The following is a 115,686-nucleotide window of genomic DNA, read 5'->3' on the forward strand; positions in this document are numbered from 1 at the left end:
TGACAGGCGGCTGCCCCTTGGCCACCGCCCCAGCTGCCCCAGCAGGGAAACTGTCTCCCCACTGGGCTCTTTGGGGTCTCATCCCAGGAGAGGGGCCTCTGGGCACATAAGCCCAGAATCTGAGGGGGCCTATGGCTCCCCTTGCCTGGCTGGGTGGTGTGGAGGTCTCTGGGCATAGTGCTGCTTGGCTGAAAGGCAGCTCCTTCTGCCTAGAGCAGCCCAGACTCCTGGATCAGTTCCATGAGCCCCAGCCATTCCTCACCAGAAATGCACATGGGGCTAGGAGATAGGGGGCCCCTTGGGCTGCCTGCAGCATCCCAAAGTGTCCCCATCTTTGAGTAGGGCCAGGATGGAGGTGACACACAACTTCACTGCTCCCAGGCCAACTTTTCTCATGCTTGTTATTTCAGATAGAGCTTCCCCCAGTGCTATAGGACTCTGAGGTGGTGCCAGGGCTCAAACTTGGGCTGTCCCACCTAGTGGACTCTCTCTCTCTCTCTCTCTCTCTAACATATTTTTAAAATTTATTGTTGGATAGAGACAGAGAGAAATTGAGAAGGGAGGGGGAGATAGAGAGGGAGAGAGATCTGCAGACCTGCTTCACCACTCATGCAGCTTTCCTCCTGCAGGTGGGGACCAGGGGCTTGAACATACATCCATGCACACTATAATGTGCACACTTAACCAGGTGCATCACCATATGGCCCCCTGGACTATCTCTCCAGCCTTTCTTTTTTTCTTTAGTAACGAGAGAGGGCCAGAGAACCATCACTCTGGCACATGAGGTGCCCAGGATCAAATTCAGAACGTCATGCTTGAACTCAAAGGCCTTATCCTTGTGTTGCCTCTCAGGCCTCACTAGAGGCTGGGGGGTGGGGGTCTCACACTGGGGGTTTGGGGGGAGGGAAACTGGAGGGGGGAGGGGTTCTGGAACACCAGCCAAAGCAGCTTCCAGGCTGGGTAGAATGGACGCTGGAGCTCCAAACTCCAAGCAAGGAGAAAAGAGTCCTCCCCAGGGCAGAGAGAGACCTCCATGGGTTGGAGCTGTGCAGTTTTCCCATCTCTCTATCTCTCTTTCTCTGTCTCTTGGGGAAAAAAATCAATAAATGGCCAGGGGGTGGTGCAGGGACTACAGTTTTGGACTCATAAGCATGGCATCCTGAGTTGGATTCCCAGTATCACATGTGCAGAGGGCTGCTCTAGCTCTCTTTCTCCCCCCTCATCTATCTCATTAATAAATAAATAAAATATTTTAAAATGATTGCAGAAGAGGGTGGGGGCGACAGTGTAATGGTTATGCAAAGAGATGTTCATGCCTGAGGCTCCAAAGTCCTAAATTTAATCCCCAGCGCCATTATAAACCAGTGCTGAGCAGGGCTCTGGTAAAACAAACAAAAAAAGCAGAAGGGACCCTGGAAATGGCGCAGTGGACAAAGCGTTAGACTCTCAGGCATGAGGTCCTGAGTTTGATCCCAGCATCACATGTGCCAGTGATGCTCTAGTTCTGTCTCTCTGTCTCTCTACTGTTAATGAAAAAATCTAAAAGAAAAAAAAAAAGCAATAAAGAAAAAGAATCCCATTCAGACGTTCTGGGAGTAAAAGGAGTGTGGACACAGGCTGGTCATGGGCAGGAGGCTGTGGGAACCTTGCTGGGCCCCCAGAATCCTGCTGTGACAGTGGCACACATACCCTCAGCTTCTGTAATGACAGCGTCCTTTTCTGTCACCTGGGTCACAGCCTCACAGTTGTCCACTTGGTGACAACAGAGCTTTCAGACCACGGGTGGCAGTTGTTCTTGGTGGAGGTGTTGCTGTCATCCCTGAAGTTGGGGGCTCAGCGCGTCTAGGGAGAAGCTGATGTGTGTGTAGGGGGGGATGACAAGGCCGCAATGCCAGGCCAGGAAGCCGGGTCTTCAGGCTGAAGTCTCCAGGCGCTAGGCAGGCAGGGAAGGGTTAAGCAGGCAGTGGGGGCAGGGGCGGGGGTGGCGGGGAGAGTCGCGATTGGCTCGGGCAGGGGCGGGAGGGAGCTGAAGCAGCGGGGGCGCCCAGACTTCCCGGACTAGCCTGGCGCCTCTGCTTTGCCGCTGGCGGCGGCGGTGGCCTCCGGGGACACAGCCTGCTGCCTAGGGACAGAGCTCCTGCCAGCTGGAGGTGGGGGGCGGGGGAGGATTCTTCCACTGTAGGAAGTTCCTGGAGTGCAATCTGTCAGTCCCGTGTCCAGCTTGGTGGTCCTCAGCCCTCCTATCACTGGCCTCCTCCCAGCTCTCAGGAGTCTCCACACCACAGCAGAAAGGGGGTTGCTCCCTGGGCGCCCCTGCTTCTGAAGTCCCTTCATCGCCCGCTGTGGTCAGGGACCTTGGTGGGGGGTGGGCAGGCCAGCACTTTGCACCCTACCTATCAGCCTCTGGGGCAGAGTCCCCACAGGAGCCCCGGGAGCAACCTGAATAAATGGGAGGGGTGTTAGCTCAGGGAGTGGAGCACAGGCTTACTACAGAGGAGGCTTCCTAGATCCAGACCATGGGGCGGTGCCTCAGTGTTTCTCCTCTCTGTCTTTCACCCTCTATCTGAAAAAAGGGGGAGGGGGGGAGTGACAAGATATCTCACCTGGATAGTGTGCGGCTTTGCTACATGGTGACTCAGGTTCAAAGCCGGTGAGTTCCCTCTCTCTCTCTCTCTCTGCCTCTCTCTGCCTCTCTGCCACTCTGCCATTCTGCCACTCTGCCACTGCCTCTCTCTGCAAAAATCAGCCTGAAGTAGTGAAGACCCAGAGATAACAAAACAAAAAGTGAGGAGGGTTGCAGGTGAAATAGCTCCCTTGGATAGTGCACTGCTTCACCATGTGATTGACCCCGGTTCAATCCCGGCCCCCACAGCATTGGAGGAAGCTTCAATATTGTAATCTCTTTCACTCTCTACCTCTCTGCCTATATCCAGGGGTGGGAAGAAAGGGAGAGAGAGCGAGCACCAGCATGCCTGCCCACTGGGAGGAGTGGAATTGTGCAGGTACTAAGCCCTGGCAGAAATTGTAAAGATAATGATAAGAATTGTGAATGGTGGTCAGATGACATCTCCACTGCCCTGTGGAGAAGCCAGCCTGCACAGTGGGCACTGTTGAAAATAAGGGGGCAGCAGGAAGCATAGTGGTTATGCAACCACTATGCCTGAGCTCCAGAGTCCCAGGTTCAGTCCCTGTAGCAGTACTCTGTTATAAAATAAAAATAAAATAAAATAAAATAAAATGCAGGTTCATGGAGGGTAGATGGCAGTGACAGCTCTCAGCAAAGTCCTTTCTCTGAACACTGGCCCCACCCCTCATGAGAGGAGGGTCTGGTTGAACACCTTGCCTAGGTGAGCACCCCGCTAGGGGCTTTCTGGGTCCCTATCACACTCCTGGCAGAGACCTGAGCACTCAGCCCACTCAGGGAGGGGTGGTAAAAGCCAGGGTGTGGCAGCCAGGTGGGCGGGACCTACCTAGGTGACAGGGCAGGTGGGGGAGCACCCCATCCCCAGAAGAAGCATCTAGGAGTCTGAAGCAGGGTGAACACAAAGTGAAGTGCACCAGGAGGGTGACACTGTGTCTCAGGGGAAGGTGACAGAACTCCCTGGATCTGCAGCCCTCCAGGCCTGGAGGGACCCAAAGGTCCTGGGCTCACAGCACCAGCCCAGGCAGGGAACAGCCTGTGACTGCATCCCCCAGGCCAGTGGAGTCCCTGGTTCTGTCCACTTTCAGCAGGAGGGTCTCAGAGAAGCCTTCAGCTAAGGGATTAATCTATAACCAATGTGGAAGTGACTCACCCAGCAGAACACACATGTCACCATGTTTGAGGATCAGGGTTCAAGCCCTCAGTTGCCACATGACAGTATCTGCTAGAGGGAAGTTTCATGAGCATTGGAGCAGTGCTGGTGTGTGTGTGTGTGTGTGTCCCCTGTCTTTCTCTCTTTCTTTCTGTCTCTCATCCTCTATCTAAAAGGGGAAAAAAGTGGTTGCCAGGGAGCAGTTTGAGTCCTGCAGGAACCAAGCCTGCTGGCAAAATGGTGATGATAGCAATGGAGGTGGTGGTGATGGTGATGGTTTGGGTGGTGGCAGTGGTGATGATGCCGGTAATAATGGTGGTGGTGGTGTTGGTATTGGTTTTGTGTTGATGGTCATGGTGGTGATGACGGTGGTGGTGGCAATGTTGATGATGGTGAGTGCTCAATATCAAATCTTAGTCCAGAGCACTGGGGACTAAGCACAGCACTTCAGAGAACCCAGCCTCCAGCTGGCACCTTGCCAAGGCAGTAGGAGGAGCACCCACTTCATAGAGGTTCCCCAGGTTCCTGAGAGTGCTAGGAAACACACACACCCCCCCAAGAGTCAACATAGGGCCCTACCATAGGGGCTCTGTGCTCAGCGCATCTGGAATCAGAAGGCAGTGCACCCACTACTTCTCTGGGGAAGACTTAGTCTGCTCCTCACAGGGTCCTGGTTTACTGGGGCTCTGGGGTGCAGCCCAGCCCTGAATGAAAGAGACTGAGGTCCTGAACAGAAGAGACTGAGGACATCCTTCCCCACACCCCCCAACCCACCCAGCATCCCATGGCTGCAAGTCCCAGCCCCCTCAGAAGCCACCTCTGCTAGGACCCACACGCCACCAGGACAGGTGAGCCCTGGGGGTACTCCTGGCTCCCCACACATGCCTCACCCCAACCTAGGTTGGGCTCCTCCCCTACCCCCCCCACACACAGAGGACACTGCTGGTAACAGGACAAGCCCAGAACATTTTATTTTATTATTATTTTAATGCAAATAGACTCTCATGTCCGAGGCTCTGAGATCCCAGGTTCAATCCCCTACACCACCATAAGCCAGAGCTGAGATGTGCTCTGGTTAAAAATAAAATGCTCGGGGGTCAGGCAGTAGTGCAGCAGGTTAAGTGCATGTGGCACAAAGCGCAAGGACCAGCTTAAGGATCCTGGTTCGAGCCCCCAGCTCCCCACCGGCAGGGAAGTCGCTTCACAGGCAGTGAAGCAGGTCTGCAGGGGTCTATCTTTCTCTCCCCCTCTTTGTCTTCCCCTCCTCTCTCCATTTCTCTCTGTCCTACCAACAACATCAATAACAATAAAAACAACAAGGGCAACAAAAGGGAAAATAAATATATTTTAAAAATAAAATAAAATGCTCTCATATTCACTAATTTTTTTTTTATTGCCACCAAAATTATTTCTGGTGCTTGGTGTCTGCATGAAGCTACTGCTCCCAGCAGCTATTTTCCCTTTTAATTTCTTCCTTTCTTTCTTTCATTTAATAAGACAGAAATTGAGAGGGGAGAGGGAGATAGAGATAGAAAAAGAAAGAGAGCTACCTAGAGACCTGCTTCACCACTTGTGAAGCATCCCCCCTGCAGGTAAGGAGCAGGGACTTGAGCCTGGGTCCTTATGCCTGGTAATGTGTGTGCTCAACAGGATGAACCACCACACAGCCCCCAAGGCAAGAGCGTCTTGAAGGCCTCCTCCCCTGCCCAGGGAAGACCCTTGGTTGAGAGAGAAATCCCACTCCAGTGATCCAGTGTTTCCCTTCCTGCTCTTGCTGTCCCAGATATGGGATCCATCTTCACAATTACTGCTGTCACCTAGCTTTGCTTTCCCATGTTTCCACAGTCAAGCCACCAGACAGCAGGAGGGACCCAAAACTGGGTGTGGACCAGGCTGGGGGTTCACTGAGCCCTCCCTGGGCTGCCATGGACTTGAGATGGGACAGGGTCTGGGTCACAGCTGTTGGTACAGACCCCAGACTCCGGTCCCCACAGCAGCCCAGATAACACCCTTGGGAGCCCCTCTGGGGCCAGGGGACACGGTGAGTCCCTTCCTGAATGCATGTGGGGCAGAGGTGAGTGCTCCCCACAGTGAGGGGGTGCTCCCTTCCAGGGTCAGAGACCCATTGTAAAGGGGAACAAAATTAACCCCCAAACACTGCCCTGGATCCCCAGTAAAGCTGAAGAAGCAAGACCTGGGTGACAGCTCACCTGGTAGAGCATACAGTTCACCATGAGTAAGGACCCAGGTTCAAACCCGCCACAGCACACAACGTGGGCGCACCTCACAAGGGGGAGGACTCATGAGCAGTGGGGCAGTGCCGTGGTGTCTCAACATCACTCCCTGTCCCTCACCTTTATCTAGAAGAAGAAGAAAAAAAAAAAAAGATAAGTGTCCCCAGGTAGACAATAGGATCATGCAGGCAGAAACCTCCCAAAGGCTGGTGAGAAAAGAAATAAATACCTGAAAGGACCACAAGTGACTCCTTAGAGTCCAGAGCAAAGTACAAGGATTTTCACAAAGGACTGATGAAATAGCTCACCTGGATAGTGCGTTGCTCTGCCATGTGTGTAACCCAGAATCAAGACCAACCCCCACTGCGTTGGAGGAAGCTTCAGTTGTTGCTGCTTTTCAGAGGAAGGTTCTTTTCTTCTCTAGGTTTCTCTCTCTCTCTCTCTCTCTCTGCCTCTATATTTTAAAAGAATGATGTAGGGTGGTCCGGGAGGTGGCACTGTGGCTAAGGCACTAGACTTTCAAGCATGAGGTCCTGAGTTCAATCCTCAGCAGCACATGTACCAGAGTGATGTCTGGCTCTTTCTCATTAATAAATAAATAAAATCTTTTTTTAAAAAAAAAAGAATGGTGGTCCGAGAGGTGGCGCAGTAGATAAAGCATCAGACTCTCAGGCATGAGGTCCTGAGTTCAGTCCCCTGCAGCACATGTACCAGAGTGATGTCTGGTTCTTTCTCTCTCTCTCATCCTATCTTTCTCATAAATAAATAAAAAAATAAACTCTTAAAAAAAATGATGTAGGGGCCACGTGGTGGTACACCCAGCCGAGTGTACACATTACCATATGCAAGGATCTGGTTTCAAGCTCCCAGCCGCCACCTACAAGGGGAAAGCTTCATGAGTGGTAAAGCAGGTCTGCAGGTGTCTCTGACTCCCTCTCTATCTCCCCTTCCCCTCTCAATTTCTATCTCTGTTCAATAAATCATATGAATGACAAACCCAGCAGGAGTCAGCAGGTGTGTGAAGGGAGCAGAAGGAAGGGGCTCAGGCCCAGGACCCTGCACCTGGGTGCTGGCACTTAATAGGTGCTCAGTAAATGACGCTTTTGGCTTATTAGGTTTTCATTCCCATTTTGCAGATGGAGGCTCAAGAGGCTGCTGGAGGAGTGCCATACCCCAAACACCTGGAGCTCCGTATCCTGAGGTACTCAGCTCAGGCCCCTCAGGCCCCCCAAACCCCAGGGAGCATACTGACATGGGTGATCCTTGGAAAGCTGGGGGCCTCTGACATTAATTGTCAGAAGAGGAGACAGGTGTGAGCACCTGAACCCTGATTCCTCCCAGGACCATGGAACCCCACATTCTACTTTGTCAAGCTTGGGGACTCAGCCAGGAGTCATACACTTTGTAAATTCGGCTTTATTATTATTGTTTCTTTTTTTAGCTTTTTAATTAAAAACTTTTTTTTTTTTTGCCTCCAGGGTTATCTCTGGGACTCAGTACCTATGTGCACTATGAATCCACTGCTCCTGAAGGCCATTTTCCCATTTCTGTTGCTCTTGTTATTGTTATTGTTACTGTTGTTGTTGTTGGATAGGATAGAGAGACTCCCCTACAGGTGGAGAGCTGGGACTCAAACCGGGATCCTGCAGGTCCTTGTGCTTCATGCCATGTGCGCTAGTTTTTAATTGCCAACAGGGTTATTGCTGGGGCTCAGTGCTAGCACTATCTCTACCCCCTCAATTTCTCTCTGTACTATCCAATAAAATGGAAAAAAATGGCACAAGGGGCAGCGTAAGGACCCTGGTTCCAGCCCCCAGCTCCCCACCTGCAGGGGAGTCGCTTCACAAGCGGTGAAGCAGGTCTGCAGGTGTCTATCTTTTTCTCCCCCTCTCTGTTCCCCTCCTCTCTCTATTTCTCTCTGTCCTATCCAACAACAATGACATCAGTAACAACAACAATAATAACTACAACAATAAAACAACAAGGGCAACAAAATGGGATAAACATTTTAAATGGAAAAAAATGGCTGCTAGGAGCAGTGGATTTACAGGGCAGGCACCAAACCCCAGTGACAACCCTGGAGGCAGAGAGAAAGAGAGAGAGAGAGAGAAAGTTATAGACACCAGCAGACTTGCTTCACCACTCATGAAGTATCCTCCCTACAGGCAGGGAGAGGGGGGTTCAAATCCACATTTTTGTACATGGTGATATGTGCACTTGAGTGTGCCACTGCCTGGCTCTATTATTATTATTATTTACCAGAGCACTGCTCAGCTCTGGCTATGGTGGTGAGAGGGATTAAACTTGGGACTTTAGAGCCTCAGACATGACAGTCTCTTTACAGAACATTATGCTGCCTCCCCCACCCATAAATGCTACTTTTTAATTATTTATTTATTCATTCATTCACTTTTGTTGCCCTTGTTGTTTTATTGTTGTAGTTATTATTGTTGTCATCGTTGTTGGATAGGACAGAGAGAAATGGAGAGAGGAGGGGAAGACAAAAAGGGGGAGATCCTGGGGTGCTGGGGGCTCTGTTCCTTGCGCTTTGCGCCACCTGCACTTAACCCGCTGCAATACTGCCCAACTCCCAAATGCCACTTTTTAAAAATGACTTATTTAATATTCATGAAAAAGAGAACCAGAGACTCACTCTGGCACATGAAGTGCTGGGGAATGAACTCAAGACCTCAAGCTCTACCAGGAGTCTCACCTGCCCTCCAGTGCCATTTCTGCAATTCCCTTAAGTGCCTTAACCACCTAGTTGAGAGCACCCTGGGGTCCCAGTGCCACCACTCCCCCATTGAGTTGTGGCAAGGCATAGGGGTCTCATGGGCACCAACCCCAGGTCTGGGTTCTCTGCTCAGCACCAGCCACCAGACCAGGATCCCCAGGAGACCCCAGAGACAGAACAGGCTGTGTTGCAAGCTCCACAAGTGCCACCAGGGGGCGCTGTGTCAGTCCTTTCCCACCCTGGCAACTGGCAGGGTACATCCTAGGTGCACCCCCGCCCCTTCTCTGCCTGCCCCAGTGTTTGGGCTTCAGTAATGAGGAGATGCTCTGCACAACAGCTGACACCCCTTCTGGCCTAGGAGGTGGCATGGTGGGTAAGGTGCTGGACTGTCAAGCATGAGCTCCTGAATTCAATCCCCAGTACCACATGTGCCAGAGTGAGGCTCTAGTTCTCTTTCTCATTAATAATACTAAATAGCAGTGAGCAAGGATCCAGGTTCAAGCCCCTGGCCCTACCTGCAGGGGGAAAGTTTCACAAGTGGTGAAGCAGGGGTACAGTTGTCTCTCTGTCTCTCTCCCTCTCTATCTTCCCCTTCCCTCTCAATTTCTCTGTCTCTATCCAATAATAAGTCAATAAATAAAACATTAAAGATACTAGACAAACCACATCAACAAAAGCAAGACCAAAAACCACATGGTCATATCAATAGATGCAGAGAAAGCCTTTGACAAAATACAACATCCCTTTATGATCAAAACACTACAAAAAATGGGAATAGATGGAAAATTCCTGAAGATAGTGGAGTCTATATATAGCAAACCTACAGCCAACATCATACTCAATGGTGAAAAACTGGAAGCATTTCCACTCAGATCAGGTACTAGACAGGGCTGCCCACTATCACCATTACTATTCAACATAGTGTTGGAAGCTCTTGCCATAGCAATCAGGCAGGAGCATAAGGCATACAGATTGGAAGAGAAGAAATCAAACTCTCCCTATTTGCAGATGACATGATAGTATACACAGAAAAACCTAAGGAATCCAGCAAGAAGCTTTTGGAAATCAACAGGCAATACAGTAATGTGTCAGGCTACAAAATTAACATTCAAAAGTCAGTGGCATTCCTCTATGCAAACACTAAGCTAGAAGAAATTGAAATCCAGAAATCAACTCCTTTTAATATAGCAACTAAAACAATAAAATATCTAGGAGTAAACCTAACCAAAGAAGTGAAAGACTTGTATACTGAAGATTATGAGGCACTACTCAAGGAAATTGAAAAAGACACAAAGAAGTGGAAAGATATTCTATGTTCACGGGTTGGAAGAATTAACATCATCAAAATGAATATACTACCCAGAGCCATCTACAAATTTAATGCTATCCCCATCAAGATCCCAAGCACATTTTTTAGGAGAATAGAACAAATGCTACAAATGTTTATCTGGAACCAGAAAAGACCTAGAATTGCCAAAACAATCTTGAGAAGAAAGAACAGAACTGGAGGCATCACACTCCCAGATCTCAAATTGTATTATAGAGCCATTGTCATCAAAACTGCTTGGTACTGGAACATGAATAGACACACTGACCAGTGGAATAGAATTGAGAGCCCAGAAGTAAGCCCCCACACCTATGGACATCTAATCTTTGACAAAGGGGCTCAGATTATTAAATGGGGAAAGCAGAGTCTCTTCAACAAATGGTGTTGGAAACAATGGGTTGAAACATGCAGAAGAATGAAACTGAACCACTGTATTTCACCAAATACAAAAGTAAATTCCAAGTGGATCAAGGACTTGGATGTTAGACCACAAACTATAAGATACTTAGAAGAAAATATTGGCAGAACTCTTTTCTGCATAAATTTCAAAGACATCTTCAATAAACGAATCCAATTACAAAGAAGACCAAGGCAAGTATAAACCTATGGGACTACATCAAATTAAAAAGCTTCTTCACAGCAAAAGAAACCACTACCCAAACCAAGAGACCCCTCACAGAATGGGAGAAGATCTTTACATGCCATACATCAGATAAGAGTTTAATAACCAACATATATAAAGAGCTTGCCAAACTCAACCACAAGAAAACAAATAACCCCATCCAACAATGGGGGGAGGACATGGACAGAATATTCACCACAGAAGAGATCCAAAAGGCTGAGAAATACATAAAAAAAAATGCTCCAAGTCTCTGATTGTCAGAGAAATGCAAATAAAGACAACAACGAGATATCACTTCACTCCTGTGAGAATGTCATACATCAGAAAAGGTAACAGCAGCAAATGCTGGAGTGTGTGTGGGGTCAAAGGAACCCTCCTACACTGCTGGTGGGAATGTCAATTGGTCCAGCCTCTGTGGAGAACAGTCTGGAGAACTCTCAGAAGGCTAGAAATGGACCTACCCTATGATCCTGCAATTCCTTTCCTGGGGATATATCCTAAGGAACCCAACATATCCATCCAAAAAGATATGTGTACACAGATGTTCTTGGCAGCACAATTTGTAATAGCCAAAACCTGGAAGCAACCCAGGTGTTCAACAACAGATGAGTGGCTGAGCAAGTTGTGGTATATATACACAATGGAATACTACTCAGCTGTGAAAAATGGTGACTTCACCGTTTTCAGCCGATCTTGGATGGACCTTGAAAAAATCATGTTGAGTAAAATAAGTCAGAAACAGAAGGATGAATATGGGATGATCTCACTCTCAGGCAGAAGTTGAAAAACAAGATCAGAAAAGAAAACAGAAGTAGAACCTGAAATGAAATTGGCATATCTCACCAGAGTAAAAGACTCTGGGGTGGGTGTGGGTGGGCGGGGAGAATACAGGTCCAGGAAGGATTCAGAGGACCTAGTGGGGGTTGTATTGTTATATGGGAATCTGGGGAATGTTATGCATGTACAAACTATTGTATTTACTGTTGAACGTAAAACATTAATTCCCCAATAAAAAAATAGTACTAAAAAATACTAAACAAGTCATTTTTAAAATTTTATATTCATTTATTTCCCCTTTTGTTGCCCTTGTTTATTTTTATTGTTATTGTAATTATTATTGTTGTTGTTATTGATATCATCGTCATTAGATAGGACAGAGAGAAATGCAGAGGGGAGGGGAAGACAGAGAGGGGAAGAGACAGACACCTGCAGACCTGCTTCACCACCTGTGAAGCGACTCCCCTGCAGGTGGGGAGCCAGGAGTTCAAACCAGGATCCTTACTCTGGTCCTTGTGCTTCATGCTATGTGCGCTTAACCCACTGCACTACCACCCTACTCCCCTAAATAAGTCATTTTTTAAAAGTGGCATTTGCAGGTGGAGGAGACAGCAAAATGGTTCTGCAAAAATTCTCTCTTATTTGAGGCTCTAAAGTCCCAGGTTTAGTTCCCCCACACCACCACAGCCAGAGCTAAGCAGAGTTCTAGTTAATAACAATAATAATAATAATAGAGGGCCAAGTGGTAGGTAGTGCAGTGGGTTAAGCGCACATGGGGCAAAGTACAAGAACCAGCTCAAGGATCCTGGTTCAAGCCCCAGGCTCCCCACCTGCAGGGGGGTCACTTCACAAGTAGTGAAGCAGGTCTGCAGGTGTCCTTCTCTCCCACTCTCTGTCTTCCCCTCCTCTCTCAATTTCTCTCTGTCCTATCCAACAATGACAGCAATAACAACAATAGTAATAACAACAACAATGATAACCCAGGGCAATAGAAGGGAACGGATGGCTTCCAGAAGCAATGGATTAGTGGTGCAGGCACCGAGCCCCAGAAATAACCCTGGAAGCAAATAATAATAATAACAATAATATTATTATTAAAGAGGCACTTACAAAGTGTATGACGGGGGGCAGGCGGTGGCACACCTGGTTAAGCGCACACATCATAGTGCACAAGGACCCAGGTTCAAGCTCCTGGTCCCCACCTGCAGGCGGTGAAGTGGTGAAGCAGGGCTGCAGGTGTCTCTTTGTCTCTCTACCTCTCCTCTCAATTTCTCTGTCTCTATCCAATAATACAAAGTGTATGACAGTATGCTCAGGAAGCCTAGGAGGTGGCACTATGATAGTGTGTGGAACTTTGAGACAAGAGGTCCTGAGTTTGATTCCCAGCATCACGTGCCAGAGTGATGCTCTACTTCTCTCTCTCTCTCTCTTATTAATAAATAAATACATCTTCTGACAAGAAAAAGAGATGAACCCCCCACCCGAGCTCCCCCAGCTCCAAAAACAGGCTCAGCCACAACTTCCAAGCCTGGAAAGGGTTCTGATCCCCCCCCCACACACACACCGAGGCACTGGGGCAGAAGGGCAGGGTGGTGGTGGGGTCCCCAGGGTGCACCACCCAGAGCCTCCCACCAAGTATGAAGCAGGCGGAAGCAGCAGCCCTGGCAGCATGAGTGATGGCGGCCGAGCAATAAGAAACTAATAATTTATGTCTCCGGCTCCGCCACTGGCGCCCAGGGAGGCGGGCCAGGCTGCCCCTCGCTCCTTGGCTGCTGGAATTATTAACGACCAGAGAATGAATGATCTGGCCTGCGGGCACTCCAGGCAGGGCCACCCCAAGCCTGGAAAGCTGTGGGGGGCACCCCACATATAGCCAGGACTGGTGGGGAGGTGATGGAATCCAGAGGGGTCATTCTGAGGGAGGGGGAAGTGAAAGCAAGAGCAGCCTCTGCCAAAACCATCTTTTACCAGCTGCCATGGTGCCGAGTCCCCTTGCCCAGAGAGGGTCTCTCCCCCATCCCGTCACCTCTCCTCAGGGGTGACCAGCCAAGTCATCCCCCCATCCCAGGCTCCCTGGATGCTGGGAGGCCAGTGCTCTGGCTGCTGGGGGGGGCAGCAGAGGGCTCTCACGGGCCCACTTTCAATCTCATTGACCCCTCGTTATCCCACACACATAAATTGTGATTTGGAGCCCCGTCCTCTGCCATAAATCGGGCCCAGACTGGTGATGAGCAAGATAAAGCTGTCTCTGCTCAGGCGATGTTTTATGAGTCTCTCTGGGGCAGCAGCCAGCAACCCTCAGGGGCTAGGTTCCAGGGGCTGGAGGCTAGAGTCCAGTTCAGGAAGGAGCTTGGGTGTCCCCAGCCCCACCCCTTCCTGGACCCTCCAGGGCCAAGTGCACCCTGTCTGCACCCAGGCAGAGGGGCTCGACAGGGTTGGGGACTGCATAGCTGGGGGTGGGGTGGGGGGGGGTCTGTGGCCCAGATACTTGGGCCATCCTGGGCCTGGATGTCTGCCATACCCCCACCCACACACCCTGGGACTGGCGGTGATGCCTGCCAGCCTGAGCTGGAGGTCACGCCTTTCTTCCAAAACTCAGTAAACCATTTCCCTGCCTGCCTCAGCTTTCCCCTTTCCCCTGGCGGGCCTGATGGCACTCAGTGGGGGAACACATGCCGGAGTACAAGGAGGGAAGGCTGGGTTCAATTACTGGCACCTCAAAAATAAAAAGCTTGCTCTCCCTCAACACCACCTCCCTGACATCTGAACCAACCTCTGAGGTGCCTCATGTTTGGTTTATGTGAGGTCTCCAGAGGTTACCCCACTCAGGCCCTCTGTTTCACAAGGACGCCCCTCCCCCCCAGGTAATTCAGGTTAAGGTCTCTGGGCTTCCAACCACCAGCAGGGACCCTACAGGTCCAAGGTATATGCTGGTCCCAGAGAGGAGGGCAATCCTGGGCTGCTTCTTGGAAGGGAGGCTACTGCTGAGAGCCTTGAAGACAAGTAGATGTAACTATGCCAGTGTCACCACCAGATGACACAAGGCACAGCATCCAGGCCTTGGTACTTTTGGGGGATCCCCCCCCCCCAAAATACTGTATTTTTGTCATCACTGAGCTTTGTCACTCTGGGCTAACTTTTTCAGACAGAGAGAGAAGTAAGAAACCACAGCCATGTCCTAAGAGGTGGCACAGTGAGTGGGTAAAGCACTGAACTCTCAAGCATGAGGTCCTACATTTGATTCCCCAGGATCGCTTGTGCCAGCTCTGGTTCTCTTTCTCTCTGTGTTTCTCACAAACAAATAAATAAACCTTAAAAAGGAGGAAGTGGAGGGGGAAGAGAGGAAGAAAAAGAAAGAAAGAAAGAGAGAAAGAAAGAAAAGAGAAACCACAGACTAGGACTAGGCAGTGGCACAGCCAGTAAAGCACACACATTACTATGCTTGAGGACCCAGGTTCAAGCCCCCAGTCCCACCTGCAGAGGGGAAGCTTCACATGCAGTGGAGCAGTGCTGCAGGTGGGTTTGTCTCTTTTCCTCTCCCACTAGTGCTGGGCTCTCAAGCATGAGGTCCTGAATTCAGTCTTTGGCACCACATATACCAGAGTGATACTCTGGGTCTCTCCTCTCTCTCTCTTTCAAACAAACAAATATTTATAAAGAGAGAGAAAGGAAGGAAAGGAGGGAGGGATAAAAGAAGGGTCAACAGGAGCAATGGAGCCAACATGCAGGCACCAAGTGCCTATGATAATGGCAGTTGTAAAAAGAAAGGAAAGTAATGGGAAAAGAACAAGAAAAAAAAAAAAAAAAAAGCCACAGCACTGAAGCTTCCTTCCATGCAATGGGGCCTGGTTCAAGCCTGGGTCACACACATAGCAAAGCAGTGCACTGTCCTCTAAACACCTTCTTTTCCTTTAAAAACATAAGGCAAGAAGATGAAATGATGAGTCAGGTGTGGATGAAATCTGTCTTATTCTAGTGGGGGTTGTATTGTTATATGGGAAACTGGGAAATGTTATGCATGTGCAAACTATTGTATTTACTGTTGAATGTAAAACATTAATTCCCCAATAAAGAAATTTTAAAAAATAAAAAAAAAAGATAAAAAAAGAAAGAAAGAAATCTGTCTTATTACAACCCCATGTAAACCATAATTGGAAGGGGAAAAAAATGAACAGAGGAAGGGCCACCACTGGCAGAGGTGATGTACGTTTCAGCCTGGGGTCATGAGGGTTACACAAACGAGGGTTACACATGAGGGACACTGGGGAAGAGGCTCCCAGCATAGGACCCAGGCAGCCGGTGATAGAGCCTGGGACTGGAGGGGGACAGGGACCGTCCCCAGGGGCTTGGAAGAACCAGGCAGCCATGACCCCTCAGGTACTGGGTGAGGAGGGAGCTCCGCACTGGGTGGGGAAGGAAAGGCTGTGGGTGGCCAGGCTAAAGGGCTGAGTTTGCATGAGGGTCAGGCTCCATGCGACCTTAGAAAACCAAGCCAGGCATGGGGACAGGGTGACAATGAGCGCTCTAGGGACAAGGTGACAATGAGCCCTCTAGGGAACCCTTTGGGTTGTGTGAAGGAGTCGAACCACTGTTACAGTCCTGTGGGGCAAGTGGGTAGGACAACCAAAATAAGTGGCCCCTGCATTCTGCCAGGATGCAGGTCCCAATTAAGAAAGCAAGGGTGTGACCCTGGAGGGGCACAGGAAATAAGGCGTTGGACTCTCAGACATGAGGTCCTAAGTACAGTTTCTGGTCCTAAATTCAGTTGCAGGTGCCAGAATGATAATGCTCTGGTGTCCTCTTTCTCTTTCTCTCTCTTGTTAATAAATAATACTTTTTAAAAGAAAGGGGATGGAGAGATGGCTCACCCAGTAGGGCACACACTTTATCATTCTCGAGGACATGGGTTCAAACACCTGAACACCAAGTGAGAAGCTTCATGGGAAGTGGAACAGTGCTTTGGTGTCTCTCCTCTCTCAGTTTCTTATCCTTTATCCAAAAAAAAAAAAAGTCTGACAGGAGTGTTTAGAGTAGTGCAGGCTTGGAGCCCCAGTGATAACCCTAGTGGCAAAGAGAGAGACAGAGGTGAGGGGAAAAACTGAGAGCCAACAGGGCTTTTGTAAGGCTCCCAGCATCCCTGGCCCCACTCACTGCACTCACTGGCCCCAAGGCACCCTGGAAGGAGCAGGAGCTGCGGCAGATGTGTGCTCTGTGTTGTAACCATGTGCTGGATCTCTTTCTACTGCTTTTGGACAATTTCTTTTTCTTCTCTCTCACTTCCCAGGCCCTCTCTTGCCGCCAGGTAATGGCTAGGGCTCCCTGCCTACATAAGATCATTGTTTCCAGTGGAATCCTGTTCCCCCTCTTATAGAGGGTGAGGGACATAGAGACAAGGAGAGACTCCACCATACTGCCCCACTGCTTGTGAGCCTTCCTGCCCACAGGTGCTCCTGTGTGTTCGCTGGGGATCAAGCCCTGGTTCTCACACATGGTAATGTGTGTTCTCACTGTAGTGGATGGGCCATCTCCCTGCTCTCATTTCTTGTTTTCTTTCTTTCTTTCTTTTTAATTTTTATTTATTCATTTCCTTTTGTTACCATTGTTGTTTTATTGTTGTAGTTATTATTGTTGTTGTTGTATAGGACAGAGAGAAATGGAGAGAGGAGGGGAAGACAGAGATGGAGAGAGATAGACACCTGCAGACCTGCTTCACTGCCTGTGAAGCGACTCCCCTGCAGGTGGGGAGCTGGGGGCTCAAACCAGGATCCTTATACCAGTCCTTGTGCTTTGCACCATGTGGGCTTAACACGCTGCACTACCGCCCAACTCCCTTCTTTCTTTTTTTTAAAAATATTCTCACAGAGGGTGGGGGAGATTGCATAGTGGTTATGCAAACAGACACTCATGCCTGAGGATCCAAGGTCCCAGGTTCAATCCCCTACACCACAGAGGAGGCATCCAGAGCTGAGTAGTGCTCTGGTGAAAAAAAAAAAAAAAAAAAAAAAAGATATTCTCATAGAGATTTGTTTTTCCTTTTAAAAAATATTTCACTTGTTCTAGCCAGTAAGACACTAAGATAGAAGGGGGAGCTAGACAGGAAGAGGGAGAGAGAGAAAAACCTGTAGCACTGCTTCTCTACTTGTGAAAACTCCCCCCTGCAGGTGGGGGCAGGGGACTTGAACCTGGTTCCTTATACATAGTAGCATATGTGCTCTACCAGGAGCACCACTGCCCAGCCTCCCCTATTTTTATATTTTAAGGTAAAAATTTTTAAAGAATTTATTTATTTATTTATTCATGAGAAAAACAGGCAGAGAGAGAAAGAACCAGACATCACTCTGGTACATGTGCTGCCAGAGACTGAACTCAGAACCTCATGGTTGAGAGTCCAGTGCTTTATCCACTGCGCCACCTCCCAGACCACAAGGTAAATTTTTTAAATTACCTTTATTTATTGACTAGACACAGCCAGAACTCAAAGAGGGTGGAGGGAGATAGAAAAGGAGAGACACAAAGACACCTACAGCCCTGCTTCACCATTTGCAAAGCTTTCCCCCCTGCAAGTGGGGGATGGGGGCTTGAACCCAGGTCCTTGTGCATTATTGTAACATGTGCACTTAACCAGGGGCCATACTTAAGGGTCCAAGAATTCATCCACTGTGCCACCTCCTGGGCTGCTTTAAGATTTATTTTAATAGGTGAAAAGGGGGGTTGCTTCACAGGTGGTGAAGCAGGTCTGCGGTGTCTATCGGAACGCTCCCCCTCTGTCTTCCCCTCCTCTCTCCATTTCTCTCTGTCCTATCTAACAACGACAGCATCAGTAACAACAACAATAATAACTATGGCAATAAAAAAAGGCATCAAAAGCAAAAATAAATAAATTTTAAAAATAAAGAAAAAAAAAAAAGAAACCAGAGTAGCACTCAGTTCTGGTTTATGGTGATGCTGGGGATTGAACCTGGTATCTCTAAGGCCCAAGGCATGAAAGTCTACTTCCAGACAGCCTGGACCCTGTGAAAGAGGAGAGTCCACTGTGGCCCCCCACTTCCCCCACCCTTCTCACTCCTCAGTGAGGGACTATGGTGGGTGGCTCTGAATAGGACAGGGGGACATGCAGTGTGGATGGGGCCAGCACCGTTGGGACTACCCACAGGTGTGTCCCCCTGCCAGCACACCTTATTTGGTCCCTACTGGCACAACCTGGCTCATGGAAGCAGGAAGAGGCTTGAAGCCTCAGCTGTGCTGCTCTGCACTGGATACCTCCTGATCTGGCATCTGGAAGGTATGACCGTGGTGGTGACACAGTGACGTGTCCTCACCCATGCTGCCAAGATGAGGCAAGGCAGGACCCCACAAAGAACCCCACAAAGGGTAAGCCCCTTCCCTTCCAGATGGGGAAGCCACTGAATGGGGAAGCAAAAGGCAGGGGTGCCTAGGCCTAGGCCAGTGTACAGCACTTACCATGACCCTAGGGGGGGTTGGAGGGAACAGAAAGCAGACCTCTTCACTGGAGGAAGGACCAGGACTTCCAGTGGGTGCCCTGTGTCCCACTCCTGTGCCCTGTGAAGTGACATGCACAAAGGTCACTGGGAGATACTCAGGCCCCACTTCCCACCAGCCCCATGGAGGTGGCAGACAGCCCCCCTGGGGGGGGGCACTCCCCACCTGGAGCCCACATCTTCCTGGAGGCTCTGACCATACCACCGAGCATGGGGATCCCTGGCAGCACACCTGCACCTGCAGCCTCCAACGGGTTTGGCCCTGGGGTCAGTGTTTGGGATGCGGGTGTCATTGCACCGCTGTGAGGTACAGGTGCAGGCTGTAGGTGCATGTGTGCACAGGTGCACGCAGGGTCCCCACACGCTACACCAGCTGTGCTCACACCTGTGGGGCACTGTGGCCTGGGTGCTGGGGGGCTCCTCTCTGAACCGCCAGTCACCTTGGGTGGGATGGGGGGCGCTACATCCGCTGCTAAAAATATATATAAATTATAAAACCTGCAGGATGGAGTGGGTGAGATAGGGCGCCCCACGGCCGCCACCCCCCCCCATGGGAGTGGGGGTCTGGCATGAGAGCCTCGGTCAGGGCTGGCCGCGCCGTGCTGGGGGCAGCAGGCTGCGCCGGCGGCGCGTCCCGGGGGACGTCTCGGGTCACCGTCTGCACCACCCCGCCGCGCCGCCCGCGGGTTATTTATGACCCCCTCCCCCTCCCTTGGAGGCGGCGGCGGCTCCGGCCTGGGCCCGGCGGCGAGGGCCCTGTGCTGGGGGCACCGCGAGCAGCGACGGCGCCGGCTCCAGGAGGGGCGGGGCCTCGTGGCGGGGGCGGGACTACGACCCCACTAGTCCTGCCAGAGAAGCCAGGAGCCGCAAGACAAGAATGCAGTCCGGGCTCACCCTAGCACCCAAATTCTTTTTTAATTAATTAATTAATTAATTAATTTGATGGAGGCAGAGAGAAATCGAGGGGGGGTGGATTGAGAGGGAGAGAGACAGAGAGAAACCAGAAAAACTGCTTCACTGCTCCAGAAGCTTCATCCTTGCAGGTGGGGAGGGAGGGCTCTAGCCCGGGTAGCCCTACTCCTGCCAACACCCAAATACTGCCCCTCTAGCCTCTGACTCTTGTCTCGATCAGAGAGATTTACCGGCCCTAAGTGCCAAAGTGGAATACACATGGCTAGGCGGGAGAATGGGCGACCGCAGAAAAAGGCTGTGTTGGGATTCGGGTGGTTGGTTCCCATGAGCCAGTGGTGCTGACCTCCTTGGCATAGGAACCATGAGGGGGAGCAGGCACGGTGAGGATGAACGGCTCTGAGGCACTAAAGTTCCCCAACAGCTCCCTTCCTAAGGAGTCTCCTGAGTGTGTGTGGGAGGGCTTCTAGGAGGAGGTACCCCACAGGACCTGGGGGCTCAGTGACAGTCTTCAGAACCAGGTGGAGTCAGATGGTGGCCTGAGGGTTGGGGGGAGCTCAGTCAACTCCTTCCCAACCCCATGCTCCTTAGCCTCTGTGGGTTCAGGCCTAGAAAGAGGGCCCACCCAGCATGGGGAGGGGGGCAGGCCCCACAGCCTCTGAACCCAGGAGGCTGGAGTAGGGACCTCAGGGTGTCTGCTCTGGTGAGGTCACCACAGGCAGCAGCGGCAGGTCTGAGGCAGAATGTGAGCCCTCACTTGGCCATGACATCTGCTAGCAAGATGCCTCCTCCTGTGTCTCTCACACCTGACAACCAGGCTGCAAAGAGTCCAACAGGGCTGGAGGAGGCAGTGACACCTAGGATCAGGCCAACGCAGGCATCAAAGCTGGGAGGGGGTGAGGAAAACGATGTTGAGGGTCACTGGTGTCCCAATTGGCCCCACAAGACAGAAATACAAGGAGGAACCCCAACTTGGGGTGGAAGGGAGATGCAGGTGTGTGCACGGTTTTCCAGGCCCAGCCCATGCTGAGTCCAGACCCTACTCCCCAGGTTGGCCCTGGCTAAGGGTGGCATAGGCATCATGAGATGCAGTGGCTAGCAGTCAGCCATGTGCCCAGGAAATGGTGGTCAGTCTCCTCCATAGCTTTTCCTCCCCTTCTTTTACCACCAGGGTTTTCACTGGGGCTTGGTGCCTGCACAAAGAAATCCACCACTCCAGGTGGCCATTATTTTTCCTTTCCTCTTTTTATTTTTACTTGATAAGACAAAGAGAAACTGAGAGAAGAGAGGAGGTAGAAAGGAACAGAGAACAAGAGAAACCTGCAGACCTGCTTCACTACCTGTGAAGGGTCTCCCCTGCAGCTGGGGAGCAATCTATTTTGCTTTTTTAGAGACATAGTGAAAGTTTCCTTCAGTGAGGCGGGGGCCAGGCTCAAACCTGGGTGGAACACATGGTAAAGCAGCATACTACCCCAGTGAGCTATTTCATCGGCCTCCCTCTCTTTCTCCTAGCCCTTCTTGCAAAGGCACCTGTGACCGAGTATGGCTCCTGCAGGCCTGGTGGGGAGATGCCCACAGCCACACCTCCCAGGGAAGGAGGCTGGGTGCTTGCTTGGGGTCTGCACTAGGAGAAACAAGCCCATGTCACCAGTGGGTCCCAAAGCCAGCAGGTTCCCTCAATGGCCTGAGAAGCATACTCCTGTTCAAGAACTGGGGGCCACCCCCCATTTCAGGTCTGAGCCAAGTCTGCCCTGCTCCCCAGGGCACCGAATAGGTATAGCAGTGGCCAGCAGTGGACTAGAACATGCAACCCAGCTTTCCACTGCATATGCCCCCTCCACACTTCCTCACTCGGCCTAACCCCAGGCCAAGCCCCTCACTGTGGCTCAGTGTCCTAGGGACTCCAAACAGCTGTGTGACTTGGGGAAGGTTATTTGATTTGTCTGTGCTTTGTCACTTATAAGGTGGGGATGGTCAGAAGACCTCACAGTGGGGTGCCCCAGTGACCCACAGCTTGCAAACACTCAGTGAATGCACCCTCAGAGTACAGCCACTTTAGTGCCCGCACCAGGGCCACCCACGCACTACGCCGCCGGCGCTCCACACGGTCACTGCTACCAGAAGCAGGCGGGCCACCCGGGGGTTCCCGACCCCCCAGCTCCCGTAAAGGAGCCCCCACAATGGCGCGGCCCCAGAACTCGGCTAGAGGGCAGGGGTGCGGCCCCTTCCCGCCGCAGTGCGCGCCCTGTCGGCCGTCACGCAGCCCCTGCCGGATCCCGGCCGCCCGCCCGCCGCGCCGGGGCCTTTTAAATGGGCCAAGTTGTGGCGGCGGCGGCAGCGGCGGCGGCGGGAGTCTCCCAAGTCCCCACCGGGCGGGAGGGCGCTTTCCAGAGCAGGCCCGTGCGGGGCGGGGCGGGGCGGGGCGGGGGCAGGGGACCCCTGCGGGCGGGGATTGCAGGCTGCTAGCTCTGAGCTGGGCCGGCCGGCGGAATCGAGCGGGGCGCCCCAGGGGGCGGGCGCAGGTGGTGGGGCGCCCCGTGCACCCCGGGGCCGGGAGCCGCTGGCTGGGCGGGTCGATCGGGATCGATAGCGGCGCCGGCAGCACCATGTCGCGGGCGGCCGAGGCCTTGCCAGCTAGGCGACCCGCGGAGCGCGGAGGGGGGCGCAGAGGCTGGTAGGCGAGCGCACCGCGCCCCCTCCTACCCCAGAGCCCCAACTCCAGCCCGGCTGCCCCAAGCAAGTTGCGCGGGAACGCGGGGACGCCCGCCATGCCCGACGTGAAGAAAGAGCTCCCGGGCCGCGGGGACCTGGCGCTGGCGCTCGCCGCCTTCCGCCCCGCGCTCGCCGCGCTGCCCCTGCCGCCACTGCCCGGGTACCTGGCGCCGCTGCCCGCCGCCGCCGCGCTGCCCCCCGCCGCCGCGCTGCCCGCTGCCGCCGCCGGCTACGAGGCGCTGCTGGCCCCGCGCGCCTTCCCGCCCCCGCACCTGACCCGCGCGCCGCGGGTCCTCGAGCGCCTCTCGGCCGCGGCGCCCCCCGACTTCCAGCCGCTGCTGGACAACGGCGAGCCGTGCATCGAGGTGGAGTGTGGCGCCAACCGCGCGTTGCTCTACGTGCGCAAGCTGTGCCAGGGCAGCAAGGGCCCGTCCATCCGCCACCGCGGCGAGTGGCTCACTCCCAACGAGTTCCAGTTCGTCAGCGGCCGCGAGACGGCCAAGGACTGGAAGCGCAGCATCCGCCACAAAGGTGCGGCGCCCGGGCACTCCGGCCTCTGCGCCGGGCGGCCCGGAGGGGGCGCTGCGACCCCGGGGCTGCCGCAGGCCGCTGTGTCTGCGCCTCGCAAGACCCCCGCTCGGCTCGCGGGGACGGTGCGCCCCCCACCCCTCAGGCTTGCGGCTCCAGGAAGTTTGCAGAACTCCCGGGCCTCCTGGGCCCGGCGGGCACACGTGTGGGGTGCTCGTGTTGGGCGGGGGCGGAGCGGCGTCTTTGGCCGCGGGCCAGAGTCTGTGTTCCCCGGCGGCTAGAGGCCGCGGGCGGGGGCGGTGGAAAGTTGGAGACCCATTGCGGTTCAAGTTGGGGGCTCGCGACTCCGTGGATCCAGCCGCTTATGCTCACCTGCCCTCAGCCTTCCTGCCGCCACGCTGGGTGGAGACAGGGTGCGGAGGCGGGGAGGAGGCCGCCCAAGCGGGAGGGGGGGGGGGCGGCTGTTCTGGACCGAGATCTCTGCCGAGCGGCGGCGACAGCGGGGTGATTGCCAGGCTCCCAAGTGAGACGGAAGGTTCCTCCTCACCGTCCCCCCTCTTCGCAGGGAAAAGTCTGAAGACGCTTATGTCCAAGGGGATTCTGCAGGTGCACCCCCCAATCTGCGACTGCCCGGGCTGTCGGATCTCCTCCCCTGTGGTGAGCTGTGGGGAAGGTGGGGCTCTGTCTCTCCCCAGCTTGTGCAGGCGGCGAAGGACACTGGGCTCTAGGTGGGATATTGGGGTGTCCTGAATCTCCTCTCCTCTAGATACGGAGCCAGGTCCTGGGGTCTCCTCTGGAGCTGCGGGGCTGCCTCTGCCTAAGTCTTGGGGGACACCCCTGGTTCCTCTTGGACCATGCTATCTGGGGACATGGTCATGTCACAACCTGAGGGGTGAGCCTGTTGAGGGGTCCAGCCTGGGAGAGAGCCTGCTCCGGGCTGCACCTGTGCTAGTCAGGGGTAGCCACAGGCTTGGTGTGAGGGTAGTGTCTGTGGGTGCTGGGCCAGACTGGGCGCCTTGGGTGTGTGGAGCCGTGGCTCTGTAGAAAGGACAGGAACGGGAGCTCTGTGCAGCTCTGATATGGGGGTGGAGGTGCAGGGGCCCCAGTCCAGCTGTCTGAGGGTGCCTTCCCTGACCTAGGGGAGCAATCAAGGTCCGGGTGCTGAGGCTGCCCCTATCTCCCCCATCTAGGTCTTCCAATCACACTGGTATAAAGATTGGTCTGGGAAAGAGATGGTCTAAATGGGGGGGGGGGGCCTTGGAGCTTCTGTGGAAGTGCCAAGGAAGCCCCAGGCTCCTCAGTATGCTGGGAACTTCCTAGTACCCAGACTAGGAGAGGCCCCAGGGAATCTAAGTGGAGTGGGAAGGGGCGTCCCTGGCTCCTGAGGACCTAATGAGGTCAGTCCTTTAAGGTGGGTTGGAGGCCAACCAATTTTGTGCAATCTGCCTGCCTCCCCATCATCACACACACATGCCCCTGTGCCTCTCCCAACCCACCCTGTTATGGAAGCCCCCCACAGGACAGGGGAGCAGCAGGCAGCCTATCAGAGCTGGACCCCGGGATGGGTGGACCCCAGCCCAGGGCTGCCCACCTGTCTGCCACTGCAGGGCCCTGGCTGTGCCCCTCCTGAGCTGAGTTCTTCTGGGGCCAGTCACTGCACCCTACCCTTGGCCCCTTGTCTTCTCAGCCCCTCCTTTTTATGCATAGCCCCCCCCATTTCCCATCAGGCACATCAAATGCACCAGGGGCAAATGGGTGTGCCAGGTAGCACAAGGTATGCAGCCCTGCCTAACGCTCCTTAGGACTTTGCTGTGTCTCAGGCATGTGTGTGTGTTTCCCCGTCTAGCCTGGGGGTCTCAGGGCTCCCCTCTTCCTCAGTTGGTATAATTGGTCTATCACTGACCTCTTCCAAGACAAATCTGTTTCATTATCTTCTTTTTCAAATGTGTATTTATTAGCGATGTGTGTGTGTGTGTGTGTGTGTGTGTGTGTGTGTGTGTGTGTATGTGTATGAGAGAGGGGAGATATCATACCAGAGCATATCACTCTGGTACCTGATCCTGGGGCTTGAACTCAGGACCTTGTGCTTGATAGTCCAGTGCTCTAGCTTCTGGGTCTCTCCCGGGATGCTCTCTGTCTCCTTCAGAGCCAGTCCCTGAGAGCAGGAAGGTGGGAGCAGAGGCCCTGTATCAGGTGCTAGGAGCTGCCTACCCAGTATAGAGCTCCAGGTGGCCACTGGACAGCTTCCTGGAGCCCATGGGAGGCAGGAGGCTGAGGACCAGCAGGTGGTCAGGCCACTCTGCCACAGCCTGAACCCTGGTCTGAGAGCTGGGGCTCAGAAGCTCCCTTGCTGGCCCAGTCCTCCTGTGGGTCTCTATCAGGTTCCCCTGCCCTACATCCTGCGCAGCTCACCTCACTGAGTACCATGGAAGGGAAGCAGAGAAAATAGGGTACCCAGACTCTGGCAGGGAACAGCCTAGCCCCCCTCCACCCCTGGGAGGGTCCAACCTGGGGGTCTGACTGTCACAGATGTCAAGCCTTGGGTGGCTACTCCCCCTCATCAGTTCCAGGCAGGGACTCTCATGGGACATTTGACCTTCCAGCCCATGGGTGGGGTGGGAACAGTTGTCTTGGCAACAGAGGAAGAGGCCCTAGGACTGAAAAGGGGAAGAACATCACCCAGTGCTCTGCTCTCAGCAGAGAGAAGCTTCCTCCACTGGTTCCTCTCCTGTGCTCTATGGCCAGCAGGTGCCCCCCACCCCCCAACACTCCAGGTGTTACCTGTGGCCTTAGCACCTGTTCTTGGGCTTGTGGTGCTAGAACCCTGCCAGGGGTTAGGGGCCTAGAGAGCACGTGGTTCAACCACCCTTGCCCTCCTCCCCTGCCTAGAACCGGGGACGGCTGGCAGACAAGAGGACAGTTGCCCTTCCTCCTTCCCGGGCCCTGAAGAAGGAGCTGGCCCCTAATTTCTCCACCAGTGATGGCGACAGTGATGGTGGTGGCCCAGCCTGTGGGCGGTGGCTGGGCCTGAAACAGGAAGACCCTCGAGTCCGGATCATGAAGAGAAGGTACCAGCCCTCTGTGGTTCCATAGTGTAATGGTTAGCACTCTGGACTCTTGAGAAGGAGGGGAGTGGCAGGGCCGCTGGGACTGGGGGTCCAGGCAGTTAAGCAGGTCCAGTTTGACAGGGCTAGCACCAGTTGGGAGGGGCAGAGCTGCATGGGGAAGTGCAACCCCATGTCTAGCATAGATCGGGGCTCCTGGGAGGGCTGCCCTGTGAGCCTGTGCTTTGGGGGCCTGTCCCTCCTCCCCTCCATTTCTCCCTGGCAGAGTCCACACCCACTGGGACGTGAACATCTCCTTCCGAGAGACCTCATGCAGGTATGTCTGTGGTGTATCAGTCTGTCTAGCTTTTCCCAGATCTTGGCAGGTGGTGACCATTCTAACCCAGAGTACAGGTTGTGGTTTCTTACATCCCCCCAGAGCCCTCCAGGGGGTGAGAATGGTGATGTGTGTGTAAGGTCTGGAAGGACACATGGGAGCCCACCAAGGCCAGAGGACGTCTGCAAAGATGTGACAGAAAGGAAGAAAGGAGAGGGTGTGAGAGTGGGAGCCAGCAGGTCAGGGGTGCTACAAGCAAAAGAGGGGTTGGGTGTGTTTGTTTATTTTTGCTACCAGGGTTATCGATGGGCCTTTGTGCCCACACCACAAATTCACTGCTCCTGGTAGCCGTTTTTTCCTCCACTTTCTTTTTTATTACATAGGATAGAAGGAAATTGAGAGAGGGAGGGGGAGGTAAAGTGGGAGAGAAAGACACCTGCAGCCGTGCTTCACCACTCCTGAAGTTTCCCCACTGCAGGTGGGGAGTGGGGGATCAAACCTGGGTCCTTGTGCATGGTAAGGTGTGTGCTCAGTGCCAAGGCCAGCAGCTATCAGGGGTGATTTGGGCTGTGGAAGCTGGGTAGAAGGTGAGGGGGGGCTGCGAACCCCTGACTAAGTGGAGAAAGATGAAGGGCCTGAAGAGGAGTGGGGGTCCCCAGCCTGCCAGCAGAGTCCAGGTTACAGTTTCTGGTGGGTGGGGTTCACTTACAGGGTAGGGGGCACCCCCTACTTGCTGCAGAGGCCTAGGTCAAGGGCCAAGTCACAGTGAAGAACATCCCTAAAGTCATGGCCACTGCGTTTTGAAGTTGCCGGCTCAACTGATCATTTTTATGAGCCATCGTGAACATCGATGACATTTTATGAGCCTTTTACTTGGGAAGCTACAGGATAAATTTGCCAGGCAAGCCCACAAAGAATATCCCCCACCCCCACCACCAGCTGGTCCTCCTTCCTTCTCCTACCCTTTCCCATGGCCCCCTTTCCCCCACCTGGACTGGGGAGGTGGCAGGGGCTCCCAAGGTGCCAAATGCAGGGGCAAGGCCTGAGCATATGTGTGTGTTTATGTGTGGGGGACTTGTTCCATATTGAATAGGCCCTCGAAGGTTCTGGAAAAGGGGAGATTTATGCTGGGGTGGGCACAGCTGGATAAGGTGACTCCCACCTTCTCCCTGTCACCTCCTGGCCAGGGGGCAAGGGTTGCAGGCCATCCATGCCCCACCTGTCACTATCTTCCTTCTTTTGGTCTACTCTACCTGTCCTCCTGTTTCAGCCTTCTTTGTCTACCTGTCTTGTCTACACTTGTCTCTGCCTTTGTCTAGTCCCTCAACCTCTGCCACTTGCTGCTTCTCCCCATGATTCTCATCTGTCCATCTATCTCATTGTCTGTCTGTGTCCCGCTCTTGCCTGACTGCTTAGAGCTGTGTGTCCAGGCAGGGACAAGGATGAGACAGTGCAGGGTGGGGCCTGGGAAGGTGAGATGTGCTGTCCCCTTGGTGCCTGGAGGACCTATCCCTGGAGTCGTGCCCCCCACCACTGCCCCAAGTCCTCCTCTCACTTTCTCACCCAGGCCCTGAAGAGTTTGGAGGGGACAGCACACAGCAGGGTGTTCTCCCACACCCAGAATCTCAGGCTGGGGTCCCTGGGCCTTCAAGGCTATCCTCAGGCCACTGAGCGCCCCAGTTCCCACTAGACAGAGCTTCCTGGGGTATACCCTGCCTTATTGGCTAATGGGTGGGAACTCAGGTGACAAGTTTGGTGTGGGCCTGTCCTCACCTGTTCAGCTGCCAGAAAGCTGGTCCACTTTTGTAGAGCTGGGGGGTACCAGAAGGGGTGCCCCCCTCCCATGCTGAGGACAGCAGTTCTCGCCTCCCTCCCCACCCCCCAGTCAGGAAGGATGATAGAAGGATGAGAGTGTTTGGATTAATCCCATAAAGTACTTACTCCCACCCCACCTGCCCTGCTGTTTGCCTGGGGGCCTGGTTCCCCCCTCCACCTAGGGAGGTTGGTGGGACCCCATCTGGGTCTCCCCTGGAGGCCTCTGGAGCCCCGCAGTCCTGAAACTGATCTGCTTAGAGGCCAGTCAGGATTAGCCTGCTCCAGCCGTCCAGGCGGGGGGGGGGGGGGGGGGGGGGCAAACTAAAACTACTTAATGCGGTTCCGGCTTGGTCCTGGGTCACTTTGCAGGTCCCTTCGTGGCGGCCGGCCTAGAGGCCACTCCACTGCAGGTGGGCAGGGTTGAGTGCCAGGGGTGGTGGAGGTGAGGGACTTACGGGGAGTGGGCACCCCTGCTTCTCTCTCCTGTCCTGACTCCCCAGGGCTCACAGGGTAGGGGTGGGGGGGCCTGTGACAAGGGGATGAGCTGACTGTACAGAGAGAAACAAGAGGGAACCTGGAGTTCAGTGCTAAGGCTGGGTTCTTACGGGGAGCCCTGGTGGGACTGAGTATTGGCAGGGGCCAGTATTGCAGTGTGTGTGTGTGTGTGTGTGTGTGTGTGTGTGTGTGTGTGTGTGTACACGTACCTCCCACTAGTTCTTGAACCTTGATTTCTTTTCTTTTTTTTTAATTTTATCAGAGCCCTGCTCAGCTCTGGCTTACGGTTGTGCTGGGGATTGAACCTGGGACCCTGGAGCCTCACACATGAGAATTTCTTTTTTCTTTTGTTTTTAAAGAATTTTTTAAAAAATACTTATTTATTCCCTTTTGTTGCCCTTGTTTTATTGTTGTAGTTATTGTTGTTGTTATTGATGTCATTTTTGTTGGATAGGACAGAGAGAAATGGAGAGAGGAAGTTCCCAGAGAGGGAGAGAGAAAGACAGACACCTGCAGACCTGCTTCACCACTTGTGAAGCCCCCTGCAGGTGGGGAGGCGGGGGCTCGAACTGGGATCCTTAGGTTGGTCCTTGTGCTTTGCGCCACCTGCGCTTAACCTGCTGCTCAACCTGCTGCTCTGCCACCCAACTCCCAGGCATGAGAATTTCTTTTTTTTTTTCCTTTTTTTTATATTTATTTATTTATTGGATAGAGATAGCCAGAAATTAAGAGGGAAAGGGAGATAGAGAGGGAGAGAGGCAGAGAGACACCTGCAGCACTGCTTTACCACTCGCAAAGCTTTCCCTCTGCAGGTGGGGACTGGGGGTTCGAACCTGGGTCCTTGTACATTGCAACATGTGCGCTCAACCAGGTGCGCCACCACCCGGCCCCGGCATGAGAATTTCTTTGTAGAACCATTATGGTGTCTCCCCAGCCTCTAAGCCTTGGACTCCTTATTTGAAGAACTTGGGGGCTTGTGGGTGGTTGGAAACTCAACTGAAATAGTATATGCTCCTGTCCTGTTATTTTTAAAAATATTTTTAAAAGATTTCCTTACTGATTAATGGGAGAAAAAGTAAGAGAAAACCCAAGTATTACTCTGGCACATGTGATGCTGGACACTGAACTTGGGACCCCGTGCCCAAGAGCCCAGGCACTATCCTCTGCCCCACCTCCTGGATTGTGCCACTGTCCTGAGATGCCGTGGCATGGTTTGGTGCCAGCCAGTGGTTTCTCCTGGCACCTGTTCCTTGCTCTCTGAGGACATCATGTGGGTACAGACCCTGCCTCAGAGCTGGGGTGGGGTCTGAGTCTAAGTCCCCAAGCCTGGCAGACACCTGGCAGGTGCTGGTTGTCGTGGGTGGCTCAGGGCCAGGCCTGCCTCAGGTGGAGTGGTGGGAGCAGCCACATACTGTCCCCAGTGCCCTGTGCCCAGGTCACTAGGGGCTTGCCTTCATGCCTTGTTCCCCACAGCCAGGACAGTGAGCTGCCTACCCTCATATCCAGTGTACACCGAAGTCGCCACCTCGTTATGCCCGAGCATCAGAGCCGCTGTGACTTCCAGAGAGGTGGTGTGGAGATTGGTCTGGGAGCCTCAGGTGAGGGGGGGGCAGGCGGAGGCAGCCCAGCTCCTCAGCCAGTACAGCTCCTCCATTGCCCTTCCCTCCTTCCAACACTGGCGCTCAGCCAGCAAGGCCTTGGAGGTGGGAGGTGGCAAGGCCGGCTGTCCCCCTGGGCTGCATGTGATGGTAATTGTGTTAATCCCAGCCAGCTGAGCAGACAGAAGGCGGAGGCAGTGGCTCCACTGTGGCTGCTGCTGGGCTAGGCCTGAGGGGGGGCCTGGGGCCACCGCTGCCCCCCTTCCTACAGGCCTGGAACTCAGGGGTAAGGGGACACAGAGGGTCAAATGCTCTGCTCTGCTCTTGCCACCTCAGAACTTGGACAGGAGCCTGACCTCCACCAGGTTACTGTGGGAGGACAGCCAGCTTGGGGTCCTTCCCAGACATTCCTGGAAGAGGCCCACAGCTGTGGAGGGCAGGTGTAGAGTGGAAGGTTGGGGGTGGGGGGAGCTCTGTCCTTGGCACCTCTAGTGGGGGTAGGGAGTTGAGCATGGCAGGGCTGCAGCACTCAGGAAGCCAGGCAGGTGGTCTGGTCTTGGGGGTCCCTGACACCCTGCTTAGCAGTGCCCATGCAGGCCTTTGTGGAATGGGGGGCTGTGTCCAGAGTTGTGCTAGAGGCAGCTGAGCAGGCGGCTGATAAAATCTAATTGCCCCATCGATCAGACAGAGCCTCGGAAACAAATGATTGAGAAGGCTGCTAGCCCGCCCTTCAGAATGTGGGCATGAGAGTGGGTGTGCATCCTGTCCTGCCTAGGCTGTGTGGAGGGCCCCAGAGCCACACACACTCCATCTGGGGCATCACAGGACTTTATACAACCAGGCTGTATCGAGGGCTATAGCTTCCCCCCCAGGTCCCCCTTGTCCTGTGGGCCCATGACTGTGGTTACCTCTTGTTTGACCAGGAGCCACATGTCAAGCCTACTGTCTCCAAGATGCCAGTTTTGGTCCCTCCCTGGACTGTGAGAGCTTCAGACTGATGAAAGCAGTGTCTGACTGCATTTGCATGTCCATAAGTGATTAAGCCCCTCATCCACGGCAATCAAATCCCCAGACCCTTTAGCTTTCCACAATCTCAGCTGGGTTTCACCTTAAGATCTCTCCCATCTCCTGTGGCACACTTCCCAGTCAAAAGAGGAGCAGCCCCTCTGCCCCCCAAGAGGACAAGCTCCCCACTGCAAAATGGAAATCACCTCCCCAACCTGAGACAGGAGAGCCCTAGTTTCAACTATTTGGTTCGGGGTGTGTGGGGACCCCCACCGTGTAGCCAGGTCCCCCAGACAGGACCCTTCAGGGCAGGGGCCCTTGGGGTAGGACTAGGGCCTGGGGTGGGCAGAGTGGCTGAATCAATAAGTTATTAGCACCATTCTGTCAACTGTAAAGTGGAGATTGATCGGCTCTCCCGTGCCCCACACTTCCTCCCCTGATAAAAATGACAGATTAAGGGAATAGGTAAAAGGAATTAGGCTCCAGGACTCCCTGGCGCTGGCATGCCCTGTCAGGCCTGGGCACAGAGAAGGTGACTGCCCACCTGCATGGCCTCAAAGGACCTGATGGAGGGGACTCAGCAGGTTTCAGGAAGCCTGGACCCTGGAGGGAGTGGCTTGGGGACAGATGTGGGACCGGAGAGGGGACTTCATGGTAGCACTGCACTGCTAGGCTGTGTGCTCGGGTGCTCACAGTGGTACCCTCTGGAGTGCAGACCCCTGTTGGGCATCAGTGCAAAAGGCAAGGCTGAATGTATCAGGTGTACCTGACTTTGGGGAGGGGGTCCCTTGAAGACCCCAAGTCTCACTTAGGTATTGGGAAGGCCAAAGTCAGCCAGTGGGGTGCTACCTGGTCAGGTGGGGACAGGAGGGTGCATGTGGTGCAGTGGTCCCCTGAATGCCCACACACCTGAGCAGTGCTGTGTGGGGCAGGGACAGTGGCTCACTATGGTGCCCCCCCAGGTGACCTGCTGGGCAAAAGGTTGGGCCGCTCCCCTCTGCGCAGCGACTGTCCTCTGGAGAAGAAGGCACGGAGCGAGTCCCCCCAAGGTGGGAGCCTGAGTCAGAATGGCTGCGCCTGCCTGGGTGGCATCCGGAGCTCCTTCACCATGTCCATCTGTCCCTTCCTAGAATTGCTGCTGCCTGAGTTGGCACCAGACATGGCCCCTGAGGACCATTACCGCAGGCTGGTGTCTGCCCTCAGTGATGCTAGCACCTTCGAGGACCCACAGCGCCTCTACCATCTAGGGCTCCCGACGCACGGTAGGTCCACAGGTACCCAGACAGGAGGGGCCAGGAGGCCCCTGTAAGTAGGTAGGGGGACTTGCCCTCTGTGGGAGTAACAGGAAGTACTCCTCCAGCCACCCTCTTCCCCATGACCCCCTCGCCCGCCCCCAGGCTAGCCTGACACCGGCAGTAACTGCTTCAGCAGTAACGTCAGAAATGCGTAAACTGAGTCTAGGGGAGAACCTCATGTTCCCCCCTCCAGTAGAGTGCCCTCGGACAAGGGGGACCCAATCTGCGAGAAAGGCCTGGAGGGAAAGCCCCATCGGAGGTGCAACCCCCTCCATTCCAGTGGTCCACCCTGCACCCCTAACAGGCTGCAACTCTCAGGGCGGGAGGGGGGGGGCACTCGGCCTTTCTGGCGGTGGGGGACGTGCAAGGAAAGGGGGCCCAGTTTCCTCTCTTCACACGAGGTGCTGTCCCCCAGGGCAGCTCAGGCTCTAAGAGCCTGAATAATTCACCAAATGTTAATAATTTAAAAATCTTCCCTTTTAATTGCTTTCCCTGCCTGCCCGGGGACTGCTCTGCTGTCTGCGCGGGGGAGGGGGCGCCGGCCGCGGGGAGCCGCCTGTCAGTCACGACCCCGCCACCCCCGCGCAGAGCAGACTGTAAATAACCGGCCCGGGGCGCGCGGGGGGCCCGCTGGGAGCGATGCGGGCGGCCGCCGGCGGGGCTCTGCGGGCTGGCAGCCCGCCCGGGGCAGGACCCACCTCCGCTTTTCGGGTAATTAATTTATAAACAGGCGGCGGCGGAGGAGCCAGTGCAAGTAGGGGGTGAGGGTGGGGGACGGGACTCGGAGCCTGGCCCAGGCGGGGTGCAGACAGCGCCGAGAATGTATATGCGTTGAGGATTGAACAGCAGCTCCCTTCCCCACGTTCCGGTTACCAGTAGCCCCTAACCCTTTTATTTATTTTCTTTTTTCATCAGAGCACTGCTCAGCTATGGCTGATGGTGGCTTTGGGTATTGAACCTGAGATTTCAAAGCCTCAGGCAATATAATTGTATAGCCACTACACTATCTTCTTATTCCCCTCCCGCCCCCCCCAGAGCTGTCTGTTCTCTACTAATGGTGGAAGAACTGCTCCCCGGACGCCACCCATCTCTCCACTGGCTAGGCCTGCAAGCGCCCGGCGACCTCTTGTTTGGTGCCCCAGACCAGCGTCCCATGCCCCTGGGGCGGGTGAAGCGCCGGGAAGAGCCTGGTCCCCCGGTCCAGCATTATCTCTCCCCTCCCCCCAGACCTCCTGAGGGTTCGGCAGGAGGTGGCGGCAGCAGCAGCCGTGAGGAGCCCGGGCGGTCTGGAAGCACAGCTGCCCTCGTCCGTGACCCGCCGCAAGCAGGGCCTGGCCCAGCCCCGCGAGAGCTGTGCCCCGGCCTTCGCAGAAAGGTAGGGGAAGTGAATATGCTACAGAGAGGAGCTCTGTGGCATCTCTGGGGTGGAAAGGTGGGTCGGTACGCCTAACAGCCGGCTTCTCCTGATCCTGACCCACCCCACACGCGAGAGGCGCAGCCTATTTTCTCCCTCTAGTCTGGAGACAGTAGGGCGACGGTTCCCGCCCAGAGCAGGTGCCTCTGAGCCAGCTAGTGGAGGGAGGTGGGGAAGCTTAAGGCAGCTTGGGGATCCCGTAAGAACCTGGTGCTGAGGCAGCAGGCGAAAACCAGGTAGCTGGGAACCACTCCACACATACACCCGGACAGCTACAGCCGACTGGTGGAGGCCGGGGCCCCCCAGGAGTGGGCGGGCAGGGCAGCCAGGAGCCGCTGCCCTCGCCGCCCCCTGGGTTGCGGCTAATTATGCCCCGCCCGGCGCCCCGCGGTAATTACCGCCGCCGCCCGCCGGGTCAGAACCTCCGCCAAGATTAATTGGCGCCGCCGGCGGAGGCGGGGCGGGGGCGGCCGGAGCCCGAGTAGCGGCGCATCGACCGCCCGAGGCCGCAATTAGCTGCCGTGGCCGCCACTCACCCCACCCCCGCCGCCCACAGGGAACTGTCGCAGCCGCCTTCTCTGCTGTCGCCCCAGAATGCCCCTCACATCGCCCTGGGCCCTCAGCTCAGGCCCCCCTTCCTGGGGGTGCCGTCGTCCCTGTGTCAGGCTCCAGGTGAGAATTGCTAGGTGGTGTGTGTGGGGGGGGGGGGGGCGGGCAGCTGGTCCGAATCACTCATCCACCGGGCTCCCTGGTCTTCTGTCCCCTCCCCAGGTTATGGCTTTTTGCCTCCAGCCCAGGCGGAGATGCTTGCCCGGCAGCAGGAGCTCCTGCGGAAGCAGAGCTTGGCACGGTAGGTGCAGGGCGGGAGGTCAGGTTGGAGTTCGGGGTGTCTGGTGGGGGCTCACATCTTAGCCCTCCCCCAGACTGGAGATGTCTGCTGAGCTGCTGCGGCAGAAGGAGCTGGAGGGCGCCGCCAGGACCCCCCTGCTGCCAGAAGCCGCCCTGCGACCTCTGGACAGTGCTGAAGAGCTGCAGCAACGCGGGGCAATGCTGGTGCTGAGGCACAGCACAGCCCCACTGCTGGCCCAGCCGCCCCAGGGCGCCCCTGGGCCCCCTACTCCGCCCCGAGAGCCCACCCGCAGGGCCCTGCGGAAGGGTGCCACCAGTCCTGCGTCCACCCGCCCTGTTGAGCACAAGGAAAAACCAGACATCAGGTTTTGGGCACAGGATGGCTCTGAGGACGAGCCCCCCAAAGACTCAGATGGAGAGGACCCTGAGATGGCGGTTGCTGGGGGCCAGGGCCAGACGCCTGGCCAAGCCCCAAGTGAAGGCTGCGAGGGGAAGGGGCTGCTCTCCGGGTCCGTATTGCCCCCACCGCTGCCTCTGGGCTTACCCTATACTGTCAGCCCCTACTTCCACACAGGTTGGAGCCCCACTCAGGTGGGGGAGGCATCTCCACTGGGGTACCCAATGGGGAAGGGGGCCAGTCCTGGTAACACCCCCCCCAACCCCCCCAGGTGCCATGGGGGGCCTTTTCATGGAGAGGGAGGAGGCCTCAGCCCCGGAGGATGTCAGCAAATGGACCGTGGAGGATGTGTGCAGCTTTGTGGGGGGTCTGGCTGGCTGTGGAGAATATGCACCGGTGAGGGGTCCTGTACATTTCTCCCCTCCAATAACGGGGCTCCCCACCTTAGCTCTGGGCTGGAACTCAGAGGGACCCTTTTCTAGGTCTTCAGAGAACAAGGCATTGACGGGGAAGCCCTGCCACTTTTGACAGAGGAGCATCTCCTGACTACCATGGGGCTGAAGCTGGGGCCTGCCCTCAAGATCCGGGCACAGGTGTGCATCAGTGGGGATCCAGAAAGGGGCCCGGGGGCTGTGGGAGCCAGGCAACCCGCATCACCTATGTTTCTGTCCAAGGTGGCCAAGCGCCTGGGCCGCATCTTCTACATGACCAGCCTTCCAGTGGCCCTGCCCCTGCAGCCCCCAGCCCTGCGGGGACCCGATCGGGAACTCACATCAGGCGAGCAGCCTCTATCCCCTGCTCCCTCACCCTTCAGCGGGGGGCACCCATCCACAGGCCGAGCCTCACCCAAGCATGAGAATGGGGCCTTGGCCCTGCTCCCATGCCCTGCGGACCCCTCCCAGCCTCTGTGCTAAAGGGAGGAGGGGGCTGTTAGGACCCCCAGCCTTCCAGTTTAGTGTCTTCTCAGTTTTGGGTACAAAAGAAAAAAAAAGGAAGCCATCATTCAAAAGGAAAGACTTTCTGTGAGTGACTAGCAGCACCTGGTGCAGATGGCCTGGGGAGTGGGGCTGACCCCACAGACAAACCAAAGACAGGAAGGGGACAGCTAGTCTTGCACCCTCCTGGAGTGGTCCCAGCACCCTGACCTCAGGCAGGGTCACAGCAGAGCCCTTAGGGGACCTCACTCACCACCCCAGGCCATGGTTCCAGATAATGGCATGACCCTTGGTACTCTCTAGTATCATGTAAAAATAAAAGCCTGTCCTCTGGCTCTGGCCTATGTTCCATGGCACCTCAGGGTGCCTGGGTGGGTGCCTGGCAGGAAGCCCTCAGTCCTCTTCCTCTGAGAGCTCCAGGTCCTCCAGTTCGTCCTCCGGCCCCTGGGCCAGCCGCCACAGCTCCCCAGGCTCCAGCCCCGCCTCTGCGTCTGCGTCTGCACCTCCATCTGTAGGAGAGACACAGAGGCTGCATAAATTCCACTTGATCAGGAGGAAGCCAGCCACTGAAGTTACTCATCACTAATTAATCACAGCACTAATTAATTTAGCTGGTGCTGCTGGTGCCAGTGGGGAGGGAGCAGCTGGCACAGTCCCAGTGAGGAAGGGGGCGAGGGCCACCCCAGCACCAAAGCACTCACCCTCCGAGCTGCTGCCTTCTTCCTCTTGGTCACTGCTGCTGCTGCCCTCTTCTTCCTCCTCCTCCTGAGAGACTCTCAGACACCCAGATGTCGCTGGGAACAACAACAACAACAAAAACACAATGGAGCAAGCCCTCCAGCAAAGCACAGTGGGGAGGAGGGCTCACAGCCCTATAAACACCTCCCTCATGCCTCCCTGGAGAAGGGAAGCCAGCAGATCTCAAGCTCCCACCTCCTCATGGGCAGAACGACACAAGGACCCACCTTTGTTTGAGAAGGTGTCCTCATCCTCATCGCTGTCCAGGTCAAACAGGTCCTTGAATGCTGCCCTGTCCTCCTCCTTCCTGTCCCCAAGCTTGCGCCGTTTGATCTCTGGGAAGTTCAGGTCTTCTAGCTAGAAGAACCATAGCCGCAAAGCAGGTCGCCTCAAGAGCTCTGGGCCCCCCTCTACCTCAAGGCTCACCAGGAAGCTACAGCTGGGCCATGGGGTCAGCCTGGAGTCCATCCCTCTCCACCCATTAACAGCCTTGCCCAGTTTGGAGGTGGGGTGTGGACAGGACTGGGCTTCCACAAATCTGGCCATTAATCCCCAGATAGGCAGGTGGCAAACTCATAACACTAACTGCTAACAAGTCACAGGCCATGGGAACCCCACAGTGGCCAGCTCCCTACCCCCACATCCCCAGCCACTTTCTTCCCTGGCTTCTGGCCACCTCTGACACATGCAGCTCCACAGCACCAGACTGGGTCACAGTGCCCATCTCCCCAACCCAATATCCCTGGTCTGGTCCCCACTTGCACGCACCCGCTCCTTGCCGCTGATCTCTAGCTGAATCTCACGGTCCCTCAGCTTCCGCCACTGGCTGTAGTACCTGCTGAGTGGGGTGCCAGCCTGGCGGGTCTGCTGTTCCCAGGCATCCTGGAGGCAGGAGGGGGCTCGGGGTCACAGCCTGAGGTAGGCAGCCCCCCAAACCTCAGCCACACCACCTGCTCCCCTGAACTGACCACCGCTTGCTGGTCTGCCACACCGATGGTGAGCCCCTGGCGCCCACTACAAATGTGTGTGGCATTCTCCTGCACCTTCTCCAACAGCTGGCGCACCTGCCGGCAGTAGTTGGCCACCTTGCACTCACGCAGGAAGGACTTGAGCTGCAGAAGGAAAGGGGTGGGGAGAACTGGAGTTCTGGCTCAGAACTTGTGGGTGTGCATGATAGCCAGGGGACAGGGAGGCCTGTGTGACTTCAGCACCTCCTTACAACACACCACTCACTTGCTCTCTCTACATGTCCTGGGGACTTCATCCTGAGGGAAGCTATGGTACTGGGCTCAAGTGCCCTCAGTATTCTCGACCTGACCAGAAACCCTACAGCAACACCTAGGGTTTGGCCTAGTGGAGTTCCTTCTCCCTCCTCCCACCCCCACCACAAACACACAAACTGGGTCCCTTGAGGGTGGCTGATTCCTCTACCTCCAGGACAGGAAGGGTCCTGGGCTCTTCCCAGAGCCAGTCTCCCTAGCAGAGGAAGCTGAGTCTGAAGCCAGCAGATCCCCATGGAGGGACCCCAGAAAGGGCTTCTGAGGAGGGGAGATCCTTCCCACTGCTAGTGTCATTGAAAGCTGGGTGGGACAGCAGCAGGAGGCCAGGGTACCCTGCCTCCTAGGAATTGCTCTACCTCCTCTCCCACACTCAAGGCACCTGGGGAAGTTGGGGGGGGGGGGGTCAGAGGCACACTTCCAGCCCAGGGGCAGGGCCTGGGGCTGTGGAAAGGCAAGGGTGGGTCTGGAAGGGACAAAGGCATCTCCCTCTAGTCTGGGAGGAGCAACACACACCTGCAGCACAGCGGGTAGCGCCAGCTCAGGGAAGGCGATGCTGTGGGCCTGGCTGTGCATGTACTCCAGCGTGACGTCGTACAGCTGCTCCACTAGCCCATCCTGCAGGGGCGAGTTAGGCCTCCTTGGTCAGCCTAGGAGGCATGCCACACCCAACCCCCACCTCTGCCTTTCTAAAGCCACCACCCAAGACGAGTGTAAGGGGATTGCACCCTTTCCTGCCAGGATGGGCCCGGGAGGCCCAGAGGCCAGTCACCTACTCGGTAGGCCTTCTCCTGCAGGTTGACCTTGGACAGCTTAAGGATGACAGCAAAGTTGATGGGCTTGGGGCTCATACGCCCTGGCTTCCGGTTGAAGTCAACCTGCTGGAAAACCTGCCCCAAAGCCACATCAGTCCAGCCCACACCAGTGCCAGGCTGTCCCCACCCCTTCCACATCCGACTCTGCACAGAGCATTAAGAACCACTGTCTGTGATCTGCACCCATAACCACAAGAGTGCAGGAGTGGCACCCTGAGACATGGAAGGTCCCAGGCAGAGGTCTGAGCTGCCCTCTTCCACACCCTTGGAAGCCACAGGCCCTGGTCTCAGAGAAATCTCCCAAGTCCTAAGGCTGAGGCTCTCTCTCTCTCAGCTGGAGACCCATTCAAATGCAGACAATTTAGGGGGTGTCCTTCCTATAAGGAAAAGAGGTTGACACTGGGGTTGCCTAATAAGACCCTTAGCCAGAGACACTGCAGAGCATGGAGCTTGTAGGCCAGACAGAAGTAGCCGTGACAGTGACCCCTGGTGGCATTGCTGCATTTCAGGCTGGCTTAGCCCATGGGAGCTTCTTCCTCTCAAGACTCCTATCCATGCTTTTTGGGGGACAGAGGGCCTCCAAAGTTTGTTTCCTTCGACTTCTGGGTGCGAGCAGGGTCTCTGGGGTGCAGCTCCCACAGCCAGTGAGGGTGGGGTTGGCAAAAGCACCACAGCGAAGTGAGGAAAGACAGGAAGAAGCTACAGAAAGTTCCACAGAAAGTAAACGGGGAGTGGTTGTATGTCCCAAAGAAGCAAAATAGCAGACTCGACCAGAAATAAGAGGCTAGGCTCTTCAGCACAAGGCCCTAGTTCAGTTCCTGGCACCATGTATGCCAGGCTGACACTCTGGTTTTCTCTCTATCCTTAGTAATTAAACAAACAAACAAACAAACAAACAAAAAACCACTTTATTGCCCTGCCTCATGGAATGTGGACAGGAGCTCTCCCCTGCTTTGGTCAGGGGGCAGCTCAGCCTAACCACACTGAATGTGGACACAGCTAGGAGCAGCCCCAGCTCCTGGCCCAGTTCCCCCGCCTGCTCTGATCCTAGGCTGAGACACAAATCAACCCAACTCCACCCTGAAACTAGCACTCTCGGGAGACCCTCTGGGCGGGGAGGGGTATGGGGAAGCTCCTGGCTACTCACCTCAAGGATGAAAGGCAGCACAGGAATGAAGGTGCCTGTATTCTCTGACAACAGTGTGAGGGCACGCACGCAGTGCAGGCGCAGTGGGTAGAAGCGGGCTGTGGGGACTAGCCTGGCATGGGAAGGTGGGGTGAGCAGAACCCCAGTTGGTTCCTCCCTGACTGAACAGCCTCCCAACTCCTACTCCTGACACAGGAGGGGTTGCCCCCACCCCAACTTCCTGCCAGCACACTCCCAACTTCATTCCAGCCTTCCCAGCTTACAAGGGAAGGGGTTCTGGAGAGACAGATGCCCCCTTCTGGCCAGTACAGGCAACCAGAGGCCATACAAGGCAAACTTCACCCCTGCAAATGGCAGAGGGGCTCAGCCCAGGCCCCTCATTCTGATAACCTTGGAGTCCAACCTTCAGGGTCCTGCCCCCACCCACCCTGCTGTCCAGGAAGCCCCCAGAGCCCCAACTCACTTGATACAGCCGATGATCACCTGGGCAAGGGGGTAGACCAAAGGCTGCAGTGCGTCACGGGGGCAGATGGTGCTAAGCACACGGCCCCACAGGAAGAGGCAGTGCACGAACTGCCAGTTGTACACTGACTGGTAGGTCTCCTGGGCAGAGGTGAGGCCCAGTCAGGGTCAGCCCTACCCACTGATGGTCCCAGCCACCTCAACCTTCACCCAGGCTCCGCACCTTCTTGCGGGTGGCCATGGCATTGCGCAGGTGGATGGCCAGCTGGCGGATGTAAAGGAAAGCGTGCTGGTAGGCCAGGCCGGGGTCCAGGGCCAGCAGCTCGGTCAGTGTGCGCTGCATGAAGTTGATGAGGGGCAGGGCACCCGGTGAGGTGAACTTGCAGTTCCGCACGTAAGTGATGTACATTTGCTGTGGGGGAGGCAGGCTCAGCTCCCAGGCCAGTGCTGCCCAGCCTCTACCCTCAGCACCCTCAACCCTAGGCCTTCTACAGCTAATGGGGAGGAAGGGCCAAGGAGTGTAGGGGGAAGGACCAGACCAGGGCTGGTGGGAGAGAAGGCTGCAGCACAGTGGCCCATGTGGGGTCCTCAGCAACATCATCTCCCACTGAAGTCAGCTGTGCAGAGCTGTGTCCTGCTGGGGCCCTGAACTACCTTGAGGATGGGGCTCAAGAGGGTTTCTTTCTTGTGTCGGCAGACCCGGGCGAGGACCAGGAAGGCCAGCACCCGCAGTGTCTCTTCGCCTGTGCTCCACAGCACCACCATCCTCTGTGGAGAGAGTGTGCTTGACACTGGCATCGGGCAAGCCCACTACCTATGCAGCACGGGGCTACCTCAGCCCTGCCCCAGGGGGCCCTGTCCCTTGCCCTCTGAAGCACCCACCTTGAGCAGCATGCGGCACTGTTTGGGGAAGGTCAGGAAGTAGGGGGCGGCGTTGTTAATGTGCTGCAAGACAGCGGCTGCCACAGACGGCTCCGCCACACAGGCCACCAACTAGGAAGGTGGGGAGGTGAGTGAGGCACAAGGCTCAGGCTTGAGGCCTGGCCCAGTGTGGGTAGCCAGGTTCCTGTGATGGGGGGGGGGGCCTGCAGCCCACCTGTCCCTACCTGGATGATGGCGCTCAGGTAGCCCCTGACATCCAGCCGGAGTTTCCCCCACAGTGGGCTGCTGGCTGGCTGCAGCAGCCTGTGGACAGAGGGCACCCACAAGTAAGTGAGTCCTGCCTACCCTGCAGTGCAGAAATGAGGTGCACAGGGGTCCTGGGAGAGCCTCCCATCCTCTCCCCAGGAGAGGCAAAGCCCTGTTCCAGATGGACCAGGACCTGCCCAGGAGAACCCCAGGCTCCCCCCCATCTCTCTCAGATACCCCCACCCCCTCTGCACAGCACCCCTCCAGCTGAGACCAGTAGGCACAAAAGGCACTGAGCAGTGCTAAGGTAGGTGCCCACATGCAAAGCTACAATACCCGCACCTGCACTCACAGACTTGGGGAGGCCTGGGAGCCTGGGCCCTGCCACCACTACACCACGAACACAAAGGCATCATCAGACCTACCTGCACAGCACTAGAAGGGTGGCTGGTGCTGTGTGACACATAATCCCTCCCTTCCTCACCACCCTACACAGTGGGCCCCATCCACATGAGCTGGAGGCTGGTCAACCAAAAGCATGTTAGCTGTCTTGTCATCCCCTGCAGATGGACACCCCATATGATCACCCCAACCTGGCCCATAAACCCAGAGTGGACCATTACTCTATTAGGCATGCCCCCCCCCCAACCAACCAACCTCCCTTTCGGGTAGACAGCACCCCAGGCCTTTTGAAAGCTGCCCAGGCTGATCGTCACTGCCTAAACCCCAAGAGGGAAGCCACATTCACCTGTCGTTCTCTCCTCATTAGAAAGCAGCTCCTCAGTGGCAGCACCACTCTCCTGCCATGTGTACTGGAGGGGTGCTCAGTCTTGTCTCTGTCTCTCCTCTCTGCCTCACAAGAAACTCCCTCATACGTAATGAAAAAAGTATTAGAGAAAAACAAAACAGGTGCCCTGGGAGGCAACAGTAACTAGAGTGTTGGACTCTCCAGCATGAGGTCCTCAGTTCAATCCCCGGCATCATATGTGCCAGAGTGATGCTGGTCCTCTCATTAACAGCTATTTAAGTAATAATAATAGCGGTTGTAGTAATGTTAATCGCAGCAGTGACTCGAGGTGGTGCAGTAAACTTTGCTTGAAGGTCATTGAACTTAAGTGTGAGGCCCCATGCTGGCTCCCCAGCATCACAAGTACCAGAGTTACACTCCAGCTTCTCCCCCACCCCCATAAATAAATACCTGAAAAGCCTCATTCATCCAAAGAGAAGAGAGCTGACCCGGGAAGATGGAGAAGCAAAGGTGATGGAACAGGACCAGCCCAGCCAAACCTAGGGAGTTTCCAGCCTACCCACCCCTGGCCCCCTCACCTGTGGCTGTCTTGAGGGGTCTTTGCAAACAGCAGCTTCTGCAGACAACCAAGCAGGTCCCTGATACAGAAGGTGACCAGCGCATTGAACACTGCAACAAGTGGATGGTGGATGGCATTCAGAGGCAGCAGTGGGGTCGAGGGCATACAGCCCAGGCCCCAGGGCCCCATGCCCCAGCTCACCAGCACTGTCTGACACCTGGAACCTGCTGGCCTCGGCACCTTCCTGATCTCCCTGTGTGGTGGCCACAGCTGCCCGGAAGGCCTGCACCACTTGGTGGAACAGCCTGGGGGTGAGGCGCTCCTGGGGGGAGAGAGAGCCAGAGTGATGGACAGAGCAAGGGCAGCTAGGTGGGCTTGCCCTGCCAGAGGAAGGCACTCCCACCCCACTCTCAGAGCTGGGGCAGAAATAGGGACGCTTGTCATTGAAACAGTACTAGGATGAGACGGGGCCCAGAACCCTCCTGGAAGGATAAAAGGACAGGGAGCCTGGATGGGATGGTGGGAGTGGGGTACAGGCAGGGCAGAGGATCTCTGATGAACAAAGAAAAGGTCCTGGGGGGTCTCCCCGTATGCAGGAAAAACTATGTGAGATTCTCTCGTACTCAGCTCAGCGATCGCTGTGCCCCACCACACACAGTGCAGGCCCGGGAATGGAGATGAAGCCAGCAAGGACCAGGGGCCACTCCTCACCTTAGCTGCTTGCTTCCATCTCTCGACCATGCCAAGGGTCACAGGGGTCGAAGGCCTCTTCTTGCCCTCTGGGTCTCTGAGCCCCCTGTCCTCATCCTCTTTATCTGTCTCCTCCTCACTTGCTTCCTGCCCAGAGAGAGTAAGCATGGCTGGAGCAGGGCACCAAGGCTGAGTGTGCCCCCACCCTGGCTGGCTCTGCCCAGCCCTCACCTCCAGCCTGTTGGGCAGGGTGTGGAGCTGCCCCTCCTCATCCTCAGAGCTGTCCGAGTCGCTGAAGTTGAGCAGGCTCTGGTCATTCTCCTGCAGAAACTTGTAAAACTCGGGGTCTCTGTCCTTTAACCGGGAGAGCTGGTCCTTGTGCTCTGATGCACGGCCCTTATGCCGGCTGGGAAGGTTAAGGTCAAGTTCAAGGGTTGGGCTTAGGGAGTATGAGTGTGAGAATCTGACCTCCCTGGGGAGACTAGGGAACTTAGTCTGCTCCCCCACAGTAACAGAAGCAGGAGGACTTCTGGGGTGTAAGTTCTCAACAGATCCCCCCCCCCCAAGACTCCCAACTCAGGTGCCCAGTCACTCTATACATGCTTCACCGTATGCCAAGGAAACCCAACAGATACAAGATGGAACTAGTGGTTCCCTTAAACTTGCTCTGCCCACACTCTGTTCCGTCCAGCCACCAGCCACTCTGCCTTCCCGAGTATTCAGTAGAAACTTAGATTTGTGTGTTTGTTTCTGTGACAGACAGAAACACACACACACACACACACACTCTCTCTCTCTCTCTCTCTCTCTCTGTGTGTGTGTGTGTGTGAGAGAGAGAGAGAGAGACCACAGTAGTGAGGCTTCCTTCAATAAATGGGGCCAGGCTTGAAGCTGGGTCACACTTATGGCAAAGCAGCACACTATCCAAGTGAGGTGTTCTGCCTCCCTAGATCTGTTTTTACTTCATACCCAGCATGTGACCTGTCAAGAGATCTCAAATGGTACACCCTTCAAAACTCTCCAGGCTCCTCCCAGTAAGCTCTGCTTCTTAACTTTTTTTGTCTTTCTTTTTTAACTTATTTTCCCTTTTGTTGCCATTATTGTTTTTCATTGTTGTAGTAGTTATTGTTATTGATGTTGTCATTGTTAGATAGGACACAGAGAAATGGAGAGAGGAGGGGAAGACAGAGGGGGAGAGAAAGACAGACACCTGCAGACCTGCTTCACCGCTTGTGAAGTGACTCCCCTGCAGGTGGGGAGCCAGGGGCTCAAACCGGGATCCTTTCGCAGGTTCTTGTGCTGCCTGTGCTTAACCCACTGCACTACCGCCCGACTCCCTCTAGTGGTCTCTTCGTATTTCCATTTCTGTCATCTACATGCTTGCTTCTACAATGCCCCTCTGTGCACTGATATTAGCTCTGGAGGTAACATCCTCATTTTAGTGGGTTGTCTTACAAGTGGCTTTCAATGGCTGGGAAGATAGCATAGTAATTACACAAAAAGACTTTCAAGCCTGAGGCACCCAACGGCTCAGGTTCAATTCCCAGCACCACCATAAACCCGAACTGGACAGTGCTTAGTTAAAAACGAGCAAAACAAGTGGCCTGTGGGATGGATCTGGCCCTCCTTGCCCCCGTGCCACTAATGCCAGTTGCCAGTCACAGGTTCCTATGAATATTGCCTGCTGCCCTGACGACCTTTGCTGCTCCTGCTACTTGGGCAGCCAGAACACTTTCCCTGCTACAAGGCTAACTTCATTAGCTCTTTTTCTAACTCTGTATATTTAAAAATAGACACAGAAGCACGGCTCCACCATCTCCACCACCAGCAGATAGATATTCCACTAACTTGAATTCCCTTGGTGCTATCCAAGGTGGTGCCTCACCCACAATAAACCCCCGGCTTTACTCACTGAGCTACCTCCCCAGCCGGCTCCCTCATATCCTAATCCCACACCCCCAGCAATGGCCCCTGCGGACGTCCCCTGTGGCCTGCAGTAGTTCTCTCTCTTTTGGTGACGAAGCCTCTTGACCCTCTAGGCTGAGTGAGAGTGGCTTGGCTCAGAAACTTGGGGCCGCTGCGACATAACGGTTATGCAAAGAGAATCTTATGCCTCAGGCTCCCAGATCCCAGGTTCAATCCCCTGCACCACTCTAAGCCTGAGCTGAGCATTGCTCTGGTAAAACAAACAGAATAACAAAGCAAAGGAGAACTGGCACAGAGCTTAGAGAAGACCGGTGCAGAGAACAAATAAATCAAAGGACCTAGGGGAGGGTCGGGTGGTCGTGGTTCCAGGCCTCAGCCCCCGGTGGGTTGGGCCTCCCTGCAGAGGGGGTCGCTGCGCTCACCTGGCCGGGGGGCTGCCGCCCGACCGCTCAGGACTCCGGGGGATTGCGCGCGCCGCCCGCTGCTCCCCTGGGGAAGCTCCTTCTGCCTCCGACTCGGACTCGGAATCGAAGCCTGAGGCCAGGAACTCATCCACCGTCAGCTCCGCCAGGCGCCTGCAGGGCACTCTGTCAGTCGCGACTCCCGGCCCCCCCGAGGAGCTCCCGCCGCCCCAGGGCCCCGGGAAGCCTTTCTCGAAGCGAAGCACCTGCCGACTAGCCCAGCTCTCTCCCCGAACCCTCACTCGCCTCTTCCTCGGATGGCTCGGCGAACCCGCCATGATCACCAGCTTGAAGCGTGCGCCGCACTTCCGGCTCCAGAATGCCGAGCGCCAGCCGCACTTCCGCCGGGCTGGCCCCGCCCCCGGCCGCACCTCGCTCTGTGGTTGGCTCTACGGTTCTTCAACTGTGACTTAGGCTGCATGCAGGCGGGAGGGTGAGTTTACATCCTCCAGGTCAACCAGGTCAACCAGTTCCCCCTCCCCCCCACGCAGGTCACTGGGTGGCAGGCTTCAGATTTGGAGCATCGGGCAGGAACATGACACTCACTGTAAGAGGGAGTCACAAGGGCACCTGCCCTGGGGAGGCACTGACAAATGCATAAGGGAGGCGCAACAAAGAGAACACTTTAGTATGGAGTTCCTACAGTTCGGTGACAAAGAGCTAACAGTTGGGGCAGGGCTAGATAGCTTAATGGTTGTGCAAAGAGTATTTCAAGCCTGAAGTTCCAAAGTCCTAGATCCAATTCCCTGCACCACCATAAACTAGAGCTGAACAGTGCTCTGGTTAAGAAAAAAAAAAAGAAAGAAAGAGAAAAAAAGATAACGGTTGGAACTGGGTGGTGGCAGACCTGTTTGAGCACAAACATAACAGTAAGCAAGGACCCAGGTTCAAGCCCCCAGCCCCTACCTACAGGGGGGAACCACAAGCAGTGTTGCAGGTGTCTCCCTCCCTCTTTATCTCCCCCTTTCCCTCTCAATGTTTTGGGGATTTTTTATTTTATTTTTTTTTTAACCAGAGCACTACTCAGCTCTGGCTTATGGTAGAGCAGGGACTTGAACCTGGGATTTAGGAGCCTTAGGCATGAGAATCTCTTTACATAACCATTATGCTATCTACTCCTCCCACCTACAATTTCTCTTTATCCAAAATAAATAAATAGCTAACGAGTGGCCCAGCAAGATAGCTCACCTGGGATGGTGCCTGTTCTGCCATCCCTTGGGCCTAGAGTTCATGCCTTGGCACCACAGAGAAGGTGCTACAGCAACGGAAGAAACGTAGGTGCTGTGGTCTCTTCCTCTCTGTGTCTCTTTCTATCAGAAAAAGTCAGCCCTGAGCAGAGAAGCACCAATGCTGATGTTGGTGCTGGTGGTGGGAGGGGGGCCAGGGGAACTTACAGTTGCAGCCCAGCAGGTGGTGAAATGAGTACAGTGTTGCCCTCTCACTGGCCCGACAGCCTCGCCCCTAATCAATGAGGCTACCTCTCCTGCTATCTGACCCTCCTTGCAGCTGGACTTCAAAGCTCCCCGTGCCACTCCACGGACCTTTCCTTCACCTTCCCTTCACTAGGCGCCCAGCTCAAGGACTGACACTGGGTTTTCGGGGGCTGAGTCCAGCAAAGGCACGGATGCTAAGGGACATAGAGGGACCAGCTCTGGCCGCAAGTCTATGAATCTCCTGAAGCCCACGGGCCTAGGGTCTCCTCTGCTGGGGGGGGGGGTTGGAGAGTAACTAGGCTTTGGGGTTGTCTGAGGCAGACCTGAGAGGCTTCCTGGAGGCGGGGTCGGGGTACTGGGGGGGTGGGGGGGAGAAAGAGAGCGGAATGGAGAGAGACAGCGCGCGGGGGGGGGGGGCAGATTCGCATCAGACTGTGTCTCCAGGCCTCCAAGTGATGTGGGCGGTGCGGGCGACGCCGAGAAACAGCAGCAGCGGCTGGCCGGCGGCTGGAGCAAGAGCCGCCGGAGCGGACCGCTGCCGCCGCGGAGCCCCAATCCTGCCGCGGGTCCGTCCGTCCGTGTGTCCTCGCGGGTCGGCGCGGGTCAGGCGGCAGAGCCCATGCAGCCGCGCAGCGAGCGCCCGGCCGGCAGGACGCAGAGCCCGGAGCGCGGCAGCCCGGGGCCGGGGCCCGAGGCGCCGCCGCCGCCCGCTCCGCAGCCCCCGGCGTGAGTGGGCTGGGCGGGGGGCGGGGGGCGCGGAGAGTTCGGGCCGCCGTGAGGGGGCGTCCTCCCTGCAGTCCGCCGAGGCTGGGCGGCCGGGCCAGGGGCCCGGTCCCTTTCGGGGAGCTCAGCTGGCACCCAGCTCTGGACGGGGCACCCATGGGCCGGGCCTCCATGGAGCCCGGGAGCGGGCTGCGGGCTGCCGGGAGGAGGTCCGCTGACCCAGCCCCGCCGCCCGCAGCCCCGAGGCAGAGCGCCCGCGCCCCCGGCAGGCCTGGCCCGCCGCGCCCATGGAGGGCGCCATGCAGCTGCTGAGTCGCGAGGGCCACACGGTGTCCCACAATTCCAAGCGCCACTACCACGACGCCTTCGTGGCCATGAGCCGCATGCGGCAGCGCGGGCTGCTGTGCGACATCGTGCTGCACGTGGCCGCCAAGGAGATCCGCGCGCACAAGGTGGTCCTAGCGTCCTGCAGCCCGTACTTCCACGCCATGTTCACAAGCAAGTACCGCCCTGGAGGGGCGAGGGTTGGGGGGCACAGAGCTTCCTGGGCCGTGGGGAGCCTGACCTGCTGTGCTTCCCTCGCAGATGAGATGAGCGAGAGCCGCCAGACGCACGTCACCCTGCACGACATCGACCCGCAGGCCCTGGACCAGCTGGTGCAGTTCGCCTACACGGCGGAGATCGTGGTGGGCGAGGGCAACGTGCAGGTGAGGCCACCCAAACCCCCCTGCCCACTTCTGTCCCCACTTCTGTCGTTATCAGATTCTCAGGCAGAGAGATAGCACACCCCGAGGCTTTCCTGCAGGGAGCAATGTTTATGATGCTGGCAAACCCATCTGGACTCCTGTCCACAGGAGCCTGGACACAATGGCACCTGCCTTTTTCATACAGTTACCAGCTTTTCCATAGTAACTCATAGCAACGAGCTTCACAGGTGACTTTTTCTTTTGTGTATACAGAGAGTACACCTCGTTTGGGTTATCAGACTCTTGGGCAGAAGTAGCAGGTTCTTTTTCTTTATCTTTTTATTAGTGGTTTAGTATTGATTTGCAGAACTATGAGAGAATGGGTTTAATACTGCACCATTCCCACCACTCTGTGTCCTTATTCCCTCCATTGGAAACTGCAGTAGTTCTCCCAAGGTCACAGATATGGGTTGTCTATTATGTTCTTTTCTTTTTATTAAATATTTATTTATTGATTCCATTTTGTTGCCCTTGTTGTGTTATTGTAGTTATTATTGTTATTGCTATTGATGTCATCGTTGTTGGATAGGACAGAGAAAAATGGAGAGAGGAGGGAAAGACAGAGTAGGGAAGAGAAAGATAGACACCTGCAGACCTGCTTCACCACTTGTGAAGCGACTCCCCTGCATGTGGGGAACCGGGGGCTTGAACCAGGATCCTTATGCCAGTCCTTGCGCTTTGTGCCACCTGCGCTTAACCTGCCGCGCTACTGCCCGACTCCCTTTTTCCTTCTTTTTTTATGTCTTTGTTTACTTATTATTGGATAGAGATAGAGAAATTGAGAGGGAAGGGGGGGAATGCAAGAGAAACAGACACCTGCAGCCCTGCTTCACTTGTGAAGTTTTTCCGCTGCAGGTGGGGACCAAAAGCTTGAACCCAGCTCCTTGAACACTGTAACCAGCTGCACCACCCCCTGGCCCCCATAGTATTTCTCCCTCTCTCTTTCTCTCTCCCTCTGTATGTGTGTGTGTGTGTGTGTGTGTGTGTATGTATTTGCTCATTTTTTTTGTATAGTCCTGCTCTTCATTTCCTTCTAAGTCATACCTACACCTATTAATACTTCCACACACCCATTCCCTCTCTGTGTCCAGTAGAATTGGAGTTCACAGTCCTCTAGTTATCTTCTAAAGTTTCTCTCTCTCTAGGTGTATGAGCCAAAATTTTTTTTGGAGTGCAGAAGGTGGGAGTTCTGGCTTCTGTAGTTATTACTTCAGTGGACATGGGTGGTGGCAGATGGATCCATACCATGAACCTGTCTCTATTTTCCCCTAGTAGGGTAGGGCTCTGGAGAGGTGAGGTTCTGGGACACATTTGGTGAAGTAGAAATAGCAGGTTCTAAGCCACCGACCAAGGCCTTTTTGATGACAACAGTAGAAAGTCCTATTTGGGGGGCCAGGCGGTAGCACAACAGGTTAAGCACACATGGTGCAAAGCAAAGACTGGTGTTAGGATCCCAGTTCGAGCCCCCGGCTCCCCACCTGCAGGGTGGTTCCTTCACAAGCGGTGAAGTAATCTATGGGTGTCTGTCTTTTTCTTCCTCTCTCTGTCTTCCCCTCTTCTCTCCATTTCTCTCTGTCCTATCCAACAATGGCAGCAATAACAACAATAATAATGACAGCGATAAACAAAAAGGGCAACAAAGGGGAGAAGGTTGCCTCCAGGAGCAGTGGATTCATAGTGATCCCCAGCAATAACCCTGGAGAAAAAAAAAAAAACCCTATTTGTGCTAAGAGGAGAGGAAAGATTGCTACCCACTGCATTTTGCTTTAACGAAGAATTTGACCCTTGCTTTCTCTTTAAAAGTTAACCCTTGTTTGCCTCGCCATCTCCCTGGCCACCCCACAGACGCTGCTCCCAGCAGCCAGCCTCCTGCAGCTGAACGGTGTTCGAGATGCCTGCTGCAAATTCCTGTTGAGTCAGCTGGACCCCTCCAACTGCCTGGGCATTCGCAGCTTTGCTGACACACACTCCTGCAGCGACCTGCTCAAGGCAGCGCACAGGTACGTGCTGCAGCACTTCGTGGACGTGGCCAAGACTGAGGAATTCATGCTGTTGCCGCTGAAGCAGGTAACGTGCCAGCGGGGCCCCAGACCCCCCCCCCCCCCAGCCTATAGTCCCCTGCCCCAGGGCCCTGGCTCTTTGTACCATCTCCTGAGCCTTACTATTAGCCATCTGACATGTTCCAGGCACCCCTCCGCACCTCCTTGCCCTTTGCCTGCCAATGACCTCTCTTTCAGGCCCAACCCAGGTCCCTCTGTCCTTGATGCCATGCCCCCCTGACCCCAGGACTTCACAGGCCCAGCCGGTGGCCCCTGACTCTGCTTGGCCCCTCCTCGTAGGAACACCAGGCCCCCCAGTGGAATCTCCCTCTCGGGCACCTTCAGGGCCCCAAGGGCCCCCGAGACCCTCCCCAGATCTCAGGCCTGAGGGTCCCCACCCCCAGGTGCTGGAACTGGTCTCTAGTGACAGCCTGAACGTGCCTTCTGAGGAGGATGTGTACCGCGCTGTTCTGAGCTGGGTCAAGCATGATGTGGAGGCCCGGAGGCAGCACGTCCCCCGGGTGAGGGCGGGCAGGGCAACACCGCCACACTGGGGAAGGGGAGGGGCTCTCTGCTCTCCCTTGCATCTGACCATGCTTCCCCACCAGCTGATGAAGTGTGTGCGGCTGCCTCTGCTGAGCCGGGACTTCCTGCTGGGACATGTGGACGCTGAGAGCCTGGTGAGGCACCACCCAGACTGCAAGGACCTGCTTATTGAAGCCCTCAAGTTCCACCTGCTACCTGAGCAGAGGGGTGTCCTGGGCACCAGCCGCACTCGGCCTCGGCGCTGTGAGGGTGCAGGGCCTGTGCTCTTTGCTGTGGGTACGCCCTCCTCTTGCCCTGCTTTCTGTGCTGGCCACTGCCTGCACTCCACCCCACCCCATCCCTTCATCCCCCCCATGTGTGTGACCCGTAGTCCAGCTCCATTCACACCAGTCCTGGTATCCTTCATAGGAATCTACCACTCCTGGTGACCTTTTTTTTTTTTCCCTACTATTTTAATTGCACAGGACAGAGAAACACAGGGGAGGGCAGATAGAGGGAGTGAGAGACATCTTCAGACCTGCTTCACTGCTTGTGAAGTTCCCCCTTGTAGACAGAACAGGGGCTCGAACCTGGTGCTTGCACTTGGTAATACGTGTGCGCCACCACCTGGCCCCCTTTTTCTTTTTATGAAGGAACTCTATTATTATGTATTTGTTTATTGGATAGAGACAGGAATCAAGAGAGAAAGGAAAAGCAGGAAGAGAGAGGAAGAGACACCTGCAACCCTGCTTTACCACTTGTGAAGCTTCCACCCTTCAGGTGGGGACTAGGGGCTTGTATCTCCATCCTTGTGCATCGTAACATATGTGCTCAACAGACGAGCCACCACCAGGCCTCCTCTCCCTGCACCTCTCTACATACCCCTAGCCCACTGTCCCCCCTGGCCTGTCACCCCCTCTCCAGGTGGCGGGAGCCTGTTTGCCATTCATGGGGACTGTGAAGCCTATGACACACGCACGGACCGCTGGCATGTGGTGGCTTCCATGTCTACACGTAGGGCCCGGGTAGGCGTGGCAGCTGTGGGAAACCGGCTGTATGCAGTGGGTGGGTAAGTGTGTCGCTTGGTCAGCCAGGGGCTCTGGCCATGCCCGACATACCACCTGACTGGCAGTGGACCTTTCTCTAGTTACGACGGGACCTCAGACTTGGCCACTGTTGAGTCCTACGACCCTGTGACCAACACCTGGCAGCCCGAGGTGTCCATGGGCACAAGGCGCAGCTGTCTGGGTGTGGCTGCACTGCATGGGCTCCTGTATGCAGCTGGTGGCTACGATGGGGCCTCCTGCCTCAACAGGTGGGGGGACACACCAGGAATCCTAGGGGCATGCTCAGCAGCAGGTGTGACTGCGTCAGGGTGCCATGTCATACCCAAAGTGGGCCAACTTGGGGTCTCAGCTGACTCAAATCAGCATATGCCAGCCCCCTCTACTCAGGTGCTGGACCCAGGTGGACACTTAGCCAGGCTCTCCAGCAGCCAGTTTCTCTTCCTGCCCCAGCCAGGCCCTGGGTCTGAGCCTCTGACAGTGGGTGGGGCTTCAGTCCATGTGTGTGTGTGTGTGTGTGTGTGTATGTGTGTGTGTGTTGGGGGGAGGGGGACAGGCCCTGGGGGCCCAGGCAGCACTGGAGAACAAGGCCACCCTGTGTCCACAGTGCCGAGCGCTATGACCCCCTGACTGGAACGTGGACGTCAGTGGCTGCCATGAGCACGCGGAGGCGATATGTGCGTGTAGCCATGCTGGGTGGGTGACGCACCTGCTTTCTACTCCACCCCCTTTGCCTAGTTCCCACCCAGGAGAAGTCCAACTCCCTGCAGTAGCAGGTGCACCCAACCCCGTGCAGCAGCAGGTGTGCCACAAGCTCATGTGCTTCCTGCAGATGGGAACCTGTACGCTGTGGGCGGTTATGACAGCTCGTCACACCTGGCCACCGCGGAGAAGTATGAGCCCCAGGTCAGACACCTCGCTGCCCAACCCCACTGGTCTCCTGTGGACACCCTGCCTGGGTTTCTGTCCTTGCATGGAGGTAGTGGGGGAGGGTGGGAGGCTCTTGATCATCCATCCATCCCCAGTCCGGCCCCTTGCACCCCAGGTGAATTCATGGACACCTGTGGCCTCCATGCTGAGCCGCCGCAGCTCCGCAGGTGTGGCAGTGCTGGAGGGGGCCCTCTACGTTGCGGGGGGCAATGATGGCACCAGCTGCCTTAATTCCGTGGAGAGATACAACCCCAAGGCGGGCACCTGGGAGAGTGTGGCGCCCATGAACATCCGCAGGTGTGCCCCCCAACACCCATTGACCGAGGAGTTCCTTGTCATCCCCACAAGGATGAGCCTACTCCCCTGCAGACTCTGATGGGTGCCAGGGCTTTTTCATTTCTCCTGCGTAGAAAGCCCTCCCCTCTGGGCTTATGCAAAAGAGACTGGATTACGCAGGGAGACTCTCATGTCTGAGGCTCCAAAGTCCCAGGTTCAGTCCCCTGCCACCCCAAGCCAGAGCTGAGCAGTACTCTTGAGTTAAAAAGAAAAAAACAAAGAAAGCCCTCCCCTCTAGCTCTTTTGTGCTCTTCCTGCATTGAGCAGGAAACTGCAGCCTCTGTCCAAGGTACTGAGGCTCCTAGGCCCTCCCTGTCTCTGAGCCTAGGCCCCGCCCCTAAGTCTAGGCTCTGCCCAATCTGAGTCATGGTTTTGCCTAGGCCCCGCCCCCTGGTAGGAAGTCCTGCTTAGGCCCCGCCCCGCACAGGCCCATTTCTCTGACCCACCCCCTCCCACAGGAGCACTCATGACTTGGTAGCCATGGACGGCTGGCTGTACGCAGTAGGGGGCAATGATGGCAGCTCTAGCCTTAATTCCATCGAGAAGTACAACCCGAGGACCAACAAATGGGTGGCGGCATCGTGCATGTTCACCCGGCGCAGCAGCGTGGGCGTGGCTGTCCTGGAGCTGCTCAACTTCCCGCCACCCTCATCACCCACGCTGTCGGTGTCGTCCACCAGCCTCTGACCACCGACTGTACCATGAAGGCCACACCTCCCTCATGCCTTAAGCCTGCGGCAGCCCCGCCAAAAATAACCCGCGTCCGTCTAGTTTGTCCATACCTCCGTGTCTGTCTGTGTACCGTTTATTTATTCACTCACCTGGTTATTTATTTGTTCCAGTGCAGCCACCAGGTCACACGTTTACTCCAGAGGTGTCCTGTGGCACAGGACTAGGATGCCCCCTCTCTAACCCTGGGTGTTGGGAGTACCCTCTTGTCTCCAAGCCCACTCTGGGACTGGAGGGAGGACAGCAGACTCAGAGGAGCTAGGGGGTGGGGTGGGGTGTTTCTAAGCAGGTGTGCACGCCCCTCCCCAGCCTGCACTTTGCACACCATCCACGCCTGTCCCAGGCCAACAGTAGTGGGCTTCCTCCCCCTGGGCGCAGCACTGCCTCTAGATCCCATGCTGAGTCTGTGTGTCCCAGACCCCACACAGCAATATGAGCTGACTTGAATAATAAACGTATTTCTTGGGTTGCCTGGGGCCTGAGGCTCAGTATCCAGTTGTCTGTGTCCCGGTATTTTATGGAGGGGTGGGCAGCTGAGTGTCAAGACTTGAGACTGTGTGCACACAGCCTGGTTCTGATGTTCCTGGATCCCTGGCTCTCCACTGGTCCTAGGCAGAGGGCTGCATGGGTGCTCCTTGCCACACTAAGTATATCCTGGATCCCCTGGGATGGAGGTGGCTAAGTCCTGGGAAATGACCTTGGCATTGTGTATTGAGTGTGCAGTCCCAGCTTCCCCTTCTAAAGGCAAGCAAGCCTTGCTCCAGAGACTGGGAGCCAGCATGGGGCCCTGGTGGCCACTGTGACTCAGAGAAGACTCAGTGGAAACAGGATGTGGAAACATGGGTTTGGTTGGGGGGGGTGGTGAAAAGGTCCTTGGGCTCACCAGCTCCAGCTCTGGCACTTGCACCTAAGTGAGAGACCCACAAACTGGGCCTCCCTGAACTGGCTAGCCAGTTATCCCCTCCCCTGGCTGGCCTGCTCTCCTGCCCAGGTAGGAGCTGGCCCCTCCCAGGAAGGCCCCGCCCTTGACCTGCCCTGATCCTGGCTCATCCTGGCCCCGCCCTCCAGTTGGGCAGGAGGCAGACCAGGAGCTTCGGAAGCACCGCCACTGGCAGCCATCAGCCATGGGGAACAGCCACTGTGTCCCACAGGCCCCTCGCAGGCTGCGTGCTTCCTTCTCCAGAAAGCCCTCGCTGAAGGGACACAGGTATGGGCACATGCGGAATCCCAGCCAGGGTGGCCTCACCCTCACCCCACCTCAAGCCGGGCAGTGAGCCCCCTCCCCTTGCCCATAGGGATGACAGCACCAGGAAGCTGGCTGGCCTCTGCCCCGAAGTTGGTCCCGATGGGGACGCTGCTGACAAGATCTTCTACTACATCCCAGGCTCGGTGAGCAGGGACCTACAGTTGGGGGTGGGGGTTCTGAGGATCTGTGTGCACTGTTCCTGTGCTGGGACCCAGGGGTTTGACCAGAGCTGGGGGAGTTGCCGCCCCTCTAGGAAGATCTTGGGCCGAAAGTCTGAGAGAGAGCGAAACTGGCTGAGGCCTGAGTCAGTGTGTGTGAGCACCTGGGCAGGCCTTGGGCGGGGCCTGGAGGCCCAGAGGGACCAAGCTACACCTGCAGTCTGGGCCTGGCGTGGGACAGCATGCCCAGGCACATATGGGCTGGACTGGGCACAAGGAGCCCGCTGCTCCAGTGGCTGTGCATGCACGAGCTATGTCACCCTCTGGGGCTATTGTGGGGAGAAGCTAATGCCCCTCTCTTGCCCTCCCAGAACTCCTTGCCAGGTGGGTGCCACCCACAGCAACCCTGCCTCAGGCAGTGGACAAGGGACTTTTCTTGGGACTCAGTGGGCTGGGCTGAGGTCCTTCATATGGCCAAGCTCAGAGCCCAGCTCCCTTTGTCCAAGTCCAGGATGCCTGGTGTGACTGGTGGCATCCAGTGCGGTGTGGTGGCTCTGCTGTCTCCACCACCACTTGTGAATGGACTTTTGAGTAGACAGGCCCAGGCTGTCGGCCCTCTGAAGGTGGGGCCAGACCTAGGGGAGGAGCTAACTGGATCCCAGGAGCCTGACCCACTTGGGAACTGGACTCAGCGGCTCCTCCACCCTGAGACTGGGTCAGGACTCTGCAGGTCTCGGTCCTTCCTGCTCCACGGCCTATTTCACTGGTCCCACCCCAGCCACGTCTTTCCCTGTGCAGGGTGTGGGTACCAGAGCCGCACCCCGGCCAGGGAAGCTGCCAGTCTGTTTGTTCACATTCCTGGGCTTGCCCATGGGATGGCTCAAGGTTGGCCAGGGCACAGTGGCCCAAGAGGTGACCCCCATCACCTTTCCTCCTGGTTGAGCACCCTAGCCCATAGCAACCCAGTCTTCCCACCTCCCCCTCCCTTTCAGAAGCTGGTGTTAAATCCCAGCACACCCCAGGGCCCTGTCCACTAGAAGGAGCAGCAGTGGTTACGGCCCCGCACCCCTGGCAGGGCCAGATGGAAATAGGGACTGCCCCCATCAAGGGCTCAGGAGATTATGTAGGGAGGGGGTCAGAAGGCATGGCATGTGTCTGTCTGCGTGCTTTTGTTTTCTGCCCCTAGTACCTCACCCCTGCACAATTCTGTTGCTACAAGCAAGCTTTTTTTTTTCTTTTCTCATTTTAATTTCAGGTGTGTGTGTTGGGGGTGGAGTGGGGCTAAATCCAGGTCCTTGAACCTAGTAGCTATCTTCTAATCCCAGGAATCTGGGATTTCTTTTCTAGATTTATTTGTTAACGAGTGAGAGAGAAGGAGAAAGAAACAGAGCCAAAGCACCATGCTACTGCAGGGAATGCTGGGAGTGGAACTCAGGACCTCAAGCTTTTGAGTTCAAGACTTTATCCATTGGGTCACTGCCTGGCCCAAGGCTGGGGTATTAAGAAGGTCCTAGGGTGAGACAGAAGTCCCCTGGAAGAGCACTTGTATCCCTGGGGAGACAAGAGGCTCCTACTGGTCAAAGAACTTTGACATAGAGCCCTGCTGGCAGCCTGAAGCCAATGGGGAGTGGGGGTGGGGTGGGGAGGTGAATGGGGGAGGGCAGAATGCCCTGCAGTTCCCTTAGAACCTGGTGTGAGTCATCAGAGGGCATTAGAGGTCTGGAGGCTCCAGGCAGCACCTCAGACATGTGGGAGCCCACTGCCCCGAGAGTACAGGTGTTCAGCTCAGAGCTGGGGAAGGAGAGGTTGAGCCCTGCCCCATAGGGCTCTGTGTGTCCATGTGCTGTTAGTTCTGTACACATGTGCTGTGTACATGTGTGTATATTCTTTACTGTTTTTAATTTTATTTTTAACCAGAGCATTTATTAGCTCCGGCTTATGGTGGCTCAGGGGATTGAACCTGGAACTTTGGAGCTTCAGGCATAAGAGTCTCTTCATATAGTGATTATGCTATCTACCCCCACCCCTTTTTTATTTTTATATTTATTTACTTATTGGATAGAAGGTAGAGGGAACATAAAAGGTCACAGCACCAAAGCTTCCTTCAAATGCAGTAGGGATTGAGCTCAAACCTGGGTTGCCACATGATTTATTTATTTATCTATTTATTTACGAGACAGGCAGAAAGAGAGAATGGAAGAAACCACAGCACTGAAGCCTCCTCCACTGCTGTGGAGGCTGGGCTGGAACCTGGGCCTCACACATGGCAAAACAGTGCACTGTCCACACGAGCTATTCTGCCAGCCCACGTGTGTATGTTCTTAATCTCTGTGCATGACTGACCTGTGTGTGTGGCAGGGCCATGCCCCATCCCCATGACCTCCACCCCCTGAGTGCCTCTCCCCTCAGGATATCCCAGGCCTGGAGAGCCAGCGAGAGAGCCTGGAGCAGCCAATCCTGAGCGTGTTCCGGAAGGGCCGGCGGCAGGTGCCTGTGAGGAACCTGGGCAAGGTGGTTCACTACAGCAAGGTCCAGCTACGCTTCCAGCACAGTCAGGTGGGGCCCTGCCAGGCAGAGGGAAGCCAGGGACCGCCCTGGGACCCTGCCACTGAAGCCCTATCTCCCCAGGACACCAGTGACTGCTACCTGGAGCTCTTTCCCTCCCACCTCTACTTCCAAGCCGTGGGCTCGGAGGGGCTCACTTTCCAGGTGAAGGGGCTGGGCTGGAGGCAGAGGGGAAAGTGCCGATCCTCCAAGCCTGGCTGTTGGGGATCCCAACCCAGGCCTCCCCTTGTTCCTGGTAGGGGCTGTTGCCACTGACTGAGCTGAGCTTGTGCCCACTGGAGGGCACCAAGGAGCACGGCTTCCAGATCACAAGTAAGTGGGCACAGCCTTGGTGCTGCATGCACCAGAGGGGGCCGGGCTGGGTGGAGGGCCGAGCTAGGGATCCCCGGTTGGTTATCCACCCAGCCCACTGTGCCCTTCCCCACAGGCCCACTGCCCACGCCCCTCCTGGTGCTGTGCCCCAGCCAGGCTGAGCTGGGCCGCTGGCTCTACCACCTGGACAAACAGATGACGCTGGTTGCAGGGCTGCGGCACTGCCACTCAGCACCCCTCCAGGTCAGTGTCAGACATCCTGCGACCCTCCCTCGCCCACTCCTCTGCCCCTCCCTCACCCCCCTTTCCCAGGGTCCCACTGAGGATGAGCTCCCCTGGACTCTACAGCGCAGGCTGAGCCGGCTTCGGACAGCGTCAGGGCGTCTTGTGGAGGGCAGCGCCATCTGTGCCTCCAGGGTTAAACTGCAGCACTTGCCCGCGCAGGTGGGCTGGGGACACGGAGCGGGACATGGGTGGGGGATAGGTGATGGCACCAGCCCTCCGTGCTTACCTGCCCCCCCCCCCACAGGAGCAGTGGGACCGGCTCCTCATCCTGTACCCCACTTCTCTGGCCATTTTCTCTGAGGAGGCAGAAGGCCTTTGCTTTAAGGTGGGGCCCCAACACCTTGAACCCCACCCCAGGGAGCCGCCCTGCGTGGGGGTGGGGAGGGGGCAGCTGCTCAGGAGGAACCTGTATTTTGAGGCCTGTTGGGACAGAGAGAGCCACCCCGCCCAGGCCACCCACTGCCCTGGTCAGTCTGGTCTCAGCTCTGATGGGCCAGGCAGCTGGTGGAGCAGCTCCTGGGAGGGACTTCTGGGCTACCCCCATTCCTTGTCCCAGGAACACTGCATGTGTGTTGGTGTGTGAGTGTGTGCATGTGTGTAAGTGTATGTGGCAGTATATGTGTGTTATAGAGTATGATTTGTCCTACTTTGTTATAACCAGGGCTTTACCTTCTGGGCTGACTTTTTCAGATATTGATTGGTGGAGGGAGTGCACACCTGTTAGAGTGCTCATGTCATCCTGCACAGGCACCAGGTTCAGCCTCATGAGCGGTAAAACAGGGCTGCAGGTGTCTCTCCTCTCTCACTCTCTAGCTCCATTTTCCCTCTCAATTTCTGTCTCTGTCCAATAAATATTTAAAAATTTAAAAAAAGGTGTATTAGGGAAAGAGAGAGAGAAAGAGGAAATCACACACATTTGCTACCCAGGAGGTGGTGCAGTAGACTCAGCATGAAGATCTGAGTTTGATCCCAGCATCACATGTATCAAAGTGATGCTCTGGCTTTCTTTCCCTGTATCTCTTTCATAAATAAATAAATAAATTGGCACCCCAATGGGGTAGTGGGGCTTTAACCTGCCTTGCATGCATGGCAAAGCAGCCACTCTCTCAGGTAAGCTATCTTGTTAGTGTGAGTGTGTGTTTATATGTGAGTTTTAATTTTTTTTTCATTTTTCAGGGTTATCAGGGGCTTGGTGCCAGCACTACAAATCCACTGATCCTGATAGCCATTTTTTCCCCCATTTTACTTGATAGGACAGAGAGAAATTGAGAGGGAAGGAGGAGATAGATACCTACAGACCTGTTTCACTGCTTGTGAAGCATCCCCCTGTAAGTGGAGAGCTGGGGGTTCAAACCTGGATTCTTGCACAGATCCTTGCACTTAATACTGTGTACACTTAACCAGGTATGCCACTGCCTAGCCTCCTATTTTAAATATCTTATTTATTTATTGGATAGAGACAGAGAGAAATCTAGAGGAAAGGAGAAGATAGAGAGGGAATGAGGCAGAAAGACACCTACAGCACTGCTTTACTACTTGTAAAGTAACCCCTTGCGGGTGGGGATCAGGGACTTGAATCTGGATCCCTGCACACTGTAATGTGTGCACTCAACCAGGTGTGCCACCACCCAGCTCTCTATTTATTTATTTATTTTACAAGAGCACTGCTCAGCTCTGGCTTATGGTGGTGCGGGAGATTGAACCTGGGACTTCAGAGCCTTAAGCATGAGAGTCTTTATGGATAACCATTATGCTAACAGCCCCTGCCCAGCTCTCTTTATTTATTTATAGTTGTTGTTATTATTATTATTATTATTATTTTACCAGAACACTGATCAGCTCTGGCTTATGGTGGTGTGGGGGATTTAACCTGGGACTTCAGAGCCTCAAGCACCAGAGTCTCTTTGCATAACCATTATGCTATCTGCGCCCACCCCTACCCAACCCTCTCTATGTGATATATATTACAAATGACTTATTTGGGGGCTGGATGGTGGTGCACCCGATTAAGCACACATAGTACTATGCACAAGGACCCATGCAAGGACCTGGGTTTGAGCTCCTGCTCCCCACATGCAGCAGAGACACTTCACAGCAATGAAGCAGCTCTGCAGGTGCCCATCTTTTTTTTTAAGTATTTTAAAAATTAATTTATTTTTAAATATTAATTTATTTTCCCTTTTGTTTCCCTTGTTGTTTCATATTGTTGTAGTTATTATTGTTGTTCTTGATGTCATCGTTGGATAAGACAGAGAGAAATTGAGAGAGGAGGGAAAGACAGAGAGGGGGAGAGAAAGGTAGACACCTGCAGATCTGCTTTACCGCTTGTGAAGTGACTCCCCTGTAAGTGGGGAGCCGGGGGCTAGAACTGGGATCCTTAGGCTGGTCCTTGTGCTTTTTAAAATTTTTTTTTAAAAAATATTTATTTTATTTATTTACTCCCTTTTGTTGCCCTTATTGTTTTATTGTTGTTGTCGTTGTTGGATAGGACAGAGAGAAATAGAGAGAGGAGGGGAAGACAGAGAGGAGAGAAAGACACCTGCAGACCTCCTTCACCGCCTGTGAAGCGACTCCCCTGCAGGTGGGGAGCTGGGGTTCGAACCAGAATCCTTATGCTGGTCCTTGTGCTTTGCGCCACCTGTGCTTAACCCACTGCGCTACAGCCCAACTCCCTGGTCCTTGTGCTTTATGCCACGTGTGCTTAACCCGCTGCGCCACCGCTCGACTCCTGGTGCCTATCTTTCTTTCCCCCTCCTCTTAATTTCTGTATGTCCTATCGAATAAAATAGGGGGAAAAATGGCTGCTGGAAGTGGTGGATTCATAGTGCTGGCACTGGGCCCCAGCGATAATAACCCCTTGGAGGGGAAAAAAAAGTTCTTTACTAAAAGAGAAAACAAACCAGAGCATCACCCTGGCACATGTGATGCTGGGATAAAACTTGGGGCATCCTGGTTTTAAGTTCAGAGCTGTAGTCACTGTGCCACCTCCCGGGCTGCTGTGAGTGTTGTGCAGATGCGTGAGTACATACACACCTGTGTATGTGTGGGGCCAGCATTGCGCAGACTGAGACCATGCCCGTCACTGCCTGCAGGGGGAGCTCCCACTCAGCGCCGTGCATATCAACCTGGAGGAGAAGGACAAGCAGATCCGCTCCTTCCTCATTGAAGGTAGCAAGCATTGAGAAGATGGGTGGGCCACTGTGCAGTGCCTGGTGGGGGCCCTCCGTGGCTGGGCCCTCATGGTGTCTGTCACCAGGACCCCTCATTAACTCCATCCGTGTTCTGTGTGCCACCTACGAGGACTACAGCCGCTGGCTGCTGTGCCTGCAGGAGCTGGCCAGCCGGGATACTCCCTCTGCTCCCCCGAGTCTGCTGGGACTGCGGCTACCGGCACATGTAAGCTCCAGGCATGGCAGGACGGGCACAGGCTGGGGGGACACCGCCTGGGCTCATCCCACCCTCCCCTGCTGTCCAGGCGGTGGCTGGTGCCCTAGGCTCCCTCCCCTCTGATGGGCGAGCCAGCTGGGACTCGGGGTGCCCAGCCACCTCCTCTGCCCATACCAGTCAATCCCTCCCGGATTCCTGCCATGCACAGCCTGCACCTGTGAGTATGGGGCCCCCATAGCACTCTCCCCAGGGCGGGACCCCAGTCCCCACAGCACAGGTGCTTTCTAATGGGAGGGCGTTCAATGCAGCCATAGAGCAGAGGGACCTAGTACCATGGGGGTGGACCATGAATTGAAGGTGCTGTGCTGTCTCTCATTCTTTTATTTATTTATTGCCTTTTGTTGCCCTTGTTGTTTTATTGTAGTTATTATTGTTGCTGTTATTGATGTCACTGTTGTTGGATAGGAGAGAGAGAAATAGAGAGAGGAGGGGAAGACAGAGGAGGAGAGACACTTGCAGACCTGCTTCACTGCTTGTGAAGCAACTCCCCTGTAGGTGGGGAGCCAGGGCCTCGAACTGGGATCCTTACGCCGATCCTTGCACTTTGCACCACCCCGCTTAACCCGCTTCGCTATCACCCTTCTCCCTGCTGTCTCTCATTCTGTCTCCCCCCCTCTATGTCTCTCCTCTCTTTCTCTCTCACCCTTTTTGCTTCTTTCTATTTCAGGTTGAAAAAGAACAATGGGGGAGTCAGGCAGAAGCGCAGTGGGTTCGCACATGTGGTGCGAAGCGCAAGGACAGGTGTAAGGATTCCAGTTCGAGCCTCCGGCTCCCCACCTGCAGGGGAGTCGCTTCACAGGCGGTGAAGCAGATCTGCAGGTGTCTATCCTTCTCTCCCCCTCTCTGTCTTCCCCTCCTCTCTACATTTCTCTCTGTCCTATCTAACAATATCAATAACTACAACAATATGAAACAACAAGGGCAACAAAAGGGAAAATAAATAAATATTTTAAAAAATTTAAATAAAAAAAGAACAGTGGCAGGGTGGGGGGAGATAGTATAATGGTTCTACAAAGGACTTTTATGGCTGAGGCTCAAGGTCAGGTTCAGTCCTTGACAGCACCAGAAAGAAGCCAGAGCTGAGCTGTACTCTGGGAGGGGGAAAAACAAGAAAGAGCAGCAGAAGACAAACATAAACAGATATTTAAATCCAGGAGGTACACAGTGGATGAACTATTGGGCCCTCAAGCATGAGTTAGGTCCCCAGAGAGCATCACAGATGCTCTGGCTCTCTCTTTCTCTTTTAATACTCATTTATTCCTTTTTGTTGCCTTTGTTGTTTTATTGTTGTAGTTATTATTGTTATTGATGTCATCATTGTTGGATAGGACAGAGAGAAATGGAGAGTGGAGAGGAAGACAGAGGGGAGGAGAGAAAGACAAACACCTGCAGAGCTGCTTCACCACTTGTGAGGTGACTTCCCTGCAGGTGGGGAGCCAGAGGCTCGAACCGGGATCCTTATGCAGGTCCTTGTGCTTTGCACCACGCGCACTTAATCCACTGCGCTACCACCTGACTTGACTCCCTCTCTCTCTTTTTCTAACTAATGAATAATTTAAGATATTTTATTGTTTTTATATATTTTGGATAGAGACAAGGTGAAATTGAGAGGGGGGAAAAGAGAGAGAAATAAAGATACCTGCAGCCTTGCTTCACTAGGCATGAAGCTTCCCCCCGTATGTGGGGACCTAGGTCTTGAACCCAAGTGCTTGCTCATGGGAGCATGTGTGCTCAACCGGCTATGCCACCACCTGGCCTCCAATAATTCTTTTTTGTTTTTTGAGAGTGAATGGGAGAGAGGTCTCAGGGAACCTTCTGGAATGCCTTGGTCCCCCAGGAGCAGGACCCCCCTGGCTGCTCCAGCATCACCAGGCAGAGGGCAGAGCTCAGGCGGGGAGGCAGCAGCCGGTCCCCCAGGAGCAAGGTCTGTGGGGAAGGGCCTGGACCGGCCCCCCTGCTGCACCTGGACCTGACCAAGGTGAGCTCATGCACTCCCTCATCCCCATCATCAGTTGGCCTGCCCCTCCCTGGTGCCCTGGAGCCTTCCAGAGGAGGAAAGATGGGATTCTGTGGTCTGGGCTCACTGTCCCTCTGTCCCACAGCTGAGTGTGGACACTAGTGCCCAGACCACAGAGCAGTCCCTGGAGGCCCCACACTCCCCACTCTACGCTGACCCCTACACACCTCCTGCCACCACACATCACAGGGTTACAGACGTGCGGGGCCTGGACCAGGTCAGCCTTGGGGCCATGGCAGGGGTGGGGAATAAAATAATGGGGGGGGGGCTGGGAAGAACAGGGGCCACCCCTCACCTACACAATCCTGCAGTTCATCAGCGCCATGCAGAGCTCACTTGGACCCGAGCCCTCCAACCAGTTCCCCCGGGTGCCAGTGTCTGTGCCGGTTACTGACCCCCAGTTGCCATCAAGGAAGGGTCCCCCACCGCCTCGCACCTCCCTGCACCACCGAGGCTCTTTCAAGGGCCGGGCAGTACAGCCCCCAGGCTCTCCTCAGCTAGTGAGTGACCCCCAGCCTTGAGGGAGCAGGAGACTTGGGAGCAGGGAGGACAAGGCAGGAGGGGAGCAGTGGGGAGCAGGGAGGAAATAGGGGTCCAGCACCCTTTTCTGAGGGTTCTTGCTTGGAATCCCAGGTATCCTCTTCAAAAGAAGAGTCCCCCCAGCCCCTGCCACCTCCTGCAGGTGAGTGAGGGCTGCCAATTCTTCCTGGGGGGGGTCCAGCTTCCCAAAGTCATAACACTTGCCTGTCCCCCACTTCAGACAGCTGCACCCCCTGGAGCTACGACATCTGGGACAAGGCCTTGTCTCCTTCCCATCAGCGGGGTGCCCGGAGGCATGCCCTTGAGACTGAGGGGGGGCTGATCCAATGGATCTGAGGGCCCCCACATTGAGGGGCAGCAGAGCCTCTGTGGAACCCAGCCAATAACAGCTGATTGAAGGAGACTCCAGGTCCCTGAGTTTGGGGGGACTCTGGGTTCTTGGGGGCCAGGAGGAAGCCCCATCCTGATAATGACTACAGATCAGGGTGGGACCCCCAAAGGGTCCAAACCTCAGCTCCAGCCCCCCAGGAAAGAAATGAGGGTGCTTACTGCCCCCCCACATGGGTTGCACGTGTGAAAGTCAAGGGGCTGAGGAGGCTGAGTGAAGGTCAGAGTACGTGAGGTCAGAGGTGTGGAGGTTGGAGGTCAGCAAGGGCAGAGGGGTCCCCAGCAGGAAGGGATGGCCCCACTGGTGAGCATGTGTGGGTACAGGGCAGGCGGGCGATGGTGATGAAAGATCCAACAAGAAAGGAAAAAGTGACTTTATTGGTGTGTGTCTGTCTCTTTCTGCTCAGGAACCAAGGGCCCTGTATGCACTGCCCACCCCCCAGCTCCCCACCAAGAACCCCAATCTCTGTCCTGCTGTCCTGACTCCTCTCAGCCCTGGCATAGCCCCAAAGTATCCTACCCCCTCACACTGCGCCTCACCCAGGGCTTCACAAGGTGGGATGGGGGGTCTTGGAGCACTGCCCCACAACACACCCACCCTGCAGGAGTCTCGCAGGGGCTCCCTACAACCACATGTCCTTCTTCATCATATCAGCCAGGGATCAACCTCACAGCTCTGAAGTTAAAGGTCAAGGCCCCTCCCCCCAAGCCCTGGGCATCCCCACCCATCTATCAACTGGAAAGACTCCTGGGGACTCACTGCCCTCCTCAACTCTGTCCAGCCCCCTTGGGGGGAATCTGCACTGCTCTGAACCTCTCTCACTTCCTGGACCCTGCTTGCCCCTCTCTGCCTGCCCAATAGCAGGTTCAGCTGTGTTCCAAATGGCCTTCCCACTCCCTACTAAGTGTGCCCTACACACAGCGCACTTGCATTCCACATTCCAGTTGTGGTGCCTCCCCCAACCCCCCCCCCCCCCGCCTCACATAGGTCCCAGGTCACCAGCTGGACACTCAGGTGGAATCTGGGGCCACCAGTGCTGGGAATGCTGGCTTCTTTGCTTTGTGGACCACAGGGGTCAAAGGGCACAGCCTCAGGGCAGCACCTAGTCCTGAGCACCTGTGGTCATTTCCTTGTCCTGCCTCCTTGCTGAGCCAAGGTCCTAGGAGCTGGGGCTGGGGCTCCGGCTGGGACTTGGGCTCTGGCTTGGGCTGCGGTAGCCTCGCCTCACCTGCCGGCGGAAGTAGCGGATGGCTGACACCGTGCCGATGTTGGCTAGCAAGACTGCAAGAGAAGCACGACAAGTCCTGAGCACTGTCAGGCTTTTGAGGGCAGGAAGAGGCAGCTCAGCAGTGGGGGTGGGGTGGGGTGGGGGAGCAAGGCCAGGTGAGCCTCCCATTGCCCTCCAGTCCTCTGCCCACCCCCACGCCCTCAAAACCTGTTTTCCAGGCATCTGGGGTCTGTAGGTCTGAGGTCCTCACGGCCCAGGTGGCAAAGGCTACGAACACCAGGCACATGTCCCTCTGGCTGAGGTTAAATGACATGAGGGGAGCCTGGGGCTGCCCTGAGGAGAGAAAACACCTGAGTTGAGAAGACACCTGAGTTGAGTCCCTCCACTGTGACACCCTCCCAGCCTGTATCTCCCTAGACCCAGGGTCTGAGTCACATCTGCCCTATGATCCCCAGGTCCTGAGATAGTCTTGGCTTCTTGGTTAAGAAAATATCTTTCGGGGGAGTCGGGCTGTAGTGTAGTGGGCTAAGCGCAGGTGGCGCAAAGCACAAGGACCGGCATAAGGATCCTGGTTCGAACCCGGGCTCCCCACCTGCAGGGGAGTCGCTTCACAGGCGGTGAAGCAGGTTTGCAGGTGTCTATCTTTCTCTCCTCCTCTCTGTCTTCCCCTCCCTCTCTCCATTTCTCTCTGTCCTATCCAACAACGACAACAATAATAACTACAACAATAAAACAACAAGGGCAACAAAAGGGAATAAAAAAATAAATATAAAAAAAAAGAAGAAAATATCTTTCGGGAGTTGGGCTGTAGTGCATCGGATTAAGCGCACATGCCAAAACTCAAGGACTGGCGTAAGGATCCAGGTTCGAGCCCCCGGCTCCCCACCTGCAGGGGGGTCGCTTCACAAATGGTGAAGCAGGTCTGCAGGTGTCTGTCTTTCTCTCCCCATCTCTGTCTTCCTCTCCTTTCTCCATTTCTTGCTGTCCTATTTGGCAGCAGCAACAACAATAATAAAAACAACCACAACAATGATAAAAACAAGGGCAAAAAAAAGGAAAATAAAATAAATAAAATATTAAAAAAGAAAATCTTCCAGGGGGTCGGGCGGTAGCACAGTGAGTTAAGTGCATATGGTGCAAAGCACAAGGACCAGCATAAAGATCCTGGTTCGAGCCCCTGGCTCCCCACCTGCAGGGGGGTCTCTTCACAACAGTGAAGCAGGTCTGCAGGTGTCTTTCTCTTCCTCTCTCTGTCTCCCCTCCTCTCTTGATTTCTTTCTGTCCTATCCAACAGCAATAACAACAATAATAATAACCACAACAACAAGGACAACAAAAGGGAAAAAAAAGCTGGGAGTCATGTGGTAGCGCAACGGGTTAAGTGCAGGTGGTGCAAAGCACAAGGACCGGCATAAGGATCCTGGTTCGAGCCCCCAGCTCCCCATCTGCAGAGGAGTCACTTCACAAGCAGTGAAGCAGGTCTGCAGGTGTCTGTCTTTCTCTCCCCATCTCTGTCTTCCCTTCCTCTCTCTATTTCTCTCTGTCCTATCCAACAATGACAACAATAAAAAACAAGGGCAAGGAAATAAATAAATACTTAAAAAAAAAGCCTCCAGGAGCAGTGGATTTGTGGTGCAGGCACTGAGCCCCAGCAATAACCCTGGAGGATGGATATATTCCATGGCTGCCAGAAAGACAGCACAGAGGTTTAAGCAAAGAAAGACTTTCAGTAGATAGTATAATGGTTATGCAACGGGACTCTAGTGCCTGAGGCTCCAAAGCCCCAGGTCCAGTCCCCTGCAACCACCATAAGCCAGAGCTGAGCAGTGCTTTGGTAAAATAAACAAATAAATAATGAAATAAGTAATTAAAAAAAAAAGATTTCACACTACAGGCTCCAAAGTCCCAGACTCAATCCCCCAAACTTTCAGAAGCCAGAGCTGAGCAGTACTCTGGTGAAGGAAGGAAGGAAATGTCTGGGAAGGCAGCATAATGAGTGATTCTGCAAAAGACTCATGCCTAAGACTCATACCACCAGAAGCCAGAACTCAGCAGTGCCTTGATTAAAAAAAGGGGGAGAGGGAGGTGGAGGGGGGCAAGCTGTGGCACAGCAAGCTGAGTGCACACCATGTTCAAGGACCTGGGTTCAAGCCCCCATTCCCATCTGTGGAGGGGAAGTCATGAGACGTTGAAGCAGGCCTGCAGGTGTCTATCTTTTCGTCCTCAGTATCTCCTCCTCCTCTCTCAATTTCTCTCTTCCCTATCAAATAAATAGAAATAAATAAATAGAAAAAGAAAGATCCGCCAGGAGTGGTGGATTCCTAGTGCCAGTACTGATCCCTAGCAATTACCCTGGTGGCAAAAAAAAAAGGCTGAGGAGACAACATAGTGGTTATGCAAAAAGATTTTTTTCTCCAGAGGCACAAAAGGTCCCAGGTTCATTCCCCAGCACCACCATAAGCCAGAGCTGAGCAGTACTCTGGTAAAACAAAAGGATAATAAAAGAAAGAAAGAGAGAAAAAAAAGTGGAGGAGGAAAGGAAAGAAGAAAATGGTTGGGGAGGGAGTCCAGCGGTAGCACAAAGGGTTAAGCACAGGTGGTGCAAAGTGCAAGGACTGGCAAAGGATCCCAGTTTGATCCCCTGGCTCCCCACCTGCAGGGGAGTCACTTTACAAGTGGCTTTCCCCCTCTGTCTTCCCCTCCTCTCTCCATTTCTCTCTATTCTATCCAACAATGATGACAACAATAATAACTACGACAACAATAACAAAAAAAAAGGTATTAAAAAGGAAGGAGTAAATAAATATTTTTTTAAAAAGGGGGGCTGGGGAGTCAACATAGTGGTTCTGCAAAATGACTCTCATGCCTGAGGTTCCAAGGTTCCAGGTTCAATTCCAGCACCACCACAGGACAGAGCTGAGTAGTATTCTGGTAAACAAAAAACTGAGTTTCTGAGCTGCAGTTTGTCCTGTGGGTGACCAGAACAGGGCAGGACCATTGCCAGGCCTGGACACACGTGGTCACTGGGCTCACACCCCAAGTGGCTGGCTGCCCCTCCTCCCCCCTGGAATGGTTGGAGCCAGCCCTCCTCCCCATGTTGCCTTGAGGCCCCTGGTGGTGGCTGAGCTCATGGGGTCCTGCCTTTTCCCTCAACCCACCCCACCCCCACCCTGGCCGGGCTCCCTGGACAGCATGTTCCCGGGACTGTGCACACACCTGCTCCCCTGAGCGCCAGCTCCAGCTGCCGAGGAAGGGCATCCGAGGGGGCCATGGGGCTTGTGCACAGGGGGCCTGAGGTGGGGGCCTCCAAGGCCTGCAGGCGCAGCAGGGCTGCGGGGCCCAGGATGCCCCCTGGCCCATCCTCCCCCAGGAAGTGTTCGTAGGCCTCAGGGAAGGCCAAAGGCTCCCTGGGTGGGGGGGCTGGTGGATCTGGAGCAGGAACGGAGCAGCTCCTTGGTCGCTGGGCCCTAGTGTCCCTGAAGAAGAACTCGCACACATCGGGCCACTGCACCTCCGTGGAGGCCTGACTATCCTCGACGTCTTCATCCTCCTCCTCAATGGTATCGCAGAAGAAGAACTCGTAGGCCTCAGGGAGTGTCACAGCAAAGTTGCTCCTGGGTGCCGGCCCCCCTAAGGCTGAGGAGGTTGGGGGAGGCAGGTGCTTAAGGATTCGAGGCTGAGGTGGCCGGGACCCCACAGCCACAGCATCCCAGGCTCCAGGTCCCCCAGCGTCCCAGGCAGCTGTCCTGAGGGCTAAGGGCCGGACAGGGGAGGGAGGGCCCAAGGTCATGGCCTCCAGTGACTTGGGGTCAGACTCATCCATGGAGAAGCGCACCTTCTTCCTCCTGGCGGCTTTGCCAGCTAGCTGGGGATCACCGTTGTGGGGTCCTGGGCCACCTGCTGGGGGCTCTTCCCTGGGCTTCTCCCCATGGCTGCCTGGAGACTCACTGCAGCTCACGCCCACATCAGGAGTAGTCTGGGACCGGGGGGCAGGTGTAAACACACCCCCATTGGAAGGGGCCTGGGCAGCAAGGGAGGACAGGGCTGTGGGGGGGCTGGCCTTGGAGGCAGGAGCAGGGGTACCTGCCCCTGCCTTGACCATTGGGCTGGGTATAGGCTGACCCGCATTCAGTCTAGGTTCGGAGGGGGATGTAGACAGAGCCATGTTGACTTGAGACTTGAAAGAAAGTGGGGACAGAGTTGTATCAGGCTGAAGCTTGCAGATGGGTGTAGACAGAGTTAGGTCCTCCAGTTGAGGCTTGGAGGAGAACGTAGACAGAGCCATGTCAGGTTGAGGCTTGGAAGAGGGCGTAGACTGAGCTGTGTTGACTTGAGCCTTGGATACAGGTGTAGACAGAGTCATGCTCAGTTGTTGAGAATTTGAGGTGGGTGTAGACAGAGCCATGTCGGGTGGAGGTTTGGAGGAGGGTGTATACAGAGCCACGTTGACTTGAGGCTTGGAGGCAGATTTAGACAGAGCTGTGTCAGGTTGAGGCTCAGAAGAGGGTGTAGACAGAGGTGTATCAGGTGGCACCTTAGAGGCAGGTATAGATAGAGCTGTGTCTGGTGGAGGTTTAGAGGAGAGTGTAGACAGAGTTCTATCAGGTTGAAGCTTGCAGGCAGGTGTAGACAGAGGCAGGTCCTCAGGTTGAGGCTTGGAGGAGGTTGTAGACAAAGCTGTGTCCAGTTGCTGAGAATTTGAGGTGGGTGTAGATAGAGCCATGTCTTGTTGTTGCGGGCTTGAGGTGGGTATAGACAGAGCCATAGGAGGCTGTGGCTTGGAGGAGGGTCTAGATGGAGCCATGTCTAGCTGCTGAGGGTCAGAGGTGGGTGCAGACAGAGCAGTGCCCAGTTGCGGAGGGTCCGAGGCAGGTATACATGAAACAGTACCTAGTAGCTCAGGGTCCAAGGTGGGTGTAAGTGGAGCTGTGTTCAGTTCCCGAGGGTTCAAGGTGGGTATAGACAGAGCTGTGTTCAGTTGCTGAGGGTCCAAGGCAGGTATAGATGGAGTAGTATCCAGTTGCTGAAGGTCCAAGGCAGGTGCAGATGGAGCTTTGTTCAGTTGCTGAGGGTCTGAGGTGGGTGTAGACAGAGCCTTGTGTGACTTGGCCCTTCGAGCCAGCCGGGTTCTGGGGCTCGTCCTGAGAGGATCTGTGCTGGGCTGTCCAACAGGTTCAGGTGGACAGGGCCTGGCCTCCCACTCGTGGCCACTCTGGCCATCTGGACCCTGCTCACCCTGCCTGGCGCCCTCCGCAAGGAGTCCTTCCTCAGGCTGGGCCTCAGAGCAGGACACAAGGGCGCCCGGATGCCCACCCACCCTGGCAACTGCATGCCTCTTCTTCCTGCCGGGGCTGCGTGGCAGAGCCCCAGGGCTGCTGGGGGACTCCTGGGGGGTCCTGGGGCTGCTGGGGGACTCCTGGGGGGCTATGCCAGGGGAAGGCTTCCCGGAGGCTGGGCGGCGCAGGGCAGGCCCCTGCAGCAGCCTCTGCATGGCAGCTGTGGATGGCTCTGGGGGTGCCGGGTCACCCCCAGGCTGTGTGGACGTGCTGGGCGTCTGCTGGTCCGGCTCACACCCAGACCTGCTGACCAGCCGCTGGGTGACTAGCTCGTCCTCCCGTCTGGAGCAGGGCCAGGCCCTGCCCCCTGGGGGACTGCTGCCACTGCTGTCCCCTTGCTCAATGTCACTACAGGGGAGCTCGTCTCCGGATGCCAGGCTGATCTGCTGGAGGCCGCACTCATCAGCTGCAGCTGCAAACTCTGCCCAGTCCCTCTCACTCAGCTGCACGCTGTACTGGAAGTTCTCCATCAGACACCCTCACACAGTTTACAGGTTTCACATCCCTGGGCTGCTCCCCGTCTGACCTCAGTGGCCACCCCCGCTTCCCTGGCTCCAGACCCAGCACACCATCCTGGGAGAAAGCAGAAGAGAGTCAAAGAGCTGCTGGTGAGTCTGGCTGCCCACTCTTCCCAGGAGAGAGAGCCCTGCTCACCGGGAAGGACGCCTGCTTTGCTGTAAGCATGACCCAGGTCCTAGCCTGGCTCCCAATGCACCAGGGGAAGCTCCCACCCATACTGTGGGATTTTCTCCCTGTCTATCCGAAAAAGTGAAGTTGGAGGCATGGATCCTTAACAGTGACAAAACAAGTCCTCAACTCCCACTTTCCCATGGTCAGACTGACCCTGAATGAGAACATTGTGATCCCTGGAGGTAGTGCAGTTGCTGAGGCCTTGGACTCTCCAACATGAGGTCTTGAGTTTGATCCCCAGTATCTCATGTGCCAGAGTGATGCCCTGGGTCTCTCTCTCTCTCTCCTCTCTTTCATGTTAGCGAATAAATAAAATCTTTAACAAACAAAGAAAAACAAAAAAGCCAAGTGGTGGTATACTCAGTTGAGCACACATATCGGATCCCGGATGAAGCCCTTAGTCCCCACCTGCAGGGGAGAAGCTTCATGAGCAGTGATGCAGGACTGCAGGTATCTCTTTCCCTCTCTATCTCTCCATCTCCAATCTATTTCTTTCCTATAAATAAAAATATTTAAAAAAATAATAATTCGGGGTCAGGCGGTGGCGCACCTGGTTAATCACTCACATTACAGTGTACGAGGATCCAGGTTCAAGTCCCTGGTCCCCACCTGTAGAGAGGAAAGCTTAACAGAAGTGGTGAAGCAGAGCTGCAGGTGTCTCTCTGTCTCTCCCCTGTCCCCCACCCCTTCTCAATTTCTCTCTGTCTCTATACAATAATAAATAAATAAAATAAAATAATAATTCATTTGGGAGAGACAGCATAACTGTTATGCAAAAAAAAACAACAAACTCTCGGGAGTCGGGCTGTAGCGCAGCGGGTTAAGCGCAGGTGGCGCTAAGCACAAGGACCCGCATAAGGATCCTGGTTCAAGCCCTGGCTCCCCACCTGCAGGGGTGTCGCTTCACAAGCGGTGAAACAGGTCTGCAGGTGTCTATCTTTCTCTCCCTCTCTCTGTCTTCCTCCTCCACTCTCCATTTCTCTCTGTCCTATCCAACAACAATGACAACAATAATAACTACAACAATAAAACAACAAGGGCAACAAAAGGGAATAAATAATAAATAAAAATAAATATAAAAAAATATTTAACAACAAAAAAAACCTCTCAGGCCCAAGTCTCCAAGGTCTCAGGTTCAATCCTTAGCAGCACCACCAGCCAGAGCTGAGCAGTGCTCTGGAAAAAAAAAATTCATTGCTGCAGACCTCAAATCAAACATGGCTTTAGATTAATAAAGTCTGTTTAGAACAGACAGTGATCCCCCCCATGCTCACCCTAGATGGCCCCGCATTCCCCCATAAGCCTGTCTGCTGGCCTTTTTGGCCCCACCCCCACCTGTAGCTAGATGGCTGCCCCAGCCATCCCAGGTGCCCTTGGGGTAGAGCCTCTGTGTCCCGGGGTGTTCTGACCTCTGCCTGGGGTGTTCTGACCTCTGCCTGCAGGGCTGCAGCCTTCTTCAAGCTCACCAAGGTCACTGCTGGATGCTGGGGCCTGGGGAGGGGGAGCACTGGGAGGACCCCACTTCAATTCCCACAATACAATAGAATCTCCCCTTTCTTGGGGGGGGGGGTCTGGGAACCCTTTAAGGACTGTGCCCGTGGCCCAGATTTGTCCAGCTGCCTGAGCTCCACTCTTCTGCCCCATCTCAGTGAAATAAGAAACGCCAGATCCCCAGACTCTCAGGACCCCAACTACTTTTTGACTTTTGAGCCTAGGGGTGGAGTCCACCTTGCTCGGCTGAGGCCCCCTGCCCTGGGCACTGCCGCCCCCAGGCCCACTGCCCTCCACCCCACTTGCTGGCCTTGAGGAGTTAGTTCTGGGGGAGTCTGCAGACAGTTGGGGGCTGTGGGTACCTGGAAGCTGGCAGCTGGCTGGGCAGTGGAGCTAGGTCTCCCAGCAGGTCCCCAAGCACACGGCATGGTCCTGAGCTCCCAATAGTCTCCACCCCCACTGCCCAAAATACCCGCCCACCACTGTCACATGAAGCCACCAGGCGGAGCATCCAGGCCACAAATAGCTGTGGCCTTTCAGGGCCTCCTGTGACTGAGGGCTGTCTTCTGGGCAGGCCACGTGCCTGCCAGGGTCCCAGGCACACAACTCTGCCCTGAGCTCAAGGCCACAGGTGATCACAGGCTGCTTGCACCCAAGGGTGCCTCTGTCCCCACCAGCAGTGCAAGAAGGACTCCCCCAGCCATCTGGATGCCCACACTTTCTCTTTCTAATTTTTATTTTTATTGATAGGGTCTTTGCTGGGGCTTCATACCTTATCTAAAAGGAACAGAGAGGGGGTTGAGTGGTGGTGCACATATTACAATGCACCAAGGACCCAGTTCAAGCTACCAGTCCCTACCTGCAGTAGGTAAGCTTCATAAGTGGTGAAGTAATGCTGCAGGTGTATGTCTCTATCTCTCCTTTATCTCCCCCTTCCTTCTCAATTTCTGTCTCTATCCAAAATAAATAAATAAAATAAATTAAAAAATATATATTTAAAAATAAAAGGAACAGAGAAGAAGAAGGAGATAAACATAGAAGAGAGACACCACAGCACTACTCCACCCCCCTTGAGAAGTTTCCCTATGCATAGTGCTCCCATGTGGTGGCTGGGGCCTCAAACCTGGATCCTCACACATGGTAAATGCCGGGATAGCCTGAGGGTGTGCTCTCTGGGTTGAAGAGAACTTGACTGGAGCCAGCCTAGGCTGCTGCGTGGGAGAGGGATCAGGAACTCGTGTCAGGCTAGTGTCGCAGGAGAGAGACTCTGGGACTCGTGGAGCCAGAAGGCAATCCAATGTGCGTTTAATCAGAAAAGAATCTGTATTTATACTCACCAAGAAGGAAATAGGGTGGAAAACAGGATGTGACGAAGAGAGGGTGGAGCAAACAGAGAGTGCCAACCAGTGGGATTAAACGGTGGAAAACAGGGTGTGACTAGGAGAGGGGGCAGAGCGAAAAGACAGTGTGAACCAGTGGGATTAAACCAGTGCCCTGCAGGCAGAGCAGGTCTCAGGTAAAACAGTGATTATGTAAATAGACCACAGTGTTAAGCAGGGGGGACCTGGCATACTGCCCAACAGGTAAAGTGTTGCTCTACTGAGTGAGCTCTTTCTCAACCTCCCCCTCCTTTTTAAAGATTTGTTTGATTTATTACATATGAGAGAGCTAGAAATGCAGCATGATGGTTTTGTAAAAAACTTCTTCTGAGGTTTCAGATTCAATTCCCTGCACCACCATCAGCCAGAGTTGAGCAGAGTTCTGAGTAAATAAAATAAGAAGTAGGAAGGTTCAAGCCCTGGCTCCCCACCTGCAGGGGAGTCGCTTCACAGGCGGTGAAGCAGGTCTACAGGTGTCTCTCTTTCTCTCCCCCTCTCTGTCTTCCCCTCCTCTCTCCATTTCTCTCTGTCCTATCCAACAAACAACAGCATCAATAATAACTACAACAATAAAACAGCAAGGGCAACAAAAGGGAATAAATAAATATTTTTTAAAAAGAAGGAAAAGTTTTATTACATAGGAGAGAGTATCATATGAAACAGATGGAGAAGCCCACCCACTCCCCCCCCATCAGCACATGTGGCACCCAGGATTGAACTGCAACCCATATTCAAGTTGATGCTCTTCCTGCTGAAGCATTCCCCCAGTCATACCTGTGTCAAGACCTTTCTGGAATGATTATCCCACACATTTGTGAGGAAGAGAGGGAGTCACAGAGTGGATGCTTACAGAACTTTACAGGGAATGTTGTGAAAGGTACTTGGGAAGCAGGCAGCTGCCGACCTGATCTGACCCTGGGATCTCCTGGCTCCTGCAGACAGCACAGCTGGCCCTGCTTGGGGACAGAGCATGAAGGTCCTCAAGGGAAACCCCAGTCAGTGGGGGGCCTGGACAGGCCCAGAAGAGGAAAGTGAATCACCCTCTCACCAGTGACTCCCCAATTTCAGCTTCTGGATATGGCACTGTGGATTCTGTCCCTCCAGGGAAGGAGCCCCTGAACCTCCTAGGGGACCAGTCTTCCAGCAGAGGTGAGAATGAGTGATAAGGCCCTGTCCTCCTGCAGTTGAGCTGGTAAAGCACAGGAAGGGTGAGTGCCTAGAGCATAGTCACATAACAGGTTAGTGTCAAAGTGGGTCCCAGAGCCCCTGCTGTCAGCCTTACTCCAGACTATGCCTCTAGATACACACACACACACACACACACACACACACACACACACACTTATGACTGGCAATGGGAGGAGGAGTGTCAGATAGCAAACAGCTACACAAACAAGATATCTTCTTTTCTTTCTTTTTCTTTTCACAATACTGCTGCTCCCCAACTTTTTATTTCATTTTGTTTTGCCATCAGGCTTCACACCTGCAATATGCCACCACTCCTGGTGGACTTTTTTTTTTTTACCCTTTTTCTTTTATCTGGACAGAAAGTGAAAGACAGAGGAAAGACACAACAGCCCTGTTCCATCACTCATGAAGCCTTCCTTTTGCCTTGTGTTCTCAATGTGATGACTGTGGGTTTGAACCTGTGCTTAACCAGGTATGCCACCACCTTGTCCTTTGTGTCCTTTTTAAAAAATTAAAATTATTTAAATTTATTTTATATAAAGGCATAGAGACATTGAGAGGGAAGGAGGAGGTGAGAGGGAGAGGGAGAAAGATTTGCAGCACTGTTTTGCCACTTGTGAAGCTTCCCCCCTGCAGGTAGGGACTGGGAGCTTGAACCTGGGTCCTTGCTCATTGTAACATGTGCTCTCAACCAGGTGCGCCACTAACAAGCCACCTGTCGTTTAATTTTAATGTGAGGTGCTGGGAGCTTGCACATGTGTGATGCCACCACTCTTGGAATGAGGGAGAGACAGAAGGAGAGACATCACAGTACCGCCCCACCATCCTTGGAGCTTCCCCTGGCATCATGGTACTTCCATGTGGTGCCATGGTTTCAGCCTGACTCTCTCCCAGCCCCTGACACCAGCTGCCAGCTGGCCCAGAGCCAAAGCAGAGCTGTGCAAGTTTCAGTGCAAAGGGAGGGTCTCTTGAATGGAGCTATGGACAGCAGTTCCTCTTCGACCACTAGAGGGCACAAGGACTCCACTGGAGGTGGACAGTTTAGGGAGCCCTGTCTCCCCAGGGCTTGGAACAGAACTGGGGTTGGAGAGAGAGGGACCTCCTTACTGAAGCCATGATATTGACCTTGAGAAACTAGCTCTCAACAATAACATCATCACACTCATCTCTAGAGACAGACTTTGAGAGGGGAACTAAGAGACAGAAAGCCAGTAAATAGAAAACAATACTGCTTTACCACTTGCGAAGCTTCCCCTCCCTACCCCCTACTCCCGCAAGTTGGGACCAGGGAGTTGAACCCAGGTCCTTGCACATGATAACGTGTGTATTCAACCAGATGCACCACTGCCTAACCCCAAAATCCAGCCTTCAGTGAGCAGCTATAACAAGTCAAATCATGTTTTTTACTTTCGTTTAGTGGTTTTATTCAGATAAATCCACCCACTTGTTTTATTTGATATTTGGAGCCAGGGCCCAATCCTTTATATAATTTCACTTCCCCCCAGCTGCTTTTTCATCCAGAAGACAAAAAACAGAGATGAAAAAATACCAAAGAATAGAGCCTGCCTCATGCCATGACACCTTCCATGTGGTACCAGGATTTGAACTTGGGCCACATGCATGGCAAGGCATGCACCCTACCTGGTATGCTCCATTTTGAAGTGTGAAAATAACTGGGTCAGAGTTCTGGGGCTTGAACCTGGAACCTCAGAGTCTCAGGCATGAAAATTATTTGTCTCTGCAACCCATCACGATTGGTTTATCTATTCACTTGGTACTGGGGTTGTTGTTTATAAAGCTGTATCAAGGGGGTCTGGTGGTGGTGCACCTAGTTAAGTGCACATATTACTAAGCTCAAGGACCCGAACAAGTATCTGGGTTGAGGCCCCCAGCTCCTCACTGCAGGGGTGAAGCTTCACAAGTGGTGAAGCACATATATAGGTGTCTGTCTGTCTCTGTTCCCTTCTATCTCCCCCTCGTCTCTCGATTTCTCTGTCCTTATCCAATAAAATGGGAAAAAAATGGCCACCTGAAGGAGTTGATTCACAGTGCTGGCATAACCGTGGAAGCAAAAATAAACAAATAAGTAATAAAATAAAGTTGCATCAAGATCTTTGCTCAAGACAGTTTCAATTCTCTTGAGAAAACACTGAGGGTAAAATGTTGAGAAAGTGCCTAACTGTTGCCAATATGGCTACAATTTTTCCACTTTTATAATTTATTTCTTATAAAGACAGAGAGAAATCCAGAGAGAGAGAGAAAGAGAGAAAGAGAGATGCTTGCAGATCTGCTCCACTGCTTTGAAGCTTCCCCCTGTATGTGGGGAGCGGGGGTTTGAATCCGGGTCCTGTACATGATAACATGTGCACTCAAGAGGGTGAGCCACTGGCTGATTCCCTCCCTTTTTATTTAAAATTTAAAATGTCTTTCTGACCCTGGTTACAATTTCCCCTTCCTCCAGGAATGAATAAAAGGGTTCTAGCTGCTTCATTTGTCCTAGCTCTGGGCATCATTGCCTCCTCATTCTGGCCTTCTCTCATATACAGAGCAGTAGGTGGCACAGTGTGACCGAAGTTTCTTAACATCTAATGATACTGAGCATCTTTTCACATAGTTATTAACCATTAATCCATCCTGTTCTGTGATATGACTAAATGTCTTGCTCCTTTTCCTTTCCTCCCCCCCCCCCTTTTTTTTGCCTCCAGGGTTATTGCTGGGACTCGGTGCCTGCACTACGAATCCACTGCTCCTGGGGGCCATTTTTTCCCGCTTTGTTGCCCTTGTTGTTACCCTTGTTGTTGTCATCATTATTGTTGTTGTCATTGCTGTCATTGTTGGATAGGAAAGAGAGAAATCGAGAGAGGAGGGGAGATAGAGAGGGGAGAGAAAAAGATAAGACACCTGCAGACCTGCTTCACTGCCCGTGAAGCGACCCCCCTGCAGGTGGGGAGCTGGAAGCTCCAAACCCGGATCCTTCCGCTGGTCCTTGGGCTTTGCGCCATGTGCGCTTAACCCGCTGCGCTATCGGCCAACCCCCTCCTTTTTAAAAGACATTTATGACTAAGAGAGAGTGAGAGAGAGAGAGAGCAAATGAGAGAAAGTGAGAGAAGCAGAGCATCACTCTGGCATATGCAGTGCCAGGGTTTGAACTCAGGATCTCATGCTGAAATTCCAGTGCTTTATCCACTGTGTCACCTCCCAGGCCACTGTACCATTTTTTAAAAAATATTTATTCCCTTTTGTTTTTTTATTGTTGTAGTTATTGTTGTTGTTGATGTTGTCGATGTTGGATAGGACAGAGAGAAACGGAGAGAGGAGGGGAAGACAGAGGGGGCGGAGAGAAAGAGAGACACTGCAGACCTGCTTCACTGCCTGTGAAGTGACTCCCCTGCAGGTGGGGAGCCGGGGCCTCGAACTGGGATCTTTACACCAGACCCTGCGCTTTAGGCCACGTGCGCTTAACCCACTGCATTATCACTTTTCTCTTCTTCTTCTATTTTATTTATTTATTTATTTTAACCAGAGCACTGCTCAGCTCTGGCTTATGCTGGTGCAGGAGATTGAACCTGGGACTTTGGAGCCTCAGGTATGAGAGTCTGTTTGCATAACCATTATGCTACCTCCCCCTGCCCATTACCGCTTTTCTTAATTGGACTATTTCTTCTTTTATTTTCTTTCTTTCTTCTTCTTTTTTAACCAGAGCACTGCTCATCTCTGGTTTATGGTGGTGTGGGTGATTAAATCTGGGACTTTGGAGCCTCAGGCATGAGAGTCTCTTTGCATAGTCATTATGCTGTCTACCCCTACCAGCGCTATTTGTTTTCTTGTGCTGAGTCTCAAGAGTTTTATTTTATATGACATATAGAAGTAAACTCGTAGTCTTGGGTTACTTGATAGCATGGAATGGCTTAGACAATTTCTTATTATTTCTCTCTCTCTCTCTTTCTCCCTTTCTTTTTTTCTTTCTTTCTTTCTTTCTCGGCTAACAGACAGGAAGAAGAACCACAACACTTCTCTACCATTCACGGAGGTCCCAGGTGGTGCTGGGGCTCAAACTCAGGAAGCAAAGTGTGTGATTTTCAGAGTGAGATAACCCCTGGCCCCCTGAAACTGTTGTTTATTTATTTGTTTTTATTTTTATTTTTGCTAGAGCTCTGCTCAGCTCTAGTTTATGGTGATGCAGGGGATTGAACCTGGGACCTGGAAGTTTCAGGCAGGATAATCTGATTGCATAACCACTATACTATTTTCCCCGCTCCTGAAACTCATATATATATATATATATATATATATATATATATATATATATATGAGTTGTTTTATTGTTGAGAAAGATAGACACCTGCACACCGTCTGTGAAGCGACTCCCCTGCAGGTGGGGAGCTGAAGGCTCGAACCAGGATCCTTACCCTGGTCCATTAATGCTTTGCGCCACGTGCATTTAACTCATTGCACTATGGCCTGACTCCCTCTTTTATTATTATTATTATTATTATTATTATTATTATTATTATTATTTATCTTTATTTTGAATAGAGACAAATTGTGAGGGGAGGGGGAAATAGTGTGGGAGAGAGACACCTGCAGGCCTGCTTCACCACTTGTGAAGGTGTCCCCCTGCAGGTGGGGATCAGGGGCTTGAATCCAGATCCTTGTGCACTGTATGTAATGCGCTTAACCAGGTGTGCCACTGCCAGGCCCCCATATTTCTCTTCTTTTAAAGATTTGCTTATTAAGAAGGGAGAGAGACATGCAACCAAAAAGATATGTGTATGCCTATGTTCATAGCAGCACAATTCTAAATAGCTAAAACCTGGAAGCAACCCAGGTGCCCAACAACAGATGCATGGCTGGGAAAGCTGTGGTATATATACACAATGGAATACTATGCAGCTATTAAGAACAATGAACCCACTTTCTCTGACCCATCTTGGATGGAGATAGAAGGAATTGTGTTAAGTGAGCTAAGTCAGAAAGATAAAGACGAGTTTGGGATGATCCCACTCATAAACAGAAGCTGAGAAAGAAGAACAGAGAGGGAAACTCAACATAGGATTTGACTGAATTTGGAGTAGGGCACCAAAGTAAAAACCCTGAGTTAAGGGTGAGGGTGTCTGTTCGGTTTCATGGGGTGGGCAGGGGGTGGGAGTGGGGGGTGGGTAGGGACATTATGTATACTCCTATCAATCTGTAGTCATATAAATCACTATTTAATTCATATGAGAGGGGAAAAATTGATTGAATGTTTCAAACTTTTTAAGGCACAGACCATAGGCTGAGTCTTAAAAATTTAGACCAGGGAGAACAGAAGCAACCGGTGGCACAGCTATATACAAATAATATCAAAGGACATAAATTATGGTGATGTGTATGATACAGCAAATCCTAACGGGTTTTTCAAAGTTAACCCAATTGCCAAATGATATGATTATAGCAATAACTATCTACTGCCTTCTTAAACCCTAAGACATCAGGAACCTCCCGCTTCCTCTATAGAGCCTATATTTCTCCAGTCCTGGAACTTCTAGAGTGGGGCTCACTTTCCTGCATGCTTCTCAATTCGTACCAAATGATATCGCATCTGCTGATCTCAGCCTAATCAACACAATGAGTACCACCTTGGTATGCTTCACTTCAGACTATGTCCAGAGACGTCAGGCATGGAATATCAACTTTTCAGCCTCATTACTCGAGTAAAACCTTTCCTTTCATAGGATTCTCTAATTCCATTCCAGGTGGTTCACTTTCCAACAAACTCTCAAAACCTAGATATAGACCAGGTCCCATGAGATAGGGCATATGTTCACATGTATCCATAAATTAGGGCAAAATATATACCTGAAAGCAAAAGTACACAATAGTCTACAGTGAGTCAGTATGAAGTTCATAATAAAAGAGTGTCTACTTAGATTTAGATACCTTCCTCACCTATTTCCTATTATGCTTCCCTCACTCACTCCCAAGCTATCTTTACCAAAGCAAGGACTGCAAAAGCTGAATGTTGGTGCTCACATTGTGGGTGGCCTCACAACAGAGTTAAGCCACTGGCGTCCCTGTTGCCAATTCAAGGACTTGTACAAAACAGAAGGGACCTGCCAGGAGAAATTCAGGTATGAAATTCCAATTTTATTTATAAAAAGACAAGGCTTATATAGCAAGTGGAACAAAGAACATTTTTCACATATGTCAGTAATCATAGGTTCTCAAAAGGTCAGTACCCCTATGGTGGGGAGGGCTAAGGAATGATGGGAATTGATGAGATACCAAAAGGTCAAAGCAGTTAGTTACCATGAAGCAAGAGTTGTTAATTAAGAAAAACATGGTGGTTAGACCAGCAGAGTGAGATAAAAAAAGAGAAGGGCAGAGTATTGATGTAAAGCATGATGATCAAAGAATGAAGGAATAGGGTGTGTGAGGGTCTCATTGTTAAGTTACTGGCAAAGCAGTGTGATGGAGTATACTTTGTATGTGATCAAAAGATGGTGAATTTATAGTGAACTTTGAACTTTCGAGCAGGCAACCATTTGGTCTGCAGCAGAGGAATGAGTTAAGTGTGAGAGGTTGCAGGCCTCTGTGAAGCCTGGGAGACTGACAAGGGGGAACTGAGTCGGGAAAGCGTTTCCCTCCAAGCTCTATCCTCGAAAGGGAGAGACTGACAGGTGGGGTGTCTTTTCAGACCTTCATCTCAAGGATGGGAGAGTTCCCGTATGCTCTACCATGCTTTCACATAATCCTACAGCTGAATAAGGGCAAGAGACTGGCATATTTTAACGATGACTCTTTAGTCACTATAGGCCACTCCATCAGCCGGGGCCCTAGTCAGGGAGACCTGAGATTCCCAAACAGACATGATGGGCCTAGACTTCAAATACATCCCTCTCTCCATTGTTACTGGTCATCTATACCAGGAACAACGAAACAGACCCCTTTGTGGACCCCCATAGGACCTTGCCTCAACTTGGATCAACAACAGTAGAGATTTTTCCATCCTTTGAGGGAAAGATGGACAACATACTCTATGCTACACCTGAGGAAGATGGGTCCTGGGCAGCTTGGAATGTTCCTACTGATGACCACAGAATGTGAGGACAGATCTACAGGAATGCAGAGGTCACATAGGCTCCTAAGCTGAATATGGACCCCAGATTAGATCAAATTGATGGGGTTTACAGTCAACAATATTTACACACCTTTCCCATATTTGGGAGCTACTCTCTTCCCAGATACAGCTTTCTGGTCCTTTTTCCAGCCATGACATCATCTCCCCAGACAATAACTAGGATCCACCTGCATATCAGATTTCAGGCTCGGGGGAAAAAAAAAAACTAGTATAGCCACAGGCTCTTTGGAATATAACTAAAATATGCCTACTAGCTATCTACAAAACGGAGACTCCCCCAACTCTTCATCTGCACTACTCCAGCCTTTAGATTCATGATTAGTCAACAACTTGTTTGGCTTTATATGTTAACTCTCTTTTCAGCCACCAGGTTCCAGATGCTAGCATGATGACAACCAGACTTCCCTGGACAGACGACTCCACCAATATGTCCTGGAGCTCCAATTCCCCAGAACCCCACCCCACTAGGGAAAGAGAGAGGTAGGCTGGGAGTATGGATCAACCTGTCAACACCCATGTTCAGCAGGGAAGCAATTACAGAAGCCAGACCTTCCACCTTCTGCATCCCACAATGACCTTGGGTCCATTCTTCCAGAGTGTTAAAGAATAGGAAAGCTATCAGGGGAGGGGATGGGATATGGAGTTCTGGTGGTGGGAATTGTGTGGAGCTGTATCCCTCTTATCCTATGGTTTTTCCAGTGTTTCCTTTTTTAAAATAATCAAAAAAGAAAATTACATCAAAAAAGAAAAAGAAGGGAAAGAGAGGACAGAAAGAGAACCAGAGCATTACTTAGGCACATGATACCAAGGATAGAATTTAGGAACTCATACTTGAAAGCCTAACACTCACTTTATCCACTGCACCATTGACTGGGTCACTTATCTTTTAATTGAATTTAATTTTTATAAATTTAAAAATTATTATCTTTATTTATTTTATGGATAGAGACAGTCAGAAATCAAGAGGAAGGGGGAGACAGAGAGGGAGAGAGACAGAAAGACACCTGCAGCCCTGCTTCACCACTCGCAAAGCTTTCCCGCTGCAGGTGGGGACCGGGGGCTTGAACCTGGGTCCTTGTGCATTGCAACATGTGCGCTCAACTAGGTGTACCACCACCCGGCACCTAATTTTATTTTTTTTTAATTTTTTTTATTATCTTTGTTTATTTATTGGATAGAGACAGCCAGAAATTGAGAGGAAGGTGGAGGTAGAGAGAGAGACAGAGAGACACCTACAGCATGGCTTCACCATTTGTGAAGCTTTCCCGCTACAGGTGGGGGCCAGGAGCTCAAACTCTTACACGTTGTTACATGTGTGCTCAACCAGGTGCACCACCACCTGGACCCATCTTTTAATTTTTTTCTTTCTTTACTTCTTTCTTTCTTCCTTTCTTTCTTTCTTTCTTTCTTTCTTTCTTTCTTTCTTTCTTTCTTTCTTTCTTATCTTTATCTATTGGATAGAGACAGCCAGAAATTGGGAGAGAAGGGGGAGGTGGAGAGGCAGAGAGACCAAGAGACACCTGCAGCATTGCTTCACCACTTGTGAAGGTTTCCCCTTGCAGGTGGGGACTGGGGGGCTTGAACTCAGGTCCTTGTGCATTGTAACATGTGCTCTTAACCATGTGTACCACCACCTGGCAGCCTTTTTTTTTTTTAAGATTGTATGTATTCATGAGAAACAATAGCAGAGAGAGAAAGAAGCAAACATCACTCTGGTACATGGACTGCCGGGGATTGGACTTAGGACCTCATGCTTGAGAATCCAATGCCCTATCCAGTACCACTCCCAGACCACTGCCCCCTTTTAAAATTATTTTATTTATTTATACATATATGATGGTACATGTGCTGCCAAGGATTGAACTCAGGACCTTATGTTTGAGAGTCCAATGCTTTATCTGCTGCGCCATCTTCCTGACCATCCTGGCCCCTCTTTTAATTTTCTTTCTTTTTTAAAAATATTTATTCATTTATTCTCTTTTGTTGCTCTTGTTGTTTTATTGTTGTAGTTATTATTGATGTCATTGTTGTTGGATAGGACAGAGAGAAATGGAGAGAGGAGGGGAAGACAGAGAGGAGGAGAGAAAGACAGACACCTGCAGACCTGCTTCACTACCTGTGAAGCGATGCCCCTGCAGGTGGGGAGCCAGGGGCTCAAACCAGGATCCTTACGCTGGTCTTTGCACTTTGCGCCACTTGGTCTTAACCTGTGGTGCTACTACCCAACTCCCTCTTTAAATTTTCTATTCTTTTTGTTCAAGAATTTATTTATTTATTTATTCATGAGAAAGATAAGAGGAGAGAAAGAACCAGACATCACTCTGGTACATGTGCTACCAGGGATTGAATTCATGACCTCATGATTGAGAATCCAGTGCTTTACCCACTGCACCACCTCCTGGACCACACTTTTTTAATTTTCTTTTTTTTTAAGATTTTATTTATTTATGAGAAAAACAAGAGGAGAGAGAAAGAACCAGACATTACTCTGGCACATGTGCTGCCAGGGATCGGACTCCGGACCTCATGCTTGAGAGTCCAAAGCTTTATCACTGTGCCACCTCCTGGACCACCCTTTTCAAATTTTCTTTACAACACATCTTGAGAAAGAGAAGGTCTTAATTCTGATATATATATATATATATATATATATATATATATATATATTGTTTCTCTTATTCTGATATATATATCCTTTCACTGATATATATATTCCTTTCTCTTCCCTTTTTCTCTCTCCTTAATTTCTCTTTGTCAAAAAAGAAAGGAAAAAAAGGGGGTGGGTGTGACTGCCTAGAGATAACCCTGATGACAACATGCGCACACAGTTCAAAGATAGAGATATTTTACTGTGTAGTAAGTACTCCTGTTATCAGTAATTTCTGGGAAATTGTCACTTTTAGCGAACAGATGTATAAGGGATATATATATATATATCAGAATTAAGACCTTAAGGCCTCCCCTCTCAATTTCTCTCTATCCTATCTGATAAAATGGAAAGAAAAAAAAAAAGGTCACCAGAAGCAGTGGATTGATAGGACACTCTTGTGGTGTTGTGTCTAAGCCTTTTAAGCAAAACCTACAACAATTTTCTAAATTTTCTCCCCAAAGGTTGGTAGTTTTGGATTTTGTATTTAAGGTTATAATCTACTATGAGTTGATGTGTTTGTGTGTGGTAGTGGTTTAGATTCAAGTTATTTGATTTCCAAATAGATATCTAAGTGCTGTTGTACCATTTGCTGAAACTAGCTCTCACTGAATTGTCTTTGAATCAGAAGCCAGCTGGCCAGGTAGCTAAGTGTGGTCCTACTGATAATTCTAGAATTTTATTCTATTTTGTTTCATTTTATTTAATTTTTAATTTTTTATTATATACATATTTTGGATATAGACAGCCAGAAATCTAGAGGGAAGGGGGGTATAGAGAGGAAGAGAGACAGAGAGACACCTGCAGCCCTGCTTCACCATTCATGAAGCTTTCCCCTTCAGGTGGGGACCAGATACTCAAACCCGAGTCCTTGTACATTGTAACATGTGCACTCAACCAGGTGTGCCACCACCTAGCCCCTTTTATTTTATTTTTATTTTTTTGCCTCCAGGGTTATTGCTGGGGTTGGTGCCTGCACTAGGAATCCACTGCTCCTGGAGGCCATCCCTTCCTATTTTGTTGCTCTTGTTGTTACTGTTATTGTTGCCACTGATGCTGTTGTTGCTGGATAGGACAGAGTGAAATCAAGAGAGGAGGGGAAGACAGAGAGGGGGAGTGACAGAGAGACACCTGCAGACCTGCTTCACCACTTGTGAAGCGACCCCCCTGCATGTGGGGAGCTGGGGGCTCAAACTGGGATCCTTAGGCCAGTCCTTGCTCTTTGCACCATGTGCACTTAACCTGCTGCGCCAGTGTCCGACCCCCTTTATTTTATTTATTTTTTTATTGTTGTAGTTATTATTGTTGTTATTGATGTCATTGTTGTTGGATAGGACAGAGAAAAATGGAGAGAGGAGGGGAAGACAGAGAGGGGGAGAGAAAGAGAGACACTTGCAGACCTGCTTCACCACCTGTGTTTATTTTGTATTTTAACCAGGATACTGCTCAGCTCTGCCTTATGGTGGTCACGCCAGGGACCTTAGGTGGCTCAGAGAGGAAAATCATTTTGCGTAACTAATTTTTAAAAATATTTATTTATTGCCTTTTTTTTTTTACCCTTGTTGTTTTATTGTTGTAGTTACTATTGTTGTTGATGATGTCATTGTTGTTGGATAGGACAGAGAGAAATGGAGAGAGGAGGGCAAGACAGAGGGGGAGAGAAAGACAGACACCTGCAGACCTGCTTTTACCGCCTGTGAAGCGACTCCCCTGCAGGTGGGGAGCCAGGGACTCGAACCCGGATCCTTAGGCCAGTCCTTGCGCTTTGCACCACCTGCGCTTAACCCACTGTGCTACCGCCTGACTCCCTTGCATAACTATTATACTATCTTCCTAGCCTTATTTCTAGAATTCTAGCTAAGCAGTCTTGGTATTTTTATTTTTATTTTATTTTTTTTGCCTGCAGGGTTATCACTGGGGCTTGGTGCTTGCATTATGAATCCACTGCTCCTGGAGGCCATCTTTATTCCATTGTTGTTGTTGTTGCTGGATAGGACAGAGAGAAAATGAGAGAGGAGGGGGAGACAGAGAGGGGGGAGCAAAAGATAGACACCTGTAGACCTGCTTGAACACTTGTGAATCGCCCTGCAGGTGGAGAGCTGGGGGCTTGAACCAGGATCCTTGCACAGGTCCTTGTGCTTTGTATTATGCGTGCTTACCCCGGTGTGCTACTGCCTGGCCCACACCAATCTTGGTATTTTATAAAGATCCTGCAACCCATTTGGGTCTAGTTAGTAATTTGACAACCGGAACAAAAAGAACCTTGAATTCAGTGCATACTTTGGTTTTGGTGCTGCTGCTTAATCAGGGATTAAGAACCAACTGGGTGTGCACAGCAGATACTCAAAATTGGCAGGCTTGAATTCCTGGCAAATTGCTGCATTTTCCACTTTTGTTCAGGACCACTAAATGCTGAAATGTGGATGCATACCGAAATAAAAGCAATTCATTGTGTTCTAAAGCGCCCCCCCCCCCCCATTTAGTGTTTCTATAAAGCAACCTTTTGAATCAGCAACTGTCAAGTCTGAAAAGCAACTGTTTCCATTGATGTTTTTCTGGGGGAAACCTTAATTCTAAGGATTTGACATCTTTTAAGTAAAGTATAACATAACAGTATTCCATAAGCAGCCTTTTTTTTTTTTTTTTTTTTTTTGTCTCTAGGGTTATTGCTGAGGCTCAGTGTCTGCACTATAAACCCACTGCTCCTGGAGGCTACTTATTCTCCTTTTGTTGCCCTTGTTTATTTTTTTAATTGTTGTGGTTATTGTTGTTGTTATTGCTGTCGTTGTTGTTGGACAGGACAGAGAGAAATGGAGAGAGGAGGGGAAGACAGAAAGGGAGAGAGAAAGATAAGACACCTACAGACCTGTTTCACTGCTTGTGAAGCTACCCTCCTGCAGGAGGGGAGGTGGGGGCTCGAACCCGGATCTTTGTGCTGGTCCTTGTGCTTTGTGCCATGCGTGCTTAACCCACTGTGCTACTGCCTGACCCCCCATAAGCAGACTTTTTATTGTCAGTCCATTGCCTAATTTTAATATAATAAAAAGTGTGCGTTATATTTATTTTTTTAAGAGGTTATTTATTTGTTCATGAGAAAAATAGGAGGAGAGAAAGAACCAGGCATCACTCTGGTACATGTGCTGCCAGGGATCAAACTCAGAATCTCATAGTTGAGAATCCAATGCTTTATTCACTACACCACCTCACAGACCACTGTGCATTAATATTTAAGAAGCTGTGCTCTTCTCGCTCTTCTTCCTAGAGTATGTTTTAGGAACAGAATTTGTCTGAGATACTTTAAATGCTTTGGGATTCAAACCTGTTGTTAAAATTCAGGGGCTCCAGCAGGCCGGGCTAGCTTCGCGGAGGTAGACAGAGACTCGAAGATACATGGCTGGGCAGGGAAGCTGTATTTCTTTATTCAGAAACAACGATTCATAAACTAACCCAAACTAGTCACCAAACAGAACTCTCTTGCATCTTTCTCACATGGCGGCACCAAGAAATCTCGAACTCAGGAACTCTCTCAGGGTTCCTTGGGGTGGGGACAAGCGGCCATGAAACTAGCAGGACTGAACCAATTTTCTTGGCAGGGGGAGAGCTAGAACAACCCAATGTAAAGCATACAACACAAACCAATGTCCTAAAGCAGGGGTTGGCAAACTTTTACCACAACAGACCTACGTAAATATTTAGACTTTTTGGGCCAGAATTCAAATTTCAAAAGTGTTATGTAAGTTTGTAATAAAAGAAAACAAATTTACACAAAATTTTTTAAAAATCTGTCTTTCTGTCTCCTCATAGTCACTGCTTTCCACAAGAATCTTCCATTTTATCTTTGTTATTCTATAAATACCATGTATTTTTAAGAGGCTCTTAAATTTTTCTTTTAAATTTTTTTATATTTTATTTATTTATTTTCCCTTTTGTTGCCCTTTTTTTAATTGTTGTTGTTGTTGTTACTGATGTCGTTATTAGGACAGAGAGAAATGCAGAGAGGAAGGGAAGACAGAGAGGGGGAGAGAAAGATAGACACCTGCAGACCTGCTTCACCACCTGTGAAGCGACTCCCCTGCAGGTGGGGAGCCAGGGGCTCGAACTGGGATCCTTTTGTGGGTCCTTGTGTGCACTTAACCCACTGCACTACCGCTCGACTCCCTAAATTGTTCTCTTAATAGATTTATTTTCTTGTAGGGTGAGGGCTGGCAGATTTATTGAGAGAGAATTCATACACTATAAAATCTAGTCACTGAAATTATATTTATGGTCACAGAGCTGTACGACCATCATCATAATCAAACTTGGGGCAATTTAAAAAATTTTTTTAAAACTTTATTTATTTATTTTCCCTTTTGTTGCCTTTTTGTTGTTGTTGTAGTTATTGTTGTTATTGATGTCATCGTTGGATAGGACAGAGAGAAATGGAGAGAGGAAGGGAAGACAGAGATGGGGAGAGAAAGATAGACACCTGCAGACCTGCTTCACCGCCTATGAAGGGATGCCCCTGCAGGTAGGGAGCCAAGGGCTTGAACCGGGATCCTTACGCCAGTCCTTGCGCTTTTCACCATGTGCACTTAACCGGTTGCGCTACCGTCGGACTCCCCAAGCTTGGGGCAATTTCATCTGCCTGTAGCCACTTTCCTTTCCCTGAACCTCACCCGTCACCCTTGCCTCTGGGTGACCACTGCTGTCAAATGAATGCTTTTGTAGCCCAGGAAGTAATGCAGTGGATAAAGCCTTGGACTCTCAAGCATGAAGTCCAGAGTTCAATCCCTGGCACACGTGCCAGAGAGATCCTCTGGGTGTCTTTATCTTCCCCCTCCTATTTTCCTCCCCTCTTCTCCACCTCCCTTTTCTTCTCCTCTTCCTCCTTCTTCACTCTCATGTTGACAAATAAATAAATAAATAAATAGAAAGGAAAATAAAATTGACCTCTCAGACATTTCATGTAACTGGGGTCTCTTAGTTTGCAGTGTCCGTGGTGGGCCTTTTTCACTTAGTATTTCCAAGGCTTGTCCATGCTGGAGCTATGTCAAGATTAATCTTTTGTCATTGCTAAAGAATATCAATGAGGGGCAGTCGGGCGGTAGCGCTGTGGGTTAAGCGCAGGTGGTGCTAAGCACAAGGACCAGTGTAAGGATCCCGGTTAGAGCCCCCGGCTCCCCACCTGCAGGGGAGTCGCTTCACAGGCGGTGAAGCAGGTCTGCAGGTGTCTGTCCTTCTCTCCCTCTCTCTGTCTTCCCCTCCTCTCTCCATTTCTCTCTGTCCTATCCAAAAATGATGACATCAGTAACTACAACAATAATAAAAATTTTAAAAAGGAGAACAAAAAGGAAAATAAATAAATTTTTTAAAAAGATTTATTTTATTGATTACATATGAAAGTTTCACAAGACAGAAAGGGGAGAGAAAGAAGCTGGAGCTCATAGTGGTACATGCTGTGCTGGGAACTGAACCAGGAACCTCAGGTATGTGAGCCTAATGCTCTACCAGTTGAGCCATTTCTCCAGTTATTGTGGATTATGGTTCTATGTTTATTTGTGGGGCCTTGCATAAGCCGAGGTCCAGCGTGGCTTGGACCATCCAGGGGGGGACCCCTGGATGCCTGGGGGGCACAGGCCTTCCATCAGTCTCCCCAGGGGCTTTTTGCCTCTATGGGTTGAGCAGGAAGTAACCTGCCTAACAGGTCCCAGTCCCCCTATGAGTCTCCCTTCTGCAGGAACCCACCTCCCCACTCTGTGCTAGCTAGCAGTTTTCTTCGCTTCCTCATTCTCCAAACTAGCTCGACCACTTACCCAATGGTTACTGGAAAGACCCTCACCATTTTTCTATCCCCTGCTATCTTGACCATACAAGGTATCCTTTAACATTCCTGACCATATAAAGGTAGGCCATAGCAGCCCTGCTCTTTTCCCTACCCCAACCTATAAAAACCCTTGCTTTCCATACAATAAATGCACTATTCATAGGTAAATAGTGTCCTGGGGTGATCCTTGCACGATCAAATCATCAGGGAAAGACCCCCAGTGTACTCACCCCTGCTGCCCTTGGTCCGGCCCCTTCAGGCCCGTCCTCTGGTATGCAACAGAGTGGGTCAGCTGACTTGGTCCGACTAAGAAGCGGGATCCCCGTCAGGACCCCGACATTTATTTGTGCAGAAGTTTTTGTCTGATCATTTTATAAAATTTTATTTATTTATTTATTTATTTATTTATTTATTTATTTATTTATGAGAAAGATAGGAGGAGAGAGAGAAAGAGCCAGATACTCTGGTACATGTGCTGCCAGGGACTAAACTCAGGACCTCACACTTGAGAGTCCGATGTGCTATCCACTGCGCCACCTCCCGGGCCACAGATTATCTTTGTTTATTTATTGGATAGAGACAGCCAAAAATTAGGAGATAGAGAGGAAGAGAGACAGAGAGACACCTGCAGACCTGCTTCACCACTCTCAAAGCTTTCCCCCCTGCAGGTGGGGACTGGGGGCTCAAACCCAGGTCCTTGTGCGTTGTAACATGTGCGCTCAACCAGGTGCGCCACCACCCATTCCCTGTCTGAACATTTTTTAAAAGTTCCTCTTGGATATATTCCTCAGAATAGAATTGCTGTGCTATATGTCAACTCTATGTTTAAACTTTTCAGGAACCTCCAGACTATTTCACTTCTTCCTTCCTTTCTTTTTTTTTTTAAATATTTATTTTACTTATTTTCCCTTTTTTGTTGCCCTTGTTTTATTTTTGTAGTTATTATTGTTGTTGTTATTGATGTCGTCGTTGTTGGATAGGACAGAGAGAAATGGAGAGAGGAGGGGAAGACAGAGAGGGGAAGAGAAAGATAGACACCTGCAGACCTGCTTGGGATCTGGGGGCTCGAACCAGGATCCTTACGCCAGTCCTTGCACTTTGTGCCACATGTGCTTAACCCGCTGCGCTGCCACCCAACCCCCCTTCCTTCCTTCCTTCCTTCCTTCCTTCCTTCCTTCCTTCCTTCCTTTCTTCCTCCCTCCCTCCCTTCTTCCTTTCCTTTCCTTTCCTTTCCTTTCCTTTCCTTTCCTTTCCTTTCCTTTCCTTTCCTTTCCTTTCCTTTCCTTTCCTTTCCTTTCCTTTCCTTTCCTTTCCTTTCCTTTCCTTTCCTTTCCTTTCCTTTCCCTTCCTTTCCTTTCCTTTCCTTTCCTTTCCTTTCCTTTCCTTCCTTCCTTCCTTCCTTCCTTCCTTCCTTCCTTCTTTCTATTTTTCTTTTCTTTTCTCTGCCTTTTGTTCTTTCAGAGGGAGAGAAAGACATCATAACACTAAAGTCCCCTCACCTCCACCATGCTTAGGGGACTGGGTTGTAGCCTGAACCAGGCACATGGCAAAACAACGTACTATCTGGGTAAACTCCTCTGATAGCCCCAGACTATTATCCAAAGTGACTGCATCAGGACTGAGGAGATAACTCTGTGTTTTAAGAGCACAGGATGTGTATGCCTGAGGCTCGAGATCCCAGGTTCAATTAGCACTGCCATATGCAATGTAATCTGCTCTCTCTTTCTCTCTCTAAAAATAAGCAAGTAAAATCTTAAAAGAAAAAAAAGTGCTGCTCCATTTTTCATTCTTACCAACATTGTATAAATGTTCCAATTTCCTCACCAGCTCACTAACACTTGTTACTACTTGTCTTTGGAATTATTGCTATTCTAGTGGGTGAGAGGTTATTCACTCATTGTGGTTTTGATAGAAATTTTCTTGTTCTTTCTTTTTTTTTTTTTTTTTTGCCTCCAGGGTTATTGCTGGGGCTCAGTGCCTGCACCACGAATCCGCTGCTCCTGGAGGCCATTTTTCCCCCTTTTGTTGCCCTTGTTGTTTTGTCATTGTTGTGGTTAATATTACTGTTGTTGCTGTCTTTGTTGTTGGATAGGACAGAAAGAAATCGAGAGAGGAGGGGAGACAGAGGGTGAGAGAAAGATAGACACCTGCAGACCTGCTTCACTGCTTGTGAAGCGACTCCCCTACAGGTGGGGAGCCGGGGGCTTGAACTGGGATTCTTATGCCAGTCCTTGTTCTTCACTGTGCTACCACCGGACTCCCAGAAATTTTCTTGATAGATAATGACAGTGGGCATGTTTATAGGCTTATAGGTCAATTCTATATCTTTGGAGGAATGTCTATTCAGATTTTTCATCTATTTTATAATTATTTTTTAACCAGAGCACTGTTCAACTCTGGCTTATGGTGGTGGTAGGGACTGAACTTGAGACCTCAAAGCCTCAACCATGAAAGCTCTTGCAGAATCATGTATCTTTCCAACCCCTTCACCAGTTTTAGTTGAGCTATTGTCTGTTAATATTGAATTATCTATATATTCTTTTATTATTTATTTATTTATTTTCCCTTTTGTTGCCCTTGTTTTTTATTGTTGTAGTAGTTACTATTGTTGTTATTGATGTCATCATTGTTAGATAGGACAGAGAGAAATGGAAAGAGATGGGGAAGACAGAGAGGGGGAGAGAAAGAGAGACACCTGCAGATCTGCTTCACCACCTGTGAGGCGACTTCCCTGTAGGTGGGGAGCCAGGAGTTTAGTTTATTAAGTTTATATTTAATGATATAGTCAAAGAGACTACAGCACCAAAGCTTCCTTCAATGCACTGGGGCCCGGCTTGAACCTGGGTCAGCACATGGCAAAGTGAGCTATTCTATGGCCCTCTAATGTTTCACTTTCAGTACTTTTCACTGTTATGCTATTTGATGGCCCTCTAATGTTTCACTTTCAGTACTTTTCACTGTTATGCTATTTGATGGCTCTCTAATGTTTCACTTTCAGTACTTTTCACTGTTATGCTATTTGATGGCCCTCTAATGTTTCACTTTCAGTACTTTTCACTGTTATGCTATTTGATGGCCCTCTAATGTTTCACTTTCAGTACTTTTCACTGTTATGCTTGCAAATTTCCCAGCATCCTTCTCTTCAGTGTTTAATCTGCCATTTTCCCCATCTGATATATTTTCATGTGAGAGATGGAAATTTTCATATTTATGTGTGTATGTAATTTTATTTTATTATTTTTTTACCAGAGCACCCCTCAGTTCTGGCTTATGGTGGTGTGGGAAACTGAAGCTAGGACTTTGGGAGACCCAGTGGTGGTACACTGGGTTAAGCATAAGGAAACATGCAAGGATCCTGGTTCAAGCCCCAGGCTTCCCATCTGTAGGGGCAGGATCGCCTCACAAGTGGTGAAGCAGGCTGCAGGTGTCTATCCTTCCTTTTTTTTTTCCCTCCAGGGTTATTGCTGGAGCTTGGTGCCTGTACTGCGAATCCACTACTCCTGGAGGCGGTTTTTCCCCATTTCTTGCCCTTGTTGTTTATCATTGTTTTTGTTATTGTCGGTGTTGTTGGATAGGACAGAGAGAGATCAAGAGAGGAGTCAGAGAGGGGGAGAGAAAGATAGACACCTGCAGACCTGCTTCACCGCTTGTGAAGCGACCACCCTGCAGGTGGGGAGCCGGGGGCTCAAACTGGGCTCCTTGAGCTGATCCTTGCATTATGCACCATATGTGCTTAACCCGCTGCACTACCACCACCACCCCCGTGTCTATCTTTCTATCTTCCCCCTCTCTATCAATTTCTCTCTGTCCTATTTAAAAAAAGATTGGAAAAATGGCTTCATGAGCAGACACCAGCCCCAGCAATAACCCTGGAGGCAAAAAAGAGAAAGAACCTAGGACTTTGGAGCTTCAGGCAACAGAGTCTCTTTGCATAACCATTATGCTATCTACCCCCTCCCTCATTAAAAACTTTTATTACTGATTTAATATTGATTTACAAAATTATAAGGTAACAGGGGTATAATTCCACACCAGAGTTTTTTTTTTTTTTTTTCTGGTGCTTTCCCAGCATCAGAGTTCTGTGTCCCCATTCCCTCCATTGGAAATTGCAGTATGGGAGTTGGGTGGTGGCACACCCGGTCAAGCAAACATAGTATGAAGTACAAGGACCTGCGCAAGGATCCCAGTTCAAGCCCCCTGCATGGGGGTCGCTTTGCAAGTGGTAAAGCAGGTCTGCAGGTGTCTATCTTTCTCTTTCCCTCTCTGCCTTCCCCTACCCTCTCAATTTCTTTCTGTCCTAGCCAAAAAAAAAAAAAAAAAGAAGAAGAAAGAACGAAGGAAAGAGAGAGAGAGAGAAACTGTAGTAATTCTCCCAAGATCACAGATATGGGTTAACTATTATTTCTATCATTATCTATATTTATATATATTTGCCTATTTTTCTACGTCCCTGCCTTCTCTTCCTTTCTAAGTCACACCTACTACTTCTAAGTGTCCTTCCCACCCACACACACCTTTTTTTTTTTTTCTCTTCTCTCTCTGGGTCCTGATAGAATTGGAGTTCAGAGTCATCTTCCGTAATATTTACCACTCTGGGAGTATGGATCAAAATTCTATGAGGTACAGAAGGTTGAAGGTCTAATTTCTGTAATTACTTCTCTGTTGGACATGGACACTGAAAGGTTGATCCATACCCCCAACCTGTTTCTATCTCTCTCTAGTGCCCCTCCTATGATAGAGAAAAGTTGAGAATGAAATGGGAAATAGGGAGAATATCTGCAGCCCTGTTTCATTGTTTGTGAAGGTTCTTTTCTCTAGGAGGGGACTGGAGGCTTGTATCAGGGTCCTTGTATACTGTAATGTATATGCTCAACCAGGTGTACCAATACCTGATCCCTGAGACATCTCTAGAAGATTGAAATTTTAAATTAAATTAAATTTATTTGCCTCCAGGGTATCTCTGGGGCTCAGTGCCTGCAATACAAATCTACTGCTCCTGGCAGCTATCTTTTTCCCATTGTTGTTAATGATGTTGTTGCTGCTGCTTTTGTTGGATAGGATAGAGATAAATGGAGGGAGGCGGGGAAGACAGAGAGGAGGAGAGAAAGATAGACACCTGCAGATCTGTTTCACCGCTTGTGAAGTGACCTCTCTACAGGTGGGGAGCTGGGGGCTCAAACCAAGATCCTTGTGCTTTGCACTATGTGACCTTAACCAGGTGTGCTACTGCCTGACCCCAAAAAGACTGAATTAAAATTTTTTTATTATATTTATTTATTTTCCCTTTTGTTGCCCTTGTTTTTTTATTGTTGTTGTAGTTATTATTGTTGTTGTTGATGATGTTGTCATTGCTAGATAGGACAGAGAGAAATAGAAATGAGGGGAAGACAGAGGGAGAAAGAAAGATAGACACTTATTGTTAAATGGGAAACTGGGGAATGTTATGCATGTACAAACTATTGTATTTACTGTTGAATGTAAAACATTAATTCCCCAATAAAGAAAAAAAAAAAAAAGAAAGATAGACACCTGCAGACCTGCTTCTGGGATCCTTGCGCCGATCGTTGCTTTTCATGCTTAGCCCGCTGTGCTACTGCCCGACTCCCAAGATTGAATTTTAATACCTTCTGTATTGAGATGTTTGCCCTCATTCTGAGATGAGTGCCTTCTGAACACAGGACCAGGTTAAGTGAGGTCCCAGAATGTCTGGGGGAGCCAGGAAGCGAGTCTGGCTCCTTGTGGCTCAGGACTGTCTTTAGTCCTTATGAGGGGATTTCATGAGTACGATTCTACTCAGACTCTGGGACCCCCTGGCATCATCTCTTACCTGAATTAAAGAATTCAACTGGATTTTACTAATACATTTAGTCTTTCCTCCAGCCTCTTGAATGTGTGTAGCTATAGTAACTATTTTAACATCCTTTTCTACTAATTCTATCATCTGGGACTTCTGGCTGCTATAAATTCGCTGATTTTTTTCTTCCTTGTGGGTCATATTTCTTCACATCTTGCAGAGCTAGTGCTTTAAAAAGATTTCTTTTATATGTCTCATTTAGGAGAGGTCAGAGCAGCACTCTGGTGTATGTGATGCTGAGGACTGAACCTGGGGCTTCAGCTGGTAAGCTCAGAGCCCTACTGCTAGGTCACCTGCTGGGTCACTTGCCTGGCATTTTGTTCTGTTTTGTTAACCAGATGCTAGACATTGTGAAATTTACCTTGTTGAGCACTGGGCATTTTTACATTCCTCTAGGTGTTTTTCATTTTATTTTACTCTTGTTGCCAAAGATTGGCTTGTATATTTATGAGAGAGCGAGGAGCAGAGCATTGCTCTGCATATGGAATGTTGGGGATCATGCTTGAGAGTCCACTGATTCACACACAGCCCCACCTCCTGGGCTCTTCTGTTGGCATTTTTTTTTTTTTTGGCACTCTTGAGTCTTATTCTGAGGCCCAGTGAGCCACATGGAGGAGCATGATTCTTTCCTTTTTTTTTTTTCTCTTTTATTAGAAACATTTGATTTATTTTGGATAAAGACAGAAATTTAGAGGGAAGATAGATGCAGACACTTGCAGCTCTGCTTCACCACTCATGAAGCTCCTCCCCTATGGGAGGAGGACCAGGGCCTTGAACCTGGATCCTCGCACATTATAACATGTACATTCAACTAGGTGTGCCACTGCCAGGCCCCCTTTAAACATTTTATTTATTTATTTTGGATAGAGACAAAGAGAAATTGAGAGGGAAGGGGAAGATAGACACCCATAACCCTGTTTCACTGCCTGTGAAGCTTTCTCCTGCAGATGGGAACCAGGGACTTGAACCTGGGTCTTTGTGCACTGTAATGTGTGTGCTCAACCAGGTGTGCCACCTGCAGCCTCAGGGGTTTGATTTTTTTTCTTCCGGATTTTATTGACACATTTTGTTTGGGCATTCTAGAACAGGGCTTTGTCCCAGCCTGACTGGGGAGTTGGGAAGTGAGTCTGACTCTGTTGCTCAGGATTGTTCTTAGTGCTCTGGGTACCATCATGAGCAGGATTCTGTTCAGACTCTGGGGCCCTCGGCATCCTTGCTCACCTTCTCTCTCCCTGCTGGTGCTCTGCCAGGACTCAGGCTGTGCTAACCTATGGTTCAAGTTCCATCCTTAGCTCAGGCCCTGCATCACAGTGAGCTAGTCTGACATTCAGCTCAAGCCACCTGTCTCCCCTCCCTGGGGTCCACTTTCCCCATTGCCTATGGCTTCATATTGTTCACCTGGGGTTTCCATTGCTTTGGATAGGATGGGAGTCTGGCCTGGCTGCTCCATCTTGGCTAGAAGCAATTCTCATCACACAGTGATGGGGCAACTCAGCCTGCCAATGGAAGGAGCTTGGGGTGGGGACAGCGGTGTGGCTCTGGGGACAGCCTTTACCTTTCCAGGAGGTATGTGTGGAGGATCTGTCTCTGGTACTGAGTTGGGAACTGTGGTTGTGTGTCTGTCACCTTGTTACCTGCTGGAGGCCCCAGTCACAGATGCATCAGTCAGGGCTTGGGTGCTGGAACCACCACCACTAATCTCTAATGCCACCATGGTGAGGCTGTGACAGGTGCTACTCACAGCCTCCACACAAGCTCATTTCTTTTTTTTTTTTTTTTTAAGAAAGGATTAATTAACAAAACCATAGGGTAGGAGGGGTACAACTCCACACAATTCCCACCGCCCAATCTCCATATCCCACCCCCTCCCCTGATAGCTTTCCTATTCTCTATCCCTCTGGGAGCATGGACCCAGGGTCATTGAGGGTTGCAGAAGGTGGAAGGTCTGGCTTCTGTAATTGCTTCCCCGCTGAACATGGGCGTTGACTGGTCGGTCCATACTCCCAGTCTGCCTCTCTCTTTCCCTAGTAGGGTGGGGCTCTGGGGAAGCTGAGCTCCAGGACACATTGGTGGGGTCTTCAATCCAGGGAAGTCTGGCTGGCATCCTGATGGCATCTGGAACCTGGTGACTGAAAAGAGAGTTAACATACAAAGCCAAACAAATCGTTGAGCAATCCTGGACCCAAAGAACACAAGCTCATTTCTATCCCTGTGGTAGGCCTCTGGGAAGCTGATGACATTCTCCCACCTGAGAATTGCTCAGTCACATTAAGTCTGGCATCAAACACCACCAGCTGAACCAGGGGATCTGGCTGGGCAGGGATCACCCCTCTCAAAACAGGGTCCCAGGATGTGAGTCTGAAGTCGCCAGGAGGAGCCCTGCCAGGTGCTATGTGGAGGCTGAAGAGAGGGTCTGAATGGGGACTGAGAAGACAGCATAATGGTTCTGCAAATTACTTTCCTGTCTGAGGCTCCAAAGTCCCAGGTTCAATCCCCAGCATCATCATAAACCAGAGCTGAGCAGTGCTTTGGAAAAATAAATAAATAAGTTGCATTCCCACCAGAAGGGGCAGTGTGTAGTCAGGAGCACTGCAGGCCTGTGTTAGAGTCCTATCCCTGTTCCAGCCTCATGCCACTACAAAAAATGTCCAGGGGTGGGCCTGGGCAAGAGTCCCACAACCCACTGGGAACTGCCTGGGAGACAGACGGCAGCACCTCCATCCCTCTGCCACCAGGGGGAGCTGTGGGAGCATTGGGAGCCGAAGGCCGGACTGCTGTGAGCTCACTGTACACTCCTGTCCTTGAGGTTTATCACTGTGACGTGCACTGCACAAAACTTTGACCTACAGCAGGCAGTTCACATGGACTGAGCTGCCGCCCAGGGTGGAGCAGTGGCAAAAGTATCAGACTGGCAAAGCAGATCTGTAGGTGTCTATCTTTCTCTCCCCCTGTCTTCCCCTCCTCTCTTGATTTCTCTCTGTCCTACCCAACAACAATGACAACAATAATAACAACAACAACAATGATAAACAACAAGGGCAACAAAAGGGGAATAAAATTTCTCTCTGTCCTATCCAACAGCAACAGCAACAGCAAGAACAACAATGGAAAATAAAAAAAAGTACTAGACTTGCAGGCTTGAGGGCCAGAGTTCTATCTTTGGGATCGCATGTGCCAGATCAGTGCTCTGGTTCTTCATATTCTCCATATTCCTCTCCCCATTGATGAATAAAATAAAATTTTATTTTTATTTATTTTTTAACTGCTATCAGGTTCATCACTGAATAAAGCTTGGTGCCAGCATTACAAGCCCACCGTTCTTGGCAACCATTTTCCCCCGATTTAACTTAATTAATTAATTAATTAATTTTCCTTTTTTGTTGCCCTTGTTTTTTATGATTGTTGTGGTTATTATTATCGTAGTTATTAATTTTGTTGTTGCCAGACAGGACAGAGAGAAATGGAGGAGGGAGAGAGAAAGATAGACACCTGCAGACCTGCTTCACCGCCTGTGAAGTGACTTCCTACAGGTGGGAGCTGGGGGCTCGAACCAGGATCCTTATGCCGGTCCTCAAGTTTCACACCATGTGTGCTTAATCCGCTGCTACAGCCCGACCCCCTCTCCCCCATTTCACTTTTAATAGAGCAGAGAGAAGTTTAGAGGGAATGGGGAGATACAGAGGGGGAAAATAGCATAATGGTTATGCAAAGAGGCTCTAAGATCTCAGTTTCAGTCCTGTGTACCACCTGAAGCCAGAGCTGAGAAATTATCTGATTAAAAAAAAAAAATCTCAATTGATAATGAACTCCTGAGAGGAAGAGACACCTACAATACTGCTTCACCACTCATGAAGAGTCTCCCTTGTGCATAAAAACATGTGTGCTCAACTGGGTTGCCACCATCTGGCTGCCAATAAAATTAAAATTTTAAATGATAAATGGGGGGGTGATAAATAGAGTGACCTGGGAGATGGCACAGGGGGTAAGTCATTGAACTCTCAAGCATGAGGTCCTGGTTTGAACCCTGGCGTTGTATATGCCAGAATGATGCTCTGGTTTTCTCTCCTCCATTATGCTATCTCCTCCACCCAAAAATCTTTAAAAAAAAAAGACTTAAATTGAAATGTTACAATGGGCAGTACAATGATTCTAAAAAAAGACTTCAATACCTGAGGCTCTGAGGTTCCAGGTTCAATCCCCAGCACCACCAGAAATCAGAGATGAGCAGTGCTCTGGTTAAAAAAAATAATAAACAGATGATAGCTAAAAATTATAAATATATAAGTTGAAAATAAAGGGTGGGGGCAGTGAAATAGCTCTTCTGTGTAGTGCTCTGCTTTGCCACGTGTGTGAACCAGGTTTGAGGCTGGCCCCCACCACGCTAAAGGTCTATGCTGTGGTCCCTTTACTATGACTTCGTCTCTATTTTAAAAAATAAATAAATACTTGAGGCGGAGCCAAGATAGAGACTTGGAGACAACATCTGGTGTGAGCTCCAAAAAGAAGCAGCTTTCAACCTGGGATTCTTGGGAGAGGCCACCAGGTTCCAGATGCTACCATGATGCTAATAGGACTTCCCTGGGCAGATGACCCCACCAGTGTGTCCTGGAGCCCTGCGCCAGCAGGGAAAGAGACAGTCTGGGAGTATGGATAGACCTGCCAACACCCATGATCAGCAGAGAAGCAATTACAGAAGCCAGACTTTCCACCTTCTGCACCCCATAATGACCCTGGGTCCATACTCCCAGAGGGTTAAAGAATAAGAAGGCAGGGCCTTGTGCTGCAGGTGCACCTGGTTGAGTGCCATATTACAACGCACAAGGACCGGGGTTTGAGCCCCTGGTCCCCACCTGCAGGGGGAAAGCTTTGCAATGGTGAAGCAGTGCTGCAGGTGTCTCTCTCTCTCTCTCCCTCTCTCTCTCAACCTCCCACCCTCCTATCAATTTCTAGCTGTCTCTATCCAATAAATAAATAAATATAATAAAAAATTTAAAAAAAAAGAATAGGAGGAGGCCAGGCGGTAGCACAGCAGGTTAAGCTCACATGACGAAAAGCACGAGGACCGGCACAAGGATCCCGGTTTGAGCCCCGGCTCCCCACCTGCAGGGGGGTCACTTCACAAGCGGTGAAGCAGGTCTGCAGGTGTCTATCTTTCTCTCCCCCTCTCTGTCTTCCTCTCCTCTCTTGATTTCTCTCTGTCCTATCCAACAACAATAATAACAACAGCAATGATAAAGAACAAGGGCAACAAAAGGGGAATAAAATGGCCTCCAGGAGCAGTGGATTCCTAGTGCAGGCATCAAGCCCCAGCGATACCCTGGAGGGGGGAAAAAAAAGGGAGCCAGGTGGTGACGCAGTGGGTTAAGTGCACATGGCACAAAGCGCAAGGAGTAAGGATCTGGGTTCTAGGGCTCCCCACCTGCAGGGGGGGGTCGCTTCACAGACGGTGAAGCAGATTTGCAGGTGTCTTTCTCTCCCCCTCTGTCTTCTCCTTCTCCCTCCATTTCTCTTTGTCCTATCCAACAACGACGACATCACTAACAACAACAATAACTACAACAGTAAAAACAACAAGGACAACAAAAAGGGAATAAATAAATAATTTTTTTTAATTTAAAAAATTAGGAAAGCTATCAGGGGATGGGATGGGATATGGAGTTCTGGTGGCGGGAACTGTGGTTTTTGTCAGTGTTTCCTTTTTATAAAATAAATAAATAAGGGGGCTGGGCGGTAGCACAGCCTGTTAAGCGCATATGGCGCAAAGTGCAAGGACCAGCGCAAGGATTCTGATTCAAGCGCCCCCCAGCTCCCTACCTGCAGGGGGGGGGTTGCTTCACAGGTGGTGAAGCAGGTAAAAAATAAAATAAATAAAATCAAGGACAGTCTTCTGTTGTTACAGGTTTTTCTTTTCTTTTTCTTTCTTTCTTTTTTCTTTTTCTTTTTTTTTTTTTTACCAGAGCACTGCTCAGCTCTAGCTTGTGGTGGTGTGGGGGATTGAACCTGGGACTCTGGAGCCTCAAGCATGACAGTCTGTTTGCATAACCATTATGCTATCTACCCTCCACCCTGCTATTACAATTTTGAGGGACAGGATGTGGCAGCTGCTGTGGTGGTTGGACTTAGTCTCACATAAGGTTGCTGGTGAGAGGCTGGCCAGGGCACTGGGGTCATATCTAAAGGCTGGGCAGGGCTGGGACTCCTCCCACTCTTCCTCCTTCTGGCCCCCAGAGTTTCATCCAGGCTTTGTGCCAGTGCAGTTCTGCTGCTCCCAGAACAACTTTTGATTTTTTTTTTTTTAAGTTAGAAATGAGAGACAGGTTGAGAGAGAGGAAAGACACCACAGCATGGCTCTACTACTCATGAAGCTTACCCTTTGCATGGTTCTCTGTATGGTGGTGGGGGGTCCTGGCATGTGGTAAAGATGGAGTGCCTGTGGATGAGCCATCTCTGGACTCCAGGTTTGTGGTTCTACAATGAAGCTCATTCTCACTGCCATTGGCAGAAGCCCATGGGTACAACTCCCACATCCTCCCTGTAGCCAGGATAGCTGTCCTTTGTGGAAGATGATGGGAGTCAGTGGGGCACACCTGCAGGGCCTTCTTGTGGCAGAAGCCAGCCCTGTGTGCTCATGGTTGCGTGCTTCCTTGCCAGTGAATGCACCCCAAGATGGGCTGAGGCCCTAGGGGTCCAGGCTCCAGGGATGGGAGAATCTCTGGACCCAACTCCCAGCACAGAAAAGGAGTGTGCTGGAGCTAGGACACCAGGGCTGAGGCTCAGGCACCCACAGCAGGCGGCCAGGCTCTGGCAATGCAGGTTAAGGTCAGTCCAGCTTCCTGGCCCCACCCCGGAGCCTTCTCTTCCTGACTTCAGAGCCTCTGGTTCCTGTTACTTCTTGGTCCCAAGGCCAGTGGGCAGACCCAGAGCCAGAATGCTCCATGCCATTACAGAAAGATGGCTGGCTGACTGGGTACAGGAAGCCAGGGAACTGGACAGAACCTCGGTCCTACCCAGGGACTGTGCTGGAAGCAGTCAAAGATGGGTGAGACATGGGCTCCCCATCGAGAAAGAGACCCATATTTCTGCTGCCACCCATCCTAGCACCTCACACTGCCTGGCCCAGGCAAAAACAGACACACCCCAGGAGGCACCTGAGGTGAGGAGAAAGAAACAGAGGTGGGGAGGGCAGTTAAGATGGGAGAGACAGCCTGAGCAGTCTTGATTTGGACCACAGCTGTCCCTAGCAGGGTCTATAGAAAACACTGGAAGGGTGGGCCAGGCAAAAGTAGATGCCGCTGGACAAATAGGTTCCAGGAGGGATGAGGGGAAAAGCACGTCCCTTCTACAACTGCTAAGCAAAGGCAGCCCTTCTAGGGCATCCCCAGTATACCCTCTGAAGAAGAGGGGCAGGTGGTCTGGGAGGTGGTGCAATGGACAAAGAACTCTCAAACATGAGGTTTTGAGTTCCATCCTGGGCAATACATATACCAGAGTGATGTCTGGTCCTTTCTTTCTCTTCCTATCCCTCTCATTAATAAATAAATAAAACATATTTTAAAGAAGGAGGAGAAGGAGAAGGAGAAGGAGGAGGAGGAGGAGGAGAAAGAGAAGGAGAAGCAGAAGGAGAAGGAGAAGCAGAAGAAGGAGGAGAAGGAGAAGAAGGAGGAGGAGGAGGTGAAGGAGGAGGAGGAGGAGGAGGAGAAAGAGAAGGAGAAGGAGAAGCAGAAGGAGAAGGAGAAGCAGAAGAAGGAGGAGAAGGAGAAGAAGGAGGAGGAGAAGGTGAAGGAGGAGGAGGAGGAGGAGGAGGAGGAGAAGGAGAAGGAGAAGGAGAAGCAGAAGGAGAAGGAGAAGCAGAAGGAGAAGGAGAAGAAGGAGGAGGAGGTGAAGGAGGAGGAGGAGGAGGAGGAGGAGAAGAAGGAGAAGGAGAAGGAGAAGGAGAAGAAGGATAGTCCCAGCCTGAGTTGTGCTGCCTCACATCCCCCTACTGTAACCTATGGGGGACTCCTGCCCAGAACTCTCCTTTTTTTTTTCTTGCCATCAGAGTTATCACTGGGGCTTTGTGCCTGCCAGACTCCACCATTCCTGGTGGCAGTTTCTTTTGTCAGAGGTGAAAGATAGACAGACACGGGGCAGGGGGGCGGGTACCTGAAGTTCTGTTTCACTGCTTGTGGAACTTCTTCCCTGAAGGTGCAGGCCCAGAGCTTGAACGTAGGTCATCATGCAAAGGTAATATATATATATACATCCTACTGGGTGTGCCACTGCCCCAAGCCAACCCCATCAGCCTTTCAATTAAAAATAAATAATTGTCTTTATTTCATATGAGACAGTCTTGAGAGAAAGAGAAGCCAGAACACCACTCTAAGGCATGTGGCTCCAGGATAGAACTGAGAGCTTCAGGTCTTGTGCTCCTCCTGCTGAGTCATCTCCCAGCTGCACTCCAGTCTTTCATTCACACAAGCTAATTAGGCAAGTGTGGATGGGGCAGGTTGGTTGGACCTCAATACAGGAGTGGGGAGGAGGGGCTGCCTCAGGCAGGAAAGTGGGCATAGGATTTCAGGGGGAGCTAAGTATATAAGGACATATCAAGGCATTTATGTTATGTCCCATAATCTGAGGATTCCTAGAAGGCTGTTTAGGGGCCTCACTGGAAAAATTCCTTTGGCCAGTGCAGAGGACAAGTGACCAGAAAGCAAGGAAGTCTAGGCGACAGTAGGCCAGGGGCAAGGGGACAGGAAGTGAGACAAGGGACAGTAGGCCAGGGGCTGCAGGACAGGAAACAAGGAAGGCAGGGGGCAGGAAGACAGGGAACAGGAAAACAGGGGAAGGAGGCCAGGGGCAGGGGGACAGGAAGTAAGACAAGGGTAGGACTTGTGGCCCCAATACAGACAGCTAGAACAGATCGCCTGGTATGATCCCCCCTCCTTCCTCTGCCCCTCCTTGCTAGGTGCTGGGCACATGGGCACAGGACAACCATCTGATGAACTTGGTCACAGCTGGGAAACTATCTTGGTTTAGTTTCAGGAGGGCTTAGCATAAGACATTCCAGTCTCAGCACACCTGGAGCAAGTAGGCACACACACACACCCACACACAGCAGCTGGGGACACTGGGCACTGGCTCTTCAGGATAGTGACCAGGGCAGAGTGATGCCCTAGCTGCCTAACACTGTAGGGCCAACCCGGTAAGCTCTTGGGTGTACTCCTGGGTGTGGGGGCTTCCCCTCCCAGGAAGGAAAAGGGAGGGCACCGCAGGAGGACAGGGCTGTGGGGGAGAGTGTACCCAGGCCTCCAGGCGTCCCCAGGCACAGACAACAGGTAGGTGTCGGCCCAGATCGCTGCTTGCCCTTCCTGGCACTGGAGAACATTGTGGAAAGCTCGGAGACTCAAGGCAGAGGGCAGCGGTAAGTGGTGGAATACCCGATGTAAGTGCCTGAGCATCCAGCAACATCAAGTGGTGGCCTGGCTTCCCGCTCTCTGTCTGGCATGAAACTCCCACATGCAATAATTAAAATAGATCTTTTTTAAAAAGCCCACTTTTCACCTTCCTCTTTGAAGGACCCGAGGGACTCTCACACCCTGCACATAAGGGGGGACGGGACACTGGCTTCCAAGCAGAGATGGGAGACTGGCCCCAGCCTGTGCAACTGCAAATCTAGCAGAGGGGAAGGGTGCGGGGACAGAGCCTGGGGGACCACTGCGCCGTAGCCCCGCCCCCCAGCTAAGTCCCAGACTCCTCCTCTCCTCCCCCCTCTCCTCTCCCACCCCTCCCCCTCCCCCTCCCCCGAGAGTCGTGCTCAGCTCTGGCTCACGATGCTGCTGGGACCTTGGAGCCTCAGCAGGGAAAGTCCTTTGCATAACCACCATGCTGTCTCCCCTGCCTGGTGGCGGGACAGAAGGGGCTGCCCGTCGGGGGCGTACTGGTGGCCGCCGGGAAGCGCTCCACGTCGGCGGGGCGTTGGCAGCAGTCCCCGCGGTGCGGGCCCTGGCGTCCGGGTCGGGACTCCCATTGAGGGACGGGGGACGGGGCTCGGTGGCTACGGCGTCCCCACCCCGCCCGCGCTCACCTGTCAGCTGCCCAATGGTGCCCGGCCGCCAGCTCCCGCGCGCCCGCTTCGGCGAAGGGAGCTCTGCATTTAGGGCAGGGTGCAGGGTGGTGACACCCCGGTGACACCCGCCGCGGGCCCCTCTCGCCCCACCATTGCCCCTCACGAGCCCTTTTTCTGCGTTGTTCGGCGCCTGCGGACCTGGGGGCCCCGCGTCCCTGTTGCCCCACCTTTGCGTGCTCCGTCGCAGCCCGGGGATTGCTAGCGGTTCTGAGCCCCGCCGGGCTGGGGTGTTGCGCCCCGCGGCTTGCAGGCGGGCTCTGCCGGGGTCCGCGGGGTCCTATTACCATCGGTGGGCTGGGCGTGTGAACTCCGCTCGGCGCGCTTTCCCACACTCCCGGCCAATGGCCGTGCCCCCCGCGAGCACCCTCTGCTGGCCGGCAGTTAAATCGCCTCCAGATGCCTACAAAGACCAGGACGCCACTCCCCAACCCCGAGTGAGGTGGGCAAACCGCGCCACCGGGGTCCGAGCACCCTCAGCGGGGTATCTGGGGGAGGGAGTATACCCGTCAGAGCCCTGCCTCCCCCTCCCTTCCCTGCCCGTCCCCCACCCACGCCGCCCAGTGCAGGACCTCTGGCCCAGACCCCACGTGCACCTGCTGCACTCAGCCTCCGGAACCGCCCCCCCCCCCCCCGTGTCAGTCCAGCTATTGTGAAGTGGCACCCCAGGATAAACGGGTCTGAGCTTTGGTTGTCGTATTTGATATGGTTTCCATTCTGAGCTCAACTGTGGTGTTTAGGCCTCTTAGTCGTTGTCCCCGTCCATTGTGAATCCACTCCACAGATGTCCCCCTAACCCCAGAGTGGGTCTGGCCTGTGTGGAGGCTCATATCTAATGTGAAAGAAATCAACAAAGCAGTCACAGGGTGTAAGGAAGTAGTGGGTAAACTCTGGACAGGGGTTGTGTGGTCAAGGCAGGAGGCTAGGGAGAAGGCACTTTCACAAGGCCCCTGAGTCAAAATGCCGGAAACCGCTGGCACTTGCCCACTAGACCCTGCAAGCTCAGAAAGTCCTGGGAGCGCTGAGTGGCCCGGTGGCCCAGTAACTGCCTTGTCCTGCTGCCAGGCAGAGGCCAGCCCCCCACCCACCCCCCTGCCCCCAACTCCCTCACCGCCGCCTGCACAGCCGCGGATACTCTGGAACTCCGCGGTGTCCCCAGCGGCCGCCGGCCGCTAGCACAGCCCCTCTAGCTTGGTCTGAAATCTGTAGCTGTCCCGGAGAGATCTGAAGGCCACCACTGGGCCTATGCTTCCCCTCGCTAACTGTTAGAGGAGACCCGCTGTGCCTCCTGTCTGAGGCCTGTCCCCCCTGAATGCCCGATATTGGCTTCCTTTTCTGCACAGTGGGCATAATATTTTTATTTTTTATTGTTATAATGACTTTTTTTTTAATTGCCACCAGGGTTATTGCTGGGGCTCAGTGCCAGGACCACAAATCTACCACTCCCAGTGGCCATTTTTCCTTTTTTCCTCCTTTTCTTTTTTTTTTTGATATTATTCCCTTTCGTTGCCCTTGTTGTTTTTATATTGTTGTAGTTATTATTGTTGTTGTTGATGCCGTAGTTGTTGGATAGGACAGAGAGAAATGGAGAGAGGAGGGGAAGACAGAGAGGGGGAAAGACAGACACCTGCAGACCTACTTCACAACTTGTGAAGTGACTCCCCTGCAGGTGGGGAGCCGGGGGCTCGAACCGGGATCCTTACGCCGGTCCCTGCGCTTTTCACCACGTGCACTTAACCTGCTGGCCACCTCCCGACTCCCTTTTCCTCCTTTTCTTTATTTTTTATTAATTAGATAGGACAGGCAGAAATTGAGCAGAGGGAGATAAAGATGCCTTTAGACCTGCTTCACCACTCCTGAAGACCCCTCCCCCATACACACAGCGGGAACTGGAATCTGGGTCCTTGCTCATGGTAACATGTGCATTCTACCAAGTACACTACCACCTGGCCCCTATTACTAATTATTTTAGCCAGTGCACAACATAGCTCTTGCTCTTGGTGGTACCAGGGACTTAATCTGGGGCCTTGGCACCTCAGACCTGAGAGCATCTTTGCATAACCACTGTGCTATCTTCCCAACATGGTACTCTTATTTCCCTTGAGGTCACTAGGGAGGCATGTGAGATGCCACTTTGGAAGCCACCAACACATAGTGGGGACTTTACACTCATCAACCACAACAGCACTGGCTGCCCCAGGGAAGAAGGGCAGACAGGAGCAGCCACCCAGGCTCACTTCTGCCACCTGCCCAGGGGGCTGGTAGGGAACAGTGCCCCCATCTGAGGTCTCCAAGGGCCCGTGTCTTGGTCCTCCCAGCCCCTGCTAGGAGCCATTTCTTTCTTTCAGAGAGAGGTGGGCTTCTTGGGGTCTCTGCCTGCACCCACTCCTGGCCCCCCTCAGGGTCGCACTCCACTCTCTCTGTAGGGTCATGTCTGTGAGTCTCTTCTCTGGCCTCCCCTCCCCACTGCCCACCCACTTCCATCAGATCTGGACTTGACCTCTGGCACCCCTCTGTGCTCACAGCTTTCTTTGATGAGGTGCTTCTGGGGAGCTAGCAAAAGCCAGCTGTTTGTCCTCCTGGGTGGAGGTCAGGAAGCAAGCCCAGGGGGGCCCTCCAGGAATGTCCAGGGATCACTGCTGGCTGGCAGTGGAGAAGGGGGGCTTTGAGGCAGGGAGGCCAGTGCAGGGGAGATGGGGGGAGGGAAGGGGCTGTGTCACCTAGAACTCCAGCCTTCCCCCTCCCTCCCCGTGTGTGTGTGTGACTTCTGGCAGCTCTGATAGCCTCCCCCAGGACAGTGTCTTGTGGTTTTGTGGGCACACACCCACTTCCGGTCTTTGACACAAATGGCTGCTGCATTCCTGCCCTGCCCACCCAGCACCCACTGGCATGGGGACTGTGGCATATCAGCCACATCCCAACTACCACTGTCCCTATCCCTTGGCAGAGTCCATTGAGGGGCTGGCAGCAGGAACTGTGAAGTCACCCAGTCAGGACATCAGGGGCCTCCCTGCAGAGTGAGTGCTAGATGCTGGGTGCTGAGTGCCTGACAGTCAGTGAGTGATTGCTGGCATCTGCCAATGGCAGAAGGGATGGAACAGAGGACAGGGCAAGGGGTGCAGTGCCAGGCAGCCTGTGCCAAGGTCTGCATGTAGCCCCTGTGCCCATGACCAGAGGCACTGGCACCCTTACGGGCCACAGGGCTGGCACCCCTTTCTTTCTAGGACACAAGGTAACTGGAGTGCCCTGGTGAGGCCAATTTCTTCTCCAGCAGAAAAACTGCAGCAGGAGGGTGGGTGGTAGCTTGCCCAGTTAAGTGCACATAGTACTAAGTGCAAGGACCCAGGTTCCAGCCCCTTCTCCCCACCTTCAGGAGGGAAGCTTCACAAGCATCAAAGCAGGTCTGCAGGCAACTATCTCTCTCCCTTTCTATCCACCCCCTCTCAATTTCTGTCTTATTTAATAAAATGAAAAAAAAAAAAAAAGAATTCACCATTCATCAGGAGTGGTGAATTTGTAGTGCCAACACCAAGCCCTAATGATAACCCTGGAGGCAAAAGAAATAAAGAAAGAGGGAGTCAGGCTGTAGCGCAGCGGGTTAAGCGCAGGTGGAGCCAAGCGCAAGGACTGGCTTAAGGATCCCAGTTCAAGCCCCCAGCTCCCCACCTGCAGGGGAGTCGCTTCACAGGTGGTGAAGCAGGTCTCTCCCCCTCTTTGTCTTCCCCTCCTCTCTTCATTTCTCTCTGTCCTATCCAACAACGACGACATCAATAAAAACAACAATAGTAACTGCAACAATAAAAAACAATAAGGTCAACAAAAGGGAATACATAAATATTTTTTTAAATAGAAAAGAAATAGAAGAGAAGAGAAGAAAAGAAAAGAACAGAAAAGAAAAGAGGGAATCAGGTGGTAGCACAGTGGATTGAGCACAGGTGGCACAAAGCACAAGGACAGGCGTAAGGATTCAGGTTCCAGCCCCCAGCTCACCACCTGCTGGGGAATCAATTCACAAGTGGTGAAGCAGGTCTGCAGGTGTCTATCTTTCTCTGTCTCCCCCTCCTCTCTCCATTTCTTTCTGTCCTATCTTACAATGATGACGGACATCAACAACAATAATAACTACAAACATCAACAAACCAAGGGCAACAAAAGGGAATAAATAGATAAATAAATATTTTCTAAAAAGAAAAACAAAAGAAAAGCAGCAGCAGCCTGGCAGACAGCACAGTGGATAAGGTCCTGAGTTTGATGCCCATCATTGGATATGGCAGAGTAATGTTGTAGTTATTTTTTTTCTCCTCTTCCTCTGCCATCAATCACTAAAAGAAGGACAAAAGGAAAAGCGAGAAAAATAGAAGGGAGGGGACCCCGGGTGGTGGCACAGTGGGTTAAGTGTTCATGGTGCGAAGTGCAAGGAACATCTCAAGGATCCCGGTTCGAGCCCCCGGCTCCCCACCTGCAGGAGAGTCGCTTCACAGGTGGTGAAGCAGGTCTGCAGGTGTCTCTATCTTTCTCTCCCCATCTGTCTTCCCCTCCTCTCTCAATTTCTCTTTGTCCTAGCCAACAACAATGACAGCAATAACAACAATAATAACAACAGCAATGATAAACAACAAGGGCAACAAAAGGGAAAAAGTAGCCTCCAGGAGCAGTGAATTCGTAGAGCAGGTACCTAGCCCCAGTAATAACCCTGGAGGCAAAAAGAAAAAAGAAAAGAGAGAAGAAAGAAAGAAAGAAAGGAAGAAAGAGAAAGAAAGAAGTATTTGGTGCGTATTGCACCAAAGTAAAAGACTCTGGGGTGGGTGGGTGGGGAGAATACAGATCCAAGAATGACAGAGGACCTAGTGGGGGTTGTATTGTTATATGGAAAACTGGGAAATGTTATGCATGTACAAACTATTGTATTTGCTGTTGAATGTAAAACATTAATTCCCCAATTAAAGAAATTTTTAAAAAAAATTTAAAGGTGGGGAGTCAGGCTGTAGCGCAGCGGGTTAAGCGCAGGTGGCGCAAAGCACAAGCACTGGCATAAGGATCCCAGTTCAAGCCCCAGCTCCCCACCTTCAGGGGCGTGGCTTCACAAGCGGTGAAGCAGGTCTGCAGGTGTCTATCTTTCTCTCCCCCTCTCTTGCCTTCCCCATCTCTCTCCATTTCTCTCTGTCCTATCCAACAACAACGACAATGACAGCAATGATAACTACAATAATAAAAAACAACAAGGGCAACAAAAGGGGATAAATAAGTAAAATAAAATAAAACACTGGGGAGGTGACTGTACTTTAAAAAAATGAAAGAGAAAGAAAGGAAGGTAGGAAGGAAGGAAGGAAGGAAGGAAGAAAGAAAGGTGAGAAAGCAGGAAGGAAGGATGGAAGAAAGAAAGGAGATGGCATAATGGTTATGCAAGGAGACTCTCATGCCTGAGGCTCTGAAGTCCCAGGTTCAATCCCTTGCACCACCATAAACCAGAGCTCTGGTTGAAAAGGAAAGAAAGCAGAAAGGAGGAAAGAGGGACCAGGTGGTGTGGCGCACCTAGTTGAACATACGTTTATGTGCAAGGACCAGGATTCAAGCCCCCAGTCCCCATGTGCAGGGGGAAAGCTATGCTAGTGGTGAAGTAATGCTGCAGGTGTCTCTATTTCTCTCCCTAATTCCCCCTTCCTCTCGATTTCTGGCTGTCTCTATCCAATAAATAATGATAATAAAAACTAAAAATTAAAAGAAGGGAGGGAGGGAGGGAAGGAGGGAAAAAAACAAATTCCGAAGCCCTCAGTCTTGAGTTGCTGGGCCTCAGCTTGTCAAAGTTGCCTGCACATATGGGACTACCCGCACTTTGGGGAGGTCTCACATCCATCACCTGTCCCAGTCCCTCTTCTTCTTTTTTAAAATTTATATAATATGTATTTATAAAATAGAATTATTGACAAGACCATAGGATAAGAGGGGTATAATTCCACAGAGTTCCCACCACCAGAATTCCATATCCCATCCCCTCCCTTGATAGCTTTCCTATTCTTTATCCCTCTGGGAGTATAGACCCAGGATCATTATGGAGTGCAGAAGGTGGAAGGTCTAGCTTTTATAATTGCTTCCTCAATGAACATGGGTGTTAGCAGGTCGATCCATACCCCCAGCCCTCTTCTTAGTGGCTTCAGAATCCACATGGCTGCTGCTTGCTTCAGCAGATTCACCTTGTCAAACCATGACCTTTGCCAGTGTCTAGCCTTCTGAGACTTAACACCTACCTATTTACTCACTCATTCATTCATCCACTTATGCTAGAGAGAATTTGAAAGAGAGGGGACAGAGAGAACCAGAACATCTCTCTGGCACATGCGATGCTGGGACTTGAACTTGAGGCCTTATGTGTGCAAATCCTGTGCTCCACCACTGAGGTACTTTCAGAGCCACTCATCCCACTTCCACTCCATCTGACTCAGAGCTGGTGGCCCTGGGTGATGTGATGACTTCCCCAGCCTCTTTCTTGTATCAGCTGTCAGCTAGGGGCAACCAGGCTGGCAGAGCTAGAGTGGCACTACCCAAGGCTGGGTGTAGGGCTCTCCAACAGTGTCCTGCCCCACTCCTGCTTGGCTTCCCCACATGGTCCTGTCCACATTCCAAGTGGATCCTGAGGGATCTAGTGCCGACATTAACACTGGGGCCGTGTTCCACCAGCCTGTGATGCCCCCAGTTGCCAGGGCGCAGCCTGAGGTGTCTGTCCCTTTAAGGATGTGGAGCAGGTGCTGCCTGAACTCCTCAGGCCAGGCCCAGGCTTGGAAGCACAGGGATGTGGGGACCCGGACTTGGGGAGGCATTTCCTGCTCAACACTCTGCTCCAGCCAGTTACCACAATGTACCTTGCCCTCCATGAGGGTTTGGCTAGGACCAGTTGTGTCTCTCCAGGATGATGATGATGATGATGATGGTGATGATGATATTTGTCATCAGCCAGGTGGAAAAGGGCTCATAGCCTGGTGAGAGAGAGGGGAGAGAAGGGAAAGGGAGAAGGAGAGAGAGGGAGAGGGAGGGGGAGGGGAGGGGGAGAGGAAAGGAATGGAGAGGAGAGGAGAGGGGAGGGAAGGGGAGGGGAG

The 115,686-nt window shown here is 52.3% G+C and overlaps 5 protein-coding genes across 21 annotated transcripts; 3 read left to right on the forward strand and 2 right to left on the reverse strand.

Moving 5' to 3' along the window:
* The first annotated feature begins 22,294 nt into the window (after nucleotides 1-22,294).
* Nucleotides 22,295-36,655, forward strand: SAMD11 (sterile alpha motif domain containing 11). Of its 3 annotated transcripts, XM_007525721.3 has the most exons (14): nucleotides 22,295-23,139; nucleotides 23,702-23,793; nucleotides 26,026-26,204; nucleotides 26,467-26,517; nucleotides 30,301-30,425; nucleotides 32,393-32,479; nucleotides 32,561-32,692; nucleotides 33,953-34,100; nucleotides 34,696-34,811; nucleotides 34,911-34,989; nucleotides 35,063-35,562; nucleotides 35,657-35,781; nucleotides 35,868-35,978; nucleotides 36,060-36,655. In XM_007525721.3, the coding sequence occupies exons 1-14, from the start codon at nucleotides 22,665-22,667 to the stop codon at nucleotides 36,297-36,299; spliced, it is 2,460 nt and encodes an 819-aa protein (XP_007525783.2). In that variant the 5' UTR covers nucleotides 22,295-22,664; the 3' UTR covers nucleotides 36,300-36,655. The 3 variants fall into 3 exon arrangements, with proteins under 3 accessions (XP_007525783.2, XP_060055785.1, XP_016044885.2); XM_060199802.1 differs by having other exon boundaries at nucleotides 32,393-32,692; XM_016189399.2 differs by having other exon boundaries at nucleotides 35,868-36,655.
* Nucleotides 36,388-46,672, reverse strand: NOC2L (NOC2 like nucleolar associated transcriptional repressor). 2 transcript variants are annotated; one of them, XM_060199804.1, is made up of 19 exons: nucleotides 46,518-46,672; nucleotides 46,233-46,385; nucleotides 44,116-44,290; nucleotides 43,906-44,031; nucleotides 43,396-43,516; nucleotides 43,214-43,304; nucleotides 41,866-41,944; nucleotides 41,642-41,752; nucleotides 41,414-41,527; nucleotides 40,983-41,171; nucleotides 40,761-40,900; nucleotides 40,298-40,409; nucleotides 39,112-39,225; nucleotides 38,852-38,953; nucleotides 38,027-38,170; nucleotides 37,827-37,940; nucleotides 37,286-37,415; nucleotides 37,022-37,114; nucleotides 36,388-36,823 (listed from the first exon to the last, which is right to left on the reverse strand). In XM_060199804.1, exons 1-19 carry the CDS (start codon nucleotides 46,547-46,549, stop codon nucleotides 36,714-36,716), a joined length of 2,250 nt encoding a protein of 749 aa, XP_060055787.1. In that variant the 5' UTR covers nucleotides 46,550-46,672; the 3' UTR covers nucleotides 36,388-36,713. The 2 variants fall into 2 exon arrangements, with proteins under 2 accessions (XP_060055787.1, XP_060055786.1); XM_060199803.1 differs by having other exon boundaries at nucleotides 36,388-36,829.
* A 1,408-nt stretch (nucleotides 46,673-48,080) lies between these two features.
* Nucleotides 48,081-55,287, forward strand: KLHL17 (kelch like family member 17). 7 transcript variants are annotated; one of them, XM_060199806.1, is made up of 12 exons: nucleotides 48,088-48,430; nucleotides 48,666-48,925; nucleotides 49,013-49,134; nucleotides 51,019-51,240; nucleotides 51,617-51,733; nucleotides 51,821-52,030; nucleotides 52,662-52,762; nucleotides 52,885-53,052; nucleotides 53,409-53,497; nucleotides 53,634-53,707; nucleotides 53,847-54,028; nucleotides 54,526-55,287. In XM_060199806.1, the coding sequence occupies exons 1-12, from the start codon at nucleotides 48,324-48,326 to the stop codon at nucleotides 54,752-54,754; spliced, it is 1,881 nt and encodes a 626-aa protein (XP_060055789.1). In that variant the 5' UTR covers nucleotides 48,088-48,323; the 3' UTR covers nucleotides 54,755-55,287. The 7 variants fall into 7 exon arrangements, with proteins under 7 accessions (XP_060055795.1, XP_060055789.1, XP_060055793.1 ...); XM_060199809.1 differs by having other exon boundaries at nucleotides 48,089-48,430; nucleotides 51,821-51,892; XM_060199805.1 differs by having other exon boundaries at nucleotides 48,095-48,430; nucleotides 51,821-52,034; nucleotides 52,662-52,806.
* Nucleotides 55,288-55,754: 467 nt separating this feature from the next.
* PLEKHN1 (pleckstrin homology domain containing N1) lies at nucleotides 55,755-66,131 on the forward strand. 4 transcript variants are annotated; one of them, XM_007525750.2, is made up of 16 exons: nucleotides 55,755-56,003; nucleotides 56,092-56,185; nucleotides 58,610-58,756; nucleotides 58,829-58,909; nucleotides 59,005-59,077; nucleotides 59,193-59,320; nucleotides 59,390-59,521; nucleotides 59,607-59,687; nucleotides 62,455-62,530; nucleotides 62,619-62,758; nucleotides 62,838-62,966; nucleotides 64,647-64,787; nucleotides 64,912-65,043; nucleotides 65,138-65,326; nucleotides 65,460-65,508; nucleotides 65,587-66,131. In XM_007525750.2, the coding sequence occupies exons 1-16, from the start codon at nucleotides 55,921-55,923 to the stop codon at nucleotides 65,700-65,702; spliced, it is 1,791 nt and encodes a 596-aa protein (XP_007525812.1). In that variant the 5' UTR covers nucleotides 55,755-55,920; the 3' UTR covers nucleotides 65,703-66,131. The 4 variants fall into 4 exon arrangements, with proteins under 4 accessions (XP_007525812.1, XP_060055797.1, XP_060055798.1 ...); XM_060199814.1 differs by having other exon boundaries at nucleotides 55,757-56,003; nucleotides 59,426-59,521; XM_060199815.1 differs by lacking the exon at nucleotides 59,607-59,687 and having other exon boundaries at nucleotides 55,757-56,003.
* A 569-nt stretch (nucleotides 66,132-66,700) lies between these two features.
* PERM1 (PPARGC1 and ESRR induced regulator, muscle 1) lies at nucleotides 66,701-108,908 on the reverse strand. Of its 5 annotated transcripts, none has more exons than XM_060199821.1 (4): nucleotides 108,766-108,908; nucleotides 70,199-72,891; nucleotides 67,190-67,315; nucleotides 66,701-67,035 (listed from the first exon to the last, which is right to left on the reverse strand). In XM_060199821.1, exons 2-4 carry the CDS (start codon nucleotides 72,786-72,788, stop codon nucleotides 66,914-66,916), a joined length of 2,838 nt encoding a protein of 945 aa, XP_060055804.1. In that variant the 5' UTR covers nucleotides 72,789-72,891; nucleotides 108,766-108,908; the 3' UTR covers nucleotides 66,701-66,913. The 5 variants fall into 5 exon arrangements, with proteins under 5 accessions (XP_060055804.1, XP_060055800.1, XP_060055802.1 ...); XM_060199817.1 differs by lacking the exon at nucleotides 108,766-108,908 and adding an exon at nucleotides 108,557-108,756; XM_060199819.1 differs by lacking the exon at nucleotides 108,766-108,908 and adding an exon at nucleotides 74,862-74,959.
* Between the last annotated feature and the right edge of the window lie 6,778 nt (nucleotides 108,909-115,686).

The sequence above is a fragment of the Erinaceus europaeus genome, chromosome 10 (genome assembly GCF_950295315.1).
Source record: "Erinaceus europaeus chromosome 10, mEriEur2.1, whole genome shotgun sequence".
NCBI classification, from domain to species: Eukaryota; Metazoa; Chordata; class Mammalia; order Eulipotyphla; family Erinaceidae; genus Erinaceus; species Erinaceus europaeus.

What these genes read in the sequence shown, in the direction of transcription:
- KLHL17 (XM_060199805.1), top strand. Translation starts at nt 48,324, where the DNA reads ATGCAGCCGCGCAGCGAGCGCCCGGCCGGCAGGACGCAGAGCCCGGAG. An exon ending in CTTCCACGCCATGTTCACAA is followed by an intron (nt 48,926 to 49,012) that starts GCAAGTACCGCC and finishes CTTCCCTCGCAG; the next exon opens with ATGAGATGAGCGAGAGCCGC. An exon ending in CGGCTGTATGCAGTGGGTGG is followed by an intron (nt 52,807 to 52,884) that starts GTAAGTGTGTCG and finishes ACCTTTCTCTAG; the next exon opens with TTACGACGGGACCTCAGACT.
- NOC2L (XM_060199803.1), bottom strand. Translation starts at nt 46,549, where the DNA reads ATGGCGGGTTCGCCGAGCCATCCGAGGAAGAG. An exon ending in ACCCCTCAAGACAGCCACAG is followed by an intron (nt 41,945 to 43,213) that starts GTGAGGGGGCCA and finishes CTCTGTCCACAG; the next exon opens with GCTGCTGCAGCCAGCCAGCA. An exon ending in CGCTACCCGCTGTGCTGCAG is followed by an intron (nt 38,171 to 38,851) that starts GTGTGTGTTGCT and finishes TTCCTTCTGCAG; the next exon opens with CTCAAGTCCTTCCTGCGTGA.
- PLEKHN1 (XM_007525750.2), top strand. Translation starts at nt 55,921, where the DNA reads ATGGGGAACAGCCACTGTGTCCCACAGGCCCCTCGCAGGCTGCGTGCT. An exon ending in GCACGGCTTCCAGATCACAA is followed by an intron (nt 59,078 to 59,192) that starts GTAAGTGGGCAC and finishes CCTTCCCCACAG; the next exon opens with GCCCACTGCCCACGCCCCTC. An exon ending in GCCATGCACAGCCTGCACCT is followed by an intron (nt 62,967 to 64,646) that starts GTGAGTATGGGG and finishes TTGGTCCCCCAG; the next exon opens with GAGCAGGACCCCCCTGGCTG.
- PERM1 (XM_060199821.1), bottom strand. Translation starts at nt 72,788, where the DNA reads ATGGAGAACTTCCAGTACAGCGTGCAGCTGAGTGAGAGGGACTGGGCA. An exon ending in GCTGGCGCTCAGGGGAGCAG is followed by an intron (nt 67,316 to 70,198) that starts GTGTGTGCACAG and finishes TTCTCTCCTCAG; the next exon opens with GGCAGCCCCAGGCTCCCCTC. An exon ending in CCCAGATGCCTGGAAAACAG is followed by an intron (nt 67,036 to 67,189) that starts GTTTTGAGGGCG and finishes CTTCTCTTGCAG; the next exon opens with TCTTGCTAGCCAACATCGGC.
- SAMD11 (XM_060199802.1), top strand. Translation starts at nt 22,665, where the DNA reads ATGCCCGACGTGAAGAAAGAGCTCCCGGGCCGCGGGGACCTGGCGCTG. An exon ending in GCCCCGGCCTTCGCAGAAAG is followed by an intron (nt 34,101 to 34,695) that starts GTAGGGGAAGTG and finishes CGCCGCCCACAG; the next exon opens with GGAACTGTCGCAGCCGCCTT. An exon ending in CGGAAGCAGAGCTTGGCACG is followed by an intron (nt 34,990 to 35,062) that starts GTAGGTGCAGGG and finishes GCCCTCCCCCAG; the next exon opens with ACTGGAGATGTCTGCTGAGC.